Here is a 112,439-nt window from a genome sequence, read left to right as displayed (position 1 = left end):
TTCTGCTCTCTCTGTGTGGCAAGCCATTTTTTACTTCTTTGTGATGAGTTGTGTCAGCACCTCGGACAGTGCACATCAACGCCTCCATCCACTCCCACCACTTTTGCATCTGTGCTGAAGCTCTGTCCGTGGTGCTGGGTCATCCAACCATGGCTTTGGCAGAGGGCTTGCTTTTTGTGTCTGTTTCTACTCTTCCGATCAATCGTTGCCTCTCCCTCTGTGCCTCCGACACGACTGGTCGATTTCCCGGGCGCCTCTTTACTTGAGTGTCATGCGAATGAGCTATTGTTTGTGAGTCTGTGTTTATGATTGGCTACGCGCAGCATCAACCGGCTGTAGCTACAAACCTCTAAGTGCATAATAAATCACAAGGGGCCACGCTGATGTGCATTACAGACCATTTCAAGCCTGTCTGAGCTTTGTTTTTTTCTCCTCTCTCTCTCACTCTCGCTCGCTCTTCCTCACTCTCGCTCCCTCTCTTGGTCTTTCTCACCCCCCCTAGATTAGATGAAGGTCGACTTCCTTCGATGTCTTCAGTGAACGCCTGGATGTATTACTGTATCATTGGTCCTGCCTTGTTTCGTCCTTTTATTTTTGTCCGAACGCTTCTTCTCGACTTTATCTGGGCTCAGTGAGGGTCGATCATGGCCCTGCATCAGCTCTACATGCAGCACATCCCTCTGTGTGTTTTACTCAAGTGAGTAGGTTCACCTGTACGTCTGCCCTGGACTATTTTTAAGCTCTTTCAACATAAGACTGATGTCTCTCAGCAGGTGCTGGCCGCTAATGCTGCTCACACTTTCTCTACTTGGACCCGTGAATGTTTTTTCCATCCGGAGATGTGGACCGGACATATGTCGGGATGAGCAGATCTGCTGCGCACAGGGAAACAACAGCGCCGTCGTCACCTGTTGCAAGCAGTCCCTGGACAAGACGTACTACAACATCGCAATGGTCACCCGGAAACTTTCCGGGGTCCTGATCATGCTTCTGCTCTTCGCCGTGGGATACTTTGTTCATCGAGCATTGTGCTCCAAGTCGAGACAGCTCTCCCAGCCACTCCATGGACACCCATCTGTGACCACGTCACAGGAGCCGCTAGTTGAAAGCAGTGGGCCTGATGTGGCCCCTGCCACCCAGCTGCCCTCGTACGAAGAAGCCAAACGCCTGCCAACGTACGAAGAGACGATGCGGGCTCCGATCGGAGCAGTCGCAGGACAGAGTGGGACATCGGTTGGATGAGGTGGTCGAGCCACTTGACAACACAAGAGTTTGGATGATTGATCTTGTGTTTTGTAACTGTGCAATGTTCCAGACAACAGACTTGCATTGGATTTTCTTTTCCTGCCGCTTCCATGATTCTGCAGTGTAGCCAACGAGCCACCGACGGCCCCATTAATTGCGGCAGATGTTTCAGAGGATGGGTGCATTTGTTAGGAGCACTTTGTTTAAAATTAATAATTCATTAAGGATATTACGATGACTATGAATAAATAGCAAACTGTTAGTTGGAAACCTTTGGGGGTAGTAACAAAAAGCTCTTGAGCTTGTGTGACTTAATGCTTTATAAAGAACCTCCAACATTGACCTCTTCTGCATGTATTGTCTGATCTTGATGGTCCTTTATTAAACATAACCCAAGGTTGTTGCAGTAATCTAATTCTATTAATAATTACCATATTTCAAGTTTCCGTATTCCATTACACTGTGAGTCATGCCACATTCCATTTGCTGTTATAGCCCAACTAAAAGCAATCATCCAAATACAGCTCATGATTGTTATTAGTTGTTTTTTTAAATGCTTTAAACTGTGGTGTAGTGCAGATATATGCAGTTACATGGGGGTATATCCACTTGTTTTTTTAGTCAGCACAGGGTATCCCCACTTCTCAATCCCATCTGATGGTCATCCGGGCGTTTTTCCTTTGCTGAATGGGTTGCTTTAAAAAGGCATGAATTAAGAGTATACCCACATACCCACTACACCACAGCTTTAAGTTTCAAATATAATGTGATACAAAAATGATTGTCCACTATTGAGAACAATATTTAGCGTAGTATATATACTACACTATTCATGCACTCATTCTTGTTTGTGAATGCTACTAATAACCACTACCATCATTGAATTGTACAAAAAAAAACAAGGCTAAAGCAGAATCTGTTGAGGTCTTTAAAGCTCTTTAAAGTAATTTATTGATATGAAAGAGAATTGGTCTCAAAATGAAACATGCTGTTGAAGATTTGGAGTGCAAAGGGGTGTATATCAAATATAAATAAAAGCGCAGACTATTGCCTGCTGTTTGTTCTGATGTAGTGCACCGTTCCCTTGATGTTGTCTTTCATCGCCCCAGGGTCCGACGGCAGCTTGGCCATTTGCACCACGCGCTTGAAGGCCTCCTCCACCCCGTAGCCCGTCGACGCGGAGCAGGGCTGGACGAACCAGCCGCGGTCGGGGCACAGCTTCCTAAGGTTGAACCTGTCGCTGATCTCGGTGACCGTCAGCGCGCCGCTCACGTCCTGCTTGTTGGCGACCAGCACCAGCGGGCGGCCGCGCAGCTGCTCGCTACGCAGCGTGTTCTCCAGTTCGCGGCGCGCCTCGTCCAGGCGCTCCAGGTCCGAGCTGTCCACGACGAACACCACGGCCGCGGCGTCGTGGTGGAAGCTCTTCCAGTGCTCGCGCATCCCCCTCTGGCCGCCCACGTCCCACACGGTGACGGCGATGTTCCTCCGATTCTTCATCGCGTCCATCATCTCCACGTTGAAGCCGATCGTGGGCACCGTGGTGACGCTCCCGTCGTGCTTGAGCTTGTAGAGCAGCGTCGACTTGCCGGCGTTGTCCAGACCCAGCATGACGATTTGGGCTTGCGGTTGTTTGGATCCGAGCAGTCCCATGGTGACTTTTGGAGAAATGGACCGTCGACTCGTTACGGGACAACCGCCCTCCTCTCACTGAGCCCGAGTTGGAAGTGTTTGCAGAAGTTTAATAGTTAAGCCATTAAGTCCGCGCTGTCTATGACACGCAGCTCGCCGATAACGCGTCCTAGCAGGGGCCAAGGTTTATGGCAAATAGATAATTTACCTTATTTATTTACCATTATAAACGGGAGTCATGCAGGCATGTCCTGTGGGCGAGATGTCCATCGGCGTCTCTAATCGTATCACTCTGTTATGAACCATATCCTGTCAAATTCCCCAAATAAGCGCTGCTGCTGAATTGTGTCAGAGGTGAAAACACTATATGGCTCAACTGCTGTTCCACAGATTAATTGTTATATATGAGATCATAAACACAAAGGTCCTTTGATGAAAATAACAAAATCATAAAAGTGTAACAGGAGGTCAGATCATTTTCAGAAGTCAATGCCCTGTGGGCATAGGGCCTAATAGCACAATGGAAGAAAGCTGAAAAATCATTACTATGGTTTTTTAACATCCTATTCTTCACATATTTTTAACAGTTTTAAGTTATGATATCTGTGTCTGCATGGGTTCTCTCCGGGTTCTCTGGCTTCCTCCCGCTGTTCAAATATGTAAGGTGAATTGGAAACTCAAAGTGACTTGTTCAGGGTGTCACCCTGCCTTTGCCCTATGACAGCTGGGAGAGGCTCCAGCAGACCCCTGTAACCCTGAATTCAGAAGTGGGTGTTCAAAATAGATGGATGGACATTGTGATGTCACAATAAAATCATGAAAGCTCAGGCACAATTTGAGTTACTTAGTCTGTAGCACAAAGTGATCTAACTACAAATGTTTTAAAATGCAATTAGTTAATGAGAACATTAAACAGCCACTATTGCAGTAAAAGCTTGTATTTCTTTATTGCATTTGTTCCATTTGCCAAAATATGCAGTCACACAACCATTAGGCTCTTCTGAAACATTGTCTAGATGAATAAAGCAGGAACATTATGTTTGCATAATACAAAGTGTGTACGGTCTTCCTTTTAAGGGCTTATGCTTGTCATGAGAAAGGAGACTGGTTTTGAAAAGGTTACATTTTAACATGCATGTATTACTTTCTATTTTCTTACAGTTTAGCTTCCACCGGAAAAAGTAATAAACAACAACAATCAGCAGCAGCAGCAGTAGCAGCATCCTCATTTGGACTAAATCTATCCCTTACTTCAGTGATTATCAAATATATTTTTTCATATACAGTACATATCATTATTATTGCATATGATTCACTGTGAGGCATATTCTATAATTGAAATTACTGTTTAGAAAAATTTCTCAATTGGGCCTATAATGCTCCACAGTCCAATGCAAACACAGGTTGTTCTTTCTGGTCTTTTTACAAGTCCATTTTTTAAAATAAATAAATAAAATTAAATAAAGGTAATTTCTCAGAATGGTCTTCAAATACTAAGAACATTTTGTCAAAAAATAATGCCATTTTTAGTCATCTAAAATAAGTCATCTGAAAATGATGAAGATTTAAATAATGTATGGTTTCTTAAAAATAAATAAAACTGCTTTCTCAAAATCGTGACTTTGTAGTCTATAATTATTCTGAGATGTTGGAATAATACTTTAATTATTACGTCAAACATGTCAAGGCTGCAAGTCCTTTTCTTTAAAAAATAAATAAATAAATAAATAAATAAACAAATAAAATAAATCTCGTTTTTCTGTGGCGGAAATGCGTCTTCCTTTGGTTTTTAGACCGGCACATTAATGTTAAAGTATGAGATTGAGCGCCCTCCTGTGTGCGGACGCGTTATCTGCTTTCATCGGATTGGCTGAACGGTTGTCAGGACTGTTTACAGGAAACATGGCTTCGCGGTCTGTTGGTGAGCTTCAAGAAATGGAAGGTGAGTTCGTATCTGGAGGTCCTGCCGTGGCATGCCCGAACTTACTGGGTCGACTGGCAACATTTCCGGAGAAACTCGTTCAAATTTCCAGTGAGCCTGAGCCGCCATAAACCCTCCTCGTCAGCAGCCAGACATTCACCGCTGGATGGCTGGCTGGCTGGCTGGCTAGCTAGAGGCTAACAACATTTGTCGCTCCCTGGCGTTGTTTTGTAACGTTGTCCGAGTAATAATAGGTTGATGGCCTCGTCCGGACCCACTCGCTCGGATTGTATGTTTTGTTTAGTTTGAACCGAGCTGCCCATTTTTGTTGATACGTTTGAATCAGTTTCTAGCTAGCCGACGGATTTTTTTTTTTAGCCCATGTGTAGGTACTTCAGAGCGGGTTGACTGGAATGACGCATCTGCTCTCTAATAATCATGTACTGAATGTGCTATAGCTTTACTACGATAACTGCTCGAAGCTGCTAAAGCATCCCACCCACGCTTACATTAAATCCTTCACATTACTTCATCTCACTCCACGGTGGATGAGGTGGAGCAAGGCGTAGTCCATGTTTGTGTCAGTGCAGCATCAACATCTGTCAACGCTAATCAGATAGTTGGTCTGCATGTGCAACTGCGTGCAAGCTTAATCCTTTTTTATTTCTTGCCTGTCGACCACAGTGGACCGAAGGGGTGAGTCTGAGGAATCTGGAGATGATGAGACCAGGAGGAGGAGCATCAACGGCGATGTGGACCCCAGTCAGCCACCTGACACAGGTAAACCCACTTACAGCTACAGCACAGCAGCATTTACACTGCACAGAGGCCCAGTACAGTTTCAGATAAATGGGTTTTGGTTTCAACATCATAAAGCTATTCATGTTGATTCAAATGTCAGCCGGACAAATCTGATATATCAGTGTGACAATACACTTATACTGTGTGAAATGTATACCGTCCTGATCCTCCCCTAAAGTCAAAGAAGAGTCTCCTGTTGACATGGACACCATAACCTTGGATCCAGAGGAAGAGGTAAGAAGACTGTCTTTAATGCCACAGACACCACTAAACCATCACTTTTATCACTACTGTTAAGCTAAACTCTTCTTCTATTGCACCTTCTAACAACCTTGTGTTCTAGGATATTGATCTTGTTCACTGTAGGATTGGAAAGATTGAAGGATTGGAGGTCCTACAAAAGGCCAAGGTAAGTAACCTTCACATTCCAAGCATCTTTCAGTGAGTGTCTCAGTAATGGTTTGGTTTTATATATACATATATTACATATATATATAGTAGGGCTGTGTGATTAATCGATTTTAAATCAAAATCGGAATTTTTAAGTCAAGACGATGTTCACAAGAGGAAAATCGGAAAAGCAGCGCCTCTTGGGTACCGTAGTCCTCCTCCCCCCTCAAGAACTTGTTAACTGGCCACCTTTTTTTCCTCGAATCTGCAGTAGCCATAGCAGGTGTTAAAACCAGGAAATGATTCCGTTTACTGCCCTCGCCACTACCTGTTAGTAAAATATTTTTCCAAAGTCGCGTACAACATGCACTTGCCCCGTTTTTGTATAGCATATTTAACAAGATTTACCCCCCCCAAAAAAATTTTTTTTTTTTAAATAATTCAAAATCGAAAATCAAGTTTTCAGAGAAAAAAAAATCAGGATTTTATTTTTGTCCGTAATCGCCCATATATATATATATATATATATATGTATGTATATATATATATATATATATATATATATATATATATATATATATATATATATATATGTATATATATATATATATGTATGTATATATGTATATATTTTTTATTTTTATTTTTTTAAATATCACTGATTCTGCCATTATAACAAAATGCAGGCAATAATTGCATCTTTTAAGTTTTCTTCTATCTGTCTTGTGTGCAGACACTTTCCTTACGACAGAATCTCATTAAAAAGATCGAGAACCTTGACGGTTTGACTTCTCTGCGGGAACTGGATCTCTACGACAATCAGATCCGCAAGCTGGAGAACCTACACGGCCTCGCAGACTTAGAGTAAGTGTGGTGGGGGAAAATAGGGCTTCTTCCCTTTCATTTTCACGTGTTGACCCCTGATAGCAGAGGTTAATTTGTGCACTGCTCTACTCTCTACGCTTGCGCAATGTGTTTGTCGAAGCATTTGAATGTGACTGACAAAGCCAGATTTATTACAGGCTACTCGATGTGTCCTTCAACCTTCTGAGGAAAGTGGAGGGTTTGGAACGACTGACACGGGTGAAGAAACTGTTTCTGCTTCACAACAAAATCGGCAGCATTGCCAACCTGGAGCACTTCACAGGCCTGGAGATGCTGGAGCTGGGCTCCAATCGCATCCGGGTATGACAGACTCAACAGGATTCCATGGCTGAAGCTAATGTGTTAATACAGGGGGGGAAATCATGCTTCACTATAATAATTTCACATGATTAGGCATTTTTGGACTTTGGCAGCAAACATATGAAGTTATTGTATTTCCTTGTTTTTATTGTGTTTTTGTTTCCCCACAGGTCATAGAGAACCTGGATACACTATCATCTTTGCAAAGTTTGTTTCTTGGAACTAATAAAATCACTAAGTTTCAGAACCTTGATGGTTTGCACAACCTTTCTGTCTTAAGCATTCAGGTATTGTCCCAACAGACCCTTTCTAAAAGCTGAGTACTGACAATTAAAAGGAGGAAAAGCTCATAGATCACATCAGTCATCAACGTCTAATTCACATTTCTTTGCAGAGTAACCGGATCACGAAAATCGAAGGTCTACAGAATCTTCTTAATCTCAAGGAGCTCTATCTAAGCCACAACGGCATTGAGGTCATTGAGGGTTTGGAAAACAATGTAAGTCTTAGAAAGTCCAGCGACCTTGTTCGAAAATACTGTGTGAAAAATGTTCCTTGCATTTTGCTGGCTGTGAAGAATGTACTTACATGCACACAAAGGGGCATGCCAGAACAAGTTTGTTTTGTAAACAAACTTTCTGTTGTTCACAGAAAAAACTTACCACCCTGGACATTGCAGCAAACCGAATAAAGAGAATCGAAAACATCAGTCACCTAACTGACCTGCAGGAGTTCTGGGTAAGGGCCGTATGCAGATAATTCCTTTTTATTCAATTATAGGAATTGGGCTGCACCTTTAGAGTACTCTGACCCCTCTAAGCACTCCACACTTCAGATTTCTGGTCATTCATACATTTTTTGTTTTTTAAGAAAATATTATGGTAGAAAAATTGACTTTTTGACTTAAAGTTGGTTGCAAAAAGACAGAGAGCCACCCAAGACGAAACCAATGCTCTGAAACTGTCGTTGGTCACGTCACTGTGGCATGCCACTTCTGTGTAACCATTCACCGCTATCGTCATTTGCATTATTTATTTAGAATCGTAACTTGTGTTTGTGGGACACCTATTGGAATTATCATATAAATACTGAGAGAGAGAAATTGTTCTGTTAGTGATCAGGCTACTCATGAGGCTTCTGTTGGACAAATGATAGAAAAGTGTTTGTATTCGTTTTATGATCCTCACATCCTCCGCACCCAATATTGTTATCTCATTGGCCTTCTTTGATCTCCACCCAGATGAATGATAATCAGATAGACAACTGGTCGGATCTGGATGAGCTGAAGAACGCTAAGTCTCTGGAGACGGTCTACCTTGAAAGAAACCCGCTACAGAAGGACCCGCAGTACCGGCGAAAGATCATGCTGGCGCTGCCCAGCATTCGCCAGATCGATGCCACCTTCATCCGCTTTTGAGGCGCCAGTGTACAGTTCACCTGCTGGTTTCAGTGTTCGCTGCTCCCGCCCTGCCTGCCCTACCTGCAAAAGAAAAAAAGAAGCATACGTCATTCTGAACACACACCTGCCTCACTGAATTGTGCAGTCACTCCGTTCGCAAACACGTATTCCAACTTTGAACTCACCCACACCTCATTTGACACACGTGTGTGCACTCACTCACTCACGCCATGGTCTTGATTATTAGACTGGATATAGACGGCAGGAAAATTGCACCCACACATCCACAACGGTTTCTTGAGTTGTCCTTTGCTATTTGCTTTCTTGACTGTTTTGCATGTGGTTGACAGAAACAAGGTGCAATGGCATTAGCACCACTTCCGTTGCTTCCGTTGCACTGCAATCACATGAGAAGAGAAAGCATCCAATGTGAGGGAAGGCCAAAATGTCACGAAACGGGCACGCCGTCCCGTCTCTGTACATCCATGGGTGGAGACTGTTTACAATACGATCCATAGTTTTAAAAAAAGGACACTCAGATATCCGCTTTAAAGGGAAATTCCATTGTAGAACAGAATCTCCATATTATCTTTTGTCAGTACTGCCAATCTCCTCATTTGATTCCAACTTGCTTCAGACCTTTGAAGGTGACTCCGGACAGTTACAGAGACATGCATGGACGCCTGCAGATTCAAGTTGGGTCTGGGAAGTTGTCCTTCAAAAGTTAGCATTGTTAAGGTGAACAGTGCTAATCTGAATCAAAGTGTTAATAATAATGGTAATAACAATAACAACGAAATAATAGGATTCATTTTGATGTCCAGCAGCCTTTCTGATCCTTCCTGTAAGTGTTTGACGGCTGTCAGACACTTGTTTCATTTTGTTTGTTTGTTTGTTTTAAGCATGATCTCTGCAGTAAAATAAAACTTGAGAATGTAAAAGTCATCACATCTGTGAAGACTCACAATCATCCATTGTTTTTGTTCAGAATGTGGTCAGGCTTTTCACAGGTTTAGGTTCCATTTGATTCAGCTGAAGAGAGTTGGTGTCGAGTTGGATTATGTGATGAGGAGATTGTTCATTGTTTTCTGAGGTGAATTGACGTCATGCATAAATGTAAGATAAACTGCCAATAGTTTTTTAAACACATTTTTAGTTTTTCTGGCTTGTAAGAAGGGACAGATTTGTAAAGCGGCACGATTTAGTGGACGTGCAAATTAATCCAATATTTAACATGGGTGGCGAGTGCATAGTTGAAATGAAAGGAAAATTTGGCCAAATTTAGCGCAAAAAAATGGACTCAAGTACTTTTTTGGATTTACACTGAGAATGCTATGCTAATTGCAGTCTGTGCAAGGTATTATCCATATCTATCTTACATTACATTATAGAATCTGCTGTACTAATGACAGTGAGCAGACCAAAAACAATGCACTTGTATTTAACTTTTCTTGTAAATTGGCCCCGTTTTCAATGTATTTATTTTAATATTGTAAAGGACATCATGCATGTTTAATAAACTTGGCAAAACTCAACTGAGCAATTAAAGCACTTAATTAAACCTCCATAAGACTACTGGCAAAATGTACAGACATTACATGTAATTCAAGGAAATGATTCTGTAAAAGTTTTTAAATACAGTGACTTGAAGGTTTGCCCACCTGATGTGAAGTACAATGTGGGTATATGATGTGTCATAATATTTTAATCCTTTAATAAGTTTACCTTATTTTGTTTATTGATGCAGTACAACACTTTTTTGTGACATGTTAAATACGATTTTTATCCTAATTGGTCATCGAATGAGCAGCTTGTTGTAGTTTGTTGTTAAGAGATTCTTCAGGTTTGGGACGGGTAGAAGATTATTTTAAACTGAATGTATTATACAAATAAGAATAAAAAAAACTACTATCTCTCATTGTTTTTTTTTAGTTACTTGACATTTTATCTTTAGTCTAGTAACATTTTTTGTTATGATCGCAGCGGGGGGGGGGGGGGGTATCTGTTTTTGTGATTTTTTTTTTTTTTCTATCACAGTCCTATTTTTTATAAGTAAGTTCACAGTTAACACTTTTTTCACTCTACAAAACTCATATGTACGAACTAACTTTTGAAATTTGCACGAGTGAGTCCAGATACTGAATTGTTCCCCTCCTGAGCGTGCCATCCTGCACACACTGCCCTCTCCGGTCCACCTGTAGGCCCTTGTCAAACAACTCAAGCACCACAGAGTTGCAGTGGCAGTGGACCACAGAGCAGGGGGGCAGCATACTTAGTTTGGCATTCTGCACTTGCTTGCCCTCTAGCTGGACATTATCTCTGCTGGGAAGATTTAGACATTGAGTCATGTCAGCGTTTCATTAATGCTGTAGGCCTTGAGCCTGGAGGTGCATCTTACGGGCAAAAGGGATGTGGAGGTCTCCTGGAGCCTATCCTGAGGGCGAAGGCAGGGTGCCACCCTGGACAAGTCACCAGTTCATCACTGGACCACATGGAGACAAACTTATCAGCACTGATGAAGGCCCACAGGCCGCAACACAACAGCTATTTTTTAGTTTGGCCGTGCTTAAGTAAAAGCTTTTTAATCTCAGCCTGTCAGGTTCAAACCTACAAAGTATAAAAGAAACACACAGGAGTCAGTATATCTTTCTAGCGAGGAGAGCAGTGACGGAGGGCAACATCAGTTACTGTCCATCTACCCCACTCTGCCTCCGTTTGCAAGCCTCTTTTTATTACGATTAGGGCGGTTCCTGGTTACATGGGTTGGGTTAGTCTAAGGTTGGATGATGAGACACACGTTAGTATCAAAAAATGTGGTTTCTGCTGTAGAGCTGAGCCTGGCAAAAACAGGTACCGGCTGTGTCCTGTTTTGCTACACCATCTTCTTCTCCCACGTTCCTCTTTTCGTCATCACGAGGAAGACTTGGTATAATTGGCCTCCCAAGTCGAGTGCGCTCAAGCTGTTCCTTGACTCCCTCGCCGCCTTGCACCCAAGTCTTCCATCCGGCCGGCTTTGTTTTTCACCTGTGGAATGTCGGCTCCAAAGCTGTGGCTATTACATTTTATTTGCAGCATTTATAAGTATATCATTTATAAACGTATCGTGAGATAAAATATAAAAGCATCTTTAAGTATATCATGGGATAAAAAATAAAAGCATCTGTATCTTTCTCTAACACAGCCCTACTTTGAATGCCTCAGTTCCAACAAGCAACAAAGACAACCATTCGCACTCACGCTCACACAACTCACGACTTCCCAATTGACCTCACATGCCTGTTTTTGGACTGTGGTAGGAAGCCGGAGAACCCGGAGAGAACCCACGCACACACGGAGAACATGCAAACTCTTTTGTCTCATTTTTTCAAACCTAATGACACACAAGATCACTGTCAACACCTAATAAATACATAACTACGTTTTATGAAGTAAATGAATCAGAATTGAGTCATCTACAGTTTTCCACGTGTAGCTGCATGTGTTTTAAACCAAAAAAAAAAAACTTAAAAGAATGTTCTATTTGACTTTGATCCTTTTAAGACTGTTTCCTCTTTTCAAAAAAACAAAACTAATGCGACGCAATTGGAACCATCTGCAAAATAGATCAACAAGCGTTTTTCGTTTACAAGTAAAATGAACTGGAAGAGCGCATAAAACAGAAACGCGGGAGGATTTAAAACGATCAAACTACGTAACCCACAACCGAAGCGACGCTTTTCCGGTGACGCATGGCGCTCGCGCCGCGTACTCGAAAAGGATGGTATAGCGCATGCGCCACATTTTTGTTGTTGTTTGTGGCGGTAAGATGGCGGCGCACGGAGACTCCTCAGCTCTGGGAGTGAATGGGTTAATACAACAATTCACAGCAATAACAGGTAAAATAGTGTATCATTTTAGGTTTGGCCTACTTGCTAGGTTTCACTTATCCTACAGACATGGTCCCATTGACAAAGCGCCTCCTCGAAAACAAACGGCAAGTCTAGTTCTGGTGCCTCCGCTGTCAGTGCTCTGCAAATGGGGGGAAACCGCTAGTATCAGATAAACTCCAGTGTAAAGACTCTGAAAAGGAAGCGGAGGACAATCGGCGTCCAATAATTTTTTGCCACGGCCAATTTCAAACAGCACGCTGCCTGTGAAGTTGTGGTTTGAGCGTTCCGCAAAGCTAGAACTTATTTCCCCAGAGCTTTCTGCTGTGCGTGCTGTTTGAGAGTGTGGAATGGACGTCGGCTGTCCAGCATTTTGCCTTCTTCGTCGTCGTGTGCCTGGCATCGTTGTCAGTTGGACATCTTTGCTGTGTCTAGGATGTTGAGAACACCACTTGAGTGAACATGTTGTCTGTGTCTAATAATTCGGCCACATCTGCCTCGTGTGCAACGTTTGCCTCGTAGCGAGGGCAAGTGCTTCATTTTTGTGTATTTCAAATGAGAATAGAGAGGATCCAACTCGGGGGCTTCGCCTCGGAGACTTGGAAAGTGAAACGGACATGCGCAGTATATACACAGAAAGCTGTCCGTAGCTAAACGGCGCAACCTGCCCAAAAGACTTCATTTCAGCGTTATATATCGGGTTGTTTCCAGGTTTTGATAGTCATGTCGTTTCATTTTAGCATAAACATTTGGCAGAGCTTCTGTTTTTATTCGCACACATTCGACCAATCATCTGCAAACCCTAAATTAGCATGTGACGCTAACTTAGCAAAGCTACATTGGCACACGCACGCACACGCGCGCGTTCACGCAGTTAAAACATCGACTGCTTGACCTGCTTGTTCTGCGGCCACTTTTCAAGGGTTGCTGTCGAGTTGCCTTTTTATTTTCAAGTTTATTTAGTTAATTGTCTCAAACCCCGTACGTGGGAAGTTTGAGTGTAGCTTCTAACTCTTAAGTGATCAGCAATTTTTGTGATTGCTGTCTAATAGAATGTCTTGTGACTGATTCATTAAATTAAAAGAATAAAGAAACGAACATCAACATTATCTGTAAAGGCGAATAGATTCATTTCAAGCTACCGTTGTGTTGCTCAGTCTTTTGTCAATAAACTAGCAAACTAAACCAAACTCTACCTCATCGGAAAGGCAGGCAATCAACATGAAATAAGTGCTACATTCTTTGTGCAGTAGTACCCAGAAGTCCACAAAGTCCTCTAAATTGATGAACTTTGGAAGTCCGTCCATTGCATTTTTCCCTATGCAAGCTTCATTACAGTGTGCCGATTTTACTCTTTTACTTTTCTCTGTTTTTTTTTTTTTTTTGTAGGGGCGACAGAGAGTGTTGGACAACATATGTTGGAGGCATGCAACAACAACCTGGAGATGGCAGTGACCATGTTCCTGGATGGAGATGGTATGGCACAGGAGCCCAGCACCAGCTCGAGTTCAGCAGCCTCCAGCAGCAGAGCTCCCCCTTCAGAGTAATTTTTTTTTATTATTTTGTTACAATTTGTTACACAATTTTTTTGTTTTGTTTTGTATTGGGTTTTTTGTACTTTTGAATCAATTTAAACAGTGACCCAGAAGTTGGTGTAGAAAAAGAACATCTGTGATACCATGCCACTCCTGTAATTCTGATGTGTTTTCTTGTGTTTCAGTGAAGTGCGAGCACCCATTCCCCAAAAGCAGGACATACTGGTGGAACCAGAACCATTATTTGGAGGTAATCCATTGTCTCCTATGTTATTTTTTCCACTTGCAATTAGATTTGAACTTAAATTGTGGTTTCTGGCTGTGATTGTTGAGTCATCCATGGTTTATGCTTACTAATGTGTTTATCATCGACGTAGTGCCAAAGAGAAGAAGACCTGCACGATCCATATTTGATGGATTCCGGGACTTCCAAACAGAAACAAGTAAATGTTTATATATATACTTAACTTGCCAGTTTCCTTTACTGACATTTGAACACACACAAAAAAAAATCTCTCCTTTACATTTTTTTTTTTTACTTGTTGCTAGCTTCTTTTACTGACTTTTGAACACTGTCTTTCTAGTTCGCCAGGAACAGGAGCTGCGTAACGGTGGCACAGTGGATAAGAAACTGAGCACGCTGGCAGACCTTTTCCGTCCACCCATTGAGCTCATGCACAAAGGCAGCTTTGAGACGGTAACAAGTCACTCACTGGACACTTAACACGCCACTCTTTGATTCTGTTTGTGTGAACTTTGAGTGAAATTTCAGATCATGGTTATGTAGATCACAGGTGGCTAATCAGGTGTGACAGGTCAGAATATTTAATAGCCTGCTTTCTTGGTGCAGTCACGATGCTTTAGTGAGATCAAGTTGTGTTTGGAATGCCACTACTTCTCATGAGGTTGCTATGCACAAATATAGATCATTTTGAATGTATGTATTAACACCAGAAAGATCAAGAAATGAAACGTCTCATACAGTTACTGTACTGTATTTTACATTGCAGGCAAAAGACTGTGGACAACTAGAGAACAAGTGGCTCATGATAAATATACAGAATGTCCAGGACTTTGCGTGCCAGTGTTTAAACAGGGACGTTTGGAGTAATGACGCCGTCAAGACCATCATCAGAGAACACTTTATATTTTGGCAGGTAACGCATCATCATCATCATGCTTCCTCCAGATATTGTGTCCATCTTATGTTTGTAACTTCACATCTGCTCCATTGTTACATCAGAGGAGAACCTAATTTTGTTACTGACGCAAGCAAGTTTGAAACATAATTCACTTGGTGCACAACTGTCCAAAAAGGTGGAAAGATCTTCTGCACCTGCACTCTTTTGATGTCAAAACAGTTTTGCCCAGAAGTCACATCTTCATGTTGGTGGTGTTTATATAGGTGTATTTCAGTTTACTCCAGTTGATTTTATTATGTATGTTGTGTTGACAGGTATATCATGATAGTGAAGAAGGACAAAGATACATCCAGTTCTATAAGCTGAACAAGTTTCCCTATATTTCCATCCTCGATCCCCGCACAGGTATGTCTCCAAGGATTGCTTACAACGCTGTCATCTGCTTTTTGGGCCTATTTTTTTCCAGAACAGCTACATTTAGAGTAGGACTCTGGCCCACGGGCCAACTTTGGCCCGCAGTGTCATTGTACTTGGCCCACGAGGCAATACAAAATCACTACTATAGCTGGCCTGCCACTATTATACAGAGCTAATACTACAGTTTCCAGAATGCTCTGCTGGTATTTTGGAGTGTCAATCAGGACAGGACGTTCATTGAAGGATGTTATTATTAAAAAAGAGTTGTATGATTTCTATTTACATTTCATTTATTTTGACAAATTCGATTTTGTATGTGTGCAATATGAAGTTGTTTTTTGTATAGTATTAAGCTTTGCCTTGTTACATATTCAGGTTAAAGCTTGAAAACTTGTTTGATTCCATATAAAAAGGTTCACTGTTATATCTAAAGGAAGATTTTATTCAATCAATATCAATGTTGGCCTGCGACTGTGTCCAAGTTTTACATTTTAGCCCACTGTATATTTGAGTTTGATCCCCCTGGTGTAGGAGGACATAGCAAAGCTGTTGGGCTTTGAAGTCCTTCTGCACAGGTAGCTTTATCTGCAATTGTTTGTTTCATCAACACAGTGGCTGTTGGTGAATGTCAATTCATGCTCCAGCTACATACATATATATCTGATTTGTGCAGGATAATAAAACCAAGTTATCTGCACTGATTTTCAGTGGTTTTAGTTTTACGAGGCCCTTAAGCAATTTCTTGCGTTTCACACTGTCCTCTTATGTGCAACAACGGAACCAGCAATAGTCAATTGTGTGTAAGTGTAAATGTATGTAGCTTGTTAACCAGCTTGTCTTCTGGTCAGATAAAGGAACATTCAGACCAATGTTATGGCCTATTCCTCTGCTGTTTACTGTGTGCCTACCTGCGTTATTTGATTCATTGACACTAGGACAGAAAATGGTGGAGTGGAACCAGCTAGACGTGGCTTCATTTCTGGAGCAGGCGACGGGTTTCCTGGCGGAGCACGGGCAGCTCGATGGTCCTTCCTGCCCCGCACCCCCAGCCAAACGCGCTCGTTCTGTGGGTCTCTCTCTCTTCTCACGTTGCACCATTCTCACTCACCTCTTTCACAGCATGACTCCTGGAATTTCCACTGTAGAAAAATAAATAATCTGCTGCACTGATATCATCAGGGATTTTTTATCACACATTAAGGATTACACCATTTACCATTTTTGTTAGGATTTTCTTTCCTAATTTAATCGTCTTGTGTTAATAAAAAGACACGAGAGGGCACGTTCAAATTGTTTTTGCCTCTTTCTACAGGGTTTAGCTTATTGCTAATACTTGTGCTTTGTTTCAACCTGTAGATATTTTTTACTGAAACTTCAGTGGTGAAGGGCGAAAATAGTCTGAGGTCACCAGAAGTGTCAGTCACCTTTGTGATATCACAAAGTGCTAATTACCAAGACTGTGTCTTTGCACACACCTCATAAAAAGGCGTAAAGCATTCTCATTTCTGGGGTCATCGTTGTCATTGACAAATTTAATTATTAGAAAGTTTTGGTTAAGAGACATTTCAAATAATGCCACCTTTAGGAATAATTGATTTGCACAGATTTCACAGCTATGGCTTGTTTAAAGAGGCCTTGCACATCTTTCTCACACTGAGTGATTTCCCTTCTGAACTTTCTCATCCTGCATTTTCATTGTAGGAAAGTCTGATTGACGCCAGTGAAGACAGTCAGCTTGAGGCAGCGATCAGGGCCTCGCTACAGGAGACCCACTACGAGTCCTCAAGTGCCCCAGATGTCCCAGATTCACCCAGATCAGATGACGAATCTGATGCGGAGCCCTTCTCTGACAGCGAGGGTCCAATCTCTGTCGATGGCTCTGACGGCGAAGCGCCAGCCTGCCACGAAGAGAAAAGCTCCAGCAGCAAACACTCACCGCTGCCGCTGGCCAGCGCGCCGCAGCAGCGTCTGCAGGCCGACAGTGTGTCCTCCACCCACAGAAAGTCTCCGTACAAAGAAAACAATCACAGTCACAAGAAAGAGGAGAGCAAAAAGAACCATCTGGAGCATCCAGCTCCTCCTCCACGTCCTTCTCGGTCTGAGGCAGATTCTTCAAACCACTGCACCTCGTCATCTGAAAGCCCTGGACCATCGAAGATCATCTGCAGCCAACCAACCAACGCCGACTGTCTTGATGACAACGGTACATTGCAGACAGAACCTATAAAATGTATTTGGGACATCCACTACATTCACTACACTACTGTTTCAGCTAAAACTGACACATCTCTCTGCCTCTTCTTTTGTCCGTCAGAGTTGGGACATGTTCACAGTATTTACAGAGGCTATACGTAAAAGGTCATATTAGGTGTTGAGGTCTTTATCAAGCCAGTTTTGCACCTGAATAATATGAAAGCTCAAGAATGAATAATTATGACATGATAGTTCAGGTTCTCGACCATAGAAAATGTTGAGGTCTGATCATGTCATTAACAAGAATTAATTGATATTTTCCAAATAAATAACTACAATTCAGTGTTTAAAAAAATTAATGAAGCGTTTTAACATATGCAATGTTTTCACTCAGACTTTGTTGTTTTGAGGAGCCTTTTAAAACAAATATCTTGCTTCTTGACTAAACCATTCTAAACTGTTCTGTTTTTTCCCCCCTACGCAAGGTCCCAAAGCCAGGTTGATGCTCCGGTATCCAGATGGTCAGAGAGAACAAATTTCGTTGTCTTCTAAAGATAAACTTCTGGTGAGCAGCCATTAGGAGAACATTGTTAGGACGCTGGAGGGAAGGATTTGTTGGGGTTTCATATGTTTTGAAAATGTAATTGTGGCCTCGATCCTTTAATTTTGTTTCTGTCAAGGACTTAGGATGCCTATTTTGGTGAACTTTAAGAAAGAAAAAAAAAAAGAGAGAAAAATCAGCACGTGCTGTTGCAGTTTGAACACTAATTGTTGATTCTGTCTTCCTAACCTCCAGACACTGGTCAGACACGTGCAGTCCAAAGGATACCCTAACGAACGCTTCGAACTTGTCACCAACTTTCCCAGAAGAAAGCTTGCCCACTTGGATTATGACATCACACTGCAGGAGGCGGGGCTTTGTCCACAGGAGACTGTATTTGTACAGGAGAGGAACTAACTCTCGGGAGACGCGCTCACTCTAGTTTGTATCTCTGATAGACCTCACTCACTCTCTCATAATTGGCCAGGGAGGACGCCACCGGCTTTGATACCATAACATTCTCTTATCCTGGATTTCGGCCACCCCTCCGTTTTTACCAAGACTTTTATTCGACGGACAACCTTCCCTGCCACTCGACTAGTCTAAGTACTCATAAATTGACAACCTAAGCCGTTTGTAGTATTCTACAAAGGAAAAGCCAGCTCTTGAATCATTTTAATGTGGTCTATTCTTTTCTGATGAAAACTTCAGAGCACAGTCACACCATGAGAAGAATTCAAACATCTTTTAACTTCTATTGAAATAAAGTGCAGAGCAGTGATTTGTGAGGAGGCACCGGGGACTTGTACAGAGGTGATGATGCAGAGACGATGTTAAATGTCAGAGTTTATTTTCTAGATCTTCTTGTTATTTTCTGTACCTGTGGACAGGCAAAGGGAGGCTCATTCTTGTTCATTTGACCAAATGTTGGTCTCTCGTATACTTTTTTTTTCCTTAAAAAAATGGAAATAATGGTAAGGGACGGGCAGTGAAAGACGAAGGGCCAGAAGTGTCCTGAAAATGTGTTGGATACACATCCGAGTGGGTTTGGGTTGATCTGCACATTTTTACTGATGTTTCTATTTGACAATTAGAGAGCGGTCAGTTGTTTTCCTCAAATTCAGCTTTTGATACGGAAGGGAATGAATGGAGAGTGGTGCATTTCATCAGTCGGACCTACACTGTACAGAAATTATTTAGAGAGACTGACATTTAGCTGTAGTTATTGTTTCATTCCTTTTTTATATGCTGCCAAGAAAAGATGCTGATGTTAAAATATAACAACCAAAAAAGTCTCGTTCTATTTGATCTTTTTTTTTTTTATATGTATGTATTTACTTGGTCATCCATCTCCATTTTACCTATGATGGGATGAGGGGAAAAGGTTTTTGCTTTTTTTTTTATACAACAGTCAGGATTAAAGCCAAAAAGAATGTTGCCAACTGCCGAAAACGAGCCTCACCCGCTTGCAAAACAAAATGATATAAATCATCACGCAGACATTTTAACATTATATAGGGAAGACTTCTTTCGATCCGCACCAACTGTATCAGGCGTTGACATCAAGGCCTTTTTGCTAAATTTATATTTCATTGGTCTTTCTTTCCCGTCAGCACGCTCACGCTTCAGTGTCTAATGGGTCAAGACTGCCAGTGCTACTTAAATTCATGACATCTGTTTAAGAGTTGGAGAATTGTTGATTTTAGCAGCAATTTTTGAGAAAGGTGGATCTGAATAATGTAATCATTACTGCCAGCTGGTGGCAGTAATGTGTCTCAAAAGATCTTTCCAATAAATTCAATTAACAAACAAACAAAAAAATTACCAGGCAACAGCTCAGACGATTACTATCTGACCATGTCTTGTTTAATTATAATGGTTCATTGATTCGTAGGTTTATTCAAAGGCATTTTTAATTGTGCACATAGCTTGTAGATGAGCTCCAGCTCTAGTCCAGAACTGTTAACAAGTAATTTACTGCAATGAATACTGTACTTTATCTTAATTAGAGGAAAGGCTCACTAGGGGGGGGGGGGTTAATTTCCTCCGTTCTCAATCAACAGCCATCCGTGATCCGTGACACATTTTCTTTCCACGCTAAACCCACAAGTGGAAGAACCAGTGATGCCTTGTCGACTTTCTTGTCCCAGAGGGACTTGACACGTGCTTCATGTGTATTCCTTCTTCTTTAATGCAGGCCCCCCATCTGATACACGTAACTGTGTCTGCCCAGGGCAACGGTCAGAGTTGAAGGAAATGGACTCACAGCTGTGCAAACAGCCGAGGACGCGGCACTGTTCCCGAGTTCTCGCTGTTGCACACATTCCTTCACTGTCTGTTAAATGGAGTCATGGGCAAGAAGAAGGCAGGGCAAAAATTTAGCACTGAACTCTTTCACTCCCCTGCCGGGATATCAGGGGGGTTTGGAGGGGCTGTACTGTATGTGCTCAATCAATGGTGATTCAACTCCAAATGTGCAAAGACAAAGGTCAAATTCTCCGTTTTGAACTGGGGCACAGACTGCATTGTGTACTGATTTTGCAGAGCAGTACAACAGTTTTAATCAAAGTGATGAACAACTCAATGCAGCCGATAAAAACAACCAAGAAATTCATGATTATCGCGGGCCCTGTGCTGGTGTTCGACGTTGGATTGTTTATTTTGCACCTTGCATAAGAAGGGTGTTGACCTCTCATTTCGACACATTCTCCAAGGAAAAGTCAATGAAGGTTAATGTGTGATGGCCGTGTGATGTCGGGGAGTTTGAAGAGACACTGATTTATGTTATTACACAAAGTTCAGGTTTTGGGTCACAAGACGTGCAGCTCAGGAGCCCTGAGCAGTCATGAAACATGATGCTGAGTTACTGTGGTTACTTGATGATTTCAGGGTTTCAATCCATTATACACCCATACTAATTACACACATTTTTCATCTGCATTCCAGATTCCTGTAGCACAATCCTACAAGATTAATTCTGGGAAAAATGTCTCCTTAAAATGGCATATTTAGCCCACTGATCACAGAAATCAAGGGGTTCACAATCTTTTTAAAAGTGACATTTTCTTGGACCGTTCACATGTTTGGAATGAAAAAACTCAGCGGCCTTAGATGGTGAAATGCACACCTGACTGGGAGTGCTGTCACTAACCTGAAAGAAGTATCAGTGCCATTTGTGACATCTCGAAACTGTGCAGATCTACAGAAAACCTAAAAACTTAAGTTCCTAAAAATGTTTGGTTGAAACGGATGCTTTTTTGTTGTTGTTGTTGCTTCCACAAGGTGGCTGAGTGACGTCGCCGGGTGTCGAGCTAACGGCAGTTCCGGGGAGCTCAGTTTCCCTGTAACCAGGGCACAGATAACTGACATTTAGAAGAAATTACTAATGTCTACTTAACGCCTGAAAGCACCAGCAAGACAGTCTCTGGGTCGGGAGGGACAAATGGAATAAAGGCTGGACTAGACTGACGCAGACTGATCTAACTGCTCAGTGATCAGGCTGCAGCTGTAAAAACATCTGTAAACATTTCATGTCACTAACACAAGTGCACACATCAGTGACATTATTGCAGGGTTAGTTTGTGTATTCCCAATGTGTGGGCGGGATACAAATAAGGTCATGGGCTCCGGGTTAAGGTCAGGGTTCAGTGATTAAGTGCAGATGCAATTTTGTGCAATGAACTCTTGAACATGGACAACAATCCAGACAACGTGTTGTGTAATGTGTAACGAGTTGCCATTTTTCAAATGATACATTGCTGATTTTTGCCCCTCAATCCTCATCAGCACCACTTTCTAAAGCACAGAGCGCCCATGAAAGCACACACACACACACACACACACACACACACACACACACACACACACACACACACACACACACACACACACACACACACACACACACACACACACACCTCATTAACACAGCCTTAACACAGAGTTCTTTTAGTTCTGACAACCTTGTTTTAAGGCCAGGAGACACCCTGAAAAAAAAAAGGATTGCACACAGTATCGGACATTCGATAAAGGTTTTATTTAAATTGGAAGATCACAGTTGGGAAACTCCGCTCAAGGTTAACCAGCAAATATTTGCCCTTGGGACAAAAAGGTGAAAGTAACAGTTTCATATTCCAAAATCAATGAAATCTCATTCAATGCTGACATCAGCAGATACTGTATATCCGACTTTGCTGAAACATTTGGGGAGTAAAATATCAAAAATGGACAATGGGCGTGGCACTGCATTTGTGTGAGGACAGATGGGATATACTGCAGTGCCACTTCAAGCCTGAGTGGAGTTTGATCAAGTGCTGCTTCCTTCCTAAAAACTAATTTCAAAAGACTCCAAATATGCTGCATCTCAGGTTGACCTGCATTCTTAACTCAAAGAACCAAAGTGGTCAAGTTGAGTTCTTCTTTTGACTGGTCAAACATTGAGTCACACTTATACGGTCCTTCCAATTATGTTCAAATCTGTGAATTTCCAATGTGGCAACACCATAGCTCCCTTGGGAAAGTGGTGTTTCAGTATTTAGCATTTTCGGTACAAATGAACAGATGTTAATGTTTAGTTCCAAATCAACAGGAACCTTTGCTCTGCGTTGGGAAACGTTGACTCTTCAAACAAGACCAATATGGATCACTGTGTCCTCTGCAAGGAAAATACTTACAAACACAAATCATCTTTCATTTGTGTTAATGGCCTAAATATTAGGATGACCGATAAACTCATTTTACCCTCTTATAAGTAAAAAATTATGTGATTAAAACTTATGTAATAGGCCGTTGCATGTAAGCAAACAGAACTGATCTTGAGATGAAAAGATGTCAGAATTTTTAGAACCACTTTTAAGGCCCGATTTGTCCTGCAAATACTCTCGAGTTTACCCAGTCCACTTGTGCGTTTGTTCTAAAGAAAATGCAAACCAACAACTCTACAATCTTTAACCCTATGAGCCCGAGACAAATGCTATCGATTTGTCTTTCTCAAAGGGCATCTGGCGTGTTGAAATCAACATCAACGGAACAAAACACCGTGTGCTTTCTGGAACTCTTCGCCCCTCTCTGTTGTGTTTCCTTGCGCACTAAACTTCCCTGCAAACAATGCTTTCAAAAGTCGCTCAGCCTGTGAATTTCCACTGGCGCTCAATTCCTGCCAACGCGGGGGCGTGCGCGAACATGGACTCCCGCGCGCATATTGGGAAACTTTTTTTTTTTTTTTTCTTTCTTTCTTAGCAGCTCCACCAGAAGGACGCCTATAAAAAGGTAGCGCCGCGTCCGGACCGTCGCTCGGCTGACCTGGACACCCCACCGCTCAGCATGAACTCTCTCCTCCTCCTCGCGTTGCTCGGATGCCTCGGTAAATGCAAATGTCCACTGATTTTGAACTGACCAATTTATCTCGTACACTCTTGTGGCTTGGCGCTGGTAGGTGATGCATGCCAATCCCAATCCGCAGGCACCGTCTTCGCGGCCCCGCTCGACAATGTGCGATGGTGCGTCATCTCGTTGGCGGAGCACCAGAAGTGCCAGGACATCGCCGGTGCGGGTCATAACATCGCCTGCGTTCAGAAAGATAACAGTCACGACTGCATCATTGCCATCAGGGTGAGGAGAATCAATGACTAATTGTGCTTAACATTCGCTCAGCTGCACAGCTCCTTGGCAGATTGCTCAATGTAGTCCAGCCGTTGCCAGTTATCACCAAGAGGGCCAGGTCTCCTGGGAAAGCAAAACACCTGAGGTGGAAAGTAACGAAGTACAAATACTTTCTTATTGTACTTAAGTAGATTTTTCTGGTGTCTGTACTTTACTTGAGTATTTCCTTTTCAGGTGATGTTGTACTTTTACTCCCTAAATTCTTGCTTTTCCTTGAGTAAAAGAGTTGAGTCAGTACGGTATTGTACTTTTACCAGGTTTTTCTGTAGTTTTTTTTTTTTTTTTTTTTTTTTTTTTTTTTTTTACACCACTATCCATACTGTTAGTTAAGTACAGAATGTGAATATGTTTGCCACCTCTGAGAGGAGTAACTGAAAATGCATGAAAATAAGTGTCCCAAATATTTAAGCAAAACGTCTCCAATGTTGTTTCAGGCTGGTGAGGCTGATGCTATCACTTTGGATGGAGGAGACATCTACACCGCTGGACTGTCCAACTATAACCTGCACCCCATTATTGCTGAGGACTACGGCAAAAGTACGTCTAGCGGTCGCCTGCTTTTTTTCTTTTTTTTTTAAATCAATTTGGTCTTATAGGTCTGTTTTTAAATGTCAACTGTGCACACACCCAGCCTCGGAAACCTGCTACTACGCGGTGGCTGTGGCAAAGAGGGGTACAGCGTTTGGCATCAGGGACCTGGCCGGAAAGAGGTCCTGCCACACTGGACTGGGGAAATCTGCAGGCTGGAACATCCCCATTGGAACTCTGCTGTCCATGCAGCTGATTAGGTGGGGAGGCGTTGAGGACGAGTCTATTGAGAACGGTAAGCTGCGCATCGGTTACACTTTCGGCTTTGCTCATTAGTGATCGAAATGTAAAATCTGTCACAAGTTATAAAAGCAAACAGTCAGTCCTGAGGAACCTCAAGTAATGACTTGGAGTATTGACACCTTTGTCATTTATTCAAGTCAAACTTTGCCACTGAAAACAAGGCAGAACGGTCACTATCAGTCTCTGCACTACTTTAGGAAAGCAAATTTCTTTTCTACCAAAATGTCATCTGGCTCATTTATCTTCTGCACTCCTTGATTCTCCACTGAGACTGCACCAAACATTTTCTATTGAAAAGATATTAAAGACAAAAAACCAGAGGCCGTACACTCAAAACCTTATGCAAAAATCAAATTTAATTTGCGGGCTTTCAGTCCTTCTGACCTTCTTCAGACATACAGTAGGTTAAAAAAAAAACAGCGAGTATGGCTCTAGCCATACACAGTCATTATCACAATTAGGTGAAGTGACAACCACAACCCTTTTGTGAAGTGCCACACTCACTGGTAATCTATGCCTGCAGAAGGTGAGAAGGACCGAAAGCTTGCAAAATAAATTTGGTTTTTGCACAAGGGTTTGAGTGTACGGCTGCTTTCTTTTCTTTTTTTTGTCTTCTGTATCCAAGTCCAGCACCAGCACCTCCCCGGAAAACTACCCACGGATGAGCAGTGTCTTTTTTTTTTCTCCTATTGACAAAATTTTAAAAGATGGACCTGAGACAAAAACACAAAAAAAACCAAATCGCTTTAAAGCCACAACACCATGGTCGACTTATCTTTGTGTAATTGTGAAATTCCTCCAAATATTACAATTGGTGTAATGGGGGTTGGCTGAATTGCCGTTTTGTGGCGATTCATGTTAAAAAACAATCTTTGGTATTCTGTTTTGCAGCGGTGGCAAACTTCTTCTCAGCCAGCTGTGTACCTGGTGCAACAAGAGGTACCAAGCTGTGTGAGCTGTGCCAAGGGGACTGCTCCAAGTCCCACAACGAGCCTTTCTATGGCTACGACGGAGCCTTCCAGTCAGTATCAGGCTCATATTTTCATGACTTTCAACTGCATAACTTTCAACACTAACTGTGGGTTCGATTCCGGGCCTGGGACCTTTCTGTGTGGAGTTTGCATGTTCTCCCTGTGTCTGCGTGGGTTCTCTCCGGGTTCTCCGGCTTCCTCCCACAGTCCAAAAACATGCATGTTGGGTCAATTGAACACTCTAAATTGTCCGTAGGTGTGCATGTGAGTGTGAATGGTTGTTTGTTTCTATGTGGTCCTGTGATGAACTGGCGACTTGTCCAGGGTGTCACCCTGCCTTCGCCCTAAGACAGCTGGGATAGGCTCCAGCAGACCCCCGTGACCCTGAATAGGAATAAGCGAGTATGGAAGATGGATGGATGGTGATCTTTTGTTATCGTTCGATGCAAAAGCTACATCCTCTGCAAAAAACAACAAACGAGGGCCATCGTGTAAGTGCAAAGTAAAAGCAGCTCTTCATTTCTTTTGCTTTTTAGGTGTCTCGCTCAGGAAGTTGGAGAGGTAGCTTTTGTGAAGCATCTCACTGTACCAGGTATGCATTGTGCACCTCTTACAGTTATGGTCATGGTAGCAAAGTCATCTTTTCAGTAACTTTGAACCGCAGGACTGTGCATTTTATTTAAATTTCAAGTCAAAATACTTTTTTCCTTCTTTCTTCCTGGTGGTATTTACTATTGGTTAGAGAGAGATAGGGCAACATAGTGCTGCAGTGGCTAGCACTGTCGCTTCACACCAAGAAGGTTGCGGGTTTGGTTTCTACCCAGGGTCTCTCATCCAAATAATTGTGATACATTTTCAGAGTCTGAAAAACACCACTATGAGCTGCTGTGCAAAGACAACACCAGGGCACCGATCGACAGCTATGCATCTTGCTACCTGGCCAAAATACCTGCACACGCAGTCGTCACCCGCCAGGAGCTGGATCTGTCCCAACTGATCTGGAGAACACTCTCTCAAATCGATGTAAAAAGTCAAGATGTTCTTCAAAATCACGTCTGTTTAATTGATTTCTAACTCATAACTTTAAATTCCACCCTTCATTTTTATTTTTCTCTTTTCCAGCCGGCTGTACTCTTCTCCTCAGAACGCTATGGACAGGCCAACCTAATGTTCAAGGACTCAACGAAGAAGTTGGTGCAACTGCCCCCACAGACGGACTCCTACCTGTACCTGGGCGCCGAGTACATGAGCACCATCCGTGTCCTCAAGACCGGTATCATCTGCGCGACATCCCACAAATCACCCAACAAGCATGTTTATTTATTTTTTTTCCTTTCACTTGCGCTGATGTTCAGTCTTTGCGGTGTGCTGTCCTCCTCTGCAGGAACGACCTCGGTCTCTGCAACCAGCCCCATCAAATGGTGTGCAGTGGGCTTTACCGAGGCATCCAAGTGTGACACGTGGAGCATCAACAGCATGGCGAGTGATGCCAATGTCATTGAGTGCCAGTTTGCCCCCACAGTGGACGACTGCCTGAAGATGATTATGGTAAACCGTGTAAAAAGTCCTCCGCTGTATTTTGCCGAGTCGGCCTTGCGCCTGAGGATTTATCGTCTTCCCCATCCCACAGCGTGAGGAGGCCGATGCCATGGCAGTCGACGGAGGACAGGTGTTCACAGCTGGAAAGTGCGGTCTGGTTCCTGCAATGGTGGAGCAGTATGACGAGAGTATGAGCATGCAAAACATTCGATACCATCCAATTTTTTTATTTTTTTATTTTTTTTAAACGTCTCAATTCTAATTGAATGCATTTGCTTCTCTGTCTTCTCTTTACAGCCAAATGCAGTGAGCGCTCAGGTAATCTTGTTGTTTTATTCTCCTTGCACTCTAGAATTATGGTTTAAAAAGCACTGGTGCTGTATACTTTTTTTTTTTTTTTTTTTTTTTCTTAATTCTGAAAAGCGTCTTGAAATCAGCGCCAGTGTTGGTGACAATTCTAACAATATGAATCTGTTTTGGACTATCCCAAGCACTGACTAAATAAAAGCATTTGCGTACGCCTCGACAAAACCCTAGCCAATGATGGAAAAAAGTACCCTTAAGTTTTGTCATCAACAGCTTCAGTGAGGGTATTTAATTGGAAGTGCACTCAGATCTTGTTCTGGAATGCATCGTTTCTTTGAGTGCAGTTCATGGGCGGAACTTGGCTGGTCTAAAAAAAAAAAAAAAAGCTGCCTACTTCTAAAAAAACGCCAGCGTCTGTCCTTCTCATCAATGCTCCCCTGCATGATCACTTGGCAGGCCCCGACTCTTCTTACTACGCTGTTGCTGTGGTGAAGAGGAGTTCAGGCCTGACCTGGGAGACCCTTAGAGGCAGGAGGTCCTGCCACACAGGCATGGGTAGAACAGCAGGCTGGAACGTCCCCATGGGCCTCATCCACCAGGCCACCAATGACTGCAACTTTGGTGAGTCATCGTGCACTTTGTCAGTGATGCAACACGACTGCGGCGCCGTGGATTGACACCTGACTGCGTCTCCTCCCCAGCCAACTATTTCAGCGCCGGCTGTGCCCCGGGAGCAGACCCCTCCTCGTCCTTCTGCACTAGGTGTGTTGGCAGCGGCAGTGATATTGACGATGGGACCAAATGCAAAGCCAGTGCCGACGAGAGGTACTATGGCTATGCCGGAGCATTCAGGTAAAGAACACAAAGTGGCCACTTCTATTAAGTGTCAAGCCTCTCTCTGCCCGTCCACTAGTTGTTGGTTTTTTTTCATGCCGTCTATGCCGACAGGTGTCTAGTTGAAGGCGGTGGTGACGTTGCCTTCATCAAACACACAATCGTCGGAGAAAACAGCGGCGGTGAGTCGCCGACTTGTTTCCGTCTCAACCGTCTCTCTTACAAAATTTTCACATATCCTCTCTGTCCCTGCTGCTTTGTGAAGCTATCCGTCCAGAGTGGGCCCAAGGTGTGAACCCTGACGATTACATGCTGGTGTGCCCAAATAAGAACCCAATGCCCGTTGATCAGTTTGCTGAATGCCACCTGGCTCAGGTGCCTGCACATGCTGTGGTGACTCGTCCAGAATTCCAAGAAAGAGTTGTTGCCGTTCTTCAATCTCAGGAGGTCAGTAAGGATTTATTCAGTTGAAACTTCTTTTATTTTTTTTTAAATCGGTCTTTTCTTTCCTGGACTCTTGCTAATACACTTGCACTGTGTCTTATCCATTTAATGATTGGGGGCGTGAGAAGGGGAATAAAAGTTGTGTCAAGTCACGCTGCATTGTAATGGTTGACCTGTTTTTAACCATTAATTAAGTGTATACTGTACAGGCAATAAATGTTTAAAGCTGTATTGCAACGAACCCCTTTATACACACGTAATGACGGGTATGTTTTTCTTTTGACCCAAGATGTGTATAAAAAAAAAAAAACAAGAAGTAGCCTGATTGTCACTTTCACTTGATATTTATTCCTAGACCAAATTTGGTGTCCACGGCAACGATGACTCGTTCAGAATGTTCGCGTCACTTGGTGGAAAGAACCTCCTCTTCAAGGATTCCACCAAGTGTCTCAAGGCAGTCGAAAGTGGAACCACCGCTGAACAGTTCTTGGGAGAGAACTACATGGCCGCCATGTCCTCTCTCAGAGTGTGTTCCAACCTCACGCCAGGTTTGTACTGCCGCGGGCGTAAAACACTTTCACATGCCTGCAAGCTATAATGTGGGCAGACACTGCATTGTTCATTTTCCTTTATTATTTTCCTTAAATTTCCTTTTTCTAATTTCTAACAGACCTGGAGAAATCCTGCACTTTCCATTCCTGTCAACAAAAGAACTAGAGGTGACCAGGAGTGCAAGGTGCATAAGCCGTCCCAGGCTGATCCCAGCACCTTGCCCACGCTTCTCTCACCAGGCCCCGAAATCAGCCAGTGCCTTTTCTTCCTGAGCCTGTCTGCCTGTTTTTAGAAATGCAACTAACACACACACGCACTATGACTTCCAGATGATCTACTGCGCGGTCAATCATGCACTGCTGAAGACCTTTATGCATTTTAACGCAAGGTTAAGTTTTGAAATTGGATCAGTGTGATTTTTTTTGTTTGTTTTGTTTTAGAAATAAAACCTTTTTAATACCCCAATGTGTGTGATTTTACTTTGCAACAACAATTAAATGTTTTAGTAGTGACACTGAGACAAACGTCTAATTTGTGCATTTCCCTTAGCTGATTTATTTTTTCCCCAAAAAAGAACAAAGAATATTCTCAACTGTAACATTATCATGAAGTCTGACACGTACTTAGAAGATGGTCCAAGATGTGTATTTGGGTCAAATTGGAATTACCTTTATAATTACCATTCAAATAAATTGATATAGAAAAGCAGCTGTTATACTGTCATAATTCCAGATTTTCAAGTCATTGGAAAAATGTGAACGCTTTTATACAAAAGCTATAAAAAAAATGTAAATACCATTTCTGAAGGGGAAATGTGCAACATATCACACCTGGCTACATATTGAGTCATATTTGAGTTCTGAATATGAATAATCTGCCAAGAGCACTTGCAAATAATTTTCATTGAAAGCCTAATATTTTATTTATTTATTTTTAATTAAACTCAGGTTAATTTTTATTTATTTGTTTAATGTGTTTTTTTGTGTTTAGAAATAAACTTGGTTTATCACTTCAGGCGAGGAAACATTTAACATGAGCAACATTTTTACCTTGGCTTGATGCAGGAGGCTTGACAAAATGAAAAAAGTTGTGCTCAAACGTGAGGGCATTGGGCAAAGCACCAAAAGCAAGGACGTACTAAATATATCTGATAGGTGGCGCATTAGAGGTTACATCTTATTTACAGAGTTGTTGTTGTGTTTTTCCCACATCGATCACCGAGTTCTGTCTAACTTTTCCCCACGAGTCAATGACAAAGTTGTAATAAGAATTGGTCGTTTTCCTTTTTACTCTTGATGTCTTTGTTTTACATTCGTCAATTTACCCAATTTCCATTTACAAAATTTCTATTGAGGGTAACAATGTGGCAACCTTAGGACGAGTAATTTCTCAGTTTGTTTAACAATAACAGTCAACAACGACAACGGCAGAAGCAGCAGCAGCAGCAACAACAACGTCGGGGAGAAGAGTCGACGACGGACACTCAAATAAATCTACACTAAAGCATGGTGAAGGTAAATAAGGAGACCTGCCTGCTTTACTCTCCGCCCCCCTGAGCATTTAACTAATGTAGTCGCTCTGAAGTCCGTTCATTTTAGAGGGAAACAATAGAACAGTTTTGCTCTAAACTGTACCGTTCCTTGAGCTACTGTCACATCTGAACAGCAGATTGCTTTATTGGGTTTAACCTGCTTTGCGCGTTCGAAGTTTCGTGTATTATTATTATTATTATTATTATTATTATTATTATTATTATTATAATTATTATTACTTGTAATGCGTGTTTATTGTTGATGAGATGTTTCATGCTGTTTCCCTGGCGAGCTGGTCACTCTTGAAAAACATTTTTTCACCTCTTAAGTTTGTCTCTGATTAAATAGTGGACTGTTGTACGTAAAGAAGCGCGTGGCCAAATGATCTTCTAATTAGACCATGTAAAGTTCAGGACACGGGGCTCGTTGTTTTGTCGTTTAAATCAAGCCACGTGGACACAAAAGTCACTTTAAACCGCATTTTGTGAAGAAATTGGTCGATGCTGGCTCCTGTATCACGTGATCGCAGACACGGCATCACGTTGTCATTTTCCCGGAAGTTGGCCATGCGACTCGGAGGCGTACCGGCTCCACACAGAGTGGGAACATCGCACTATGGCCTCGCGCTGAGCAGATTGTAGCCTACAGTTGTGCAAATACCTTGCCGGCAATCCGTCACCATCGACGCCTTGATCATGGACCTCCGGTCCAGGGGCTTTTCTCGGGGCCATCGGAGTCGTCAATATTACTGCTAAAGTGCTATATTGTTTGATTTTTTTTGGAGTGCCGACACTTTTGCACGCCTGGGGATTTAAACCGAAGTGACCGTAGTAGCAGCAGCAGCAGCACTCTTCCCCATCTGCCGGTTAGCGTACTAGCTCGCTAAAGTTAGTAGCTAAGAAGGGCATCACTTTTCTTTGGGAGTAAAGGACACGGAAACGACGACAACAACAACAACAACAACACGCACATTAACAGGAGACTTCGCAGAGGCTGATTCCCCGAGTCCCGATCTTACAGCACATTCACTATTGATTCTTGGTAAGAGTTGAACCCAATGCCGGCTTCACCTAAGATCCAAGTCGACCTGAGCCCAGCTTCACATTTGTGAACGGCACACAGGCTAGCTAAATGCTAGTTGGTTGTACAGGCCGTGCCGGCTTCCAGTGTCCTCACTGGGTTAACGAATCAGCTACGTTATCACATACTATGCATCGGATTCAACTGAAGTGTGCTATTAAATGTTTAGAAATCGATAAAAGGTTTGTTCATGTCGGCAATTGGACGGAATTGTTCAGCTAAAGATGACCTGAGTCAGGGTCCCTCTGTCTCGTGGCTAATCTCCATTTGGTTATTCAATGCTCCGTAGCGCAAAGCTGGTTAGCCCTTACACCCATTGTTTCATCGTTATAATCGTGTTCCCACCTTATGTCTAAGTATTTTTAAAAAAATATATATATATATTTTTTTTATTATTATGCTTGAGCCAGCTTGCTCAGGCGGCAAAACATCGGTCTGAGATAAATGGCAGGTTGGTGGTTTCATTTGTTGGGCCTGTAATTAAGTACACCTCATAGGACAGGGCTTGGCTACATTGCTAACAGTAGGTTATGGCCAACAATGACTTAAACTGTAATCGAAGACGCGTTAAAATGCTTTAAGCCATCACCTTATTGTGGTTCTAACTTCTGACTAGCATAGATATATTCCTCTGCACTTTTAAGCAATAAAACCGAGAATTTCTCACACCGAGGTTAAACGCAGACTATTACGTTGAGCCACGTAGCATAACTTAGCCAAATGGAAGTGGTCGTGGGACACGTAAGGCTAACTAGCAGTGGGCTAGCTGTTTAACGTGCCGAGAGTGTTGCCTGGCTAGCGGGCCAGAAAACGGCTCTGTACTACGCTTTGTCTGGAAAAAAAAACACTTCGAGTGCTTATTCTACGTTGTTTGTCATATTGTTAGTCGAGTCAGTCGAGCGCACTCCATCTTCGTTCGTAGAACCATATGGCAGCTGTGTCGTTGCCCTGATGCCCCATCTCAAAGCATGGCTGGCAGCTAAAAGCTAACGACTGTTTCTGTGCCAGCAGATGGTGATGAATATGCCGTCCTCGATCAGTAACACCTTTCTACATTGACTTGCACTGTATTGTGCCATCCTCACAGTTCTGTGACCGAGCTGAATATTCCCTTAGTGCCGTCATGAGAAAGCATTTGCACATGTAGCTAGCGCACACGGGAGGGGTCACCGAAAGCAGTTAATCGCTGCTCACAAAGTAAATGAACTTTGACCTGAGGTATCCATTTTCTCAAATCCTCTCAAAACCTGGGTTGAGTGGTACGAGTCATGTTGGAGCTGGAAGTGAGCGGGGGGGAGGGGGGGGGGGGGGGCATCTGTAAATGTGAGTTACATGCTACAAACTGTAAAAAAAAAAAAAAAAAAAAAAGTGCAGTTGCTCTTCATCTGCCAAAGCCGTGGAAATAATGGTGGTTAAGGTTGTTACAGACCATTCCACGTTAATCAAATTCACAGTCTGTTAAGCAAATTCATCTTGTAGGAGCTTTGGCAATGTGTGAGTTGGAGGCAGTAGCGTTATCATAGGCGAAACCACATGCCACACCCTCCCTGCTTGCTAAGATGTTACCATGCTAATAAGTGACATGTCAACGTTGTTCCTGTTCCTTCACCTTTTTTTCTACCTTTTATTCCTCCAAGAATTTAATTTTGGTGCTGTTTGATGTTTCTGTATTCATTATTCTGCATTTTGTTGCCCCTCCTCTCAGAAAGGCTGGCACCATAACGCCACCCTGATGCAGAACCATAAAACAACGTGAAATGAACAAACCACCACAGCCTATAACGGGACCCACCTCCGTCCCAAACCCTGCCCCATCCCCTGGATTGACACAGGTGAGCGCTCGTGGCCGGGAGTTAACCACGTTTTATTTTTGTGCTACTTCATTTTTGCCCTCAATGTAAATTTCCCCCCCTCCTTTAAAGGCGGCCTATGGTCCCGGACAGCCAACTTCTCTTGTGTTTGCCACCCCACCTCCACAAATGAATTCTGCACCACAGCCAAGACAGGTACGGGTGTGCCTCATGTCTTCATTTGCATCCAGTGTGATTCATGGCGTGCCCTTTCCCCACTCCCACTCCCACAATATGCCCCAGGCCCTCTCATTGTCCTTTGCTCTCGTGAATATTTCTAAAACTTGCTGCTTGGGCTTTGGCTGTATGTCTTTGTGTTGGCTTGTCTTTCTCTTTAATGTCCACCTTGATTTCTTTCCTGTCTCCTGCTCTCCTTCCAGTTTGCTGCAGGTCCTCGTACTTTACACCAACAGGTACTAACACCCCTCACTATTTATTACATATACAAAGGACTATGAAATGAAAAAAAATACACCATATTCAGTGTTTAACCTGTTGTGAGTTAAGATCAGTAACAATTGTGATTTTGCAAGATGCAGTTTTGCTCCCAGAATAAACCAACTTGTGCAATTGAGGGTAATTTGAGGGATTATCTGATGTCAGGATTTTATACTCTGACTAATAAACATTGACAACTAACCTGCTAAGACTTGTGTGCAGTTGCATGTGCCGCTTTGGTTATTGGAGCGATTCACGGCTGAGATTGGATCTTAAACAAACAGCCGTCCGCCTCATTGCCTGTCTTTGCTTTAACACCACTGCCTCTCTTGCTTTCTGCTCACGGGTTGTGGTGCTGAAGGGTGGATACCGGGCTCTGCAGGTAACGTCTTTTCACTCCTCTGCCTGTCTCCCTCTGTCTCCTCCGCCGCTCTCTGCCCCAGTTTACGCTAACCTCAGTGTAGTGGCTTGCTGCGACATTGGGAGGAATGCCTCAGTTTGCTGCACTTGTGTGTAACAGTGAATGTGTCGATAGTCGTCGGGAAGAGTTGATGTCAGGACACATAGACTGAACCTTTGTAAAATATCAAGCAAATTTCCAGTGAGCTTTGCACAATAATATCAGTTAATTGATAAAAATAAAATAAGTATATACATTTGCAATAAGTAACAGTTTATATTATAAGGCACAGAGGTGAGCAAAAATCAACAGAAGAACTAAAATTGGACAGTTGGTGATCAGTCCTCTAAGCTGGCTAACGCAGTTCTTGGTGTTGACAGTGGAAACGACCTCTGGCTTTACGCGTCAGCTGGTTTTTGAAGCAACTCTCGCATGTTCACTGTTTGTCAGTTGGAGGAAGTGTTCTGTTAATTTCCAGTGCAGTCGAAAGCCTAACACTGGACTTGTGAAAGCAGCCAAAGCGCCGTGACCTTGCTGATGACCAAGATGTTTGTTGTGTTCCTCTCATCAGCCTCCCTCTCTCCTCTCACACCCGCTCCAGAGTTACTACCAGAACCGACCAGTCGTACCCACCAATGCACCACGAGTGCAGACAGCTAGTGGGCCGAGGCCGGTCGGGGCCCCTCACGTTTACCCCTCCAGCTCCCAGATGATGATGATTTCCCAGCAGCAGCTGTCCTTCCCTGGCTCCCCTCAGGGCTACTTCATCCCCACGGGACAGGTGGGTCTGCCATCAAATTGAACCTGATGACCTTTAGGATGCTTTGATAATGTCTGTGCTGTGCTTTTTTCTCTTTACTACCTTCAAAAAACCTGCAACGGTGTCACCATCTAGTTATGTAACGTGCGCAGAGAGTTGCTTATTGGGAGAAGGATGTGCTTGTTAGTGCTGTAGTGTTTTTACCTGTCAGTCTATATTCCACAAGCTCACCTGTGCTTGATTGATTCATTTCCAAGGAAGTTAATAGTCGTCCTCTGCAACCTTCAGACTAACCGCTGGCTTTCCTTGCCAACCAGCTACTTAATGTAGACAGAATGCTATCGTCTAAATAAAAGCTGGGTTGTGTTTGTGTGTCTGCTGTTTGCAGACAACACACAGCTGCTTCTGAAAAGGTTGCTCTATAAGAAAAGTGGGAGTTTGAGCAGACGTGATGCTGAAAGCAAGTGTTTATGTTTTTGCCAGCGTGGTCTATTATTAAAGTGTGTGTGAGTTGAGGTTTGGATGAGTGCACACCTTCATCTCATGCTGTAATTCTTGACTCTCCTCAGTACCGCGCACCGTTCATCCCGACTACCCAGCAGTACCCTGTGACCACGGGGACGGCGGGCTTCTATCCTGGGAGCAGCCCTGCAGAGTACCCTGCTTATGGTAAGAGTTGTTCCCTGAAAGCAACCACAAGCAGGCGCAACCATTTCAAAGACAGCCTAGCTTAATGCTTGAAGCTTGCAAACGCCTGCAGAGATCTCCAGAAAACAGCGTTGTAGCATTCTGATAAAAATGATGTTATACCTTCCAGATGTGGAAGGGGACAAAATTAAAGCACCCTCAAAGTGGCTTTAGAGGATGGAACAGACATGTGACTCTAGGGGTCTTGCTTCTTACCTGGGAGCTCTATCAGCGCCCTCTGTGACATCACGCATCAAGCTTTCATGGACTGTCAGCACACACTTTCTAAAAAAATTGAGCAATCATAAAGAGTGGACTTTTGATTTAGTGACAGTTAAAAGTTTGCCTTTAAATCTGAATAAGGTGATTAGAATGAGTAAGTGGTGAAAGTACACACTAACAGACTGCTGCCAGGCATTTAGTGCTTTTGCTTGGCCCGTGCTTTTATTTATTTCATGTGTTGTTTTTCTTGTGGAAGCGCTGCTGTGTGTGGTAGAATGCCAGCTGCATGTTGTCTGGCTTAATTCTGCTCTGGCCTGTGTTCTTTCTATCTGCAGTCTTACCTGACACTACATTGCAGGTTCCATGAAATGTTTTTTCTTTCTTAATTCCGTCTCCTTTTATTTGTCTGAGGGATGGTGAGTATTAATAGACATCGCAGTGTGTCCAGTTGCAGCCAAAAGACTGCTTTTCACTGCTTTTGTTTGTCCACATTTGTGATTTTATTTTCCAACCAAGGTTTGGGCTGGAGAACCTGATTAGTTTAACTCACCGCAGTGCATTTCTGGGTTTTAAGGTACACTTTTTGATTGGATTGCAGTCTAAAAACTTGTGCCCCTCTATAAGTACTCATCTTGCACCTACAGTGTCCTTTTAGAGCCTGAACCTGAATTAGTTTTGTCAGTCCAAGGCTTTACATGATAGTTTCCCCCCAAATAATGACACAACATTTAATGAACTCTACAAAGGCAACGAGTTTCTGCTGAGAAAGACGCAGACATTTCATGGGACCTGTTTAACTCCCTGCTTCCTGTGGATCCTCTCATTAACTCGTGCTGCATCTGTCTCTTCCTGCCCTCTCTCCTCCTTTCCTCCTCCTCCGGTCCCTCGCTCCCCTTCTCTTACTCGCTGCGTCGGTTCAGATCCCTCTCTTGCTGCGAGGGAGAGGCGGGGTGGTGGTGGGAGAGGGGGCGGGCGAGAGAACGGGCGTCTCTCTCTCCACGGTGCTCCTCTCACCTCCCAGCGCTACCCTGGTGAGTAGTGAGTGAGTGTGTGTGTGTGACTGTGTGTTGGTCAGCAGGCTTTTGGTGGCAGCCGTCTCCGTGGCACTTCCTGTCTTGTTGCCGTGTCTCTTACCCCCATCTACTATGCAATGTCATTGCCTAAACACGCATATTGGATTGTGATGAAAACACCTGACAAAATCGCTGTCTTTTTTTTTTCTTCTCCGCAAACTTTACTTAAGTTTCCTTAAATGATTGTGTTGGCAGGAGTCATTTTATCCAAGAAACATCAGAGTCAGAATACTTAATAAATCCCGAGGAAGTTTAGTTCCTAACAGTGCTCCATTCAACCCTCAACACTGTATGTACATAGTGCTAATAATCTAGAAGCGTGCAAATAAAAAAATAAAAGGAAAAACTATGTACACAGCTGTAAGCGTAGAACAAAATAAAGCTTTGGGCAATGTGAGGCAGTAAAACAGTGCAGGGGTTTGGGTTTTTAACCTTGTAAAGATCTCCCTTCAAATGACACAGGACTCCGACTGGCTTAGCAGACTCAGGCACTGCAGAAGTGAGACCCTCAGCCTCTTGCATGGGACCATTGTTTTCAGCCACTTTCTCATTCATTTCCACAGCAGGAGCATACTACCCAGCTCAGCCGCAGTACTCCCCGTCTGTCCAGCCGGCACCTGTCATGATCAATCCCGCTCAGCAGCAGCAGCAGCAGACTCCGCCTCCTCAGCAACCCCCGCCGCAGGCACAAGGCCCACCAAAGAGAGAACGCAAGCCGGTAGAGTGTCGCAACAAAAGCCAGTCGTGTGCTCATTGTCTGAAGTTCTAAAAGTGAATGGGCGGAAAGTCTTTTGTCAGTTGAATGCAGAACGTTCCCTTTAACCTGAAATAACAATAGTATTGATTATACTGGGGGCAGCTGTGGGTCAGCAGTGTTGGGATTGTTGCATACATGCTGTTTGTTTTTTCTCTTTGGAGGCTGCTCGTCTCGTGGAAATGTGACCGACGCTCTCCGTTTCTCTTGACAGATAAGAATACGAGACCCCAACCAGGGTGGGCGTGACATCACAGAGGAGATCATGTCAGGTGGACGGTCGGCCACCACTCCCACTCCTCCACAGGTAGGAACGCTTGAAATTAGAATCATTGTCAGTGTGGAGTTTCTATGTATTAGTCGCATTGAGGTTATACTTAGCCAGGAGTCATTGTCTGATTTCATTCAACTATTATGTGCTTATATAATGGTATTGACATCTAGTTGACGGACCAAAGGTCTGGCTGAATTTAATGGCTCAGGATTTTTTTTCCAGTTGTTTCTTTGTGGCTGAATGCTGTATTTTTCTTTTGTGCTTGCACTTTTCTATTGGCACAGCACAAAAAAAGCTGCAAATAACAGAAAGACAAAACATAAAATCTAATGTGCAGTTATGATTTAGCCACTTGTTTGGTGTAAGCACTTTTTCAAACATTCAGTGTGTCTATAAAAATGGGCAACTTTGTTCAGCAGGACTTGAGCCTTTTAATCAAATAACCAAATGAAGGTGGTGGAAATAAATCAGTTGTGTAGACTTTGCTGAGTCATTTCTTTTTGTGTGACTGCAGACCTCTATGATAGAAGCAAGTCCTGCACAGACCAATGGTGAAGTTACACAGCCTGTCACACCAGTGACAAGAAGAGGTAACCAAATAGTCTTTACCTTGGCATTTATATTGAAAATGAAAATCAATTTGTTAAATCAATTCTAATTGCGGTCCTGTGTTTTTTCAGCAGCAGATGACAATGTTGAGCCTCAGATAAGTCCAGAAACCCCACCACCGCCTTCCCCAGCCAGCGCAGAGCCTCTGCTGGAGGCCAAACAGGAGGTGGCGGCCCAGCTGACGCTGCCCCCCGAGTCATCTGCGCAACCTGTCGTGGAAGCTGTTGCTGCTCCTGAGGTGCAGCCCCCAATGACAAAGGATGTGCAGTCTCCCTCCTCCCCCCCAGCAGCAGCAGCAGCAGCAGCAGTAACAACAGCAGCAGCAGCAGCAGCAGCAGTAACAACAGCAGCAGCAGCAGCAGCTAGTGCAGCGCCCCCTGATGAGACAGTGAGCAAAGCTGATACTAAGGTTGGTGACACAGTTGATGCTCCCATTGGCCCGTCATCGTCACTACAAGACACAGCGGTCAAACCGGAGGAAGCCAAGTCTGCTCCGGCCGACAGTGCACCAGAAAAAGAAGAGGAGAAAGAGGAGGAGCCAGTGGAGCTGGAGCAAGAGGAGCAGGTGGTCAGTGCAAAGCTGGAGCCCACGGCCGAGGTGGCTGCCACGTTAGAGCCCGTTAGCCCAGTGACAGAGGAAACTGCAACCAAGGTAGCTGCTGAAGTTTGTCAGCCTCCCCCTTCTGAACCGGAACCCGCTGAGCTGCAGACCCAGTGCCCCGCCCAGGTCGCTGAATCTGAGCCCGAGCCTGAACCTGAACCCGAACCCGAGCCCGCACCTGCAGAAACAGCAGAGCGTCCTCTCTACAACGGCCTTCCTCAGGACACGGATGAGGAGCTCACCGAGGGAACAACACTTTCAGACACTACTCCTCCAAACAAGCCAGACACTGCACTTTCTCAGGAATCCACCACTGTGGCGAAAACGGCAATCCCAGCCCAGGAGTTGCAGAACCAGGAGAAAGAGCAGGAGGAAAGTGACAATGACGCTCCCTCCACTGAGGATTCTACTACTATGCAAGGTAGACCTTTAGTTCTTCTTTGAATTTCTAACTTCTACCTTCTATCTATCATATGATATTTATATATTTAGTAATATTTTCACCCCCCCCCCATGTAGCTGCTACATCTGTGCCAAAGAATAAGAACACGAAGGAGCCGAACGAGGAGGCCGCTGGAGATGCCCAAGATGACTTCACTGAGGTGCGCATCAGTCCAAGTTGTCTCTGCAGTTTCCAGAGTTTCCAAGCTGTATCCAGAATGAGTCGACCGTTGTAACACTGTGGTTTGTTTGTTGCAGGAGCAAGGCAGCAACCCTGCTTCTGAAGCGTCCGCGCAGGCCAGCCCCGTCCCGGAATCCACTTCTGAGCCTTCCTCTGAATCCCCTGCTGAGGCTGCGGATGAGCCGTTGAAAGAGGAAGAGGACAAGCAAAGCGCAAAAGCTGACCAGCCCCAGTCCGCACCTGAGCTGTCCGGTAGGACGAGATGAATGGATTTCCCCAAAACCCAAAAATGATGACTTAGTATTTATTTTTAATTACTCGTCTATTTCATGTTTTACAGAACAACAGAAGGAAAATGAGTCGGATGACAAGAAGCGGTACAACAGAGATTTCCTCCTGGGCTGCCAGTTCATTGGTGCCAGCATGAACAAACCCGAAGGCCTTCCTAGTATCAGCGACGTGGTTCTGGACAAGGTCAGTGATGTCGCGTGCTCTATCAGTCCCATTGTAGTAACCAGTTGTAATTTCAATTCTGAAGTTGTTTGGTCTTTTTCTCCAGGTAAACAAGACTCCGCTGCGACCGGCCGACCCAGCCAGGATGATGAACATTGGCCCTGATTTTACCCCCTCGTATTTGGGGAACCTTGGGAGCAGATCAGTTGGGGGACCACGAGGCCCCGTAAGTGTTTTTTTTTTTTTTTCTTTAATGGAAGACGGAATCATTCAAAACATTTTTTCATTGTATTTACGCACCCCTTTTTCTTTCAGCCCCCTGGGCCACGTCGCTCCCAGCAAGGCCAGAGGAAAGAACCCAGGAAAATCATCATCAGCAGCATGTCTCTCAGCGACGACGTGCAACTCAACAAGGCTGAGAAGGCCTGGAAGCCGTCGATGAAGAAGCCATCTCGTGGGCGAGCTGCAGAGGAGGCCGACCAAGAGGATGGCGATCAGCTCAAGACTCAGGAGGTCTTGAAGAATCTCCGCAGCATCCTCAACAAGCTGACCCCGCAGAAGTTCCAGGACCTGATGAAGCAGGTGCAGGAGCTGACCATAGACACAGAGGACAGGCTGAAGGGAGCCATTGACCTGATCTTTGAGAAGGCCATCCTGGAGCCCAGCTTCTCTGTCGCCTATGCCAACATGTGCCGCTGCCTTACAGGGGTAAATAGTTTTGTTGTATTTGAATGCTTTTGTTATTTGCTCTAATGATGACCAATGTTTTGTGCCACGTGTCTGGGCCACTGAATGACTATGATGGTAATGAGATACTGATGGAGCAAAGTCTTTAAGCTCTTGTTGTTTTATCTTCTTTTTTATGGAGGGATTTTAACATTTGCTCATTTTTTTTAATCCCCCAAGTTGAAGGTTCCGATCCCAGACAAGCCAGGAGTTTATGTCAACTTCCGCAAACTGCTGCTCAACCGCTGCCAGAAGGAGTTTGAGAAGGACCAAGACGATGATGAAATATTTGAAAAAAAGCAAAAAGATTTGGAGGCTGCCAAAGAGGTAAGAAAGCATGCGTTTGTTTGTTTTATTTTTACTTTCATCTGTAAGACGAGGATGAAATTGCGCAGGTGTAGAATGTTGGAAACTAAAGAGAGTTGTCTGCCCTCGCAGGGTGAGGAGCGCGAGCGCCTGGTTGCGGAGCTGGAGGAGGCCAGAGACAAGGCACGCCGTCGCTCACACGGCAACATAAAGTTCATCGGCGAGCTGTTCAAGCTGAAGATGCTGACGGAGCCCATTATGCACGACTGCGTGGTGAAGCTACTGAAAAACCATGATGAGGAGTCTCTGGAGTGTCTCTGCAGGCTGCTGTCCACAATTGGCAAGGACCTGGACTTTGAGAAGGCCAAGGTGAGCGCAGGTTGCAGGGATGTGTGTGGTTGTTTAGAAAAGGTTGATGGATTTTACCGCCTGCCTGTCTCATTTGGAGAGACGCATAGCTGGAATGGGTGCCTGTTTCCAACACACCGTTCAGATGAGATGAGACGCAAGGGCTGTCATTACAGCTGCTGTTTTTTTAAATCTCCCATTAGCCTCGCATGGATCAGTACTTCAATCAGATGGACAAGATCATCAAGGAGAGAAAGACCTCCTCAAGAATTCGCTTCATGCTCCAAGATGTCTTGGACCTCAGAAAGGTGATTATCAGTGCTTTTTCTATCCATGCAAAATAATTTAACTGTATCTCGTTTGTGAATCAACCTTTGTATAATTCATCAAAGCACCAGGGTTTAATCATGTGCCTGTGATCCTCAGAATAACTGGGTACCTCGAAGAGGAGACCAGGGTCCTAAAACCATTGATCAGATCCACAAAGAGGCGAAGCTGGAGGAGGAGAGGGAGCAGATCAAAGTCCAACAACAGCTCCTGTCCAAGAGGGAATCAGGAAGCAGGATGGGCGGGGGCGGGAGCGGGAGCATGGGTGGCCGAGGCCCAGGAGGAGGCAGAACCAGCCAGCCGCAGGATGAGGGTTGGAACACGGTGCCAATCTCCACCAAGAACAGACCCATCGACACCACACGTCTTAGCAAGATCACAAAGGTAACAAGCACACCAATCCAGCATTCCAGGTTATTTCTTTTAGAATAATATTGGTTGACTTTGACAGGAAGGATTGACTCTGTCATTTCGTGCCTCATAAATTAACATAGGTCAAGTTTTCACTCGGTGTTGATCATTTATTTATGAGGCATGATTGTTAATGCAACTGTTTCTTTTCAGCCTGGTTCTCTAGATTTCAACAATCAACTCTTGGCTCCTGGAGGAAAGGGCATGTGGGGCAGCTGGGGCAAAGGCAGCAGCGGAGGAACTGGAGCCAAACCAACAAATCCGGAGCCGGGTAAATGTCCATATAGGGAAAAACAAACCAAAAGAAAAGTGTGGAGAAATGTGTTTCCTGCTGTCTTGACAACTTTCTCAAGCAGTTTCTTCTTGTTTAGATTCTGGCCGGTCAACAACCAGCACCCTGAACCGCTTCTCAGCACTGCAGCAGTCTGGCGCGCTGTCCTCTACATCAGACTCTGACCGCAGAGTTCCTCAGAGGTAATCTTTCCTAAGTGTCTGAAACACTCAAGATTTTGCCATCATTATTGCCTGGGCTCCCATTCTCTTTCTGCATGTTAAAGGGACAGTTAGCACTTTGAAATTTCACCCAGCCTGGCGTTGACGTCTCTTATCAGCGACGTTGACTAAATGATTTAAGGCCTCGTAACCACGTGAACGCTGCTACTTTGATTGTATATAGTGGATATTTGTATGATATTGCCATTGCTATTATTGAAAGTGTGAACTACAACTGAACTTTCGTGCATTTGTTTATCATCACCTTAAGGTCAAGCTCCAGCCGGGAGCGCGGCGGTGACAGAGAGAGGGGCGATCGCGACAGGGATCGATTTGAACGCTTCGACCGCAGTGAGGGACGGCAAGGCCGCGACGGGAGGAACCAAATCACCAAGAGGAGCTTCAGCAGAGAGTCGAGGGAGCGTGACGGACGGGCCAGAGACATCCAGGACTCCATAGAGCCGGTGCGGCGTGTTGCCAGCATGACGGATGACAGAGACAGGGGGAGCCGGGATCGAGGCAGCGAGGACAAAGGTCCGAGCGGGGATCAGACAGGTAAAAGAAGTGGTTTTTAGCTGACTAGCGCTCACAACATCAATTAAAGTTAAAGTCCCAGTGATTGTCACATCCCGAAGGATGCGAAATTTGTCCTCCGCATTTGACCCATCATCCCCTGAGGGAGAGCTGTGGGCAGCTGCAGTGCTGCGCCCGGGAATCATTGGGTGATCTAACCCCCCAATTCCAACCCTGAATACTGAGTGCCAAGCAGGGAGGCAATGGGTACCATTTTTACAGTCTTTGGTATGACTCGGCCGGGGATCGAACCCACAACCTACCAGTCTCAGGGTGGACACTCTACCACTAGACCACTGAGCCGGTATAATTAACACATTGCACGTGATTTTTGAGGGTTTGTCCAATTAGGTTTTAGGAAAAGTTATTTTATTTTATTCCCTGGTTCCACACTTTAACATTTTACATTTAATTAAAACTCACCTTGAATTAAGTTGCAGAGATTTGTGCAGTGTTTCATCCACTTTGTTTGTGGCAGGCACTTTAGTTCTTTCAATTTTGTTGGTGTGGGATCAGTAGTCACATAGTCACAATGCTGCAATTGTTATTGCTGTATTAGAAGTCTCTCTGCATGTGGCTGTATGGCTCACAATGACCTATGAATTAGCTTGAGTGAGTTGTGGTTAAAAAACAAACAAATTCAGTCTGTTTTGAGACGTGTAGAATGTTGTTTATTTTGTCATTTGATTTCTGTTCGCAGCTCTAGTTTGACACACGCAGCCTAACTTGTATTGTGTTTCCACCCTTTACCCCTGACAGCCAAGGAAAGTGCTCCAGCCGCTCCCTCTCTTCCAAAAGAACCTGCCTTGACTGAGGAGGCAATGGAGAAAAAGTCAAAAGCCATCATTGAAGAATACCTCCACATCAACGACTTGAAGGTAATAACAATTACTGGTGCAATTGGGCGAGTTGTGCTTCTCTGTGTGTGCGGGACACTTTGGCACGCTCGTTCTGAAAATATGAGAACGCTCTAATCGCCAAAATCTGTTTGTGCTCTCGTAGGAGGCGTTACAGTGCGTCACAGAACTCAACAGTGCCTCATTACTATACGTGTTTGTACGACATGCCGTTGAGTCGACGCTTGAACGCAGTAGCAAGGCCAGAGAAAGCATGGCCCAGCTGCTGCACCAGCTTGTGAAGGCAGGGCTGCTGCTGTCGCAGCAGTTTTTCAAAGGGTGAGTGGCTGAGAGGAGGAGTTGAAGCCTCTTTTTAAATGGTGAGCCCAGAATAGTTTGATGAAAAAACAATGTGTCCTTGCAGGCTGGAAGAGATCCTGGAGGCTGCGGAGGACATGGCCATCGATATACCTCGTTTCTGGCTCTACCTCGCAGAGCTCATTACCCCCATGCTCCACGAGGGTGGCATCCCTATGGGACAGCTCCTCAGGTAAAGCTGCAGGCAGGAAGAATAGAAAGCTGAACAACTTAGCTTTCTATCTACCATTACAATTTGAGCATTGATTGTTTGGTTTAAAATAGAGCACAGTTTTAATGGCGTGCCTCTTAGAAACATCTTATGTCCTTACTGGGTCACGTTAGAGATGATCAACAGCGACGCTCATCCTCTACCACTGTGCCTTTAGGGAGATCTCCAAGCCTCTACTGCCGTTGGGGCTGGCTGGAGTTCTGCTGGTGGAGATCCTGAAGCTGCTCTGCAAAGAAATGGTACGTCGAACACGAACTTGCGGCTTCAGGTTCTGACTAAACCATGTGGTTCTGACTGATCCAACTTCACCAGATGTCAGATCCACGTGAACGTCTCTGTGCTCTGTCTTCCTTCAGACTCCTGCTAAAGTGGGGACCATGTGGTCAGAGGCAGGCCTCAACTGGAGCGATTTCTTACCAGAGAATGAAGATGTCAACAAGTTTGTCACTGATAAGGTTTGTTTACTCGATACTAAAAACATAACTGAAAACATCAAGGAGTAATTTTACAGTCGGTTGAAAAGACTTTTGGTTTTATGTTTTTAGACCATCAAAGACAAATATTTAAATAAATAAGATTAATCCAAACCATTTTACCATTATTTTTCCTCCTTTAAAAAAACCCAAACTCTTATCATTGATGCTGATAGAGATGAGCAGAAGCTGTTCCAATTAAACGTGAATCATAAATGTTAACATGCACACAGTCAAACTTGTCTTTTGACAAAACATCCACTTTTATGCATTCACTTACATTGATTGATACAGGAAGATAAAATAAAAACTTCATCTTTCTTTGTTCCGCTGTCCAGAAAGTGGAATTCACCCTGGGAGGTGACACAGAGTCAAAGGACGCTGCTAAGAAGGTCATGTCTGGTGAGGAGCTCACCAAGCAGCTGGACCGACTGCTGCAGGACCAGGCCAACAACCAGCGGATCATCGACTGGGTGGAGGTGTGACGGCAATCACTTCATTTTTCTCTGACTTGCAGGGGTTCACGCAGCGGCGCCAACGATTATATTCTTTGTTTTTTCAGGCTAACCTGGACGAAGCACAAGCTACTTCCAACCAGTTCTTACGGGCATTGATGACATCCGTTTGTCAGTCAGCCATTATCTGTAAGTATGACCAAACTGACAGCGTGACGAGCGTGTTTCCAATGCATCGGTTTCCTCCATTCTCTTGGTAACAGAGTGGGCAAGTGGCTTGAGAATTGTCGCTGCTCGTTTCAGGTGACAACTCGTACAGAGTGGACCCACAGCACATCAAAACCAGAGCCAGTCTGCTGCATAAATACCTGTGTGATGAGCAGAAGGAGCTTCAGGCCTTGTACGCCCTCCAAGCGCTGATGGTGCACATGGAGCAACCAGCCAGTGAGTGTCATGTTGGGGATTCACCTTGAGGGGGCAGCGTGCCATCGAAAGAGAGCGGCTGTGACGGCAGCACCTTCAGTAGCTCGTCTGCGCTTGAATCTGCTATGCATTGGACAAAGTCTGGCAATAAGCCTTTCCACTAATTTTGTGACGACAGACAGGGCGTCGCTTGAACTGCACGCGCTCTGAAAAATTGTCGCTAGCTACCAAGTCCAGGGTGGACGCGTTTCTTTTCTCGCGTATTCACTGACAAGCTAGAAGCTACTGTGAGAAAGCAAAGTGTTATTTTGCATAATGCCGGGCCTTTTGGAAGCCTGAAGTCACCTGACCCTGTGTGTCCTGTCCCCGCAGACCTGCTGCGTATGTTCTTCGACGCCTTGTACGACGAGGATGTCATTAAGGAGGAGGCCTTCTACAAGTGGGAATCCAGCAAAGACCCCGCAGAGCAAACGGGCAAGGGCGTGGCCTTGAAATCTGTCACCGCCTTCTTCACCTGGCTGCGTGAGGCTGAGGAGGAGTCCGACAAGGAGTAAAAAAAGAAGAAACGCTGAACTGAAATCTGTTCCCGCCCTGCTCCTGGCAAGCCAATGGCTCTGCACTTTGGCTGCAGAGACGCAAGGACAATACAGCCAAAGGGGAAGACTCAAAATCAATCCTCAGTGAGGATAAATCTTATCTTTATCTTTGAGGGATGGACTCAGACAACAATCACTTCTCTCTACCCTCCCTCTCCTGCTTCCTCATCATTAGCCCACCTGCTTATGACAGCAAGTGTCCTCGACAAATAAACTTGAAAACTGAATTGCTTGAGGTGTGAAGTGTCCCACATCACTACCAAACTCTTTTTTTTTTTCCACTCACAATAAGACAAAGACCAACACGCTGCTTCTGTTAATGGTTGTAGGTCACAGCGATGCTCAACAACTGATTGATCTGCAAAAAAGGAAAAAAACAAAAGAAGAGCAGAGGGTCTTTTGTGGTGGTTCCCCTTAAACGTCATGCAATCGTGTATGTTCAATCCACCTCTTATGTCCTTGTCCTTATAGTGAAGCGTGCAGCATGACTGAAGCGTGTTTTTATGAATGAGACGGTGAACAACCCGTCAATGGACAAATTGTATATGAACCCCTATGAGTTTGATGGAGTTTTTAAAGCAGAGGTTGTCTATTTTCTCTTTTAGTCTCCCATCATTAACTTAACAAAAGACAAAAACCACAGAGGACTGGTGTTGACTGTTGGCTTGGACTACTTGGGGTTGGTCCTAGTGCTTCCTCTAAGCCATCTTCGTCATCCTCGGTAGTGAACCAAGCTGACTGATTTTATCTTTTCCTCTATTACTTTAAAAATGAGCTGTTATAGAGGACACTTAATGACCCAATTACCATTTAAAACTTGAAATCTACAGAAAATTTGACTTGAGATATATAAAGTTAAAAAAAAAAAGCAGAAATGATCCGAAAGCCTTTTCTACTTTAAGTGGAAACTTATTTCAGGTGTATTCTGTAAATATATAATATTAATAATTACGAAAACATTTTTTCTCAGTTTTATTTTTCAGATGATTAATGGCAGTATGTCCTTTTCCAACAGGACCCACAGTTGTCCAGATGCAGAGAGGTGCTTTAGATAATCCATTGATTATTAGTTGTATTGGAATTTTGTAAATATTCTTTTTTTGCCTTTTATTTAAGAAATTATTGCTTCTTTTGCATCGGAAACTGGAACGATGGGGTAACGGAACATTGCAAATAAAGGACTTAAGTTGCTGAGCCAAGTGTTGTGCAAGTCCATACAATATGTTCAATGTGCTGCTGTGTGATGCTGTGCTCATTACTGACCGCATTCAGTGTAATGTTATTCAGCCATATTACAACAAGCCATATTATATGTTTCAACTCTTCCAGGTAAGTGATGTTGCACTGTCTCCCAGAATGGTGGGAGGTCTAGAATTTTTTTTCTATTTACTTGTGACAATGTGAGTGCATTGCTATAGATGACAGCACCTCTGAATCTGCATTGATTTTTGAATTTACTGTCCCTGGGTCGGTGAAAGCTGGAGGATGTTGAGCTGCGTGGCAGTAATCGCCTTCCACACAGTCCTTGCTATTTTGTGTTATTGGTCAGGAACTGAGGCACAAGGCAGTCCATCCACCAAATCCTTGAGCTAATTGTCCTGATGGACTCGAGCCTTCATTTCCCAGTTTTTTCCTGTTCCTCCACTTAAAAAGCCAAAGTAGGCAAAAGAGACTTGAACCGCCCTCCTCCTCCTGCATTGCATTCAGGATTCCATCACCATGACTTGTTCCTGACCACCTCATATTTTTCCAGTCCCTGTCATGTTGCTCAAATTTGAGGGTTGTTGCAAAATGTTTTTGGTGAAGCCGGACTGCCGTTGTCATTTCCTCTCTCCGTCTCGTTGACTTGTCAAGTGGGCCCTCCAAGACCATTTCAAGGGGAGGCAGCAAGTGTGAATCTGACAAGTAGAGGCTTAGGGTTATGACTTTAATATAAGACTGTAAGACTGGCACAGGGGGAGAAAATGCAATGTTGCATATGGTCTGCTGTGATGCTGCAGTATTGATTGGCGTCAGTAAAACAAAATCCCCACCAGTGAAACAATGAGGACAGAACAAGGTAGTCTGTTTAAGATGAAAGAGTTTAATACTGGTATTTTACATACAGACTTTTCTACACTGGTTGTCATTTGTGAAATGTAGACGGCTTCCCAAATCAAAGGGATGGGAAGTGTACTGTCCACTTCTGTTCATATACAGAAGGAAAATGACTGAGAACAATTTGGGCATGTCTGCCCAACACATCTGATGACTGAAATATAAATAAGGCATTAGGTAAACTGATGAAATAAAACAAAGGCTTCCGTCAGCTGATACAGACGTCATGGAACGCAGTCGTAAAAAAAAAAAATCTCCCTGAAAATAAAAGCGTTGAAAATCAAGAATGCTTTTACGTTGACCTTTCTCGACAGCCGGTTGCCACCGGCGACGCCAGTTGTATTGCTTTCACAAAGCTTGTCGTATTACTACTGCTACTAGTGTACAGGGTGTGCAGTCCATGTCTCTCTCGTGACAGGACTGCACTGCCGGTCTGTCGCACCGGTTGTTTTGTGTGCTTCCTGGGTCAAAGGCAGCCACTGAGGTTCCTGTGGATTCACTCTCATGGATGAATGAGCCAAATCTCTGACTCGGTGGCTGTGATCAACCAGTCACCCTTCTAAGAAAGCTCTGTTGAAAATGCAGTTTCTAAAAGGCCAAATCAGACTATGCCACCTCATAAAATCCTCACGTATTACTGATGAAATGGAGTTTACCTTTGCTGATATGTAAGATTTTCCCATTACACTTTTAAAGGAGAATTTTTTTTAAATACAAGATTCCTGAATATGCACATCCCGTTTTCTGTTGTAATCCAACATGATGCTCAATCTTTTCAAATGTAAATCACATAAATGGACATTTGACCCATTTTCATTTTTCATTCACTACTGGATGTTGGAGCTTTGCATATACAAAAGGATGCAATAGAATCGTCTTCGCTATTGCTTTGTTTTCCAGTCAACTGCGACGTACTGGATGACTATCTCAATCCGGCACTATTTATCATTTTTTGACACTGTATTGGGAACAGGAACATGTTTTAAAGATTTGTGAGAATTTTCAAATATTAGGCAGATGTACAAACAAGCTGCATTATCAAAACTCTGCTCAGTGGTCCCCCCCCCCCCCCTCCTCCCCATTCTCACAAAACGTGGGATAATAGCAGTTATTCTTGGGTAGGCACTGGATGGAGCCACCTTCACGACTAGTAAACAGTAGGAAATCAATCACAGTCTGATTTTTGCTGGTTGAGAGACAACGGCGTTCTTTCCCAGTGCTCTTCACATCGTCCAATGCTTAATGTTATTATGATATATGACGACAAACGGTTATGCCTTTGTCTCGATCTGAGAAACCAAATATGTGTGAATGCATTTTTGCGTGTCTGTGTTGGTCTGCGTGTGTCAAAGGTACAGTCAGTATCCACAGAAGCAATCCTGGCTAATTGTCTCATGTAGTCAAGCAGCTTTGGGTTGGTCAGCGCTTGCCACTACAGAACTGAGCTGCAATTTCTTACTGCACTTTGACTTCTTTCATCCTTCTTGTAATATTTAAGCATCTTTATTCTGAGGCTGTGGGGGAAAACAAACAAACAAACAAAAAAGACTTTGCAACGCCAATCTAGTCACCAGCCTTGTTGCCCCCCCCGGCCCCGCTTTTAAACTTGACCACCATGACGGTGATGTTGTCCGGGCAGCCACGGTAGAACGACTGCAGGACGATGCTCTTGGCGCCGAAGTGGGGCTCGTCCAGGCGCTCGCGGACAAACCGCACAGCCTCCTCGTTGCTGAAGGCGTCCCACAGGCCGTCGGACGCCAGGATCATGAACTCTGGCTGCAGTTTGTCCAGGTCAAAGGTCATGATGTCCGGGTCGGGGATGACTACATTGAGGTTCTTCAGTGGGTAGTCCCCGAGAGAGCGGGACATGGCCAAGATCCCCTGAACTCTCCAGGAACCATTAAAACTGATGAATCCACCTGCAAAGACACAAGTTCAGTTTTATTAACAGAAGATGCTGATGATTTTTGTGGACAGGTATATCATGTACAGCACTACAGCATCAAATATTATTGCGGGTATGTGTCTCAAGCCCCCCCCCCCCCCCAAAAAAAAACCCCACAGAAACACCTGCAAATGAGTTCATTTAAAAAAAAAAAAAAAAAAGTTATATTGGTTTCGACTTTGAACATATTCTTTGAAGATTTACCAATGTTATGACGAAGCTCAAAAGGATGTTTATAGGTATCCTACTTTGATTCATTTCTTATGGAAAATTCCCTTTTCCCAATGCATAATTGTTTGGAGTGAGTGAGCGATGTCTTCAGAAATGAGAACCGTCCATCATTTTTTATTTTCTTGCTTCACTTTTCAGGAAGTTTGTTTGAAAACTCACAGTTCAGGATTTGGGCTCTTTGTGACATCACAAAGGGCACTGACACTTTCCTGACACATATCCCAGGTTAGTGAAAACACCGTCTGACCCGGTCTTTCTTCACTTTAGCTCTTTTAGTTGCCTCCCAAACATGTGGAAGGTTTAACAAAGCATCAATATTCGCAGAAGATGGGAAAGCGGCCAATGATGCCTCTGCGTGTGGGTCCGAGTGTCGCCACATATACCTGCCCTCTTGATTCTCTTGCGCTCCTTAAGCTGATACGGCTTGTGGTCATGTGACAGCGCCACTGCGTTCCCATCCTTGTCGCACAGGACGCCACGAGAGTCTCCCACGTTGGCCACAGTGAGCTCTCTGTCAGACAGCAGTGCCACGAGACATGTGGTTCCTGCAGGGCAGATTGGATTAAGAGACACAGGATTGTCTTTTGCAACTGCTGGGGGTTAACAAGCCTGGGGATTAGTAACCACAACCCTCCCTCCCCTCGACCACGATGAAAATGCTTCTGCTGTGATAGTCACGAGGGGAAGATCGACTCGAGGTGTGCCTCTAGTCTATCCAGGTCAGTGGTGGGCAAACTTTTTGACTGGTGGGCCACAATGGGTTCTAAAATGTGACAGAGGGGCCGGAGCAGGATCAGATGGATGTCAATTAATGTCAATTGAAAATGAACAAAAGCGTTGCAACAATATATTTGTCTTTGAAGCCCCACGGCATTTAGTTCTTTATTGAAAAGACTCTGAAAACACTGAAAAAATGTATTAAATACTGCTATTTTACTACCTACTCACTATTAATATAATTTCTTCAAGTTTGGCGGGCCGGATTTAAAAGCTTAAAAGCGTAGGTTTGCCCGTACCTGATCTAGGGTCTATCTAGGGATGGGGAAATAGGAGGCTTGCGGTCACAGTGCTTTCTAGTGTGATGCCAGGCACACCGACCTGCTTCATCGTGGTTGGCAGAGAGTTTGTCCAGCATCTCGCGGTCCACACTCAGGATGCGCTGCTCCAGGATGGAGGCGTAAGACAGAGAGCTCTCTCTTTTCTCCCTCTCGAAGGCCTGCAGCTGCTGCTTCAGGATCTCCGGCAGGTGGGCCTTCACATAGTCAGCTGCAGCCTGAAATTGGGAGGCAAGACACGGGAAGTTTAGATTGCAGGTGTTGAGAAAGGGCAACCAGTCCAACACTTGGGATAAACAAAAAAAGTGATTATTTTAATCACACATGGCGTTTTTTCCCCTGACGTATCAATCTGAATATTGATAATATTGATGTTGGTTTCCCTTCTAGATGTCCAGCAACTTCCTCACAGCTTCTCTCCAAGGCTGTCTAAGTAAACGTCACCCTCTCTCTCTCTAACTTTATTTTCCACAAATATCTACCTGTAGTGGAAGGTAGTTTTTGTTGCGTTGTTGAAATTGTTAGGTTTACATTTTGATACATTTTTGTTATTTTTGCACTTTTTTTCCCTCTCAAACAATTGTGTGTAGTAAAAGGGGAAATGTTTTATTATCTTAATAATGTTAAATTGTTTTGTATTGCAGTTAGATCATTAAAAAAAACATAGATTTGCCAAAGAAAAAATTGTCCTGAGTTTTACTATGATCTTAATCAACTAACTAAAGGCAAAATCACAAAATGATTCAATGATCATGACATTTCAAGTAAAAAGTGTCGGTAGCGGCGATACTATCCCTTTATTTACTTGCTATTGCAACAATACCAAAATCTCCAATGTCGTCCACCCCAACAATACGCAATAAAACCCTAAATCTCAAAGTGACGTTGTGGGTTATGCGTACGACAATAAAAACACTAACACATATGCATAGACGACCTTCTAGTGTTCCGTGAATTTAATGCACTACCAAAAATAGATAAACATGCGACACCTGACGAGCGTGTTGGTGTAGCGTTGAGGTCGCTCAGCCCGAACAAGTAGCTAACATTTGTCTTCTCGTTGGACATAAACTCCTAGCCTAGCCTCACCAGGCACACAACAGAAGGCGTGATAACAACCCTCCAACTCCAAGGTCTGGTTTTTGGACCGGGATGCTGGACGTGGTGCGTGTGGCTAGCTAAGCGGCTAGCATAGCCACCTGCGATGAAGAGAATGTTCTTCTCATTGAAGCTGTGGTATATTTGCACTTTGGCCTTTCAAAAATAATTATGTCCTATAACTGTAGCAGTGTTTTGTAGCTTTGGTAGCTTTTAGTGGGCTCGCTTTTCTTCTTTTTCGTGTGGCCCCTCACTTTGAAGACCTCTGGAGGTGCGTGTGCCCCAGGTGGGGATTATTAAGTCCTTCTTAAAGCCAAACATATGAGAATTAAATTTGTCACCCATATAAATAGTATGGTGTGTGTGTGTGTGTGTGTGTGTGAATGTCTATTTGAGTGATAAGGGAAAGCACACACACTTCCCCCAGTATCACTCCTAATTTACAGGCCGCCTTTGTTTCATACAGCAGGTGCTCTGTGCTGAATTATTGATCACCTTCCTCCTCCTGTCCAGAGTTCTCTGCCAGGATTTCCATTATGCTAATGCATCACATCTCAAAAATGGTAAATGGACTGCACTTATATAGCGCTTTTCCAGCACCTTTACTGTTTACCTATAACAGTGTGTGTAGCGTGTATATACTATTTGATATCATTTTCCTTAACATAACTGAACACACAAAGAAAACACACAGCACAAAAATAAACGTATGCTTTCTTGTTATGTGCCGCAGCCGTCTGCTTTAAACAACCATTTGTCACCCATATACAGTAAATAGTATGATATGTGTGTGTGTGTGTGTGTGTGTGTGTGTTTAGTGTTTAGTGTTGAAGCTCAATTTACAGTATTTCCAATCATTAAAAGAGGAAAGCAATTACTTCCTGCAGCTCCTTGTCCCCTCCCCCTATTTTTCCTATTTGCGTACGAAGATCACTAATTCATCTAATGAACAGCAGAGTAGTGCACTTACTGAGTCCTGATGGGAAAAAATGGAAAGGTCTGTTGGTGCAGCTGAAAGAATTTAGGTGACAGACATATTTCCAAGATAATTTAACTTGTCGATGATAAAAATAAAAAAAAAGCTGAATCGTCTGTAAGTATGGATTTTATAGCTCAGGAGGTTTGAAGCCTAGTAAAAAAAAAAAAATCCTGCTTGAACAGCAAAAAGTTGCTGTAAATCAGCAGCAGTTTATGCTGACATCTAAAATGCAGGGCTATAACTCATTCACTTGTAGCAAAAAAATAGGAAAAAAAAATACACCCTCAACCCTGAAAAAAGTGTTGAGAAATTCCCAGCATGTTTTGTGCTCTGTGCCAAGGACTGTTTTATCTGGACAAATTTGGAGAGGCAGCAGTGCTGTGTGTGTGTGTTTATGTACTTGAGTGGGCTCTGATTAATATGGATGAATATACAAGCAGACGTTTATGGAAACCTACATGTCCAATAATGTTTAAAGATATTCCATTTATAACTTGGGAGTCCCGGAACTCTCAGCTATCAGGAAATGACCTCCAGCATCAGTGTAGACTGACTTTTTTCTTCTATTGATTTTGTATATCTTTGTATATCCAGGAAAGACTAATGTGTGTTTGGATGCTAATGGCCTGACAATGTTTGTGCTCAATGTCAAAGTGACCCATCCTTTGCTACTTTTGCTTGCTCCTCTTTTTAGAAAGTGAGTGCAACATCTCACAGTTCTGTCAATGAGCTAAAACACTCAACACCCAGGTTGATGACAAATTTCTGAGACCACCTCTTTCTTGCGTTGTTTTTATTTCCTTATGAACACGTAGAAGGTCCATGGAAACATTAGCTTCAGCAGAAAACGATAAATCAAACCAAGTGGTTTCATTGAGGTCCTTTGGTTTTTTTTAAGAAAAAAAAAGGCCTGAAAATGAATGTCGCAAGGAACACATTAGAAAAATGAAAAGTAGCCACTTAGAGCAAAGGTTCGAGCCGACATAAGAAAACCAACCAGAGGGAAAGTAAGATGTCAGAGCAGATGGGAAAGGTAAATATTTGCCAACAATAGACAGAGCTCTCCAGGTGGATCAATACCCGCTACTCTCTGTTTGCTGCCTGTGTCTGTCAGAGAAACTGAACGCTACAGGTTCTGCACTCTTGCAGGAGTTGTTTAGGGAAAAATAACACCAGTACCTCCGAATGCCTATTATAGCACAACTTTGCTATTTGTCCCATACTGTTGTTAGACACAGGACACGGTGCATCAGTGTAATTCTTCATTTTTAAAACCAATGGATATGTATTTTTATAACTGACCAGCAGGCAATTTCCTCTCTTTTTAATAGTGCCTCAGTTACCTTAATCGTGTGTTAATGTTCTCTTTCAAGAAGCATGACATTCATTTTGTAATTAAAGATCCCATTTAGACTAAACTACCACAAGTGCGGCATCTCGGTTTATTACACTTCTTGCTCCTCTTTTGACTCCAAGTATAAAAAACTTAATGGCAACAGCTTAAAAACGACGTCTTTTTTAATACAAGGAACTCATTGTCAGGTGTCTTTGTATTGTGGTTCTTCTAAAGGTTCCAGCAACACTCTGTGCTTTTGAAAGTGTCCTGACTAAATTAAACTACACCCATTTTATTTTTAATTCTGCACCCCAGCGATGATGCCTCAAATGACTAATTATCCAAAATAACCTATTGATCTACCATATACAGCATATCTAGGCCTCTCGTTGCAGCCCCTGACTTCATCATCGGATGCTTTGTTAAACATCCCATGTTGGAGAGGGACAAGACAACAAGGACGCCATAAAGTGGGCTCAGAAGGGAAACAAACTGAAATCAGTGCTCTTTGTGACACCATAGAGAGTTGAGTTCCAAAACCACAGTACATATTTTAGTGCATGTTTTCTGCAAAGTGGAGCAAGCAGAAGGGTGGATTTTTTTTTTTTTATCATTTCTTCAGACTGTTTTTTTAGATAAATCATTGGCAAAGGGAATTTTGCATAAAATTAGACATTTAAAATAAGATGATTAAGTGATATTTTACGAAACCATTGTGGGTCCTTTTTCTATCCATCCATCCATCCATCCATCTCTATATTAGTGTGTTTCTAAATCCTTAGCTGGAACCTCTGGAGGACAGTGGTAGTGAGGACACATGGTCTCAAGTCAACCATGGGAAACCACTGACCCTTGACAATGCAGAGTTCTCACACACACACACACACACACACACACACACACACACACACACACACACACACACACACACACACACACACACACACACCTCTTTGTTATATTGACTCCTTGATATTGGCAGCTGGAGGGAGGGGTTGTTGGCACAGAGGAAGACAATAATGGGAAGAGAAGAGTGGATGAGGGTCCTGGTGGAGGATGAGCTGCCAGCACCTCTGCAGGCCCTCTTCAATGCCTGTGTTCTCTGCAGAATCCAAGTATCCCTGCGATGCCATTAGGCACTTTCACGTTGCTATGTCTTGTGATCACCTCATCTTATCACCCCACCAATAGGGTGACGTACACACCAGGTGCAACAAAGAGGAGACACTTGTGTCTTTGCACTCCTACCTCTCCACCGTGGCCGTCAAATATCCCGAATATGGACGGGTGGCTCTTGTTGGCGATGTCGGTGAGCACCTCGAACCGGTCCTCCATGTGATCCCTCCTGCCCTGGATGGAGTACACAGCGACGTTGTTGTTCTTGAACTCCCACGTCTTGGAGAACTCGGCGTCCAGGACGCTGAGACCCCCCAGCCGCTCGTTCTGCATCATCTCGGCCACCTTGCCCTTCACCATCTTCACGGCATCGCGGCTCGACTTGACGATGGTTTTCACCTCGTCCGTGTGGAAGAAATAGCTCCACAGCGCCAGGCTTATGCACAGCAGAAACAAAGTCTCAGGCCTGAGGAGAAAGTAGCGCATGATCCGACCCAGAAGAGACAAGAGCGTCATTGTGTCTCCTACCATCACACGCACCCAAACTGCAGTCTCGTCTCTTGATACCCCCTTAATTTTATTATTTATATTTTGCTGCGCCGATCACTCCATGCGCTCGGCGGAACTGGGAAGGAATCGATTCAGCAGCGCGATGCTTGACTGCATTTCCACTTCATTGAATGCGTCCTTCAGAGGCCTTTTTCTTATTACGCACAACTCGGGAGCGATAGACGCAGAACAAAAGCGCACAGGCCACTCTCATTGACTCGACGCGATGACTCGATTCCCAGAGCAGCTGCACGAGGAGTCTCCGAGTTGAGCCGATGTCCTGCAGGCCATCGTCGGCTTGTTGAGGGCTTTCTTGGGGGCTTGAGATCGTTGACTCCCGGTGAAAGTCACTGGGGAGCGACGCCAGAGTCAACGGAGACGACTTCCTTCCTTCTCTTGACCCGGTTTCTCCTCTCTGATCCGCGTCTATCCGGTCTCAGCATCTACACTGCATTACTCGCACAGACATACACACACACACACTTCCATATTATTGCTCCGTCACGACGCTGAGGTAGTGTGAGTACATTACCGGAAGTAGGCAGTAAGTATTTTTGTTTCCCCATGAAAAGCGATGTCGCCAGTCTCTTTCGCCTAGTTTTTTAGCCGCGAGTGGACTTTATTCTGAAAGGATATAGCGGGAAATTGTGCGGATTCAGTCAAACTTGATGCTCGCTCGAACGACGCCGCTGACTTAGTGCGCAGCCGCAAATTGCCGAGGCGAAACAGCGGAACTGCGGAGCGCCACTAGGGGCAAATTTGAATATCTATATATACTATATATCTATATCTATATCTATATCTATATCTATATCTATCTATCTATCTATCTATCTATCTATATATATATGTATTCATATATATATACATGTATATACTGTGTATATGTATATATATATATATATATATATATACATATATATATATATATATATATATATATACATATATATATATATATATATATATACATATATATATATATATATACATATATATATATATATATATATATATATATATACGTACATTTGCGTAATGACCACTCCTGCATAATTTTGATAGAATTGTTTAAAAAAAAGTATAGTTTACTCAAAAAATGTATTTGATTTATTCTTCTTCATCACTCAGCCTCTACTGGCTTTTCTAATTGACAAAACTATTTATGAGTTTAGTTGAGGGGAAAAATTCAACATAATGAATGCCTACTGTGGCCAACTACTTAAGCAGTAAAAACAAACACACAACACACATGTGTAATCTGCATTCTTACCGTTAGTCGCTATGACATCTTTCCACAGTGAGTCACTGTTGAGTCTTCATCGACTAACATAAGCATTATTTACATAACCAGGGCCTCTTGTAAGGAGGTAAAAATATTTTGTTGCCACTCATCTACAGCATTGCAAAAAGCGGATCTGCTCAAGGTGTGACACTACATGCCTGTGTGAAAAACACAAGAAAATTCGGAATTAATGAAATGAAAAAAAATATTTTTCAACATAAAAGTCACCTGCCAACTGGAGTGTCATTGTACTTAGACACAATTGTAGTACTCTTTGAGACGCATGAAAATGGGTTCACTGAGGTTTCAGTAAGTCTGCCTGGGATGAAGGGTTGCTTTGAATAATGCTGCAAGGCTATCTGTTTTGGGAATTCACTCCTACTGGGTATACGGTGATCCACTTTCTGTTTTGAGGACATGCCAAAGATGTGATCACTCCAAGGTTCTGAATTTAAACTCCCCTATGAGATGCTGTTTAACACCAACAATGTGTGATCTTATGTCTGCCCTGTATACAAGTACAAATGTTCTGCAATATCCAGGTGTAACCTTATATTACCGCTGTTTGTCTACAAAGCAAGCGTGTGTGTTTTTGTGTGAACAACACCTTATCAGCGTGTATACTCTTGGGCTTGGGAATAATATCCTATATCTCAAAGAATGAAGTCTTTCGTTGTACGCAACCCGCCTCATTTCACATCCCTTAGGGGTCATGTAATCTGTTCTCGCCAGCCCACCTACCTTCTAATGAACCCCGGTGTTTTCTCTCCTTTGTTCTCTTATTGGCTTAAAAGTACAAGACTGGCGCCATCACAGCAATATAAGGAAGAAAGGAGTCAGCCCATCTTAATCAGGAGTTGTAGGAGATGGAATAAAGAGCGAAAACCCTCCACTCTACCAGGTAGGGGACACTCATACTGTTTGAAGTCAACCTGCTTCATTGGTATCCTTTAAACCTTTTCATTTTTGTCACCGATCGTCCAGCATGTCGTCCCCTCGACCTGTGTTTCTCATCCCCCTCCTCGTGGTACTGATGGCCACATTGACCTCTGGCAGCAGAACAACTCGCTGGCCAAGACCCCAGAGCACTAAGAAGCCCCCCAGAAACGGGAGTGGGAGCTTAGCACGAACCACGACAACGAGCACATCAGCTAGTGACATGCACACAGATCAGACCACAGAGCTCATGACGGACGCATACTCAGTGTCGCCTGCAGACAGCACCACCTACTCCAGTGATGCCTACCCCACAGATTTCCACACGGATGCTCTTCCTACCCCAGGAAACACCCATGGGAACTACACCATCGACTACAGCGAATGCTACTTCAATTTCTGCGAGTGTTGCCCACCAGAGAGAGGCCCTGCAGGGCCCATGGGAGAGAGGGGGCTACCAGGGCCAGCAGGAGAGAGAGGGCCTCGAGGTAAAAATAAATAAATAAATAAATCATATATATATATATATATATATATATACACATGATTACCTTTTTGATGTTTGGCAGGATTTCCTGGTGAGAAGGGAGACCCAGGGCCCAGAGGACCTCCAGGACCAGTAGGTCTACCAGGCACCAATGGACTGAATGGCAACACAGGTAAGACAGGGTTTCCAAGCATGGGACATTTCTGTTTCTGTCTTGTGTCGTCCTTCCCTCTCTCTTTTTGTGGATATGTATTTTGTAAATGTATTTTTTTTTACCTAAAAGGTGGGAAAGGTGATCAAGGACCGCTGGGTCACCCCGGTGCCCCTGGTATCCCAGCAAAACCAGGAGAGAGAGGTGTGTGTGTGCATTTAATTCATTGTTGTTTCATACATAAATTCGTCGTCGACGACTATTTATTTAGTTATTGTAAATCGCTGAATGAGCCGACTCCGGCCGGTACACGCTCGCTTTTACCTGCAGTGCAGTACTGAGCGCTGACGGTGGTGTCGTTCGTTGTTTACATCTGGCATAAAAGCAGAGAAGAAGAAGAACGGCCTCTTCTCTGAACAGGCCCAAAACAGGCCCACAAATTCTGACCCAAAGTTTCTAAAGTTTAGGAATATTTAATAGAAAATGAAGCAGCGAAACACGTTCGGTGCAAACTCTGTGAAGCTCACCTGGCATTCCATGGTAGCACTCCGACGATACGCCAACACCTTAAACGCTGATACCCCGGAGTCGCTGTATCGTCACGCAGAGAGGAGTTCACAAATAACGTTGAGGATAGATACTTAGTAGTTATGTTTAAATTACATGCTTATTTGTTCTTTTTCAATCAGCCTATGATGCAAGTACACAATACGTATTTTCCCACGTCTGAAAATCATGGAACAAGCTGCTTAGCGAACGATAGTTCTCTGAGGTAAATACGTACTTAAAGGCTTAGTGAATCACAGCCCCTGTCAATAGTAGCGTTTAATGGTAACGCTCTTTCACGTATCACTTATCAACTGTGTGATTTAGGGCATATTAATTTGATATTTAAGTTGTAAGAAATGTGTTTAAGGTAGTTAACTGTGATTAAAACGAAAATGCATATAACCTCCACATCGTGAATGAATATGCCTATAATACAACAACTACGTCACAGATAAATACTTTGTATGTAATTATTTTCATATATTTGTTTCAAAACATATGCTGTCGGCGTACTGCAGTAAAGCACAGGTGTGGACATTCAAGCAAGTTTGGTTAAACATAAGTATTAAATAGGTGGTGAAAATAAAGAAGATAATCGTGACTAATTGAAAAAATAATCGATAAATTGGTCGACAACAAAAATAATCGTTAGTTGTAGCCCTAATGAGATCCACATGATTATAATATGGCTGCCTCCGTGCAACTGAATTTACTCTCAATGTAAGTATCAATATTTATTATGAGTTAATAAAAGCACAAGAGTGTTCGAGCACTTAAACTATGCAGACACAGATTAAAAAAATCTTCTCCCTATAAATACATTTTTATCCACAATAGGTGAGCCAGGCCCTAAAGGACAAAGAGGTGAACCTGGTGTGAGTGGTCCTAAAGGAGATCCAGGAGAAAGAGGATGGCCTGGTGTGAATGGGTCCAGCGGCGCCCCTGGACGAGAGGGCCCTGCTGGGTTAGCAGGAGTGAAGGGTCAGAAAGGTGAGCAGGGACTTTTCGGAGAAGCTACCGCAGGCGAGAAAGGTGAAGCCGGTGAGCGAGGTGAGATGGGTCCGCCAGGGGTGAACGGAACCCATGGTGCAAAGGGAGAGAGGGGTCATCCAGGACCTCCTGGAGGAAAGGGGGATACTGGTGTCCGAGGGCCTCCAGGAGGTCCAGGGCCAAGAGGCATGGCTGGACTGAGAGGGGAGCGAGGGCTTAAAGGTGCACGTGGGCCTCGTGGAGCTAAAGGCCAACCAGGCGAGAGTGCAGAACTGGTCCGCTCTTCCTTCAGCGTGGGCTTATTCCCCAGCAGGTCCTTCCCTCCCCCCAACCTACCTGTGAAGTTTGATAAGGTGTTTTATAACGGGGAGGGGCACTGGGACGCGGCACTCAACAAGTTCAACATCACGCACTCAGGCGTCTATCTGTTCACGTACCACATCACTGTGCGCAACCGACCTGTGCGTGCTGCTCTTGTGGTCAACGGGGTGCGCAGACTGCGGACCCGAGACTCTCTGTATGGCCAGGACATTGATCAGGCATCCAACCTGGTGTTGCTGCACCTCAGGCAGGGCGACCAGGTGTGGCTGGAGACACTCAGAGACTGGAACGGAGTTTACTCCAGCAGTGAGGATGACAGCACGTTCTCTGGCTTCCTGCTCTACCCAGACGCAGAGAACCAACCGGGTGACAAGCCATAACTGTAACGTTCAAGTGCACCCTGCTCAAACATCTCATAGACCCTGTAAAACCTCTGCATGTTGAAATCACATATCGCTAAATAGAGTTGCTTTGGTATCTTGTCATCATGCTGATCAAACAAAATGCTTTGCTTGCTTGCTTTCAAGATGGATGTGGTCAGTCTGCGAAGAGCTGAATGCCGCACTCTGTAGCAACATATTAAAAAAAGCAATTATTGAACGGCTCATTGCTCTTTAGTTTGACTTTAAAAAAAATCTCAACTTAGTAAACCACTACTAACAGCAATGTCACTGGATATGTTGGAATTTATGCTATTGACAAGTTTAATGTTTGATTAAAAATCAAAATAACTCATAGTTGCACTTAATTTCCACTAGAGGGAGCAAGGCGCCCATATCTTGTGAGGAAGTCACAGAACTGCAGAGAAATAGTAAAACCTCATCTATTTAATTGTGATTTATTCAGGTAAATTAAGGAAATTTATATGCAACATATGTGTATATGTCGTATATCCTATGTCTCACACTAATTGCCTTTCAAGCAGTTAAGGTGGATCATTGATTTTAAAAGCAAAACAGAAATGCAAAATCATAATTTCATCAGTCATTTTTATTTAAAATCCCAACACGATAAATCTTATGATAAAAAACGGTAAAAATGAAGGTGATGTTTTTTTAAATGCCTAAATATTTTGCCTGAAGAGGAAATAAATTATGCCTGCATGGGTGATCTACAAAAGTAATTTTCATCTATGATGCAACAGTGCTCCATCTTGAACATTCACTCGATGTGACACTTTTTCTGTTAAAATTTACAGCACAACAAAAAATACTGTGTCATTAAACTAAACTGAAAATATAAAATAAAAATAAGGGATTCAATTGAAAAATATCTCTTTTTGTCTCCAAAGAGCTAAATCTCTGCAGAAGTAATTTTGTATGTTCCTGTTTAGAACAGCTCTAGCAGCATACATCATGATGCAACTGTGTTGCATCATCATGCTTGTTAAGATCATGTACCTTTTTGTTTTGTTTTTAAACGAAGGAGATGGAAAAAAAATATACATTTTAAAAAACACATTTACATTATTGGTTAGGCTCTACGTTCATGGGCATTTTGCTGAGTATTTTGTCCTTGTGCTTAAAAGATTGATAATTATCAATTAATGATTAATTTACTTGATCCTATTGTCTCATCACTATACATTAATTATACATTGCAGCATGTTTATGTTGTTTTGTTAGTATATGAATTTGCACATGATATTAATCAAATTTTACACATGACAAATTGACAAGTTCATCTTATTATGTCAACATGATAAATTAATGATCATTGAAATTTATTGACCAACCATTCATTGTAAAACAACAACATTTCTTAAAATACATTATTAACCGGTGACATAATATGCATTAAGCAGTTAGAATATAAATCATTCCACAAGTTACAGTGATCTCTTATGGTTACAGTTGGGTCAGTGTTGTTTCTGAAACTTCATTTAATATGAAATTCATTGTTAATGAAAGAACAACCTCACCTTTTTAAGCAGGATCTCTTAAGATTGAATTTTCAAATTAAAAATCTCCAGTTTGAGGTGATCAGGCTTGGAAATGTAGTTTCTTGGCAAACTGTAACCTAATATTTTATAATCAATAACTAACCAGAAAGTGAAAAGACAAGGGGCTATAATGACGTCTCCATCTACTGGTGAAGGACACAAATTTACCCCAAATTTCCACCTAATTTATGCTGATGTTGGTGGCGTCTGTGTGTGTGTGTATGTGTGTGTGTGTGTGTGTGTGTGTTTGTAAATTTTATTTTGCTCGTTTGTTTATAGGCCTATCTCTTTGTGTGCGTGTGTGTGTGCGTGTGTGTGCGTGTGCTCGTTCGCATTTATGTATTTTCTACGACTCCGTGTGAAAATATAAATAACTACCTTGGCGGTGTGCGCAGTGTAATCTGTTCCCAGCAGGCTGGATTCCCACTGTGAGAAAGACAGTATATTGTTCCTGCAGCACCACAGATAACAACTCATTAGCATACTGAATCATTTGGCTGCAAGAGCCACTCTGCCACCCATCTGCACTGAGCTGATAAACAGGCACGCGCACGCAGACGCGCGTGCATGCACACAACCAGCATCACGCCGGCCGAGCACAAGCCCTCCACTCATTGCTTCCCTTTTCAATCCCTCATAAACACTCCTTCTACCCCCCGCCCCCCCGCCCTTTTTTTTTTTTCATGAGGATGTGTGTTTTTGGAGAAGGCAAATGTTTGGCATGCATTAACCCAGAGAGCCCACATCATCAGTCCCTGCACAGCGGGAGCGGAGCACAGGAGAGGTCTCCCAACACCTGGATGCCTCTGACGCTCCCTGGAAGTAATTACAGTTTTCGCAAGAAAGGTTTAAGAGCAGTTGGCGCAGCTCTGGTGCTACAGTTTGCTGCATAAGAGTTTGAAAGTATAGAGGAAGGAGGCGACGCAACGCTAGCGTGTTTACTGGAAAGCTACACGACCACCCTCTGATTCCACACAGACCAGTACGGGTGGGCCGCGATGCCATTGGTTCGGGAGGGAACTGGGAGACTGTGGTGGTACTGCCGTTTCGAAATATGTACAGACACAACAGCGCACAACGAGTGTAGCGGAGGCTGTCGAAACCACTTTCACAATGGCAGGATATCCTGGAGGTCACCGAGCCATGTTAACCTCCACAGGAAGTCGTCACTTGTAGGGAGGAAGTGAGGATTCCAGGGTTCATTGGGGGGAATTTCATAAGAAGGGACAAACTGCACCACAAAGCTGAACAGCAGCTGCGTTTACATTTAAAGGATCGAATTGCAGCTGTGTAGCTGGTTCATGGTAGATTAGAAAAAATATATATATAAGGACTGGATCACATGTTTAATTCAGATCTAGTACAAGACTTTTGCTCTGCATGTTTTATTAATGTTTTTTTGTATAAAATTCATTGATTTAACATTGGTTATAATTATAGATACAACTATCATACAACAAATATTACCAAACGTACAATGTCCCTTTACTGCAATTCATAAAATACCATAGTTACCAAAGGTACCAATATAGACTACTAGGTCCTGCTGAAAAAAAGCAGAATAACCAACAACAGTGAGCAACACTTAACTTTTTCATTTCTCAGAAAACTGCTGGTGCTTATAAACAGTGTGCATGTGCGTGTGTGTGTGTGTGTGTGTGTCTTTGCGTTTGCATTTGTGTGTGCCTGCTTGTGACAATGAAGGGGTTGCTTATGTACCTCACTAAACTACAACTGCATTACAGTTAAAAAAGAAATAGAAAATAAAACACTCAAACATTCATATCAAAAAAGGACGACATGAGTCACCTTGTGTATATCACATGACCCATGTTTTGTACACTGCATGTCTTGTACCTCCAAAGCAATTTCTATTACACATAATTTAATTCCAGGCAGTGAAATCGTCCCTCTTCTCATAATCTGGTGCTGTTTTCTCGTTGCCAGGAGTAATTTGTACCACATTCGATGCACTTTGTATTTTTGGGGAATGTTTGCTTCACCCACCTCTGTTCCCTTCTTCTTTAACCAGCGGCCCTCAGAATGCCTCAACTTGACTTGACTTGAACTGGATGTTACCTTAAGCAGTCCAGATAAAAAGGCTATTTACAGAACATGCCTAACTTCATGAGCACATTGAGTTGCTTCTGGTACATTTACAGCCTCCAACTGAGGCCAAATCACTTTTGTGTTACTGTGCTAACACAGTCAATTTGTTTGGACTAAAAAAACAGGTTCATGTATTGATGTTTCAGTGTGCAGCTCTCTGAAGCAATCTTAGATTCATTCAATAAAGTGTTCAGTATTATCACGAGGGAGGGGTCCATCAAAACTTTAAAAATGATTATCAGAAATCACTTCACTCTTGGCATGTCTTTCATTTTGTTTGGTTTTGTCATTTTGTTTGTTTGTTCTTTGTTTCTTTTTAAATGTGTGTTCCATATGTTTTTTTTTTTTTTTTAAACATCCAGTCTTTGGGCTTTTGAAACACAGGAAGTGAAGATCCGCAAGTCAGTCAAAGACATAAAACATGCAGAATTTACAAGTCTTTAGTCGGGTAAAAATCAACCGATCAATCAACAATCAAGCCATCGCTGCCTCTGGTGTTGCGTAGAGACGGGAACCTATTCGGTCCGGATACCAGGATCTCAAGAAGTGCAGGCAGGTTTTTCCATCCTACACTGGTAACGCAGAACTAACAGTTCCTGAGCACATCCGATCTCTGTCCTGTCCTCCTTTTGATCTGGGTGTGTTGGGTCTGTGTTGATTTGGCATCGGCATTATCGACGATTGGAACCGTCTATAGGGCGTCCATTGCGCCTCAGATCCCTAGAAGCTAGATGAAGTGCGGGTCCGCGCGACCCCGTTAGAGTCCTCGGAGCTGGAGGCGAGTCCTGGTCCTCCATAAAGCTCTCCGGGCTTCCCTCGGCGTCGCCGTCAGGCAGGCTTCCACAGCTGGAGCCGGGCGACATTGTCTCCAGGAGATCGTCTCTAGCCAGGCTCACCACCGAGGCTTGGTGCGGTCCACCCTGTGGACCTGCTTCACGGGCCCCGACCAGCAGCCCCGTCTCCCCGTCAGTCGTGCTGCCGACGTTCCTCCCTCCGTCCTGGTCCTCCAGAAGGTTGGAGAGAAAGCTGATGTATTTCATCGCCAGCCGCAGGATCTCGTTTTTGCTCAGCTTCTTGTCCGGAGGGTGAGTGGGGATGAGTTTGCGAAGCTCGGCAAACGCCCCGTTCACATTCTGCTGCCGCCAACGCTCGCGGCTGTTTGTGAAGATTCGCCGTACGATCTTTGGCTGACCAGCTAGCAGAGGATTGAAAGAGTGGTAAAAGAAGACACCAACATGGAGAGAGTAAGGGCAGGAGAACTGCAGATTGGCATACGAATTATATGAAATGCAGTGCTGGAGTAGATAATGCAGCAAGCAGTACAAGTACAGTGGTAAAAATGGAAGAATTAGTAGCAGGAGAACAGATACACACCTTTGGTTTAAAGCAAGAAGTGCTTAGATGCAAAACAACAACATTTAGAAGCCCCGTGATGCTAAATTGTCCTCCATTAAAAGATGATTTATTTTAGATGAAGCTGCAGAGGCTTGCAACAATGAGCGCAATATACCGTTAATGGATAACTGTGCAAACGTTTCAAAGAAAATGAAACAAATCATTCTTTGGAATGGCGAAGACCCAAGGTGCGGTAGAGGGACGACTTTATTGGGAATTCTACACCATTTGTTTTATTTAAGGTTTGATGAAATGCCCCACTGCAGGTAGTCACATCCTCCCACCCCAACAATGGTGTCTTCCAGGCTTTTGTCGTCCTTGGAACACACCCAGTCTATCTTAATCCTTCAGCCCACTCTGCAGTAAAAACCTTGGCATGAAGGCAGCAGCACCCCCATCCTCCAGCACCCAGTATATGGCAGTGAGTGGGCAGTGGTGGAAACGGATGTTTCAAAACGACGGTCACCCCCAATCTGCCAAGAAAATAACGCGCACAGGTGCACGTTTCTGACACTCAGCTGCACAAACAAATGATGTCGCGTTAAACGCTGCCGCTGGGTTTTTAGTTCTAAATTTTGAATTTTGTTTTTGGCAAAACATTTCGTGCAACACTATGCACAGTGCAACATCCGTGTCAGTGGATGGATGACGATGGAGATGGAGGAGACGACGCTGAGGAGGAGACTATATTGTATATTGGCAGAGGGAGGACACAGCAGAAGTGCATCTTACCATACTTATAAAGATCTAAAATGCGCCTACCCTCGTCGAGTTCAACCTCATAAGGCGCTGGGCGGCGCTTTACCCTGTTGCTGGGGTACATGCTGTACTGCTCCGACTCCCCTCCGAGACTTCAGGGATGAGAGACAAGAAAAGAGAATAGGTGCACATGACAAAGACGCGCTTTTGTGGTAGGGAGGGGGAAACATCATCAACATAGAGAAGCAGTGCTGAATTCGCCACTTGGTGCAAATGTGTGTGCATGTGCATGTGCGCGCGCGCGCTCTCTCTCTCTCTCTCTCACACACACACACACACACACACACACACACACACACACACACACACACACACACACACACCATAATTCAATTATTAAGTTGGAGCTGCAACAAGCATCAGCAACCTCACGCAATCCAATTCAACCACAGCGACTCAGAACAGGTGGCTTCCCATTCAACTACTCCCCTCCGTTCCTCGCTCCGTCTCCGCCTTTTACCTGTTGATGGCGGCGAGAGGCTGTGCCAGGTTGTAGAGCATCGCCCGGGCCGGGACAGGGAACGCGTTTGGGCTCAGCTGGACCATTCGAGCGTCGTCTCGTTGCGTCGGCGGCGGCGGCGGCAGCGGCAGCGGCAGCGGCGGAGGTCTGCGAAGTTCCGTGATCGGCACCAAATGGCTCTCCGCGGTCCTGCGCTCCACCGCTTTTATAGCGTCCCTCCTGGAGAGCTCGATCACCGGCACTTCCCTTTTCAGGTCAAGGGCGTCGCGAGAGGCAGTTTCCCTGGCAACGCCGTTGATGAGGATGCTGATGCTGGTCCCGTTGCTCGAGTTCTGCAGAGGAACGTCATTCGTCTCCTCCTCTGCCCCCTTGAAGCGCCCTCCCCTCCTCTTCCTCGCGTCCTCCTCCTCCTCCTCCTCTCCCTCCCCATCCTCTTCCTCACCCTCTTCCCCTACCTCCCCCTTCTTTTGCTTCGACTCCTCGTCCTCCTTGCATCCGTTCTGTCTGGAGACGATAGAGGAGTCGTCCCGCTTTCCAGGACCGGGCTGCGCCTCAGGACTTGCAGGGCAAAGCTCCTTCTGCCGTTTTTCCATCATGTTTGTATCGTCACCACTCGCTCGAATCCACCGCGTCCTGAATAAAACGGGCCTCTGTTAATTATAAGTGATGAGAACATTTTGGCCTCAAAAATAATTATCAAGCCTTATTTTTATTTTAACAAAATCCAATGAAAAATATATTTATTATCTTTATTTTAAATAATAGTAATAATAAAGATGTGAAATTAGGGTATATAGCAGCACCCATGCCTTTTCTGTTTACGGGGGTGGGGTGGGGTGGGGGGTGTGGGGGCAACCGTTAACGACTTTAACGAACCATCAAAGATAAATTAACTGCCACCACTCATTCATTACCACTCTCTATCTGTCCCTGCGTGCCGATAAATATCTTAACAGAAGCCTGCCGTCGTGGCCTCCAGTTTCTGTCGACAGATTGATGCGACAACGTGTAAAAAAAAATAAAAAAAATAAAAAAAATCTGATCAAATAATAAGTAGCTCTTTGCAAAATGTTGAATTTAAATGCATTAGAAAATTGCGTGTTTAAAAAAAAGACCGTGACAGCGAAGCTGCGCGTCCGAACCAGCTGAGCTCAAAGCTAACTAACCATTTGTCGCTTAAATGAAGTCCTTCCACATAACAGCCCGATTCCTGCTTTATGTTATCGACCTGCAGGATTTTCTGTAATATTTCTTTCAATGCCAGTGCATCACACTGACCACACAGCTGTTTATTTCCGACCGACAGCGGAGGCTTGTCATATCCAATAGAACATTTAGCGGGCCATGGTTGAGTATTATAACCATTCCGTCAGGAAACAAAACAAAAAAAAAAATAACCCAAAACGAACGAGTGAGCGTCAATTAAATATAAAGGCAGGGCACTTTTAATTTTACGGACATTTTTTTCCCCGAACGGGCCGCGCATTCGTTCGGCTGAATTCTGCCTCTGACAGCGTCGCTCCAGCCAGCCCGAGCGGACAATAGCTGAAAATCTAGGCTAAATATTCCTCGCATTACGCCAATAAAACAGAGACGAGCCCGCCGATTAAGGCGCGTTAAAACAACTGATGCGGCGCTTCAATAAAAAGGGGGTGAGACGCGTTGTTGTGGTGCGCTTACCGTTCCAGCCGTGTTGTTGATGTTACTGTGTAAGTGGAGCCATTTTGTGAGTGGGTCATCCATGTCTGAGGGTTTTTTCCCCCCTCGCCAGTTGTGGAGCTGTGTGTGCGTGCGTGTGTAAATGTGCGTGCGCGAGTGTGCACGTGTGCATATGTGTGCGTGTGTGTGTGTAGTTGAGTTATTCCTCGCCGCATCCAGCGCGCCCTCCCTCAGCACGGGGAGCGGAACACAGGCCGCAATGTGGCCGAGTGAGATAAGCGCACGGCAGCGGCCTCTTCATTCCCGATAAGCCCCTAAACCCATTATTTATGAAATGATTCATTATTATTTGGCTGTCGCGGGCTGTATAGGCTTGTGGAGGGCAAAGCATTAAAAAAAAAAAAAAAAAAAAAGCAAACAGGGAAAAGCGCAACGGCCTGTAACAAGGCGAGGAGGTGTAGCTACTGTAGCCCGAGCTGTACAATCGAGGTGTTTTTTTTTTTTTTTTTAAATGTTTTTTTTAATGGGCTAAACAAAAGCTCAGGTTAAGCTTTTTGACCTATTAACAAAAGGGCGATTTAATTCTAAGCGCATTTATTTAACATATCTTTTAAAAAACATATAATGTTTTTGTTGCTTGTTTTATCTTTGAAAGTGAGATTCTCCATATCAATTTCTGCACCTCCGGCCAGCTGATAATGAAGACGATGTCTACAGAAAAATAATGGCGTGCGGGGTGTAATTGCGGTAATTCCCTTAATTAAACAGGACACGACTGCGTGTTGATTGAGGAATTAATAATTCGCTAGATATAAATAAATAAATAAACTGCACGTCAGCGTGTGTGTGTGTGTGTGTGTGTGTGTTGGTGGGTGTGGATGGGGGGTGAGGGTGGTGCTTGGACGGCGGTTCCCTCGGGGTCCGCAGGGAGTCGTGGCTGTGGGAGATAAAGGCGTATCGGCCGCTGCAGGTCGCATCAGATAAAGCAGCAGCGGCAGCAGCGGCGGCGGCGGCGGCGCTATCAGGACACAGTCAGGAGTGTCTAAACGGCGGCAGGTACATAACGGACCCAAAGCACCAGCTCTGTTCTCCGTTCGGCCTTTCGTGAAAAAAAATTTTTTTTTCTTTTCTTTAAATTTAATAATTTGGGTCCATCTGCCTTCATCACAATAAGGCGGATCAGGCCGCTCTGACAGTCAGGATACATAGATGAGTCACGATTCTCCAGACCTGTTTCAGCAGTCACGACACACTTCCTGTCCTAAACACAGTCATATCCTGACACGAATCCCTTTCTTGTGTGTGTGTGTGTGTGTGTGTGTGTGTGTGTGTGTGTTTGCAAGCAAGGAAACCTCTTCTTTAAAAAAAAAAAAAATCTTCTTGCTCCATTCATCCAGAGGCGACTTGGCAAATACTTAGATCCAAATTCATCCTTAAAATAAATACAATAAGCCAGCTACAACCTCCTTCGAGGGTCAGTTTTTAAAATAGGTTGCTATAGGAGTTGCGATGTAATTTGCCCTGAAACAAATGCGTACAATTATTAATAAATATAGGCACTCATTTTTCAGTTTTTTTTTTTTTGTCAAAATAAAACATTTTTAATTTAACCAAACCCGTTTCAGTTCCATTAAAGTGATACAGAATGCAGGAGGATAACAGTAATATTATTGATAATAATAATAATAATAATAATAATAATAATAATAATAATAATAATAATAATAATAATAATAATAATAATGACAAATAGAATTGCGGCGTTTTAGCTGCACTCTTAGGTTGAACGTGCAACCTTTTTTCAACAACACATGATGGCTGTATAAGCTTCAGTGTATCTCCTTATCAGATTGTCAAAAAAAAAAAGCTGAATTGTGTTTTAGATCAAGGACATATTTACAACATTCAGTTTAAACTGTCCTGTACAGTGGCTGATTAGGTGCTAGTGTGGACTCACTGAGTTTAAATACCAACATAACCAATAATTTCAGCCTTAAATATGAATGACCAATTCGCAGGAAGCAAGCTGGTATGAAATCACTAGGGATGTTTTCCAAGGCAAATTTCTCATGTTGAAATCCAAACAACTTTCTGAGAATTTGTGTTTTTAGGCTATTAAAGTGGGTGAGGTCCTGCACATTATCTTTACAAAGACTGTCTGGGACACAGCGGAAAATACATTTGGAGATGCTAACTGTCATCACTTAAGATAGAATTTAAAAATACAGTTAAAAAAAAAACTTTTTGAGACCCATCAGTCCCCTTCCATTGCTTCTGAGATTGGGATACTTTTTAATGTTATGACATTGTGAGGCACTTGGAGGTCCATTCTTGATATTTCCGAAATGTGCAGAACTGACAAATATATATTTTACATTTAGGGCATATCTTTACATAAATATACACTGTTGCCCATGACGATGGAGAAAACTAGTTTATATTTAACAATATTTTTAGTAAACGACAAATAAATGTTACGCATAAATTAATTTCACCTTGGTTTTTAGGACACATAATATAGTCACCACACCCGGTCAAAGGGATCACTGATGCGCTTAAATAAGAATAAAGTGAGGATTGTGTCTGAACAAAATTATTTCAACTTTATGCGCAACCGTTTTGTGGGTTTTTACAGTATAAAAACTCAATGCGGGGCATCACATTTCTGTCTGATTAAATCTACATGATTGGGCTCAGAATTCCAAAGATTTTCCCAGGTTCAAAACTACTGATGCAGCTCCCTCTTTGGGGTTATACAAACATGAAGTTGGGCCGGATGTGTATCAACAGCTGGTAAATACGTATTGAGATTTACTGGTATCAGTAAGAGTAATTATTATATTGGCAATTAAAAAGAAATCCCATCTGTTTTACTCTTCGGTTCCCTGCATGAGTGGACTCTGTAAATTGCCTGTTTGTATAGAAGCTATTAGCAATGCTTTTATAAATGACTGGAGGGGATGCGTATAAGACATAAAAAATTGCCATGTCTACATGCCAATCATATAAAGATATGTGATCAATTCCAGCCATATGACAAAATGTCCAGACTCATTGAGATATAGGGTGCTTTAAACTCTGCCCTGTGCTGCAATGGGCTAAATAAAAGACATTTAGAGCAAATGTAAACATATAACCGCTAAGTCCAAATATAACATGATTTAATGCCATTAAGTCATGTAAAAATATCTGTATTTATCCAAACGTGATCAGAAATCTAGTAACGTGCATTTGTAATCTCTACCGCTTTGCACGGTTCTACATTTAACGTCTGGGGTGTCGGTGCGTTTTAAGATCGCATGCATTAAAAGTCCAACCTTTATTGGCCTAAGTAGCTGTATGCGTGTGTGCAAATTCCCTGAAACAAACACAGATGTTCTCTGACACTTATGTTACAGTCCAGCGGCGGCGCTTTGCAGCCGCAAAATTATAATCCAGAAATGGCAGAGAGCCACGGCCGCCCTCCGACTCAGCGCTGGATGCGATAGGCTGGCATGATGCGCAGGGTTGCGATGCTCTCTCGGGTCATGAGCCTCGTCACCTGGTCCAGGCTGAGGCCGGCCACCGCCTCGCCGTTCACCTGAAGAATCTCGTCGCCCACGCCGAGCAAACCGGTGTAAGGGCCCTCGCTACCGGTCTCGCCCACCTTCTCCACATAAACACCTGACGGGGAAAGCGGCAGATCCTTGGGAGTCAGTATAACTGGATAGAGACAAAATATATTTTCCGACTGATTGTGTACTTTTTTTAGACATTTTTTTCTTGGTTCGCTACATACTCAGGAGCACAAGGTATATATAAATCTGAAACTAATTTCAATGAAATCAAACTGAACATAGTAATTTTGACTTTCAAATTTTAAAATACGAAAAATACACAGCAGAAAAAGAGTGTGCAACAATTTATTATATTTACAATCCAAATAACATGTCTTTTTATTATTTAGGTTACCTGTGTCTGGCCGACCTTTTCCCCTCGAGATGACAAAACCAAAGGGACCGTTTGGGGGCCGGACGAGCTCCAGCAGAAGGGTTCCGTCAGAGAAAACCTGTGTGACTCTGCCCACTGGGCGCACCAGTCTGGAGGCCAGTACATCCTCCACGCTCAGGGCCCTGTGAAGATCCAGCTGGGGACTGTCGGGGCTGCAACAGCAGGAAAGCGCACCGCGCCCTGCTCGTGAGCCAACAGGAAGCCAGATCAAGCTTTTTCTTCACTGAATTTTTCCTGTCACACCAACCTGGGTGCCAAACCGTAAGGTATCTGGACCTCTCCCAGTATGGTGGAGCGCTCTGTCCTTCTCTCTAAACTCTGCACAGAGGAGGCCTTGCGCAGTTGTGCCAGTGGCAGCACCTGGTGGCAAGAAAGGGCATTATCAAAATGTTCATCAGAGCTGCATGGAGCTGGCTGTGAATTTTTTGACCCTGTAAACGTTACAAACACACATACACACTCTCTCTCTAGCTCTTATGCACTCTCTCTTTCTCTCTCTCTCTCTCTCTCTCTCTCTCTCTCTCTCTCTCTCTCTCTGGGAGCAACATACATTTGCTTTCATCTAATGGGTGTACGCGTACAGCTCCCAAGAGTTCTTCAAGGCTGCCTCCACAGAAAGTGGAAGGAAGCGCAGACGACCTGGAATGTGCTTTTGTGTGCGCGTGTGTGACGTTGGTAGCACTTCAAAGCCTGCTTATGTGCATGATGGCAAAATAAGCAGTGCAAAAGCACCTCAAGGTCGGCTTGGAAATGCAGGCATTGAATGCCAACATCCTAGTTTGACCGAAGGGAAAAAAGAGAAGCCCTGTATATTTCATGTGCTTAACTCAAGCAAACAAACAAACAGAACAGCAGGGCAGGGCGGTGGCCTGAGCCGGCTGTTGGCAGCGCTCGCTCACCGTGTGCAGGGTTTGCAACGAGGGCGTCCTCTGGATGCGCGTGCTGGGCTGCGGCCTGCGAGTGGGGCTCGGGGAGGCAGAGCTGACCCGAGGCACGGCTGGGATGCTGAGCTGCTCCATGCTGCTGGAGCGGCCTCCTTTCACCAGTCGGCCAACGCTGTTCAGGCCGATGGAGGAAAAGAAGCGGCGCAGGAAGAGCTTCGGCCGTCCGTCCAGCTTCCTGCACATCAAGAAGTGTGACATTTTGCAGGGGAATTTTTTGATATTTTCAACAAGTGAAAACAAAGTCAGGATGGAACTACTTGACTGTTTCCATAATGAGGTTTATCACCCTGTTAGCAATGGCTTTGACTTGTAATGCAAGTAATGCTTCCCATTACCAGAAGAGGGCAGGATTGTTTTGATGTTAGCAGATTACTTGCAACAATAACATGGACTGTGGCACAGGCTTTAATCCTCTGGCCGCTCTCAGTCCGTCACTCTCGAGTCAATGCTGGGGAGCATTAGCGGGGCGGATGGATTTATTCTTCGCGCTTGTTATCTTGGCTTGCCTGGAGCTGTCAGAGTTTTCCTCCCACATGGCCTCCGCTTTCAGATGCTCTGCCCTCAGCAGTTCTGCTCTGAGGTCCTCGGCCCGTGACAAAGCCAGGCCACGCAGGGCAGGACGACACTCTGCGGCAGAGCCCATGTCCCCGCTCATACCTGCGGCAGAGGGACATTCACCAGGATAGGATGTGATGGCAATCAAACATATCTTTTTTTGGAGCTGAGTTATGTGAAGGCATCAAAGATCAAGATTTACTTCATTGATCTTTAGATAAAATAAAGGTGCACATTCCATTTTCTGAGTATGCACAGATTTATAAGATTTATAAATAGTTCACCGGTGATGTTTTTGTTGTTTTAAAGTATATAAGAGCAGTCCGCTAATCTGCCTCCATCGTCAGTGTAAGACTGCGTGTGGTGTAAAGTGTTTTGAGTTGTCACGACACAGTTCACTCAGTTCAGGCTCTTTCCAACCCATAATAACGTGATGGATTACAGGATTCAGAGATCGGAAGAAATCTCTGCATATTTTCTCGGACAAGAATGAAAATCGAAATGTCCATTCATGCCAATCCCTCAGACAGGAATTTGATAAGAGTTTTATATCATACTCATTTTAAGGTCTTTTTTTTTTGTATTATTATTTTTCAAATCCCATGCTCTGGTGGAACAGCCTTGGAACCTAGCAGCCATACTCATCTTTGTTTCCTGCTAAAACCGATGCTTTGCTTGTAAGGTCATTTCCTGTTTTATTGTGAAAGTCTTGAAAGCCTGTTGCCTTCATTTTTAGTAGCAACTTTGGTTAATTTCTGAACGAGTTTCAGCTGTGTGTGCGAGTGTGAGTTAAACTGAGCTGGTGAATCTTCACTGCTGTTGTGCCTGCAGTTCTCTGTGAGTGATTTTCATTGTGTTTTTTTTTGTACTTATATATGTATAAATATAATGTATGCATATATATATATATATATATATATATATATATATATATATATACCACTTTCATGCCTGCTTGTTACCAACTATTAGATTAGTGCTAATAGTTGCATGTGCTTTGTATTTTGGCCTCTCTGTACCCTTTCATTTGAGAGAACACCTTCATGATGTTGGTCCTTTAATAACCAACATCGTACTGAGGACATGACTGCACAGGCACAGGGACATGATAGAAAGCTGCTGTCAGCAGATGAAGGTTGAAAAAGAGTCAATAGGTCTCTGTTATGAGAAGCCAGGCAATGAATACACATCCCACTGATTTAAATCTGACAAGCTTTCATATTGTACAATTTTTGGAAACCATAACTTCACCCTCCTGAGGCAACAAGAGGGGGAAAGACCCAGCCAGATTGTTACTGACACAAAACATCTGGTCATTTTCTGCTAGTGCCCATAGCATGGGCGACTCGAACATCTGTGCCAACAGCCCTGATGCTTCAGGGTTGATACAGGCTGTGGGACGACACATTGCTGAGCCACATCTGTGCACTTCCTGACAGCAGCACTGACAAATAGTGCAGACAGAAGTCAGATTTATTTACAGAAAAACAAACAACTTGTTGATATTGCCCTCTCCCAATGTTTTGATGTTAATGTTATCCAGTTCAATTAAAATGCAGCTAAATAATAAGATTAAGGTACCAATTTTGTTTATTTTTCTCTTTTTAAATAAATTAAGGTTAGAAATGGGTTGCACAGGATTTCATTGCTATAGCTGACATTTTGCAAATATACAGTTATGGATTATGGATAAATCATTTTCAACTGTATTTTTTTTATATTTAGAATGACAAATTGTGGGTATTGAAACATTTCCCTTTTCTATTATTAAAGGCCCAATGTATAAATGACAAAGATCAGTTGGCAAGAAAATGAAAAATGAAAAATTTACACTATGAAGAAAATGACTGTGTTCTCATTTGATATCAAGCATTGATATTTACATGAAATGCAGTACCACTTGTAAATTGACTGCAATATTTGGCTGCCACATATGTGTAGTATATGTGTGTAACATCATAGCACTGGCCTGGTATATAAAACATGGGATCAAATGGAACGTGAGAAAACAGGGATTTACATAAGAATAACAATCTGCAATTTTCTTGCTTACCATTAGATGGTGCTAAATCTTACACACTGACCCTGTGTATTCCAGAGTGTCTGTCCTTGAACCTGCGTGTTCGTGTGATGACCACTTACCAGTTCCATCAGGAGTAGCATCCCAGAGCTCAGCCGATGGCAGGTCCGTGGTGAGCCGGGCTGGGGAGTACCTGAGAGTGGAGGGCCTGACGCAGGGCACTGCGCCGCCGCCTGCAGGGACTCCTTGGCTCGAAGTCCCCGGAGTTTCCCTTCTCACGTCCGGAGAGTCCAGTAGGACGGCGTGCTGGGAGCCTCTGTCCCCGCCCAGACTGGCGGTGGTCACTTGGAACTGAACGGTGGGCTGACCCGCTGCCGACCGACTCTTTGAACTGGACTTGAGGGCAGACTTGATGGGCAGTGCTGGAGGCGGAGACTCCCTGCTTCCGCCAGACGCTTCCAGCAATCGGGGCTCCAGAGCGATGGGGCTTCCCGGGGCGAAGGAAACGGCTCTGCTCACGTTGACCCTGCTCCTGGGGTTGGAGTTGCGCCGCTGAGCCCACGATGGGCCGTAGGGTCCGTGGCCCGCCTCGAGCCGACTTTCGCCCTTCCTGCTCCTTCTCCTCAGTTTTCCAAACCCTGAAGACTTCCATCCTGTGCTGGTCTCTTTACTCTCGCCCAGAACGTAAGCTCCAGCAAAAGTGACGGTCAGGGGGGCTTTGGGCCGAGTGCTGACCTCGGGCTTGTTTGGATGGACCCAGTGCGGAACCGCTTTGCCCCATGAGTCATCAGCGCCCACCGGGTTCTGCGCTTCCGCGTTCTGTGGGTCTGATGGCGAGGAACCTGGCTGAGGTTCCCTTACCACAGAGCCACAGGCTTCACATTTCTTAACCAGCACTATTATCTCTTTTATCACAGTTTTTGGTTCAGCGCCGATGCCCACGTCCTCTTGCGCCTGCGGGGGCGGCATTGACACACTCCTGTGGCTCCTGCTCCTCTCTGAGCCGCTGCTGCTTGAATCTGTGTTACTCTCTTTGCTTCTGGACTTTGGCATCCCGGGCCGGCCGCGCTGTCTCACTCTGTCCAGGTAGCGGGACTCTGCTTCCTTCTCCGACTCGTCCTCGAAGCGCACACGTGTGGGCGAGCAGCCGTAGCGTCTGGACTGACTGCCTTGGTCTGCAGGCGAAGTGTCTCTTGGTTCTGGGACCAAGAGAGGAGCGGCCAGGGTTTGAGCTGCTGGGTCGTCTTTAGCCTGCGTTGTTTTCTGCGCCGGGGTAGAATGAGGTGATTCAACTTGTTGCTTCTTCCTTTAGGATAGAGAAAAAAAAATGCAAATAGTCTATTTGAAAATGTTACTCGCATTTGTGGTGACTAAAGTAGATGTCCTTTAGCAAAACGTTAAATAATCTGTCAATATTTGCTAGAAGAAAGGAACATTTTACTGACAATCAGGAAAAGGAATCCATAATGACCCCAGCAAAAATAAATTAAATACATGTATTGTTTTGTTACATAGGAAGAACTTCCCAGTATGTTTTGCCATTTTGCATCACTGTTACATCACTTTAAAACCTTTCCAGTTATGTGCGAAAGAAGACTGCAGATTGCAGATATGGATGGTTCTTTGTTGGAAGAACAGACGGGTAGTTGGAATCAGATAACGGACTCAGTTTGGGGTAGATGCAACTCGCTGTTCCTATTCTTGGGGCTCATTTACATAAAGTGCAAGTAAGGCGTTGGGTTTCATTTTGTTGGAACGCCACTGAAGTCAGAGGCCACACGAGTGGATGCAGTCAACTCACACGGTCGCTCTCTGGTCGGAGTGGGAGCGTCTGCAGGGCCGCTCGCCTCTGATGTGATTGGATCGAGCCTTGAGCCGAGCTCGCTCCAGGAGAAGCTTAGCCTGCTCGTGTCTGGGGCTCAGAGGAAGTTCATCCCTGATCACCAGAAGTGACCTGATGACAAAAAACCAACAAACACAACAATTGTTTTTCATAAATATTTTGCGGGGGTGTTGGTGAAGACACTGCATGCTTGGATAGAGCAGATAGTTTGTTTCACGTTCTGACACATCCGGCGACATCACACTGCATGGAGTGACCCAACGCGGAGTAAATCAAACCGCTTCCTCCTAAGCTGCCTTATGTAATATCAGATAGATAGACTGGGGCGTGGCACTGGCAGTAAGCGGCAGAGGCGAACGTCATCCATCTTTCCATCCATCCATCCCTCCTCACGCCCAGCAGCTAAGCTGCTATGTATTGTGCTTCATCGTCTGTACTTGTCTTTATCCCCTGGCCTAGTGATAAAGATAGCATGATACACCAGCCGTGTGGATTATCCCTGTAATGGACTGGAGTGTGATTCGTTCTCTCCTGGCTGTAAAGATGAGCGCATATCTTGTTCAATAGATTACTTATCGTGTAAGTGTGTTAACCTCGGTGCACGGCAAATGGATTTTGGTCTGTTTTGGCGCCGCGCGTGCAGCTGTTTATATTAAGACATTAACCCGTAATCCACTGTAAATAGGTGACAGAGCTCCGATAGGCTGCTGAAACTACTGAAAGGTGTGAGAGTATACTTTTAATCTGCTACTTTTAACACAAACCGAAAGGAACATTGGGAAAAACAGCTCCCCAATTTATTACATGTATTTATCATCATTTATTTTGATTTCTATATGGTGTTTAGCACTGATTATAAAACTGTTGATCTTGCTTTTACCAGTGTTTCTACAGAAAGGAAATGCATTTTACAAGGCCATTCATGGATGCTCATAAGGATTGTGTTAGGAAAAAAGTTTGTCCAAGACACCAAATTAGTTGTGAAGTATGAGGTATATAGCTTTAGCCTGTTTCAAATGACTATACTACAGCTGCATGCTCAACAATTCCTGTTAAATATCAACTTTCTTTTTCTTTCATTTTCTAATATGTGTATACACTCTCATCACACAGTTTCAAAACCTTTCATCGCTCTCATCTCTGCTTCCTGACCCTAAAATCCCACAAATGTCTCTCTGTGAGGGAAACTTGTGAGGACAGGATATTAATAGTGCATGAGAGTTGTATATGTCATCGCTCTTGCTAAGCACATAAAGGAGCATTACATCGCTCACCTTAAATAGGGTTCAAGGTCCTGGGCAAGAATGGCTGAGTCTGAGCCGTCTGAAGCCCCGAGCGATCCTGCAAGTACGCGGGAACATAAAAGAAATCTGAGATCAAGGCTCCAACACGGCACACTTAGCACTCTGCTTACAGCCTGCTGCAAAAACACTGGGCTTTGTGAAGAAAGTGATGCTGTGTTGGAATGCGATATCAAAAAGGTGGACACGGGAGGGACAAACCCCTGTCTGCTGGAGTTGTCACGAAGTACCAGTGAGGGAGCAGAGCCCTTTGTGATGTCACAAAGTGCTCATTTCCATCATTGTGTGTTTTAGTACAGCCTTGGAGCAAGCCAAAGAAGTACAGGATGGACCTGGCTACTGGGTTCTTGGGAGTTCAGCAATGGGCTGAATACATCTGCTATTGTTAGAAAACACTGGAACATTATTTACTGAATAGTGGACCTTTAAACAGTACTGTCAGTCATAAACTGTAAAGAGGCCACCGTACTGTATATTGGCGTCAAAGAGACCAGTTATCTTAGCTCTGCTGAGGACCACGTTGACATTTTCCCTCATCGCAACACCGGAGTCATGAATACTTCTATACAATATATTTTATATATATCTTGGCAAGGATTTTTGATTTTACCTCATGTTAAAGTAGGTAAAAGGTACCTTACGATACCTTTTACCATTGAGTACTTGTGTGTGTTCAGAATAGACACTTTGGTGTGCAAAGGACTCCTGTGCTATAGGACAGACGTGGCTGATCCATGCGGACCATTTCACATCCACACTCGGCGGTTTTGAAAAAAAGTCACTAATTGATGAAAAAGGACGTGGCTGAAACACAGTGTGCTCCCGCAGGCTCCATTGTTTTAGAATTTAAAGCAGTGGGAAAACAAAATAAAGAGGTTAGCTCATCTAAAACAAGGAATGTGCATTTTTATGTGTTCCCTTTAATAATCACGGCATAATTGAGCTGTGTGCTGTGCTCCCTCCAGCAGGCCAGTGCTCTGCCAGCTGCAGGGAGGCGTGGCCACTAATCGGGACTTCTCAGACGATCATTCATGGGGGGGACGTTCACAGAGCTGGTAGCAGAGCAGCTTCGTACCTTTGGATTCGCCGACCACGTCAGCGGGTGTTTCTGACCAATCCTCATCGTCTGTCACAAAAACACAGGTTATGCAACTCGTGGGAGTCAGATGAAGGCAGATTTAGGAGATTCGGGCATTGACAGAAACAGAAGCAGTATTGCTTACGCGCGTATGGGATTATAATCTGCGACCATACGCAAACATATGAATCCCTCCATCAGCACAGAGAGAGAGAGAGAGAGAGAGAGAGAGAGGGGGGGGGGGGATACAAAAGCTGGGACACTTCCCCCCACCGCTCAGATTTCTAATAATAGCAGCAACCACATCTGCACATCTGACATCTGTTCAACACTGGGAATCAGCCAGGTTATAGACTGCAGTTCCATACAATGGCAGAGAGAAACAACACGGGTGCAATCTTGAAGGAGTTCTAATGGGGGCAAACAGGGGAAAGCACTGCTGCCATAATGCTGCAAATGTCCCCACAGTGGGACTAATAAAGGAATATGTGGGCTTATCTTATTTTATCGAACCTTCACCCTAACACTTGTCAGGGTGTTAGGGTGAATCCAGTCAGTTAACTTCCTTGCATCGAAATTTCAGTCAGAGAGGCCCCGTCTGCAAGGTGCAGCGATAACAGCGTGCACGTTAGTGCCACAGTCAGAAGAACATCACGTGAAAGTAGTGTTGGGACCAGTGTGTGAAATACAGGAGGGTCCGGAAGGGGGTTGGACCCCCCACAATTGACCCATGATAAGCTAGTTAATAAAGGCTCAAAGCAAAATTTAAGGGGGTCTAATGTTTTTTCAAAAAGATTATATATAAATAATATTATTTAATATTTAATATATTTAATTTTTACACAAAATACTTTTCACAAATGTTACAAAATTGTTTTGCCAAGCAGAGCGCGTGTGTGTGTGTGTGTGCGTGTGTGCGTGTGTGTGTGTGTGTGTGTGTGTGTGTGTGTGTGTGTGTGTGTGTGTTGTTAGGTAGATCGTCATGGCTTACATTCCATGAAATATTGTAAGGTTATTATAGGTCTCCTGCATTTTAAGGACCTTTAGATTGGTACTGAGTAACAATCAAGAGGGTACTGCCCCCTGCAACACCCCCCACCAAATATTGGAATTTCGCACACTGGTTGGGACCCTCAGCTCTCACTCTAACATGTGTCCCTCTCTCTCTCTCTCTCTCCCTCTCTCTCTCTGGGTGCTGATGTTCCGAGAAGCTCTTACCTCTGCAGGCCAGTCTGGAGGTCACATCCTCCGGACACACAGGGTTTTCTCCTCCGCTCTGCTCTCCACACTTCCGCTGCCTCTCCCTTAACTTGGCGTAGGCCCTCTGCTTCACCCGGCGCCTCTCGTCGGCCTGTGAGCTCACGCCCTCCCAGCTGTCCGAGCTGCACAGCCCCTTGTCGTCGCAACTCTCCGCGGCTCCGTCTGCGCCGTCCGAGGACCTGAGCTCCGAGGACGCGGCGCCTTCGCCCGATGCTTTGGCCAGCCCGGGCGCCGTCTGGGGCCCGTCGAGGGCCTCCCTGGCCCGGGTGTAGTCCCTGACGGGTAGCGTGGCGAGCGCGCTTCCATCAGGGCCCACGCTGTTCAGCGGCAGCGTCTCGGGCCGCGCCACCCTCCAGAAGCCCTTAGGCGGCGCCCAGCGTCTGGTAGAGGAGGAGGCAGGAGACGTGGAGGGGACAGAGGAGGTGGCAGGAGGAGGAGAAGGAGGGGGGAGAGGAGGAGGAGGAGGAGGAGAAGGGCCGTCCTTGCTGCTGCTGGAGTTGTCTGACAGGAGGCTCTCCAGGCTGGTGCCCCCCTGGAGCGAGCACGGCAGGCCCTGGTTCCTCTCGGGGGTCCCTCCCTCAGCCTCGTCCCCGGTGCCGAACGCCCGCTCGCCTTTGGCTTCAGCCGGCGGGCTGTGAATCTCCAGCCTGACCTGCACCTCCACCTCCTCCTCTTCCTCCTCCTCGCTGCTGCTGCTCAAGGTCTCGGCAGCTGCGGACCTCCAGGGCGGCGCGGGCCGGTGGTACACCTGGCACCTGCCGCCGGGCTTGGTCCCGGTGGGCCGCGTCTCGCCCACCGGGACCAAGCCCGGCAGCGCCTCAGGTTCTGGCGCCTGCTCTTTCTCCTTCTCTTTCTCTTTCTCTCTCTCTCTGTCTCTGTCCCTCGCCCTCGTCCTCCTCTGCGTGAGCGACCTCACCTTGGTCTGCAGGGCGTGCACGGCGGAGGTGTGAGTGGACGGCAGCAGGGAGGGGGCGGGCTGCACGGGGCCGGTGATGAGGCCCCAGTCGATGGGAAGCCCGGCGGGCAGCGGGGGGGTCGCGGTGGACGGCTCTGGACTCTCACCAAGCGGCTTCTCCTCCTCCATCGGCCGGTCATCAAACCCAGGAGACGTGCACGCAGAGCCTGAACAGAAGGATTTCACAACGGGACGAGTAGCAGCAAAGTGTCACGTGTACCACGTCAGACTTCCCAGCCTCGCTGTCAGCGGCCACCAGCAGCGCTGACAGACCTGCTCAGCGCTGACAGATATGTAATGTGGACTCGGTCACGTTGCCTTATCCAACTGATTACTTTGCAGCGCAGGATAATCCTTCAAAATGAGAATAAGCAACTGCTGCCAGCCACTGAGCCCCCAGCACGGACACAACAACAGTATCACTGTTATTGAATGTTGCAGGTATTCTGTCCAACTGACGGTGGCTGGCGGGCAGGACAACCTGATGGATGATGGTCCAGTCTCGCTTCAACACATCCTGGTCCAGTTACGCATTCAACAAACAGAAAAACCTACCTGGGAATTTAGAGGAGTCTGTGCCCTTTAAAACACACGAGTACAACCCAGGACCTCCTCGAGGAGGAGGTGGAGGAGGAAGAGGAGGAGGAGGAGGAGGAGGAGGAGGAGAAGATCACAAGAAAGTTGCCGGGAATTTAACGCTTCGGTTTCTGTTCCCCAACTTGAAGTTCTTTGCAAAAAATAAAAATAAAATAAAAGATAAATCAGAATGTGTGGTCGGCTTGCGAGACCGCGCGTATCTTGGACAACACGCGCATGGAGCAAACACAACGCGCAACTTTTCCCTCTGGAATTCAAGAGCAGCGGATCCACTCGCGCATCAGCCCCCCCCACCACCACCACGGCCACCACATCCTGCTTCTGTGTGCCTCCTCTTCACACACCGGCGTCTCCTCGCGCTCCGGGGAGCGTCGGCTTCTCAATCATGATTGGTCCGGTAATCCCCTCCACAAAATCGGTGGGATTAAAAAAAAAAAAAAAATGGAATACAAAAAAAAAGAAGCTTTAATTTTGGTCTTTGCGCGGCGAACCCACTGCCGAGAGAAGCGTGGTGTTGCGTAAGTAGGCTACACAGCAAAAAAAGAAAAAGAAAAAAAGAAGAAGAAACACGGACTCCCTCCCCGCGCGCGGTGATGAGGGAGGCGCGTGGTGGGATGTGTTCATCAGAATGAAGACAAACAGTCGATGGCACTCCTGAGCGGGAGTGAAATGGTTCTCCTGTGGCTGCCTGTCATTGTGGAGTGAATATAGGCCAGAGTGTGCATCGCAAAACAACTGGCGGCTCATCCCTATTTGTCAACAGAAGACCCCTCCCTCTTGTCTCGAGTCAGCCCGGGTTGCTATTTTTGTCTCCCCCGTCAGATCTCGCAGAATTCAGTGCAAACGCGCGTTTTGCACGCGCGTCTGAGCCGGATTCGGACGATACAATGTCAGATGTGAAAATGGCCAGATGTGAGTCTGACGCTGGTCAATTTTCGTATTTTTGGCCGGCTCCGTTCAATGCCACTGGAGGGCGCCGTTGGTACGTACGCACAACCGAACGGAGGAACACACGCACGCACACACACACACAGAAACACACAAATACACACCATCTTACCGAGCTAGCTGTAACCGGCTAGTAAGTCTGTTGTCGAGTTGACACCCTCCCCAAACCTCGGCAGCAGCTAAGCTGCACAGTCGCCATGGCAGGGAAATATCGCTACAGTTCCATAGAAAAGGATGAACATCTTCCAAGTCTTTTGGAGTGAGTGAGTAGTATCGACTGTGGTTGAGTGAATGTTTGGTGGATGCGAGGAGCAAAGACGCGTTTTGTGTTGAAGTCACAGTAGTGACGCATAGCTACGACTAGTTTGGCTAACGGAGAGGAGCTAGCTTGCTAGCGGGCTAAGCGGCTAAATGCTACTTGAAAATGAGTAAGGTTTGTTCTTAGCCCTATGTGGTCAGTTGACGCACAATGGCTCGCATTTGTTTTAGGGATACACAGTCAATACGTCGCCTTCCTTTGAGTCCGTTAGATATGAGGGGATGTATTTTGTACACCTGTAATATTGTACATAATTCCAAGGCAGCTGGGTTGTTTCGGGTGCTAACGTTACATAATCTCACTGTAGAGTGAAATGGTTCCACTTTCCAGTGTCACTGGGTTTTAGGGTATCGTTTCCTTGATAGATACCCGAAAATGGAACGTAATTGAACAGAAATGTTATGGATTTCTACTCACTGCTTGATACGGGGTACTTTCAAAAATATAATCCAAACAACGTGGATGTTTCACCTTATTATTTAATTGTTTGTTTGAGACGGCGTTAGCTTCTAGTCTATGTAGCCACCCTTAGCTTAGCTTAGCATAGCAAAAGCAAGCTAACATTACGTACAATCAGCAAGTTCATGTATTACTTTAGTATTGTATTGGAAAACATTGGATGGGGTACATTCGAATGTCCAAGTGGTCGCAACGGCGTTAACAAGAAGTAACCCAAGAAATAATTACAACAGTTCCCGAATAATGTTACGTATTGCTCTCAGCAGCCGTTAGCTTTATGATAAGTTAGCGCAGATGGACTTGGTCGGCAGCTTCGGAAGGACCCTTTGTCCACAGTCATAGTGGCAAGCAGTTCTTCTATGTAGGCCACAACAGTTGTTTTGATCCTCCTGTTCCGACTGTTTTCTCCTAGATCATACTCAAATAAGTTGAACGCCACTCTCGATTTCCTTTCAAATCAGTTCCGATCGAAAATCGCGTACAGTGGGTAGGCCAGGTTTGACGTCAAATGAAAGATTTCTGGATGAAAATTCTATAAATAGTTACGCAAATATTTTTGTTGTTCTTCATTCTCGCATTTTTCTTGACTATGGAGACACTTGCATCGAGCACGCAGCCGTGTAGTCCATACCTGTTAGTCAAAGTGTTGTGTCTAGATTTCCAAATACTGTAACAATATAGTAAGTCTGTCTTCTTCTCCTCTTTTTCAGTATTCATCACGCGATGTGACCCCAAAATCCACAATGTGTGAGAACATTTAAAGAACAATTGAGTTCGAAAGAAAACAATTTGATTCCAGTGGAATCTTCCATATTATATATATTTGTTTGTTTTTTGTTAAATTGTGCATCATTTTACGTACACTTGCCCCGTCAACACACAACCATGCCAGTGCAAGCGCCCCAATGGACCGAGTTCCTGCTGTGCCCCATCTGCACGCAGACGTTTGAAGAAAGTGTCCGCCGGCCCATCAGTCTGGGCTGCGGTCACACCGTCTGCAAGATGTGCCTCAACAAGCTGCACCGCAAGGCCTGTCCTTTTGACCAGACGGCCATCAGCACAGACATAGAGCAGTTACCTGTCAACACAGCCCTGCTGCAACTGGTGGGAGGCCAGGTGAGTCTCTGTCTCTCCCTCTCTCTCTCTCTGTCTCCCTCCCCCTCTCCCTCTGTCTCTGTCTCTCCCTCTCTCTTTCTTTTAACAGAGTAAGTCTGTGAGTGTGTTTTTTGAGTAGTGAAACAGCCTTAAACACTTCAGCTTATTTGCACATCAGCAGTCAATAATGCATCTAGCTTGAGGGTCCTGTGTAGAGTCGCACCCTTTTGATCCTCACTCAGTTGTTTGACTGCAAGCCTGCTCAGTCAGTCAGTCAGGCTGCTGAATCTGCCGGACTTTTTGCTTGGTTTTGTCAGGTTTTCATTGTGATGACTCCTGCCACTGTGAGCCCTTGTCTAATACAGTCCCAGTTGCACTACTGACTGTCTTTGCATATCTCTGCTTGCAAAACTCTCCTAATGCTTTATACCATGCCAGTTAAATGAACATTCCCAATGGAGAGAGCTCGTCTTTGTCTTGATTTTTGGTCCGTTTCTTTTGACGTAGGAAAAAAGCCCTCCCTTCTCTCTCCCCCCCCCCCCCCCCCCCTCTGCCTCTCTCTCTCTCTCCCCCCTGTCTCTCTCTCCCTCTCCCCCCCTCTCTCTCCCTCCTCTGTCTCTCTCTCTCCCTCCCTCTCTCTCTCTCCATCTCTCCCTTATTGTTCAGAAAACTTTATTCATTTTAATGGTTCAGTATGAAAGAAATAAGAGTTAAGTCAACTAGTGTCACACATACAGTCTTGCTATGCACGTGTTGACCTCTAACCAAACTGTATTTTCCATTTCCAGCAATGTCATTTCTGTACCTTCTCCAACTCTTGCTGAATGCTAGTTGTCCTAGCACTAAATTCTTTTGCTCCTTTGTAATCACCCTCAAAGAAAAACAATGGTTGCTATTTGATCCAATTTTTGCTGTTGACTTTTGACTTTGTTTGCTAAACAACGCTCTTCCTACGGCCCGTTGATCATTTGCATTGTTGTACATCTTTAGGATTTGTATTGAAATAATTCTTCACACACATACAAAAAATTGGCCATTTGCCACATTACAGTAATTCAAAGGTAATACAGAGAAAATTACATCATTTTAGTGATGAATGTGGTGCAAAGCCTTTAGCTATTTCACAGGGTTGTGCTGATTTAAGAAAGAAAAAGAAAATCATTGTTTTGCTGCAGGTCCCCAAGGCTCAGCCGGTGGCCTTGATAACCAGCCCAGAAGACTCACAGCATTATGAGGAGGCCAGGCAGTGTGTGGAAGAGCTGGCTCTCTACCTCAAACCTCTCAGCAACACCAGAGGTGTGTGTGTGTGTGTGTGTGTGTGTGTGTGTGTGTGTGTGTGTGTGTGTGTGTGTGTGTGTGTGTGTGTGTGTGTGTGTGTGTGTGTGTGTGTGTGTGTGTGTGTGTGTGTGTGTGTGTGCCGTTGTTTTTACCACTTGTCTGTGTCGGACCTCTCGCCAGGTGTGGGCCTGAGCAGCACGGCACAGAGCATATTGAGTCGACCCATGCAGAGGAAGCTGGTGACCCTGGTTCACTGCCAGCTGGTGGAGGAGGAAGGCCGCGTACGAGCCATGAGAGCTGCCCGCTCTCTGGGGGAGCGGACCGTCACCGAGCTCATTTTGCAGCACCAGAACCAGCAGCAGCTCTCTTCCAACCTGTGGGCCGCTGTCCGTGCACGAGGATGCCAGTTCCTCGGCCCAGGTTGGTGAACTAAGAGGATTCCACGTTGAGCGGCAACACTCAACATGGTCCGCTTGCTGGTTTATTTATTTTTTCTTTTTGCGTTTGTGCAGCCATGCAGGAGGAAGCGCTGAAATTGGTCCTCCTGGCTCTGGAGGATGGTTCTGCTCTGTCAAGGAAGGTCCTGGTTCTGTTTGTAGTCCAAAGGCTGGAGCCACGCTTCCCACAAGCGTCTAAGACCAGTATAGGCCACGTGGTGCAGCTCCTCTACAGGGCCTCCTGCTTTAAGGTATGTCCCTGAAGCAGAACATATTTGATTTGATATTTCATTATTGAGCCTCATTCATGTTTAGCTGAGATGTACATGAACATCTGTGTGGATGAGGTGACTCGCTGTACAACCTTTTTTTGCCAGGATTTTTACAATTATATATTAATGAATGAATAATTGAAGTCTTGTTGAATTGCTCTGGACAGTGTTTCATCTGGAGGGTTCATTTTGACTTTCACCATTTTCTGGCTTTTGTGTTGTTCCCAAGGTGACCAAGCGTGATGAGGACTCCTCGCTGATGCAGCTCAAGGAGGAGTTCCGCACCTACGAGGCTCTGCGGCGCGAGCACGACTCCCAGATTGTTCAGATTGCCATGGAGGGTGGGCTTCGCATTGCACCCGACCAATGGTCTTCTCTGTTGTATGGAGACCAGTCTCACAAGTCACACATGCAGTCCATCATTGACAAGGTGTGTGAGAAAACTGCTCGATTTTCCCCTCTCATGTATTTATATCTTTTCTTCATGCAAATTAAGTTTTCTGCAGATGTTCACTCTTTCTTCTTTTGGTTCTCATCTTTCCCACTACCTTGTAGCTGCAGACCCCTGCTTCTTTCGCTCAAAGTGTCCAGGAGCTGACCATTGCTCTGCAGAGGACTGGAGACCCAGCTAACCTCAACAGGCTGCGGCCACATTTGGAACTGCTGGCCAACATTGATCCCAGTCCTGGTAACAAGCGGCTTTTTGTGTTGACTTGTGTTAATGACCTTAAATGTCCCTGGAAAGTTTCCAAATGAATTTAATCCAGTTCATCTAATGTGAAGCAGTAAATCAGCTGAAACTGCACTTCGCGGTCCTCAGTCAATAAATGAAAAGAATAACCTCTCTTCCCACAGATGCTCCTCCCCCCACATGGGAGCAGCTTGAGAAGGGATTGGTAGCAGTGAAAACTGTGGTGCATGGCCTTGTGGACTTTATCCAGAACCACAGCAAGAAAGGAGCTGACCCACAACAGGTCTGTCAGTCCACCAGGGGGATTTACTGTCCAGGCTGATGAGCTATGAGCTAATGAGGGTTGACCTCCAGATCAGGCGGGCAGCCTTATTGACTGGCAGTTGATTTTTAGGAAGGGGCCCCCATCAACAGCCCAATTATCATCACAGTGTATGTTGAAATAAGGAGAGGATTTGAGTTGGATTGATTTTTTTCTCATAAATATCACTTGGTGTGTTTTTGCAGCCGCCTCAACACAGCAAGTACAAAACATACATGTGTCGTGACATGAAGCAGAAGGGAGGCTGCCCACGTGGAGCCAGCTGCACCTTTGCTCATTCTCAGGAAGAACTGGAGAAGTGAGTCTCTTGTGTTAATGACCGTAAATGTCCCTGGAAATGTTCCCTAATTTTTAGAAAGCATTGCCTACTTTTTCAGTGAAACGGCTCCCTCGCCCTTTTCAAGCCATTCTCTCCTCTCATTCTGTTTTCCAGGTACCGCAAGATGAACAAGCGCCTGGTCACTCGCCTGCCCGTGCCAGGGGGGCTCATGCCAGACGACGGCCTTCCTCTCGATGTAGCAGTGACCCGAAAGCCTTCGCCCCTCACCAATGGCAGTGGGGGGGCCACTATGCTCATACCCCGCAGCACGGAACCAGTCGCGTACGAGCTGTTGCGTAAACCCATGAAGCTGGACGCGGGGAGTCCCAGTGGGCCGGGGTCGCCACCAGACGTGTGAGTAGCGCCGCCCTGCGCTCAGCTGCTTCCCCTCTGAGGCCTGCCGTGCTTTCTTCAACCAGCTAACCAGCTAACCCGAAGCCATCCTTGTTTTTTTGTTTTTTTTAAACCACTGTAGCCTCGACCCTGGGCCCAAACCTGGGATGGCCCTGACTCCTCACACCATGCCCCACCCAAGGATGCCTGCAGACCACCACTCTGGGGTCAAGCACATGCCTGGAGTCACCAGAGGTTCACCAGTTTACCCCCAGACACAGATTCCGGAATTGTGCTACGACAACCGCATAGCACCCTCTGCCTCTCAGTATGAGCCCCCGCAGTTCTCAGCAGGTACGGCTGGATTTTGTAATGAGCGCGCAGGGTCTCGTGTCAGTGGACTGTAAGATCATTTCTCATGTGCCTGTTCCCCAGGGTACGCCTACCAACAGCCATTCGCCCGGGACTACATGCGTAATCCCCCCCCACCCAGTGAGTCCGGACCGTACCAGGACCCCTACTCGGCGTATGGCCATCCAGAGCGTCCCTACCAGGCTCCCCACACTGCCCCACCCTTCTCCTACCCTCACCTCCCTCACCATGACCGAGGTCCTCATGGGACCTACACCGGCCCTCCTCCTCCTCCACAGCCCTACACGTCCCAGAGGGACCTGATCAGAATGAGTTCCGCGCCCCTCGACGTGTCCCAGCCATCGGCAGGACAGGCAAACTCCCTTTACCACCAGGAGCCCAGTGCTCGGGACCGATACCCCCCGGAAGGCTACTATCCAGCGAGCGCCCAGCCTCCGCCCATGAGGCCTTACATCAGGGTGAGTCCTTAGCAACTTCCCATGTAAACTTGAGTCTTGCAAATCTGGCAATGAAACCAGGAAGAGGTCGAGCAGCCGGTCAGCAAGGTTTCTCTGCTTGCGTCTCTCAGGGGCCGTCGTACAGCAGTTCTCAGCACAGCCTGGACTACCTGCACAAACGTCGGCAGGAGCTGCTGTCACAGCTGGAGGAGAGGAAGGTCATCTCCCCCCCGCCTTTCGCCGCCTCGCCCACTCTTCCTCATCCCTTCCCCAGCGATTACCCTCCAGAGGTCAGAATGCGATTTTGGTAAAGTGAAAGATTTGAAAGCTCGCCACATTGCGCTGACTGCACCTCCGACACATCCTGTTCTTCTGCAGTACGGTGACGAGAGCTCCAAAACCATGTTGAAGTGCAGAGAGCCTGACTACGCAGGACAGTACTCTCCCTGGTCTTGCGAGACCATCGGCTCCTACATTGGCACCAAGGATGCCAAACTCAAAGACATCATGGTTCCTGGCACTATGGAGATGATGGTGAGTTCAGAAGAGGGTTTTCATTACAACCACTAAGTGTCGTGTGTAATATATTAACCACGATGGACAATAAAACCGAACATTACATCAAGCCAAGAAAGCAACGTTGGAGCAGCTTCCACACATCGAGTGAAGGCTTGATGAAAGTCTTTAACCGCTCCCCTCTCTGTCCGTCAGAATGTGGAAACGAAGGATCTGAGGGAGCCGTCGCTGGAGGCTCCTCGGAGGAGTGCAGAAGTCAAGGATGATGACCCCATCATTCCCTTCGGACCCCAGCCCACCGTGTCACGCTTCGGTGCCATCTCCCGCACCTCAAAGGTTGGCTACCAGACCGCTGGGCCCGTACAGGCGATGGCCTCAACTCCCCAGAACCCAAACTCCAAACACGTGGCCATGACAGGTGGGAGTGCACATACACAAACAGCCCATTGATAATGGACTACCTGGATGGTTGCGTTAATCTTGAAGACATCCATTGTGCTTCTTCAACACCTGCAGAGTACCAGTGCGGAAGCCATGTAGGATGGGGCGGAGCTTCGTACCCCTCGCACCAGGTTGCCTCCTCCACTCAGGGACACTTAAGTGAGCGGTAAGGTCCCTCCACGTTAAATCTGCCCTTGAGGAAAATAGACCCAAAAGTCTTATCTGAATAGTTGGAGTGCGGAGACAATTTGAAGGCAGTCAATTTAAATGTGACTTTTTCTTTTTGCTTGTTCAGTCTGCCAATAGCAGCCACGGACAGAGAACAGTTAAAGATTGAGCTGCAGCAGGTCAACCAGCAGATCAGTCAACAGACCCAAATGCGAAGCATGGAGGTATGGATTCCTATAAATGATGAATTTGAGTACTAAACAGGCATCGTAAAAGCACCAAAATGGCAGGAGTGCAGTCAAAAAGACATGTTTGTTCTTGACACACTTCCTCTCTGAACAGGCTGCCAGTAACTCTCTCATGCTGCAGAGGGAGGCGGGGAGCTTAGCCGGACAGCCCGTGCCGGCCAGCCAGAGCCAGGCAGCAGCTGCAGCCCAGCAGCAGCCCAAGTGGCCTGCCGGGGGCGCAAGCGCATCACTTGTGTCCAGTGAACAGCTCAGCCGGGAGCTCCACCAGGTGGAGAGAGAGATTGGCAAGAGGACCCGAGAGATGGCTTTGGTAAGAGAGCGGAAGTAGCGCTGTGGCAATTCATGCTGTTAGGTCAGCGCTGAACTGTGCCAGCAAAAATATGAGCTAAGCGACCGTGGTAGTTTGTCTAAGATGGGAATCTTTTAAAACCAGGAAAACCAAGTAGCTCATGATGTTCAGCAGTACAAGATGAAAGCTGCTGAGAACGGGCAGCCTGAGCACAAGACGCAGCGGGAAGAAATGTCCCTGGCCCTTGGGTAAGTCTCATAATCCAATGCAAGTTTCTCAATTCCCCACAATGCAGTGTTCTGACTCGTGTCTCCGTCTCCAGCGAGGTGTCCAACGGCTCTAGCAGTATCCAAGAAAGTGCAGTGGGCGGGTCCATGCTGTCACTGACCAGTAAGACGTCTGCGTTGAGCCTTAGCGCTGATCCAGGCGTCAGTGGTTCAGAGATGCAGAAGAATGGCGTTGTCCATTCCTGCTCCTAGGCAGTATATATACACACACACACACACACACACACACACATGCACGCACACATCATCAGATACTCGATTGAAAAGCATGCACAGGCACACGTACACCCATTGGATTTAGAAGATGAGCAGTATCTGCCGTGTTTTCTTTCTTTTTGTTCTGTGAATGAGCTTTTTTTAATGACTTTCCTTGCCTGGAAACCAGGGCATATGATAACATTTCTTATGTGTGTTAATTTTGTTATGGTTTGTTTTGTACTTGGATTATAGATTAACATGGCTCACAATAGAAAAAAAAACAGGAAGAGAAAATGGTTGTGATGTTGACAGCAGTTTTGTCATTTTATTCCACAAGGATTCTTCCGCCCCTTAATTAACAAAATGATTTAATCTTCAACCCCATAAAGAACCCCTTTATATGCATACATTTAGAAGATGAATGGTTATTAACAGAGGAGCAGACACGAGGAGGCACAATTGCATCTTTGGCCAAACTTCGCAGGCATGTCGCTCGGTTCCCACCCCCACAATCGTAAGAGAGTGATTGCCCAGGTCCAGATGGTCGGAGGAGGGGAAAAGTTTGAGTGTTCCACCAGTGTTTGGCTCGTGCGATGAGGGAGCGCAGCGTTAAGGAAAGAAAATAAGTCACTTTTGCACCACATGCACGTTCTCACCCTCCATGAGAAGGATGATTTTATGAGAGCATTTTATGAACACACGTCTGTTTCATACTTGAAAACAAGAACGGTCTGTTGGATTTAATTATGGCATTCTGTTTTAAAGATTGCAATGCGTCTTTTTGATATGGAGCTTTCCACTTGTTTTTCTATGAAGGGATTCTATTGTGTGCTTCTCTTGGTCGTAGTTGCAGGTTTTGATGTTGTTGGCGGGGGGAGGGGGGGGGGGGGGTAGAGATCTGGAATCTGAGGTAGAAAACCAAACTAAAGATGTCTCTGCCTCAGGAGTCGGGTGAATCAACTTCAGGGTAAAATAAGGAATCTTTATTTTTTTCCCTCCTCAGAGCCTCTGACCTGGGCACACAAAAGGCCTCCCCATTGGGATTATCTTGTCATTTTGTTCTCCTAACTTCTATGAAGTTGACTTCCCTTGTATTTCCTTTTTTTTTTTTAAAAAAAACAAAAAACAAAAATTGTTTCATTTCATGCTTTACGTTGTTACGATTTTGGGGTGTGTGGTTTGCTCAGCGTTCGCCTGTCTCGATCTCTGTCAGTGGGTGATCCCGGACTCCCTCCCCTGTCTGCAGTGCTTTTACATGGCACTCAAAAATTCACATTCACTGTTACTGAGGGGTAAACATGGCAAACTGTTAAAAAAAAAAAAAAAACTAAACAAAACGCAGATATTTAACATAATGTTCAAGCCTGTGATAAACACAGGAAGTCTTCCCCACGGCTAAAATCACATCACGCCTTGATGTCAGCATCACGACCATTGCAACTCACCGTTGCTCTTTCTCCACCCTGTAAAATTGTTTACTGCTGATGCTCATCATGGAGCTCGCTCTCTGCCTTTTTTAAACAGTTAGCACGATGGGCTGCGGTCACACAGCCACGCAAGAGCGAGTGAGTTTTCCATGGATGGGAAGGACAGGAAATGCTCTCAGTCAAGTCGTCTGAATTTGACGCCGAGCCTCCATTTGTGTTGGATGAGGGGTTCACAAATTTTTTGTGTCTCTCTTCTTTCGGGGTGTTTAATGAGCATCTCTTCAAGTTTTGCTGCAGCGCGATAGTAAATTTTAAGTTAAATTCCCCCCCCCCCTTTACCACACTTCAAGCCTATGGCTGCTCCTCGCTATGTTTATTGTTTAGGTACACACAATTCACTTATACATATGAGTATGTATACATACATTAATATACTAAAGCACTATTAATGTGCCACCTCTTATTTTACTCGCTCAGCATTTATATTAAATGATCTCTACTCAGAATCAGCTTTTTTTTTGTTTGTTTTTGTTTTGTTCTGTCCACTGGTTGCCAACACAGACTTTATCCTTTCCCAGACGAAGGACTTCTGTGCGCATTGACGTGTGTTCACTTAATCTTTTGTGTTCAAACAAAGATGTTCTTTATAGACTATGCTTCCGAAGAAGACGACGTTCTGTAACTTTGGGAAAAATTTATGGAGATGTTCTTTGTGTGTGCTAGATTGTATTGTAGATAAATTTCTGTTCCTCTCCTTGAAAGCGTGCTGTACTGGGTGTTGCGGTATTAAAAAATTTTCAGGCTTTGATTTTGTTTCCCCCCCACAACCCATTTTTCAACGAGCATGTTCAGGAAGTCTGTAAATTAAGCCTGTCTTCTTATCTGTAGGATCATCAGCTGATCTCCAAATTTTAACTTGGAACAAATTGGGTTGAAGTAAACTTTAATAAACCCCCTAACCAGCCAATCCTTGTTCCAAAGTGTCACACAAAACTTCAGTGGAAAGGTGGAGCGATAATCTTCAATAGAGAAATCTCTGAAAAGGCGCTGTTTCTTTTCTCCCCCCTTTTTATTTCTGCAAAACAGAGTAAATTTACCGAGCAGTGAGTCTTGATGTCTTCACTGACTCACTTGCTGTGCTGTCGATTGTCAGACAAAAGATTAACTGAGTGATCATGTGGCTGTCATTTAATTGAATCGGCTGGCTGACTCTGCCCTGTAGTTAGAGCCAATTGCAATTGGGTTAGCGATGAGTGTATTGTTACTCTTCCTGAAAGTCAACCAAAAGTTTGAGGAATTGGTTTCCACAGGTTTGAATTAACCTTGAGCTTAGCAGAAAGACGTACGGTGGTTTAGTAAAGTACAGTATAATAAGCAAAGAGGAAAATTTCAATCTGCTGTGTGACTTTGTTAATGAGTGAAAGTTTTCTCCTGATCCCCTCATTTAACTAATCAACTCCCCCCTCCCTACCCCCCCCCGACTCACACCCTTGACCACTGAACTCTGTTACTGCTGTTTGAGGCTCACGTTTTATTCCCTGACTTTCTGGGGAGATTAGCAAATGGCTATTTTATATGATTACTCCCTTGTAAACTATCTCTTAAATTAAGGTACAGATTTGATTTCAGCAAGAAAAAAAAGAAGTTTTTATATGTATATTATACTCCATTAAGGAATGTCTAGAATTATCTTCCTCCAATGTGGATGTAGCCATTATAACGCCATTTTATGACTTTGTAAGAGAATTCACTGTGTGAAAATTGGTTTGCATTTTTGTATAATACAATCTGCTTTTTTTTTTCGTTTGATACGAGAGGCAGGTCATACTGGAAGTTTGAAGACAAAAACATGAACCTGTGAAATTGAGGAAACAAAGTGTAACTTATGTACTACAGTGATTCTAAGCTGAGGGGGAAAGATTAAATGATATTGCTAACTGATGTGTTTGTGGGTTGTTGTTGTTTTTGTACATCTCATTTTTGTCAAAACGAAAAAAAACCAAAAAACAATACTGCCACAGCATACAAAATAACTGGGATGCATCACTTGAATACTCCTCCCACCACAACTAATAATTTTCCCTTAAAAATGTCTTGACTGCTCTGAAGAGGAGCTTGTTGGAGAGGAGTGGTGAGTCTTCTCAGCTCATGGATTGTGCGTTACGACATGTTTGCAGATGCAGATGCAGGTATCACCACAGTCCTTGACTGTAAAGCTTCTCAGTCATCCACGTCATCATAGCACTTGCAGATTTAGTTGAGGCAACTGAAGTTTCTTCAGAACTGAACAAACCTGGTGGAGAATTAAAACAATGATAATGCTGCGACACTGTACATGAAGAACAGACAATGAGCATACTGTACTTAGTAATTATCTACGTGGCACAAGAAAAACACATACATATCGACCAACCTGACTGTACGGCAAGAGGCTGTAGGCTTTTGCCTCCATCGTAAAGAGTTGCGCTGTAGAGGAACTGGTTCTTACTTCTTTACGACAGCCACCAGGTGGCGTCGAGTCCTGCCAGAGCAACGTGTAGCAGTTTGGTGATGAGAGGCTGCGCTTTAATTGCTGTTATAAATACGTGATTTTAAACCCCTTTCTGTGAATTATCTTGCTGTACACAAAAGTAGGCTTTCACTGAAGTTAACGTGACTTAACATACTGCTACTGTGTCTTTATGAGTACGAATTTAAGCTAATAGTCTGTTGTCTACAGCTACCATTGCTCAACTATGAAGACAAATTCACGTTTGTGGGTACGAGCCCAACCTTGACTTCAACCTTGCCATTTTCTTGCAGTTGCACTCTAAAGAAATACCGTATGATTAGCCGAACGCTTGCAAGAGAGTCTGGCTGCAGACCTGCACTGTAAGGACTTAAGCACTATCAAGACCGGAAGTTGATTTGAAGCCTTTCAAATTAAAAACAATGATACCGGAAGAACGTATTATTCTTATGTAATTTTTCTTATTTTATGTAAATAAGAATAATGTGTAACGTTATTCATGAATATTTTTTTCTCGTATGTTTACAGTTTACAACAGTCACAATTACAATTTTCAACAAAACAAGCTTTCAATTACCTTTTGCATTTTCTGCTTTAATTATGATTATGATCTACACCTGGCAGCTTTCACCACTTTGTGTACGTGTGTGTGTGTGTGTGTGTGTATTTTTTTTTTTTACAGCATTTTTAGCACCATGTTTGTTTTTAAAACAAAACAATAGTTCTGAGATAAACCACAGGACTGATGATTTAAAAAAAATGAAATAATTGTCTAAGAACGCAATACCATATATCCTTTAGGTTGTGATTATGACGAATAGCATTTTTTCTAATGTTATGACACAATAACAAATGTTATCACTACTGATGCAACTGCCTCATAGTAAACGCAGATGGAACACAGCATTAATGAAGACATAATATATAAATAATATATATATATATATATATGATATATAATGGATAAGCTTTTTTAGCTTCAACAAACCATGGAACAACATTTAGGCAGCACTTGTAGTTTGGTTGTAAGTTTGATGCTGCTGAAGTAAAGCATTGTAAACACTGTATGCTTGCAACGGTGGTGGCTCCTGTTCATCGCCGTCACTGTCCTTATCTCATGCATTTTCGTTCTAGTTGCCATCTTTAGTCTTCAAAGAAGAGGGAATGTTTGCACACAATAAAGCTCGGCTTAGCAACATAAGAGTCAGACGCACTCGATCACTAGGAGCTCTCGTCTACTGGCCACTCTACTTCAACTCCTTTGCTCACGGAAGAAGCATCTGGAAAGCTAGGCTTCAGGCTACTTCACTTCTCCTTCCCACAAACTGCCGAACAGCTACGACAGAAATCACGCTAAATGGCTCTTTGCATCGAGCTGTTTCGCATTAGGTAACGTCTTTTGGGCACGTGAGTCAATCACATCAATTTCTGCTTTCGCGGAGGAAAGCAGAACACTTCGATGTAAACGTTTTCAGGAACAGGGGCGACATTTCTTTCCCAAAAGGGGCCTACACACTGAACGTGGCAAGTGCAGGGTGGCGCCAGCACACTAATTCATTGTGTACGTGCTACGATGGCGCAAGAGCACACCGAGCTGATAATAAATCAATTGGCTATTGAAATATAGTGATGGATCACTTAAAACAAACCAAAATCTGACTACTCCACCCCAGGAGTTGCACTTGGATTATTGAGTTGACCTCTGCTAACAACAATGACAGCAGGGGCACATAAGTTTGTTCACTGACAAAGCTAGAGATGTGGTTCCATGCAAAAATAATTTCTTTATTGCCTTTAACCCCTTCTTCAAGGTAAAATATATAATAGTGGACCAAGGGGAAAGAACTATTCAAAATATTAACAAAATTAACTCGAAAGGGAATGTAAACTATTCAAAATAAAGGGGAAAAAGTTACTCACAACGGGGGAAACCATTCAAAATAAAGTAGAAGAGTTACTAAAAAAAAAAAAAAAAAAAAATTCAAAATAAAGCAGGAAAAGTGACTTAAAAAGTGGAGAACGATTCAAAATAACAGGGTAAAGTTACTAAAAAAGGTGGAAACAATTCAACATAAAGGGGGAAATTACTCAAAGCAGGGGAAACAATTCAACATAAAGGGGAAAAGTTACTCAAAAAGAGGGAAACGATTTAAAGGGGTTCAGGACTGAGACCTCACCAGTGCGACTGACCAGGAAGAACGAGGAGGAAGCCCAAAAGAGTCACCCTACTCACACATGAACAGCACTCAACAAACACTTCGGCTGGTCTGTAAAGCGAGGTTTCAGCAAAGCAACTTCAGTTAAGCAAAGCAGCAGTAATTCCGGCTGTCATTTCACTGTTCCAAACAGCGGGACCAGCCCGTCCGTCAGCAGCAGTTGTAGCCAATTCAGTGGTCTGGCACGGAATTGGCGACAACCCCCTCTCCCGTTACCTCAGGTGGCTGAGAGGCTACATTAACATATGCTAAACATGATGAGCTAACGCTAACATGCCAACACAAGGGCGCGCACAAACACACAACCCACCACTGGTGGGCCACCAGAAAAGCAGCGCGTGCACACTCATGCCGAAAGAGCTAGGGGACCCAACGTGGGCGGACCCATAAAGCAAAAGTTTAATAATTAACAGCGACTTAAAATCCTGATCAGACCACCGCAATATCGGCAGCTACCATCATAGCTGAGCGAGAACAGGACAGGTGCGACACAGTGCGACCCAGCAGCGAGGCAAACAGGAAGTGAGTAGTGATGGGAATTCCCAGTCCTTTCAGAGAACTGTTTTTTCTGGTTCGGCTCACTAAAAAGAGCCGGCTCTTTTAGCTCCCAAATGGCTCCTTAGATTTTCTGTTGCTTCTTTTATTTTATAGCCAAATTATGTGTTAAACTTAAGAATTAATTTTCACGATATCAAAAATGTTTTAATTTGTGTTTTTGTACACACAACATGGAGCGCAGTACTGTAAAAATAAATATAATATACCAAAACACCCATCCTAAAACTATGTAAAGTGAAAAAACATCAACAAACATTTGCAAAACAAACAAAAAGCAGCTTTCAACTAAAAAATTCAGTTTACCCAAGATTGGCATTCAAAAAAACTAAATGTCAATCTTGTGTGTGTGTGTGTGTGTGTTATATGATATTCATTATTGCATTCATAAAGAGAGAGATGTTAAAAAATATATCAGAAACGGTTCTGCTGTTTTGTTTTGTTTTTAAAACATTTCTCTATCGCACAAAATCTCCGCTAAAACACCTTCTAAATTGCAGCCAACTCTGCCACTGGATTTGGATCAACCCATTTTCTGGTTCAAAAAACAAACAAACAAGCGGCTCCCCCCAAAGAAGTGGCTCTGCCAATCAGGAGCCAGGTCTCTTCGTTCACTTCAAAGAGTTGGCTATTAGAACCGGTTTGTTCGCAAATGACCCATCACTGGAAGTAAGTGATGGGTCACTACAGAAGTGAACGTCAAGATGGTAAACCTCAGTCCTTTAAACTGGGTTAACCCTCAGCGATTGGCCAATGAGCCAGGCAATCTGGACATGAAGCAACCCCTGCAGCGCACTTACAATGCCGCATAGTGAAGTTTTAAATGTTTTTAAGGTTTGATGTGTTTACATTTCATTTCTTTGTCAATCATTTGTACTTTTTTCTGTTACACTCTGGAAAGCAGTTTGAGCTGCATTTCATTGAATGAAAGGTGCTATAGTTATCCCTAGATCCCTAGATACATCCCTAGATTTCTTAGGCTACATACAGCAAAAGTATTCACCCCCCCTTTGCTTTTATCTATTTTGTTAGATTTCAGCCTGTAACTTAAATGTTTTTCATCGGAATATTTTGTGAGATGGATCTGCACAAAGTTGGTGAAGTGAAATGAGAAAAAAATATATAAAAGAATAATTTAAAGAAATAAAAAAGTGGAAATTGGCATGTGCATATGTATTGTCGTGGAAATTATTGGAGACGTTTACTGAAAAGGAATAAAACTAAGTCAAGATCAGAGCTGGTCTCAGTGAGAGTTTATTACAGCTGGGAGCACACAGACAGAGTCGCTGCAAGAATGCTCACCGGACACTGGTGAGCAAGACATTTAAATACACAACAGCAAAATGGGGAAGTGGTTACATCTTAGTAGGAGGCGGGGACTTGCAAGCTTGAGCGGCCAGTTTGAGCAGCAGTTAAGAATAACTGGAAAACGGGAACTAACAGCTTAGGGTGCATTGAGGGTTCAGACTGTTCTTTCGGGGTGTGAAACAACAACTCCTCACAAGGAGTTGTAGATCAGATAACGTGTCTGCCGTCTTGGTTGCAGCAGACGGTTCCTGTCGACTTTACACAGACATGGTTATTTTAGCAGTGTTCACAACAATCTATGCAAGCATTAATTTTACCACTACAGTATTCACCCCCTTTGCTATGAAGCCCCTTAAAAAGTGCTGGTGCAATCCATTACCTTCACAAGTCACAGAATTAGTTCAATGAAGTCCACTTGTGTTCAATCTAAGTGTCACATGATGTGTCACTATAAACACACCTTCTCTGAGAGGCCCCAATGGGCTGCAACTCTACCTAGCAAGAAGAATCACATCATGAAGACCAAGGAGCCCTCCAAACAAGTCAGGGACAAAGTTATAGAGAGATACAAGTCAGGACTGGGTTACAAAAAAATATCTACATCTTTGATGATCCCCCGGAGCACCATCAAATCTATAATCGCCAAATGGAAACAACACAGGACCACAACAAACCTGCCAAGACAGGGCCGACCACCAAAACTCACAGACCGGGAAAAGAGGGCATTGATCAGAGAGGCAACACAGAGATCAAAGGTAACCCTGAAGGAGCTGCAGAGTTCGACAGCAAACACTGGTGTGTCTGTCCATAGAACCACAATAAGCCGTACACTCCATAGAGCTGTCCTTTATGGAAGGGTGGCCAGAAAAGGGCCTTTACTCAGTGTTAAAAATAAGAAGGCACGGTTTGAATTTGCCAAAAAGCATGTGGACAACCCCCTAAATGTATGGTGGAAGGTGATCTGGTCAGATGAGACTAAAATTGAACTTTTTGGCTACAAAGGGAAATGCTATGTCTGGCAGCAACCCAACACTTCCCATCACCCCAAGAACACTGTCTCCACAGTGAAACATGGTGGTGGCAGCATCATGCTATCGGGATGTTTTGCAGTAGCAGGGACGGGGGAAATTGGTCCGCATAGAGAGGAAGATGGATGGTGCCAAATACAGGGACATTCTGGAGCAAAACCTGTTTCAGTCCACCTGTGATTTGTGACTGGGACGGAGGTTCACTTTCCAGCAGGACAATGACCTGAAGCATACTGCTAAAGCTACGCATGAATGGTTTAAGGAGAAGAAGTTAAATGTGCTAGAATGGCCTAGTCAAAGCCTGGACCTCAATCCGATTGAAAATCTCTGGTTTGACTTGAAGACTGCCGTTCACAAGCGGAAACCATCCAACTTGGAGGAGCTGGAGATGTTTTGCCATGAGGAATGGGCAAAAATCCCAGTTGAAAGATGTGGCAAGCTCATAGAGACCTATCAGAAGAGACTTACAGCAGTAATTGCTGCAAAAGGTGGCTCTAAAAAGTACTGACTTCAGATAGATAGATAGATAGATAAAAACTTTATTAATCCCGAAGGAAATTCAGTTGGTGGTCGGCTGCATACATTCATCCAACAGTAAGAAACAAACAACCAGCGAAAAGGAAAAGAACAGGCACAACCTATAATAAATAAGTAAAAAAACATGAGGTGCTTAGTGCATATTACGTGTGGCGCTAAAGGGGGTTGGGGGGGTGAATACACATGCACATGCCAATTTCCACTTTTTTATTTCTTTAAATTATTCTTTTATATATTTTTTCTCATTTCACTTCACCAACTTAGATTACTTTGTGCAGATCCATCTCACGAAATATTCAGGTGAAAAACATTTAAATTACAGGCTGAAATCTAACAAAATAGATAAAAGCAAAGGGGGGGGTGAATACTTTTGAAAGGTGCTGTATATAGTCTTTTATATGTGTAATGCAAACCTCCAAAAAGGGACTTTCAAAGTCTCCGCTTCCTGGACGCTTGTATTGTTGACAACTTGCCATTATGACAATGTTGGCAAAACCCCCCAAGTTTGTTGCTTTTGTCAACAGACAATAATCACTCTAAAATGATGTACTATAAGTTACTCCTAGGCGATTCATTTTCCCTCGGTGACCAATGGTGGCACATGTAGCGCTCGACGGGAAGATGACCCAAAAGCAGATCGTCATTGTGTGGAACAACGTTGGGAAGGAGATGCCACTGAAGTTATGGAACTCTCTGGGGCCTCACCCGGTTCCTGTGGTCTTTAAGAAGCAGAGTAGGACTCTTAATACACAACAGGCTACAGCCATTCTCTGAAATTGACACAGACGGTCAGTTCATGCACATGCTTTTGTATGATGTGTGTATATTCCCTGAGGGCTTATGATAATTTATATTTTGAAATATCTTCTAGCTGTGCTGATGTTGGATGATGACATACTGATCAGCTTTCCCGACGTCAGCTTTGCGTTCTCCGTCTGGAAGGTAATTAAGTCAGCGACAGTGTGGTTGACAGCTTGCATTTTGGCTGGAAATAATTACCAACTTTGAAAATGTTGCTCTTCTTTACATTCTTGTGGCTTCAAAGCAATTTCCGGACCAGATAGTTGGCTTTGTTTCCAGAAAACACATCTCAACAGCGGCAGGAGATTACATTTATGGCAGCTTGGACCCAAAAATCGCTGGAGGTGACAGGTAAAGATCCACATATGGTTCACATTCCTATTGCAACATTAGACTGATGATAAAAGCTGTTTTTGTTACCTTACTTTCTATTCCACTGACTGCAGATACTCCATGGTGTTAACTGGCGCCGCCTTCCTCCACCGTCGATACCTGCAGCTCTTCCAGGACCAGCCTCAAGCTGTGCACGCCATGGTGGACAAATTGCAGGACTGCGAGTACATCGCCATGAACTTTGCCGTCGCTCTCTACCTTAAGAAACTGTCACCAGGAGTAATTGGCAAACCCTCCGGGGTCTTCGTTAAGCCAGTGGACGTCCGCATCCTGGAGAATGATGCCAACAACAACTCCCTGTGTCTGTTGCATCATCCCCGACGATTCCAGCGGAGATCCTACTGTCTGAACAAGCTGACAAAGATCTACGGCCTCGTGCCGCTCTGCTACTCAAACCTCACGGTGTCCCAGTTTGACTTCCCAAGATAGGCCAAACACATGAGCAAAGGCTGAGGCTCTGCTGCTTTCTTACTATGTCAGAATTAGGGAATTGTCTGTGGTATGCTTGAGAGATATACTGTAAATTCTCTGAAAACAGGATTTTTTTTTTTTTTTTTTTTTTTACATGTGCCTCAATCTGTCAACATTCATAAATATGGAGATAATTGTTGCTGCCAAAAATGTTAATGTGCAGCTATTTCTGAGATATTGGATCTCTCAGCTACAGACCAGTTCAAACAGCCTGCTGGGTTTGTAACCTTGTTGTCCTCTTTTCAGGTATATGTAATATGTTTTGAATATGGATATATTCAAAACATATTACATATATAACAGTCAAAGCTGCACTTTGCTTTAGTGGACAATCACTTATCAGCTTTTCTGCAGTCTCATGTAATTCAGGTACATTTGTGATCTGACTTCTTATTGTGATGATTGAAAAAAACACGATTGTCTTCCATGAGGTGCAATGTTTTCTTCTTTCTTTTGATCCATATTCTGGAGAAGCCTTTATTTCCTGGAGAACCATCACGGGCTTACCCAAGAATAAACTTGAAAACATATCAGCAAATAATTTACACTTTAATTTGATCAACAGTTGTTTCCTGTCCATGCCTGCACAGTTGATTTCTTTTAAACAGCACTAAGTGCTGTCCAGAGGTAGGGGAGAAATCATATTTTCTTTTTGCAACTTGGAGGTGATATTGGTACAGTGAGGCCACAACGTAATCCTTTGGTGTGAAAGAGGTCTGAACTCTTCAGCATCCAAATAGAAAGCAGCTGCTCAAAACTAACTTTGATGACAAAAAAAAAGCAAGATTGACAAACACATCCGGCTCCTCCCAAGTGGCAGAAATTGTCCCTGCGGCCTCTGAGGTAAGTTCAGTTCAAACATGGAAGGTCCAAGAAAGCTCGTCTTGTGGTGCTGGTGGTTGTTGAGGTGGGGTGTTACTGGGGTCCGCTCACCCCAGGCCCACCTCCTGGCCTGGATCCACCTGGCGAGCGCATGTCGTGCCAGAACTTGACAAGAGGCTCCCTCTTCCTCCAGATCAGTTTGTGACCGTACGCCACGTACCATCTGGGGGACAAAGCAAAAAGGAAGGAGACGGCGAATTAAAAAAACAAAGTTGCCTTATCAATCCACTACTGATAAATTGACTGAGTCATTCTTAAATCCACGTCAGACTCATTCCTGCCTCCAGCGGAGCAGCCTTTTGTTGAAGCTCAAAGCTTTTAAAAATCACTCCTCAGACGTAACTTTAGAAGAAGGAGGTGCTTTAAACGCTGGATGCCAGAGTGAGTTTGTCTCATTAGCAACTACATTTTCCTCGGCCCAACAATGCTTTCAACACAACAAACTGAAGAATTAAGCAACTTCCCAATGAACTCACATTCCAAAGAGGGCTCCGCCAAGATGCGCTGCGTGGTCAAACAGTCGCCAACCCAGAATGAGTCCCGCAGTATCTATGGCGATGAGTCCCTTGAGAGCCTACAGAGAGAAACACAGCATTATGCACAACATGCAGCACTAAGGGCCAGATCCACAAAGCGATTGTGCGGCTTTTGCGCCAGAAAATCCGTGTAAACGGCGCCAAAAACGGTGATTCCCATCCACAGAGGGGACGCAAATGTGAAAATCGGCACAGGTAGCGGCAGGGCTGCGCCAGATTCATTTGAATGTATTGAAATGAGTCATTACGCGCAAAAGGACACACCCCCTTCTATGCAAATATGCCTCATTCAAACAGCGGCAGATCCAGAAAGAGTTTGCACTCGTGTCCGCACGCAGTTTGACAGACGCAAACACCGCCACTCAAAACCAGGCGCAGCTTCTGTCTGTCAAAGTGTTTCTGGCTTCTGAGTGAAACTTTGCTCTCTGAAAAGCCTGGAATATATATATGGCTCCCCAAATCTGATATATAGATCGGCATAGACTACAGTATACATGCCAATATTTTAGATCGGCTATGAAAAATACAAATGGTCCTCAGGTGTTGGTGACTAACGCGTCTTGCATCGTAATGCCAGGCGCTCACAGGAGCGCTTTTTATCCCAGCAGAGTTTCACTGTCAAACACACGCACTCACCAACAACCTCTGGCGCAAACTGCTCTCAGGTTGCCAGACCGCAACATTCGCACCTGTTTCAGGTGCCGCATTCGTGGGCGTGTTTGCGCCTGCATGTCATTAGCGCAAAAACCTTTGTGGATACCCGCAACTGTGGCACAGTTTGCGGGCGCAATCCCGCCGCAAAATGCGGCGCATTTTAGCGCTGCACGCCCTTTTTTGAGGATCTGCCCCTAAGTCAAAAGCGACTACCACTTGGTCGCACATCCATACTCACACATTCACTCACACACACGTGACTTTGTTCATTTTGTTGTTCGTTCACAGATTTACATCTCACACCTGCAGCAAGAACACATGACCGTTAATGCGGATGTCTGCAGAACCACTTCAAGGCTCACACACACACACACACACACACCACACACACCACACACACCACACACACCACACACACCACACACACCACACACACACACACACACACACAGTGATCACTTACATTCCCAGCTGTGAAAGTAACCATAGGGAGAAAGATTATGCCCAGTTTGGCCTCTGGCACCTTGGCGCACACTGCAGCCAGGACAGCCATGACGGCACCAGACTACAGATTGAGGAAACATGTCAAAGATTAGGATTACTATATTTTTCATTTGTTTCGTTTTAACCAGTTGACGTCTGCAGTATCTTACCGCTCCTAATGATGGGTAAAGTCGGCCAGTGGCTGTTTTACACATGTAGCTCAACATTGTAGAAATGACACCTGAAAATGACAAAGATTTTGTTAAGCTGCTCACAAAATTCAGCCCATCCATCTCATCTCATCCATTCAATGATAGGGAATTAATTGAAATCACCGTTTTGTGTGTGCGTGTGTGTGTGTTGGGGGGAGGTGGGGATAAGATGAAATGTATGACATTTCAATTCTTTAATAGAAAATCATAAAGTCTTGTCTAATTCTTTATTGCACTCACCAGCAGACATGTAGACAGCAAGAAACTGTTCTTTCCCTAACAGAGAGACAATTCCTGAAGAAAACGTCCACAGGACATACATGTTTGCCAACATGTGGATAATGGAGTAGTGGCTGAAGGACGAGAGGATCATGGGAAGGCACCGTGTCTCTGGTGGGACGAGAAAGACACCGCTAAACACGGAAAAGCACACTGCTCACCTCCAAAAGGGGAAATAGTGCATTTTAAGTAAATAACAGCTGCGATAGGCTCCAGCAAATCCCCGAGAGCCTGAGTGCAGGAGAAAATAGGTATGGAAAATGTGTAAATGAAAATAACGTAAACCTACTGGAGGCTGGGTTAGAGGTGAAGTACTTGATCATGCTCCTCTGCATTACGGGGATCCGCCAACAGCAAAGGACAACAGCATTCACAGCAATGATACCTAAAACAACAGCATTTTCAGAAAGACTCATGTTAACAAGGAAAAGACACAGCGAATGAAAATATGTGGTGGTGATGATGATGATATAGTAACGTGTTAAATGTGTTTGTTACCAGTCACTGTTTTCTGTCCTTCTGTGAGACTGCTCCAGAAGTCGTCCACCATGGACATCAGCAGGATGAGCTGTCGCTGGAAGCCCGACAGCTGATTCCACCAGTCATGCCAGTACGCCATGTCCTGGGAGCCCTGGTCACACAGCAGAGCTTGCATGAATGAATTCAAACAGCCTTTGTTCTTAAGAAGGATTACGGTCACAGACAGAGCTTCTTTTTTATTTATTTAAATACTTTATTTGTTCATTTTCATTTTCAGAACATAAAGATACATAACAACCCAAACAGTTACCCCCTTCTCCCCACCCTCCTCCCCCAAAGCAGGTTGGGACACGCCCCCCCCCCCCAAAAAAAAAAAGGTAAGGTGAAAGCTGCACACTGCAACGTCAATGAGTTTCTGTGGTCATCTATTACTGCAATAACAGTACACTAAGAAGAAATTAAAGACAAATAAACATCAAAAGAAGATCGCAGTGTTGATATTTGTGAGATGTCATGAGGTCAACTGTGTGATATGATCAAGAAATGGTTGCCATATCTGATTTTCCAGACAACTTGAACCAAATTCTTTCTATATGCAAGGTGTGTGAAAGTTCAACGAGCCAGATGTCAAAAGTTGGAGCTATTTCCTTGTTCCAGAGTTTCAAAAATACTTTTCTTAGCAATAACCATCCCAAATTGTACTGCTTGCGCCTTCCAGTGGCTTAGTGTCTCGAGCTGGTGAGACCAGCCAAGGATGCCTGTTTCTGGATCTGGGGGAAAATCATGTCTATAAACCTCAGAGTAAAAATTGAATACTTCACACCAGAATCTACTAAGCTTATTGCAGAACCAGAACATATGGGCCAGTGTGCCATCGGCCTGTTTACATTTTACACAAAGTGGTGAGTTGGATGGGGAAAATGAATGCAGTTTGCCATGTGAATAGTGAAGTCTGTGTATGACCTTATATTCAATTAACTGATGTCTGGCATTAATTGAACAAGTATGTCGACAGAGCAGCTTTTTTGTCATCCCTGTGCCTCACCTGTAACAGTTTCTCTGCATCTTCATCTTTTGCAGACTGGACTCTGGACTTCAGGGTCTCATATTGCAAGATGGCTGCAGCGCCAAAGGAGCACCCTGTAAACTGACATGGAGTCAATTAATTACCTCTGCAACCACACAACTATTCCAAAACATCGTAAGCACATACATCCTCTTTATTTTCTTATGTATCAGTGCAGAATGCCGGGACGTACCCCCACTGTAAACATGAGTGGTTTGAGCAGTGACGGCCTGGAGGCCCTGAGAGGAGGAGTTGAGCCTCCCTGACCAGGTGGAGGGTTTGTCACCTTTGTCTCTTGACTGACATTTCCTGTATTTACTTTCTTTGTTTCTGGCTTTTTGGCCTCTCTTCGGAAAGCGCACCTCTGTTGGATGCAGGAATTGAATCTGACAAAACAAAACAAACACAAAAACAAAAAAAGTTAAAATCAAGACAAAACAAAACATGAGGAACTTAGTACTATCTCAATGCAAAGAACGTCACCCTTAAAAAGACATTTATCTAACGATATATACATTCATTTATTCATTCATTCATTCATCGTCTATAACCGCTTATTCCTATTCAGGGTCACGGGGGTGTGCTGGAGCCTATCCCAGCTGTCTTAGGGCGAAGGCAGGGCGACACCCTGGACAAGTCGCCAGTTCATCGCTGGGCCACATAGAAACAAACAACAATTCACACTCACACGCGCACCTACGGACAATTTAGAGTGTTCAATTGACCTCACATGCATGTTTTTGGAGAGAACCCACGCAGACACAGGGAGAACACGCAAACTCCACACAGAAAGGTCCCAGGCCCGGAAGCGAACCCACGACCTTCTCGCTGTGAGGCGGCAGCGCTAACCGCGGAGGAACCAGTAGGGGGAGCAAGAGGCTAACATGCGTTTAATAAGTCCATATGCCTGTTTGCAATACTGAGCAGCTACTACACAGTTAAACCATGACTAGGTTTAGTCTGTGTGTAATAGTACGGCTAGTCAACTCTAATGCAACAACGCCGTGAGTATTCCGCGACTCTCAGATTCGTAGGAGTTGACATGTCAAGTATCGCGTCATGACGTAAATCAACACTGACCTACGTTACCAAACACCGAGGTAACGACGCCTTTTTTGTCAAGACGGACTTTCAATACAAGACATTCAGGAGGCATATGTACACTGTTGGCTGCTTTCTGTACATCCACTAACAAGCTGATATCAGCGATGTATTCAACGCTGCCAATAAAAAACCGACAATATTTTCCCAATGTGCGACGTCAATTGGATTATTCTCGAAAATACTCGGCGAAAGTAGTAGCGTCGTGTCGCATTTTCTCACCTAGAGTCCGCTGAAGTAGTGTTGGTACTTCTAATGAACTGTGTTTTAGCCCATTTCACTACAGATCCCCTCCACGCCATGTTTATCATGACCTAGCCCGACCCATTGGAGAGGCTGGGGAGAATGGTGCGTTTACTGCTGAGTCTCAAAGCTCCGACCGTACAGCTTCAATTATGGCCTCTGACTCTCTATGGTCTCAGTGGGTATCTTTTCCATTGGACTTTAATCTTATTGTTCTCTGAAACACACACACGCGTACATACAATACAACTGTAACTTCTATAGATGTTATTTTATATAAATACTGTATGATACGAGAAAAATATGACTTATTTAAGAGCGTTAACGGTCAAATTTACCATTTGACACCAATATGAAGTGCACATGAATGCAGCAGAATCCGAAGAACCCGTCAGCTACGCTTTACTTCCCTCTAGTGGCAATGTCTGGGTAAGAGACTAAACCCTTTTCACTTAGTGAAACGATTGAAGACCCGCGTATGATGAGAAAAGCACATTGCAAACAATGTCCTGGCCAGTCCCCCCC

At 44.4% G+C, this 112,439-nt stretch overlaps 12 protein-coding genes, 1 long non-coding RNA gene and 1 other non-coding gene across 36 annotated transcripts; 9 read left to right on the top strand and 5 right to left on the bottom strand.

The window, feature by feature from the left end:
• Window positions 1-2,171: 2,171 nt before the first annotated feature.
• arl14 (ADP-ribosylation factor-like 14) lies at window positions 2,172-3,493 on the bottom strand. The gene has a single exon (XM_076021326.1). It carries the CDS (start codon window positions 2,893-2,895, stop codon window positions 2,290-2,292), a length of 606 nt encoding a protein of 201 aa, XP_075877441.1. The 5' UTR covers window positions 2,896-3,493; the 3' UTR covers window positions 2,172-2,289.
• Window positions 3,494-4,687: 1,194 nt separating this feature from the next.
• ppp1r7 (protein phosphatase 1, regulatory (inhibitor) subunit 7) lies at window positions 4,688-9,515 on the top strand. 2 transcript variants are annotated; one of them, XM_076021325.1, is made up of 10 exons: window positions 4,688-4,816; window positions 5,480-5,575; window positions 5,775-5,830; window positions 5,940-6,005; window positions 6,720-6,850; window positions 7,009-7,171; window positions 7,342-7,458; window positions 7,566-7,670; window positions 7,823-7,909; window positions 8,412-9,515. In XM_076021325.1, exons 1-10 carry the CDS (start codon window positions 4,690-4,692, stop codon window positions 8,586-8,588), a joined length of 1,125 nt encoding a protein of 374 aa, XP_075877440.1. In that variant the 5' UTR covers window positions 4,688-4,689; the 3' UTR covers window positions 8,589-9,515. The 2 variants fall into 2 exon arrangements, with proteins under 2 accessions (XP_075877440.1, XP_075877438.1); XM_076021323.1 differs by having other exon boundaries at window positions 4,762-4,906.
• A 2,736-nt stretch (window positions 9,516-12,251) lies between these two features.
• ubxn7 (UBX domain protein 7) lies at window positions 12,252-19,772 on the top strand. The gene is made up of 11 exons (XM_076021362.1): window positions 12,252-12,445; window positions 13,826-13,979; window positions 14,157-14,221; window positions 14,349-14,414; window positions 14,556-14,668; window positions 14,982-15,128; window positions 15,428-15,518; window positions 16,466-16,596; window positions 17,232-17,733; window positions 18,209-18,288; window positions 18,520-19,772. The coding sequence occupies exons 1-11, from the start codon at window positions 12,340-12,342 to the stop codon at window positions 18,679-18,681; spliced, it is 1,617 nt and encodes a 538-aa protein (XP_075877477.1). The 5' UTR covers window positions 12,252-12,339; the 3' UTR covers window positions 18,682-19,772.
• A 3,704-nt stretch (window positions 19,773-23,476) lies between these two features.
• Window positions 23,477-29,867, top strand: tfa (transferrin-a). Its single transcript, XM_076021366.1, has 16 exons — window positions 23,477-23,626; window positions 23,726-23,874; window positions 24,360-24,462; window positions 24,557-24,748; window positions 25,648-25,777; window positions 26,264-26,319; window positions 26,587-26,750; window positions 26,850-27,000; window positions 27,112-27,275; window positions 27,358-27,478; window positions 28,032-28,193; window positions 28,274-28,424; window positions 28,521-28,588; window positions 28,672-28,853; window positions 29,206-29,398; window positions 29,521-29,867. Exons 1-16 carry the CDS (start codon window positions 23,587-23,589, stop codon window positions 29,565-29,567), a joined length of 2,073 nt encoding a protein of 690 aa, XP_075877481.1. The 5' UTR covers window positions 23,477-23,586; the 3' UTR covers window positions 29,568-29,867.
• A 1,635-nt stretch (window positions 29,868-31,502) lies between these two features.
• On the top strand, window positions 31,503-48,506 carry LOC142885162 (eukaryotic translation initiation factor 4 gamma 1-like). Of its 12 annotated transcripts, XM_076021352.1 has the most exons (33): window positions 31,503-31,975; window positions 33,720-33,846; window positions 33,937-34,020; window positions 34,245-34,277; window positions 34,664-34,684; window positions 35,304-35,483; window positions 36,032-36,131; window positions 37,292-37,402; window positions 38,008-38,162; window positions 38,413-38,505; window positions 38,987-39,062; window positions 39,153-40,103; window positions 40,202-40,284; window positions 40,382-40,556; window positions 40,645-40,778; window positions 40,864-40,983; window positions 41,073-41,465; window positions 41,664-41,810; window positions 41,922-42,158; window positions 42,341-42,445; window positions 42,564-42,848; window positions 43,029-43,146; window positions 43,247-43,349; window positions 43,639-43,922; window positions 44,700-44,818; window positions 44,943-45,115; window positions 45,201-45,326; window positions 45,523-45,604; window positions 45,722-45,820; window positions 46,177-46,317; window positions 46,401-46,482; window positions 46,597-46,737; window positions 47,089-48,506. In XM_076021352.1, exons 2-33 carry the CDS (start codon window positions 33,772-33,774, stop codon window positions 47,268-47,270), a joined length of 5,208 nt encoding a protein of 1,735 aa, XP_075877467.1. In that variant the 5' UTR covers window positions 31,503-31,975; window positions 33,720-33,771; the 3' UTR covers window positions 47,271-48,506. The 12 variants fall into 12 exon arrangements, with proteins under 12 accessions (XP_075877467.1, XP_075877465.1, XP_075877468.1 ...); XM_076021350.1 differs by lacking the exon at window positions 34,664-34,684 and having other exon boundaries at window positions 33,724-33,846; window positions 35,274-35,483; XM_076021353.1 differs by lacking the exon at window positions 34,664-34,684.
• Window positions 41,505-41,581, top strand: LOC142885761 (small nucleolar RNA SNORD66). Its single transcript, XR_012926327.1, has one exon. It is a non-coding gene; the product is annotated as a small nucleolar RNA SNORD66 (small nucleolar RNA).
• Window positions 48,507-49,377: 871 nt separating the features above from the next.
• Window positions 49,378-58,423, bottom strand: ppm1la (protein phosphatase, Mg2+/Mn2+ dependent, 1La). The gene is made up of 4 exons (XM_076021364.1): window positions 57,302-58,423; window positions 52,684-52,858; window positions 51,969-52,130; window positions 49,378-51,328 (listed from the first exon to the last, which is right to left on the bottom strand). The coding sequence occupies exons 1-4, from the start codon at window positions 57,698-57,700 to the stop codon at window positions 50,973-50,975; spliced, it is 1,092 nt and encodes a 363-aa protein (XP_075877479.1). The 5' UTR covers window positions 57,701-58,423; the 3' UTR covers window positions 49,378-50,972.
• An 816-nt stretch (window positions 58,424-59,239) lies between these two features.
• Window positions 59,240-63,246, top strand: otol1a (otolin 1a). Its single transcript, XM_076021317.1, has 4 exons — window positions 59,240-60,427; window positions 60,509-60,598; window positions 60,710-60,781; window positions 61,964-63,246. The coding sequence occupies exons 1-4, from the start codon at window positions 59,989-59,991 to the stop codon at window positions 62,815-62,817; spliced, it is 1,455 nt and encodes a 484-aa protein (XP_075877432.1). The 5' UTR covers window positions 59,240-59,988; the 3' UTR covers window positions 62,818-63,246.
• A 2,502-nt stretch (window positions 63,247-65,748) lies between these two features.
• On the bottom strand, window positions 65,749-70,982 carry tal1 (T-cell acute lymphocytic leukemia 1). Of its 4 annotated transcripts, none has more exons than XM_076021315.1 (5): window positions 70,783-70,977; window positions 69,558-69,735; window positions 69,103-69,434; window positions 68,616-68,734; window positions 65,749-67,683 (listed from the first exon to the last, which is right to left on the bottom strand). In XM_076021315.1, exons 1-5 carry the CDS (start codon window positions 70,974-70,976, stop codon window positions 67,160-67,162), a joined length of 1,347 nt encoding a protein of 448 aa, XP_075877430.1. In that variant the 5' UTR covers window position 70,977; the 3' UTR covers window positions 65,749-67,159. The 4 variants fall into 4 exon arrangements, with proteins under 4 accessions (XP_075877430.1, XP_075877431.1, XP_075877429.1 ...); XM_076021316.1 differs by having other exon boundaries at window positions 68,646-68,734; window positions 70,783-70,976; XM_076021314.1 differs by having other exon boundaries at window positions 69,103-69,752; window positions 70,783-70,982.
• A 2,356-nt stretch (window positions 70,983-73,338) lies between these two features.
• On the bottom strand, window positions 73,339-85,349 carry LOC142885141 (uncharacterized). Of its 2 annotated transcripts, none has more exons than XM_076021305.1 (11): window positions 85,263-85,349; window positions 83,711-84,874; window positions 82,490-82,540; window positions 81,388-81,454; window positions 80,072-80,224; window positions 78,393-79,576; window positions 76,202-76,352; window positions 75,651-75,870; window positions 74,999-75,111; window positions 74,713-74,903; window positions 73,339-74,463 (listed from the first exon to the last, which is right to left on the bottom strand). In XM_076021305.1, the coding sequence occupies exons 2-11, from the start codon at window positions 84,834-84,836 to the stop codon at window positions 74,231-74,233; spliced, it is 3,489 nt and encodes a 1,162-aa protein (XP_075877420.1). In that variant the 5' UTR covers window positions 84,837-84,874; window positions 85,263-85,349; the 3' UTR covers window positions 73,339-74,230. The 2 variants fall into 2 exon arrangements, with proteins under 2 accessions (XP_075877420.1, XP_075877421.1); XM_076021306.1 differs by having other exon boundaries at window positions 73,339-74,424.
• On the top strand, window positions 74,427-82,308 carry LOC142885147 (uncharacterized). Of its 2 annotated transcripts, XR_012926259.1 has the most exons (5): window positions 74,427-74,552; window positions 74,708-75,017; window positions 78,310-79,091; window positions 79,188-81,594; window positions 81,722-82,308. It is a non-coding gene; the product is annotated as an uncharacterized LOC142885147 (long non-coding RNA). The 2 variants fall into 2 exon arrangements; XR_012926258.1 differs by having other exon boundaries at window positions 78,310-81,594.
• Window positions 85,350-85,989: 640 nt separating the features above from the next.
• Window positions 85,990-98,099, top strand: rc3h1b (ring finger and CCCH-type domains 1b). 5 transcript variants are annotated; one of them, XM_076021310.1, is made up of 20 exons: window positions 85,990-86,286; window positions 87,741-88,146; window positions 89,301-89,421; window positions 89,584-89,823; window positions 89,916-90,091; window positions 90,342-90,542; window positions 90,668-90,800; window positions 90,968-91,086; window positions 91,311-91,423; window positions 91,559-91,798; window positions 91,920-92,131; window positions 92,213-92,607; window positions 92,718-92,876; window positions 92,965-93,120; window positions 93,298-93,520; window positions 93,619-93,709; window positions 93,839-93,935; window positions 94,054-94,269; window positions 94,393-94,496; window positions 94,571-98,099. In XM_076021310.1, the coding sequence occupies exons 2-20, from the start codon at window positions 87,916-87,918 to the stop codon at window positions 94,725-94,727; spliced, it is 3,384 nt and encodes a 1,127-aa protein (XP_075877425.1). In that variant the 5' UTR covers window positions 85,990-86,286; window positions 87,741-87,915; the 3' UTR covers window positions 94,728-98,099. The 5 variants fall into 5 exon arrangements, with proteins under 5 accessions (XP_075877425.1, XP_075877426.1, XP_075877427.1 ...); XM_076021311.1 differs by lacking the exon at window positions 85,990-86,286 and adding an exon at window positions 86,334-86,511 and having other exon boundaries at window positions 94,081-94,269; XM_076021307.1 differs by lacking the exon at window positions 85,990-86,286 and adding an exon at window positions 86,335-86,511.
• Window positions 98,100-104,934: 6,835 nt separating this feature from the next.
• Window positions 104,935-106,249, top strand: extl2 (exostosin-like glycosyltransferase 2). Its single transcript, XM_076019810.1, is given in 5 exon segments — window positions 104,935-105,054; window positions 105,056-105,101; window positions 105,185-105,255; window positions 105,359-105,465; window positions 105,561-106,249. Coding segments are annotated over 5 exon segments (744 nt in total). The 3' UTR covers window positions 105,961-106,249.
• A 335-nt stretch (window positions 106,250-106,584) lies between these two features.
• parla (presenilin associated, rhomboid-like a) lies at window positions 106,585-112,056 on the bottom strand. 2 transcript variants are annotated; one of them, XR_012926257.1, is made up of 11 exons: window positions 111,894-112,056; window positions 110,764-110,956; window positions 110,550-110,651; window positions 109,523-109,655; window positions 109,314-109,409; window positions 108,986-109,135; window positions 108,704-108,774; window positions 108,514-108,615; window positions 108,289-108,353; window positions 107,337-107,434; window positions 106,988-107,023 (listed from the first exon to the last, which is right to left on the bottom strand). XR_012926257.1 is itself a non-coding variant. In XM_076021319.1 (10 exons), exons 1-10 carry the CDS (start codon window positions 111,980-111,982, stop codon window positions 106,894-106,896), a joined length of 1,164 nt encoding a protein of 387 aa, XP_075877434.1. In that variant the 5' UTR covers window positions 111,983-112,053; the 3' UTR covers window positions 106,585-106,893. The 2 variants fall into 2 exon arrangements, 1 of the variants encoding a protein (XP_075877434.1); XM_076021319.1 differs by lacking the exon at window positions 108,289-108,353 and having other exon boundaries at window positions 106,585-107,023; window positions 111,894-112,053.
• Window positions 112,057-112,439: the final 383 nt, after the last annotated feature.

This window comes from Nelusetta ayraudi, unplaced genomic scaffold (genome assembly GCF_046127955.1).
Source record: "Nelusetta ayraudi isolate G7.1 ecotype Tasmania unplaced genomic scaffold, CSIRO-AGI_Nayr_v1 ptg000011l, whole genome shotgun sequence".
Lineage (NCBI taxonomy): Eukaryota > Metazoa > Chordata > Actinopteri > Tetraodontiformes > Monacanthidae > Nelusetta > Nelusetta ayraudi.
Note: the sequence above shows the minus strand (reverse complement) of the source record. Positions and strands in the feature narration are given on the sequence as shown.

Bases quoted from the DNA above. Each gene is read 5' to 3' on its own strand.
- arl14 (XM_076021326.1), bottom strand. From the start codon at position 2,895: ATGGGACTGCTCGGATCCAAACAACCGCAAGCCCAAATCGTCATGCTG.
- ppp1r7 (XM_076021323.1), top strand. From the start codon at position 4,777: ATGGCTTCGCGGTCTGTTGGTGAGCTTCAAGAAATGGAAGGTGAGTTC. The intron at 5,576-5,774 runs GTAAACCCACTT...CCTCCCCTAAAG, and splicing joins CAGTCAGCCACCTGACACAG to TCAAAGAAGAGTCTCCTGTT. The intron at 7,671-7,822 runs GTAAGTCTTAGA...TGTTGTTCACAG, and splicing joins TTGAGGGTTTGGAAAACAAT to AAAAAACTTACCACCCTGGA.
- ubxn7 (XM_076021362.1), top strand. From the start codon at position 12,340: ATGCGCCACATTTTTGTTGTTGTTTGTGGCGGTAAGATGGCGGCGCAC. The intron at 13,980-14,156 runs GTAATTTTTTTT...CTTGTGTTTCAG, and splicing joins AGCAGAGCTCCCCCTTCAGA to TGAAGTGCGAGCACCCATTC. The intron at 14,669-14,981 runs GTAACAAGTCAC...TTTACATTGCAG, and splicing joins ACAAAGGCAGCTTTGAGACG to GCAAAAGACTGTGGACAACT.
- tfa (XM_076021366.1), top strand. From the start codon at position 23,587: ATGAACTCTCTCCTCCTCCTCGCGTTGCTCGGATGCCTCG. The intron at 28,194-28,273 runs GTGAGTCATCGT...TCTCCTCCCCAG, and splicing joins CACCAATGACTGCAACTTTG to CCAACTATTTCAGCGCCGGC. The intron at 28,854-29,205 runs GTCAGTAAGGAT...ATTTATTCCTAG, and splicing joins CCGTTCTTCAATCTCAGGAG to ACCAAATTTGGTGTCCACGG.
- LOC142885162 (XM_076021350.1), top strand. From the start codon at position 33,772: ATGAACAAACCACCACAGCCTATAACGGGACCCACCTCCGTCCCAAAC. The intron at 38,163-38,412 runs GTAGAGTGTCGC...TTCTCTTGACAG, and splicing joins CAAAGAGAGAACGCAAGCCG to ATAAGAATACGAGACCCCAA. The intron at 45,327-45,522 runs GTAAAGCTGCAG...CTGTGCCTTTAG, and splicing joins CCTATGGGACAGCTCCTCAG to GGAGATCTCCAAGCCTCTAC.
- ppm1la (XM_076021364.1), bottom strand. From the start codon at position 57,700: ATGGTAGGAGACACAATGACGCTCTTGTCTCTTCTGGGTCGGATCATG. The intron at 52,859-57,301 runs GTAGGAGTGCAA...TCCCAATTTCAG, and splicing joins TTGACGGCCACGGTGGAGAG to GCTGCAGCTGACTATGTGAA. The intron at 52,131-52,683 runs GTCGGTGTGCCT...TCTGCCCTGCAG, and splicing joins TGCCAACCACGATGAAGCAG to GAACCACATGTCTCGTGGCA.
- otol1a (XM_076021317.1), top strand. From the start codon at position 59,989: ATGTCGTCCCCTCGACCTGTGTTTCTCATCCCCCTCCTCGTGGTACTG. The intron at 60,599-60,709 runs GTAAGACAGGGT...TTTACCTAAAAG, and splicing joins TGGACTGAATGGCAACACAG to GTGGGAAAGGTGATCAAGGA. The intron at 60,782-61,963 runs GTGTGTGTGTGC...TATCCACAATAG, and splicing joins AGCAAAACCAGGAGAGAGAG to GTGAGCCAGGCCCTAAAGGA.
- tal1 (XM_076021313.1), bottom strand. From the start codon at position 70,976: ATGCGGCGAGGAATAACTCAACTACACACACACACGCACACATATGCA. The intron at 69,736-70,782 runs GTAAGCGCACCA...CGTTTTATTCAG, and splicing joins TCAACAACACGGCTGGAACG to GACGCGGTGGATTCGAGCGA. The intron at 67,684-68,615 runs GTAAGATGCACT...ATCCTCTGCTAG, and splicing joins TTTAGATCTTTATAAGTATG to CTGGTCAGCCAAAGATCGTA.
- LOC142885141 (XM_076021305.1), bottom strand. From the start codon at position 84,836: ATGGAGGAGGAGAAGCCGCTTGGTGAGAGTCCAGAGCCGTCCACCGCG. The intron at 81,455-82,489 runs GTACGAAGCTGC...GCGTACTTGCAG, and splicing joins CGTGGTCGGCGAATCCAAAG to GATCGCTCGGGGCTTCAGAC. The intron at 75,871-76,201 runs GCAAGCCAAGAT...CTTGATGTGCAG, and splicing joins GAAAACTCTGACAGCTCCAG to GAAGCTGGACGGACGGCCGA.
- rc3h1b (XM_076021310.1), top strand. From the start codon at position 87,916: ATGCCAGTGCAAGCGCCCCAATGGACCGAGTTCCTGCTGTGCCCCATC. The intron at 90,543-90,667 runs GTGTGTGAGAAA...ACTACCTTGTAG, and splicing joins TGCAGTCCATCATTGACAAG to CTGCAGACCCCTGCTTCTTT. The intron at 91,424-91,558 runs GTGAGTCTCTTG...TCTGTTTTCCAG, and splicing joins TCTCAGGAAGAACTGGAGAA to GTACCGCAAGATGAACAAGC.
- parla (XM_076021319.1), bottom strand. From the start codon at position 111,982: ATGATAAACATGGCGTGGAGGGGATCTGTAGTGAAATGGGCTAAAACA. The intron at 109,136-109,313 runs GTAGGTTTACGT...TCGTCCCACCAG, and splicing joins CACCTCTAACCCAGCCTCCA to AGACACGGTGCCTTCCCATG. The intron at 108,616-108,703 runs GTAAGATACTGC...CTCAATCTGTAG, and splicing joins TTTACCCATCATTAGGAGCG to TCTGGTGCCGTCATGGCTGT.